At 41.9% G+C, this 144179-nt stretch overlaps 5 protein-coding genes across 9 annotated transcripts in view; 3 read left to right on the top strand and 2 right to left on the bottom strand.

The window, feature by feature from the left end:
- The window catches only part of cbfa2t2 (CBFA2/RUNX1 partner transcriptional co-repressor 2), a 51709-nt gene extending 31122 nt beyond the window's left edge, over positions 1–20587 (top strand). For all 5 annotated transcript variants that reach the window (XM_084349235.1, XM_084349234.1, XM_084349233.1 and 2 more), the window contains 10 exons: positions 9495–9653; positions 9857–10098; positions 10204–10293; positions 12436–12620; positions 12710–12963; positions 14881–14966; positions 15336–15528; positions 17284–17352; positions 17584–17774; positions 18787–20587. In XM_084349235.1, coding sequence (XP_084205361.1) covers positions 9495–9653; positions 9857–10098; positions 10204–10293; positions 12436–12620; positions 12710–12963; positions 14881–14966; positions 15336–15528; positions 17284–17352; positions 17584–17774; positions 18787–19119 — 1802 coding nt within the window. In that variant the 3' untranslated portion in view covers positions 19120–20587. The remainder of the gene's footprint in view (positions 1–9494; positions 9654–9856; positions 10099–10203; positions 10294–12435; positions 12621–12709; positions 12964–14880; positions 14967–15335; positions 15529–17283; positions 17353–17583; positions 17775–18786) is intronic.
- Positions 20588–31399: 10812 nt separating this feature from the next.
- necab3 (N-terminal EF-hand calcium binding protein 3) lies at positions 31400–72067 on the bottom strand. The gene is made up of 13 exons (XM_084348135.1): positions 71662–72067; positions 64813–64837; positions 55556–55664; positions 53480–53505; positions 51358–51455; positions 49665–49801; positions 44592–44713; positions 42507–42586; positions 39938–39991; positions 36630–36742; positions 36180–36257; positions 35487–35578; positions 31400–32531 (listed from the first exon to the last, which is right to left on the bottom strand). The coding sequence occupies exons 1-13, from the start codon at positions 72046–72048 to the stop codon at positions 32503–32505; spliced, it is 1350 nt and encodes a 449-aa protein (XP_084204261.1). The 5' UTR covers positions 72049–72067; the 3' UTR covers positions 31400–32502.
- On the top strand, positions 69920–82110 carry rbck1 (RanBP-type and C3HC4-type zinc finger containing 1). The gene is made up of 14 exons (XM_084348133.1): positions 69920–70079; positions 74258–74351; positions 74445–74492; positions 74722–74866; positions 75658–75754; positions 76687–76885; positions 76964–77124; positions 77212–77385; positions 78655–78815; positions 78973–79069; positions 79256–79435; positions 79537–79635; positions 80333–80476; positions 80566–82110. Exons 1-14 carry the CDS (start codon positions 70011–70013, stop codon positions 80644–80646), a joined length of 1749 nt encoding a protein of 582 aa, XP_084204259.1. The 5' UTR covers positions 69920–70010; the 3' UTR covers positions 80647–82110.
- An 888-nt stretch (positions 82111–82998) lies between these two features.
- Positions 82999–89275, bottom strand: tbc1d20 (TBC1 domain family, member 20). Its single transcript, XM_084348136.1, has 8 exons — positions 88848–89275; positions 88376–88561; positions 87997–88077; positions 87158–87344; positions 86892–86993; positions 86183–86324; positions 85387–85565; positions 82999–85197 (listed from the first exon to the last, which is right to left on the bottom strand). The coding sequence occupies exons 1-8, from the start codon at positions 88885–88887 to the stop codon at positions 84939–84941; spliced, it is 1176 nt and encodes a 391-aa protein (XP_084204262.1). The 5' UTR covers positions 88888–89275; the 3' UTR covers positions 82999–84938.
- A 4201-nt stretch (positions 89276–93476) lies between these two features.
- Positions 93477–109740, top strand: znfx1 (zinc finger, NFX1-type containing 1; the record flags this gene model as incomplete). The annotated part of the gene is made up of 17 exons (XM_084348835.1): positions 93477–94190; positions 94340–94565; positions 94706–95058; positions 95468–95647; positions 95984–96090; positions 97011–97249; positions 97393–97524; positions 97724–97872; positions 98113–98256; positions 98357–98474; positions 100380–100612; positions 102136–102275; positions 102834–102966; positions 104105–104272; positions 106029–106139; positions 106319–106414; positions 106632–109740. 17 exons carry the CDS (start codon positions 93477–93479, stop codon positions 109083–109085), a joined length of 5697 nt encoding a protein of 1898 aa, XP_084204961.1. The 3' UTR covers positions 109086–109740.
- Between the last annotated feature and the right edge of the window lie 34439 nt (positions 109741–144179).

Below are 144179 nucleotides of genomic sequence, written 5' to 3'. Positions count from 1 at the left end.
TCTCCTGACTGAGTGTGTGTAGACGCGTATCTGTGTCTACGAGCATCGAACCACCTGCGCTCCCCGATCTCTCCGATTGCGACCCCACTGACATTGTGTGGGAGCCCCTGTCCTTGTGCTAAGTGCATGAGTCAGGGGTCTCTCGCAGAGGTCTATTGACCCTCTCCCGGCTTGAGAGATCCGCTCAGTGACCCAAGACAAGACCCTTATTTACTGGGCTGGTGTGGTCTGAGAGGAAAGGGCATCGGGACATGCTTAAAAGGCTGTGAAGTGACCTCAGTTGAATTTCTCAACCAAATCAATTGGAGTTCTGAATTGAGATTTATTGTCAGCAAAGATAAAATGATAATAAATGACATGCAATTTAAAAAGTTAAAAAAATGTCATCTGCGATATAGTGGCTACTGAAGGTTTTTTTTTTTTTATATATAGCTCTGAAAGCTACATTAACCATTTTTGGTTAGCACTTGTGAAGAGTTGCTACTTGCAGACACAGATCAACATGAGCGCAAGCTGATATCTGTTAGCCTGTTAGCTACTGTTTCTAAGTCCGGAGAAAAACATCTGCGTCATTCGTCTGGTTCAACTTGCCTCGCTGGATGTTTGTCTAATTCGGTGCCCTTCCGAGCAGATGTAGCACACTGTATACTTGGTTTGTCTGAGCTTGTTGGTTCAAAATGGCCGCCTTCATGTTTACATTTGAGGTTGATGTGCTGTTTGTAGGTTGGAGCGTCAAAACAATCGACTTAAAGCAGTTTGAATTCGCGCAGAGGCACAGAGTGTGTTGATTCAGTGTGCAAGTAAGCACAGATAGATGGGAACATTGCCTTTTTTATGTGTACTCTGGTGTAACTTTCTTGGACAAACAGTGCTGTTTTTCCAATGCAAAACCCAGAAGACAAGAGCTGATGCTCAAGAGGACTTGTTGTGGGGGTTTGTGGGTGGACAAGAAATGGGTGGTGCAGCTTCTCTCCATGAATTTTCTGTCAAAGTCATTATTCTCTCTTTCGCCCTCTTACTTTCCCTTTCAATTCTGAGACGGTGGACAAAAATGGGTGTATTTTCACCAAAAAAGAAGACCTTGCCCTTTATCACTGGTTCGCTGAGACTAAAACCTTGAAGTAGACACACACACATTTGCTCTTTAGTAGCAGTAAGAACGAAGAATGCATGCGAACGAGAACTGTGCGTGTTGTTGAGATTTATGAAGACACCGGTCTGATGCACACACAAAAGAACATGATTTTGGAAAATAAATGAGAATGAATGCTACACTAAAAATACCGTGTACTTAAACGTGCATTCTGTGCAAGGTATGCATCCGCAGTGATTAAAAACACTAACACTCACTCAAAACACGCTTCTGCCCACACGCTCACAAACAAGCGCTCATCCTCCGCAGCTATCTCTGTCATTGTTTTGAGCACAGCTGGCCTCTTTGTTTTACTTATCTGTCTCTCTCAGCGTCTGTTGAGCTCTGGTCTTTTATACAGCTGGCTTAAGCTTGCCCACAGCTCTGTTTATGGACTCTATGGACCATACCTGCTGCTTAGCTTTGAATCCCAGCACCCCCCTCCCCCCAAAAAAAACCTGAGGGTGACAGATTATTCATTTGTATATAGTACACGCTTTGGGAACGGATAATGTCTGTTTTTCTGCTATATAGTAAGTAGACTTGTTTGTGGTTTTTCACGAGGTTTGCTCATGTGCTTAGTGATATGATTCACTTCACACCATGTTGGACAGGAAATGTGCTTTTGAAAGCCTGATCATAGAGCGTATCTAGGATGAATACTGTACTGAGAGTCTTAAAGCTCAAGGCAAGTACACCAAAGCGACTTGTGTACATCCATCAAACAGCATGTTTACTGCCAAGAAACTCTGACCTTCTACGTGCCTGCTCATTTGAAGTCACTGTGATAAATGTCAGTGAAAATGCCTAAAACGTAGAAGCAAAAGTATAGAGTTGAAGATAAAAACAAAAGCCCTACTGAGTCATTGCACGCTTTCATTCTGGGTCAAGAAAGTCAGTGTGAATGTCCTCGGCATGGCCCGTGGTGATAGCAACATCTGGTTGGACCCGAGCCCAGGCCGTTCGGCTGTTGAGGCCTCTGACACCTGGTCCGAAACAGACCAGCCTTAATGCTTGCTTTGTTTTTCTCCGTGTCTCGAGCTCGTATTTTGTTTTATGGACTACCGTAACTCACGAGTTCAGAGTGGGCGACTGCGTATGTAGCGCAGAGTTGAGGAAAAACAGTGTTTTGCCTGGCTGCAGGTTAACTTGATTGTCTGGGTTTGTAATGTATAGGAGCCACCCGGTCTTAATCCTCCAGACGCACATGATGATATACGCCTTCACTGTGTGGCAGGGGAGCTCTATAAGTCTCTTCTGACATGTTCTTCACCTTGAGGATAAACATGCAGCGGGGGGAAAAAGAAAGTAAGGACAACATAGTTTGAAATGCTGATTGTTTTTTCACGTCGCAGTCTCGGGGTTTAAAGAATCACCAGGCTCCGGATGATTGATGGCCGTGCTAACCAGTTAGTTACGGCGAGGTGAGAAGGGCTGTAACCAGATAGGCAGATAATCTACAGGCCTCGGAGCCGGCGTGAGAGAGTCTGCGGATATGTGTGAGCGTGTCACAGCTTTTGTGGTCTGAGGTCATGATTGACAGATCTGAACTGTCCCTGTTATGTCACAGTTGTGATGTGTGTACATGTGCCTCAGGCAGGCCATTTCACAGGTGTGTGTGTGTGTGTGTGTGTGTGTGTGTGTGTGTTTTAGAGGATAACTGTCCTCACTCCACTCAGGCGATGACAAACCCAACACCTGGTAAATGGGGCCAACACACACACACGATGAGACACATCCACTTCCAGCTCCATCCCTCGAGGCACAGCTGTGTCTGTGTTGAGTAACACACATTCATTTGACCCACTGACAACGTGCATACAATGTTACCCCCACTCTCCAGCCATGGGCCTTTTTGTTTGATTATGATTATTTATGTGAACTGGAGGATGCTGCTGTTAATAATTAATTAAAAGTATGTTCATTAACGCATTAGGTTTATTTCTTTTGTTTTGGAAGTCCTTCAAAGTTTGTGCTTAAAGCTGTTTACTGCTACTTTGCTTCTTTGCAAGAGGTACTGGTGTCACATAAGGTTTCAGGGTTTGTACAGATGCTCCAAATCCTTGAAAACCCTTGAATTTTAATGTGTTTTTTTAGAGATTTGAAAATTGTTTGGGTGCTTGCAATTTAACTGCGTTACATTCATAATAAAATGTGTTATCATAAAAATAAGATCCACAGAACACTGTTTGAAGCTAGAAAGGTGGTGAAGTAAAACAGTATGAAATAATGTTGTCCTTTTAAGGTCCGTTTGAATACTCGGTTCAGTCTTGAAAACGAGGAATGCTTTGGTTTGTTTAAGCATGAAAATCAACCAGTGAAGATTTTTCTGATGCTATCGGTAAACATTACTTTGGTTGTTTACAGCTGGACATCATTTGATTTAATGTGATGTGAAGTAATCATTTGAAGCATGTAGTGAATATAAATATCTAATTTACTACAGATGTAGGTTCCTGGAGAAGCTTGAAAACGCACCTTGAAAGTACTTGAAAAGTGCTTTTGATTTGAAAGGTGTCCAAAGAAAAGATGATCTCCTCCTGCTGTGTTTTGTGTGTTTCAGTGACTAACTTTAAATCACATCCAGTATTTTCTCCTCCCTCTTCTCCCTGCGGTCTGACCTCATGTACACGTGGACACTGTCCTTTCTCGCTGTCCGGCCTCAGCCAAACCTCCTCTGCTTCCAGCATCACATCACTGTGCCTCTTTTTTACTGCTCATTCTTAGTTTTTATGGACGACGTCTGTCTGCCTCGCCGTCCCTTCTTTCGTTTTCTCCCTCTCTCTCGCTCTGCCGTTAAGTGCATTTCCATCCCTGGATCCTTTTTTTCACTATGTGGCATACAGGAGTGTTATTGTAATCATCTCACTGAGTGACAAGGTCATGCGAGGGCTTCTTTCACCATCAGGAGTTCACTACTGGAACACTTCTGTTCACGTTTGTGCACAAAAGGCACATGCTTATTTTCTGTCTCTTTGTCGCTTCTTCACCTATTATTCCCTCCTTCCTCTCCCTGCCTATGTACACCTCTTTCTCTCCCTTTTCCCCCTTACTGTCAACCTCGCCACCCCCCCGTCTCTCCCCTCCCTCGCAGAGTCGAGGAGCGCAGTGTTGACATTGGGTTTTGTCCAAATATGTAGTCTACGGGGCTGGAAGGTGGTAATGAGCGCCAAGAAAAACAGCCTGGCTCTGCGTCTGACAACTAGACGTGTCTTTCAGATGAAACCAAATGAAAACAGTATTTTCTGTCCTTGTTATTCCCTCCCTCCCATCCTCCATCCCTATAAGCGCCCGTCCTTCTCCAGCTCTGGCACCTCCAATGTGCAGACTAATTTCTCATTCCCGTCGCCGCTTGTTTAACACTCTTGCGCGGCCCGTTAAGGTGTTACAACAGTGTAAAAGAGTGAGTAAAATTAGGCCCTTTAAAATGACAAAAAATAATGCAAGTATGGAATTATTTTTAAACTGCCCATCAACATGTAGCTTGTCTTTACGGTACGATTTTAACTATATTGTAAAAAAGTATCAGGTGACTGCTTACGTGGAACGGAGGGCAACAGAATTGTGGCAACAGTTGAGAGGGTGTCAGTCCCAAGGGAGCAATGAAATAAATTAAATTGATGGCAATAAGGAGCGGGGACACGCGTCTTCTAATTTTCAGAAATTTGACACCACACACACGCCGAAAATCCTCTAAAAATACTGAAGTCCTTGAACCTGTTGTTCAGCTATGAGGTTAAAACGACACAGAGAGAGACCGAATTATCTGCTTTTGTAAGTGGATGTTGGTTGTGTGAGTGCTGGCGCATGCACCCTTGTCTTTGCTGTGTGTGTGTGTGTGTGTGTGTGTGTGTGTGTGTGTGTGTGTGTGTGTGTGTGTGTGTGTGTGTGTGTGTGTGTGTGTGTGTGTGTGTGTGTGTGTGTGTGTGTGTGTGTGTGTGTGTGTGTGTGTGTGGGTGGAGGTCAGGAGGGAGCGCAGGATAGAGGAACAGATGTGTGCTGTATTGTAGTGGTGTTCGTGGACGGACGGGGACCAGGTGCAGCCTTTGTCTCCCCGGCATTTAAGTCCACTCGCTTGCATTCAGCCGCCTCGTGCCTCCCCTCCCCTCCCCTCCACGTCCTCCTCCTTCCTCCTCTCCTTGGAGGGAAGGCAGAGATGTGTGTGTGTGTGTGTGTGGAGGAGGGGGCTGCCTTGGCTTAGTGGAGGAGGCTCCAGCAGTCCCTTCTACACCCCCCTCCTCCCCCCTCACAGGTGACTGTTGGAGGTCCCAGCTGGCCAGCTCTTGGCCGATTAGATCCATATGGTACAGGAGGAGGAGGAGGAGAAGTGCCCATCAGTTGCATGGCTGCTAAGGGGGCTGTTAGCTTGTCCCTTATTTGCCCCGAGCTTAAAGGCTGGCAATTTTTTTTTTTTTTTTTTTATCCTTTTCACTTAACTTCTTGCCCTTTTCTCTCCCTTTATGGCTCACCACTGGGTTTATTTTTAATATTATTCCCCCCACTTCACTTTCAAATAGCCTATGTTGCTGTTGTCTCTGTTTTCAGTTGTGATGTTACATGCTAGTTGCTCAAAATGAGGGATAGCCTATTTTTCTTTCTTTCAAATGTGGTGGTAGTAGGCTAATGCTTTTGTACTTCCAAGGAATACACAACGTTTTTTGGCGTGTGTGTGTGTGTGCTGTTTAATTTCAAGATAGAAACTTAATTTCTGTGCCCCCATGGTCTAAAACATGCGTAGCTTAGCATGGTAGGCTACAACAAAGAGTTAAAACAGGTGGACCAAAGCTAACTTTGCAAAAAGAGGAAAAAATAAGCTTGCAGCAACTCAGAATGTATATTATTGACTTGTGTTGACTTGTTAGCTGTCAAGCTAACCACCAACACACTGAAGATTGGTTTGAATTAGCTTAGCCTACTTCTGTTTACACGGTCAGAAAGCTACAGTGTGTTAGCTAACTCACTGAACGTATACGTTTTGTTTTATTTTGTAATACATACAAGATATAAAATGTGTTAATGACAGCTTTAGAGTTGTTGTACGGCCTTTTTTTTTTTTTCAAGTTGATTCAGTCAAATGTGTTTCATGTGAAGTTGATGTGATGTTGCAATTGAATTAGCCAATTTCACAAAGCTTACCACAACACTGACACTACAGTTGTGTGACATGAAAAATGTGGTCAAACGCTTCATCATTTCTTCTTTTTTTTCCAAATCGAAACTATTTCATTTCAAGATGTGATAATGCTCTGCAGCTGGGACGTAGTTGCAGAAACACCCGTTCATGAGTGTGTCTGAGTGTTAACACATCTGTGCTCCGAGCCCACATAGTTGTAGCGTTGCACATGCTCTCAATTGTCTTTTTTTTTTGCTCGCTGATAAATGAGTCAGGCCTGCGTTACGTCTCCTCTCACCTCATCTACACTGACAGGACAGAGATAGCAGTTGCGACACGAGTGCACACACGATCCTTCACCGCCGCGCAAACATGCCTCATGACTCACAGCTGCCAGAGAGTTAACTGAAAAACAAGTATTTATATATCACATCAAGTCTAATTGTTTTGTCCTGACTCATTAAAGTAGGTTATAAATCCTCACTTCACCCGAGGAGATAAGTGAATATTCTCTTTGTCTTGTTGTTTCCGATTTCATTATTTAATGGATTGCTCGCAGTCACAGAGAGAGAGAGGAGAAGGAACACAACAGGGCTATTCCCACTGAGCCACCACTCTCTCCTTCTCTTCATCCCCCCCTTCTCCCTCAGCCTGAGCCTCATTCTGAATCATCACCTGCAGAGGCAGAGGCAATTAAAGCCGATTGAATGTTTTAATGCACACGAGCGTCACCTGAAGCTGAACAAACAAGGAACACCTGGCTAGCAACAACAGCCATCGCCGCAGATGCACACATTGCTTTTCCATCCCCGCAATGACAATTGTCGTAGAAGGCAAACAAGTGAGCTCGAGTAACTAACGAGCTCGTAAGACTTTATTTGCACATCATCTGTTTTAGATGAGTGGAGGAACAGCAGCGGGGAACGGTATGAGCCGAGTTTTCGAATTTTATTTTGTTGCATCCAAAAAAACGTCCAAAAGTATTTTAAAGATTGATCTGTTTATGCATCAGGGCGCTTCCATGTGATCCTGTTGTTGAGGAGCCTTGTGTACCTTGCCTTTGTTCGATTAGAGCATTGATGACAGGTGGCATTTAGACCAGACAAACATCCTCCTCTGAGCCAATATTCACCTGAGTTAACATTAGACCTTTGTACACACTCTGTGTGTGTGTGTGTGTGTGTGTGTGTGTGTGTGTGTCTGTGTGTGTCTGTGTTTGTGTGTTTTGTGGCTGCTGTGACAGCTGCCTCCCCTGACAGTCCTGAGACTATATACGGCGGACTCAGGTGCTCGCAAGCCAGATGAAGTCATTCAGCTATGTACGCTGTCTAATTGACAAGCAGCGGCAATTCTCTTTGGGCTGTCGGCGCTGCGTGCACACACACCTGATGTCTCCCGCTTTGGCCATTACCTCTGGCAGGGCTAACGACATCTTGGGATTGCATGAGCACGGCTGCAAATTTCTCCGGATGTACAATAAGACGCGTGTACAATGTGTTTGTTGTAGAACCGTCAAACACAATAGGCTTACAAGAAGCTTCAGTCAATTTGGACACGAAACGACGGTTCACAGCCAGTGAGGGGACTGTTGATGATGTGTCAATAAAGCGCTTGCGAATACATTTGCAACGCAACGGTATATGACTGACTGCCCGAAGCTCTTGTGTACGCATAAAGTTGTTTACATGGTAACAGTGTTGACACTGAGGCCATATGCCCCGTTGATTCTGTTATTGAGATGTCAGTCTAATTTCCTGGCCATACGGCTGGAGTGTGCGTAGCTTTGGAAGCGGTGTGTGTCTGTGTGTGTGCGTGCGTGCTGCAGGCTGCTTCCTGTGGTGAACTGGCAGGCCGCATGTATGGTGGGTATGACAGTCCAAATGTCTGCATAGATCCCTCCTTCCTGCCCCCTATGTTGGTGAACAGGTGGAGCGGTGGCAGGCAGGCCAGAGGGCTGAGAAAGAGTGAGAGGGAGAGGGGCAGAGGAAAAAGAGGACTGCAAAACAGAAGGAAGGAACTGTCTACGCCGTGTAATGAGTTGCAGATATGACAGATGAGTTGCATTGGGCAGACTGAGAAAGTGTGCAGATAAATTGCCTCTAGGGAAGACAAACAGACGAAGTGATTTTGTTGTGAGAGTGGGAGTTAGGCTAAGCTTTCTCTGAATTCTTAATGCATTGATTTCTGCACATCTTTACATATTTCTCGCACTCCGAAATCCTTTTAATTGATTCAATAGGTGTAATTCCTTCTCGAGTTCTTCTCGAGTTACGGCTTAAACCTTCCAACTTAAGCCTTTTATAAACTGGGACCCCGCGGCTCAAGGCCACGCAGAGTTCATAGCTGTGAAAAAGACATAAAGGGTGCCATTGAAGCCAAAGCCCTAAAACCATGAATCCACATTTAAAAAGCTGCTCTCTGCTGACCCATGACCTGCGGGACCGTGCTTGTCTATTAACCGTTCATTCTCGAAAAGCAGTTAGAAAAGTCTGATCCACTCTAAATGGAGACGGGACCCCGGCCTTCATGGATCTCCGGGAGACAAAGGCCGCTTCTGATCCCACATCTCCCCACCAACACACGCCCACTCCACTTTCTCCGTACCCCCGTATCTGGTGGTCTCATTCAGCTGCAATAGCATATTGAAGAGTGGCGTTTAACATTCAAAAGCTTTGGCGATCTTGTTAGTAAAGCGTGAAATAACCTCGTCCCTTTCTCTCGCTGTCTCCCACCCCCCCACCACACACACACATTTGCTGGGGGAGCTCAATGAGGGGGCATTCTTCTCCCACACAATAGGCTTCTTCAGCATTTCTTATGTTATTGATCTGAATAGTTGGGAGTGAGGGGCTAAACTTTAGACATCTGGCTCTTTGATGGAGGGGGGAGCAGGGTCGTTGGATGCCCTGGCAGTATGTGTTGTATGATGTGAAGTGGGTTGGGGGGGGTTGGTTGGGCATTTTTGTTTTCTTTAGTGGCCATAGACATGAAGCTTTTGCGCTGATTTACTGAGCTGATGGTAAAAAAGTGTTTTTAATTGCTTGTTTATTTGTCTTGTGGGGTTAAATTCCTTCATTTCATTCAGTGGTTGCAATACGTGTTCATATTTACTGGATAAATGACGCACTGAACGCATTTCAAGTAGCTTTGGTTTGATTTAAATCCATCGCCGTGCTCACAGAACAACATTTTTCCGAAGCATTCTGGTTCTCGACCCACAGCTGACCTCTGTCTCCCCTCTTTCTGCAGACAGTAGAGAGAAGAAGAGTCCTGCCATGCCCGGTTCTCCTGTGGATGCTAAGACTCATTCCAGATCAGCCCCCAGCAGCAGCGTCAGCTCCACTATGCCACCCCTGCCTTCTGTCAACCCCAGCGGCCCTCGCCCGGCCTCCTTTTCCACCACAGCATGTAAGGGTCATTCTTGAATTCTCCTCTGATTCTGTCCCCAGCAAACCTTTTGATACTTCTCTTGTTGTTTCCACCTCCAAGTTCTCATTGATCGGCTTGTTTGTTGATGTATTTGGACTTTTACACATTTGCAGACGGTGTCTTTATTCTCTCAAGTAGGTTTAAAAGCATCTTAATTTAGTAATGTAATCATTTCTCCCCAGTGACCAACGGGAATCATCATTCCCCACCGACACTGAATGCAGTGCCATCTCCACCGCAGCGTTACAGCAACGGACCATCCTCTTCCTCTTCCTCTTCGCTGGCGAACCAGCAGCTGCCGGCCACCTGTGGGGCTCGCCAGCTGAGCAAGCTGAAACGTTTCCTGACCACGCTGCAGCAGTTTGGCAACGACATCTCGCCTGAGATTGGAGACAGCGTCCGAAGCCTTGTCCTGGCCCTCGTGGTAAGTTTCTTCATTAATTCTCTTTTTTTAAACAGTGCTGATCAATCATTTAACATTCAGCGTCGATAACTGATTTCTTGACTCTTTACTTTCCCCGCCTCTCAGAATTCAACAGTTACCATTGAGGAGTTCCATTCACGGCTTCAGGAGGCCACCAACTTCCCCTTACGGCCCTTTGTTATTCCCTTTCTCAAGGTAAACACATCCTCAACCTTGTCTCCATCTTCCTATATTTGCTTTGCATTACTCCGTTGGATTACTTCCCTTTTTTGTTCCCCCTCTCAGTTAACTTTTAAACCACGTTCGGCCTGCAGCCTGTCGGAATCGTCCAGCCCTGTTAAAAGCATTACTCGCTTCTCTGGGCTGAAATTATTAAGCACAATATGTGAAGTGATAAAAGAGATGAAGGTCCTTGGCACGAGCGTAACCCTCATTCAGTACGATCTGAATATTCAATGTGCGTTACAGCCTGCGAGTGACGACGGAAAAGTAACAGTCTCTGTAACAGTAACTGTGTTTCCAGGACACGCTGCAGTATTCTATAAATAGGCGTGTGTGTAGGTTTTCTAATTGAATAAACTCTGCAGTTCAAAGTAACGATCGAGATTTGCATGTTGACTTGACAAGCAACAGATGAGTGTGTGTGTGTGTGTGTGTGTGTGTTAAACAGCCTCTCGAGCCCCTTTGTAACCAGGGGGAGTATGCAAGAGTATACTTTTTAGGAGCTCCCCTCACTAAAGCAGCCCATAAATCGTCAGTCGGGTTGTACTGCTGTAACTTCAAGCAGTCAAAATCTACTCTTTTTCCACACTTACCTCTTACTCACCTTTGGAGGCCCTCCATCTGTCTGTCTGAGAGCGCTGAGACAAGAAACCTCTGTTCCCCTCCTTCTGCTAATTTATTACGAGGGGGTGGGGTCCCCACAACTTGATTCCAACTCTCCCTGAGAGTCTTAAAGGCTGGGGAAGAAATAGACAGATGGGAAAAAATCGGGGGGTGAGGAAGTGGAAAAGGGAGCGAGAGGGAGAGAGGGAGAGGCGGGTGAGGAGGAGAGAGGGAAAAGTGGGAACTCGGAAGTGTGAAACATGCCTATAAAGCGTTCCCTTCCCTTTTTATGGGCTTCAGTGCGCCATATGGAGCCGCTGTCCCGTTAAAAGAGCATTCAGCTGCCAAGGCGCCGCCAATCTAGCATCCGCCCCGCTGAACCCCAGAGAGCCCTGCGCTCAACTGACACACAGCACATGTGTTCGCTAGCTGGGGCCCCAGGGAAGGAAGGGAGGCAGAGGAGCATGGGAGGCGGGCGAAAGGGAGCACAGGGGTGTTTATAGAGTAAAGCACAAAGCAGGGAGGTATCAGCATCTTTGTGAAGAAGGGGAAAGTACCGCAGATGCTGTGAGTATCCGCTAGTCAAGAGGTCAGATTAGAGGGAGAAAAAGGGGGTCTAGGTTTACAGAATCTGCCCGGTGATGATCGGAGGAGGTCAGCAAATGAGAACGGTACGGTTGTTTAGTTGGTTTGCTCGAGAAGAGGGAGTGAGGAAGTGGTGTAATTGCAAACACACCAGAGTCTGTTCCTAATTAGGAAAAATGCAGGGAACAAAAGCGAGATGGAAAGATAGTCCCAGATAAATAGTTAGAAAAAAGACGGTAAGGAATGAGGGAGAAGTGGGAGTCTGTATATCATTTGTTTCGAAATGTTTCAGAGTTTATAAGCCTCTGTATCATCGTGTATATCCATGTTGTGACTGGCGTATTGTGCTCGGCACTCGTTCCATGTGCGAGTGGTTGGTAATCAGCTTCAGCAGCTTCGAAAAACTTTTTGAGCCCAGGGAAGCCGCAGCCACAGAATAGCAGCCAGACCAATACTGAGCCTTACGCCGCTTTCACGTGTTCCTCAGATGGTCCCATTCCTCGAGTTGGGAAGTGTTCATGTGCGTCATTTCTGAAATGTTGGAGCCTCATCAACGCCAAAAAGAAGTTGTTTTCCATTTTCTCGCTCACAGCATTTAAACACGTTGACGCTGGTTTCTAGAATTCGAGTGACAAGAGAGAGCAAAGGAAATGATACAATACTTGACTTTTTGGTAAAAGTTTCCTACCATCAACCCAATGTTAACTTTCAGCTGCAGTGTTTCAGCATCATATGACGTCAACTCGGCAACTGGTTTAACAAAATGTTCTTGTTCCGACCTGAGACGGGACTCACCTGAATTTTCTCAGTCGGAAAAACATCCCTGAGAACTCACGTGTTTCCTATTTTTCTGTCCCATGTGTGAAATTTGACCGAATAGGTGACTGAGTAGAATAAAACCTCACCATTTGTTCCCGTTCTTGCCAGGCAAACTTGCCGCTTCTCCAGAGGGAGCTGCTCCACTGTGCACGGGCAGCCAAGCAGACCCCGGCCCAGTACCTTTCCCAGCATGAGCATCTCCTGCTGAGCACCACCATGGCCTCCTCTCCAGACTCCTCCGAGCTGCTGATGGAGCCCCCTGAAGTTGGCACCAAGAGACACAGCCCCAGCAGGTTAGAATAAAAGTGCAATTAAAGTTAGTGGAAGCCAGCCTTCATCCTGTTGCCCACTTTTTAACCATCTGCTCCCTTCTCTTCTTCAGAGGTAAAGAAAATGGCTTCCACGAACGTCCCCCTGTAGCGCTGGAGCCCGCCGCAAAGCGAATCTGCACCATCAGCCCCGCTCCCCGACACAGCCCCGCCCACCCGCTGCCCCTCAGCACCCAGCTTCACCCGACCCCTCCGCCATTGCAGCACTACGCCCTGGATGACATCGCAGCGCCGCACATCCTGCACCGCGAGCACAGCCAGCGCATGTTGGAGATCCGCGAGCTCAAAGACAGGCCCAGACTCCCTGGTGAGAGACGCAGAATCGTGCTTTTTAAACGACTGACTTTTTATTCATTCCCTTCACATAATTGGTGATGAGGAGTTGAATCTTAGTCATGGCTGGTGCAAGAGGAACAGACCACATTAGTCATTATACATCCTCACTTCTTGGCAGTAAGAAATTACACCGGAGGCTACAGTACGTCCTTGTGGATATTTAAGGTCCCATTTGTATGAATTGGCCATCTGTTGAATTTATAATCCAAACAATCAGGGGGGGCAGCATATCACCAGAGTAACTGCTAGCTGTAGTTGCTGTTAGCTGGTTAGCTCGATTAGCAGTGCATCTAGCGGTCCAAATTGAGAGTTGGAACTTTTTAAACCAGTTATTGAGTCTGCAAGCCTTAATCTGGCTCTTCACAGCATGTAAATGCAAGATAAATGCTGATTCATGTCTAAAAAAACACACGTGCAATGAAAACAGACGCACACACGTTCGTATTCTGCGAGCAATAACGGGTGGTCTGTGTGTTTGTGTAGCCATCCCCGTATATCTCAGGAGCCTACGTCTGTGTATAAACAGAGCCATACTGTCCAGGCAGGCAGGCAGGCAGGCAGGGAGGCTTGGGATCGACTCTGGTGTATATCTGCCCTCCTTGTCAGCACACAGTGGAAACTGCAGTAGCTCACAGACACACACACACACACACGTACAGAAACACACCTTGATATGTTCATGGTAGAGGTGCTGTGTTTACGAGGCCTTAGTCCCTTGTCTGACAGCCTCCCGCCCGCCTGCCGCCACTTAACTCATAGGCACACACACACACAAACACACTCGTGGCTTTGAACTGATGAACACTGATGAGAACCAGGAGTAGGGAAGAGGTCGAGGGGAAGGCTGGTGAGTGTGTGTGTGTGTGTGTGTGTGTGTGTGTGTGTGTGTGTGTGTGTGTGTGTGTGTGTGTGCATGCATGAGGGAATCATTACTCTCTTCAGCAGGCCTAGTGTGCATGTGGCCGCTTGTTGGCTGTTTGTTACTCAATTTTAAGAGTTTGTGGTTTGCTGAGTCTTTGTAGTCTGCGCGTGTGTGTGTGTGTGTGTGTGTGTGTGAGTGGACATGTATCAAGACTTAAGGGTTCTTCATGAGCACGAGTTTGTGTGTGCGAACAATTATAACTGTTAAATGTACAATTAGATATTGCTTAAGTTGTAGTGTTGTGTAATAAATGAAGAATCAGAAAGTTGGGTAAATTGGTGTGTGTGTGTGTGTGTGTGTGTGTGTGTGTGTGTGTGTGTGTGTGTGTGTGTGTGTGTGTGTGTGTGTGTGTGTGTGTGTGTGTGTGTGTGTGTGTGTGTGTGTGTGTGTGTGTGTGTGTGTGTGTGTGTGTGTGTGTGTGTGTGTGTGTGTGTGTGTGTCAGAGCGGCTGGTTGTGTTTAGAAGTGGAGCCACTCCACTCAGCCTGAGTGTCTCCCTACTGGAATGCTGTGAGCTCCAGGAGGGGAGGTGCTAAGCGAGACGTTTGAGGAGTGTGTGTTTGTGTGTGCGTGTGTGTGGTTGACAGCTGACTTCCAGATGTGTGCAGGCTCTGGGTGCTGGAAGTCTGTTTTGCATCACGGGCTTCTCCTTTTCTCTTTCACCCCACCTTTCCTCGGTCCATCTCGGATCTTTTGTTTCTTATTCCACATCGACTTTACCTCATCGCTGTCACTCTTCATTCTGGATGTAAGAAGGCGATGCCTTAAAACATTTGTGCCCCGTTTGGGAAGTTTATGATCGTCGTGGATATATCGTGATGAAATAACGACGACGCCGTATCACAGATCTTAACAAAGTCATCACACACACCTTTCACTCACTTACTGTCACTTGTGGCTTCTCTTACATTAAGAAGAATGTTAATCACTAAGCCTGCGGTCTGTCTTGTGTGTGTGTTTTAATCAGGCACTAACGGGGGCTACCGCGAGGAGCCAGTGGACCACAGACTGACAGACCGAGAGTGGGCTGATGAATGGAGGCATCTGGACCATGTAAGTCTGCAGACAGGCACTTCTGCCTCTAATGGATCCTGATATAGAAAGAATGTAAAGTCTAATTTGTTTGACTTGAGTCCGCTAAGAGTGTTTTAAGATCTCGCAGCGTGAAAGCTGTGATAAATCGACAGCACATTCGGACATTATCTATTAAAGACGTTGATGTTTTGCTACTGATTGGGATCGTTTTCAAGTCATGTAGATGTAATAACTGGCTCTTGGCTCTTTGCTATGAAGATTTTTAGACATTTCTGAAATGGAAAATAGTATTATGTTATATTTAATGATGAGATCTGGATATATACCTTTCATAAAAAAGAACAAAAGCAAAACTCGGTCTCATTTTCGTCCTTCTTCATCCTCTAGGTGTTGAACTGCATCGTGGACATGGTGGAAAAGACACGGCGGTCGGTGAGCGTGCTCAGACGGTGCCAGGAGTCCGATCGCGAGGAGCTCAACTACTGGAGGCGACGTTCGAGCGAGCAGGAGGACCCACGCAAAGGAGGCTCCGGCTCCGCTCCCTTCTCAAAGACACACAGCCCCCACTCTGCAGAGACGGGTGGGTACCGCTAGTTTCACTTCAATTATGTCAGACGCCGCAGAAACCAACAATGTTGTTGTCATCTCTGTGATTGGCGCCTATTGTTTTGCACAAGAGAAGATTGCTTCATGAACACGGGCATGGAGCCAAACCAATGGAAACCAGTTATTTGTTGTCACACTTAAAGGGTCAGTTCACCAAAAATGTCATTGACTCGGATAGGAAGGGTTTTATTTTTTGAGAAAGTTTTGAGACATCCAGCCCTGAACACACATTAAAATGAATAACATTTAGTTTGTTTGCTCTATGATTTGAGTTTTTTGACCAGTAAATTTCCTTTCACCTCAGTTGAAATGGGGTGATGGCAAAAATGTCTGACAGATATTTAGATGCAAATGAGACTGCTTTTTCCCTCCAATTTGGACAAACAGATCTTATATGTTGAATATGAATAGGAATCACAGATCCTGAAAAAACAGATTCTTTGGCAGGAAAGTGCAACTATTGGCAATTCACTCAGGGATACCGAGGTTAGATACACATTTAATCTCAAGTTTGTTACAAAACCTTTAAAAATGTGAACTTATATTTAACGTCACCATGAAACTTTTACTTAAACTAAGACAGCTATTTTTTGTTTTTCTAGATATTTCATAATTGAATATGCAAATGAGGCAGAAAACAGAAATCTGAGCTAAACAAAATCCTAAATGTGTATTTTGGATGTTTTCTTTACACTTTACACTTTACACTCTTTACACAAAGGCATGTTATGGAAGCAAAATATCCCAAATTCAATGAGATTTTCCCCTCTATGGTCTCCCCTCAATAATAATATAATTATCCTGAGGTGTACTTGCATGACACTGACGGCTCTCAACACCAACCAGGACAGCCTGTCTTCTATTTCATACTCCGTACACCGTCTAGTGGCCAGAGAGAGAACTGCAGCACAGTCACATGTCAGTGTGTGAGTGCGTCCCTCCACAGTCTCCCAGTCTGCTGTGTACTGGCACGGTTCTCTCTGAGTGCCAGCCTTGCCATCCCCCTGCTGGTCCATAGTCACAGACAGGTGCCAGGACTGGCCTCGGCCATATCGGCCACAGAAGGGCCGTCCTGCCGTCCTGCAGGCTCAGAGACCCAGAGCTGGCTGACTCGCCAGAGCACCATCTGGGCCCCCAGCCGGGCAGCCTGCCTGCCTGCCTGCCTGGGCTCGGGCTGAGGAAGACTGTAGTGGGGGTGGAAATGGCGGCAGGGAGGTTGCATGCAGGCTTGGTGGAAGAGAGGATGCAAATGAAGGGAAAGAGAGAAAGCGGAGGATATAAGAGATGGGGAAGGAGGAGATGAGCCAGGTGGCAGTGTTGGAAAGGCAGAGCCCGGCAGAGACACAGCGATGAAGCGAGATGCAGGGAGGGAGAGATTTGAGGGAACAGACAGAATGTTGACACAGCTTGTTGGTCTGCAATTTCCTCCAAGCCAAACACATTCCTTTCTAAAGCTGTCAGATCTCAGATCAGTCCAAGACTCTGATAAACAACAATTACGGTGGTCGTGTGGCCCAGATATGGGGACTTGTTTGCATCGGCGAGAATATAAAAGACGAGATGACAGAGATAATATCGCTGCCTGTGTCGGCGGCCTCTCTTTGCAAGCACCTGTTACCTTGATTGAGCTGTCAGTCACAAAGTCAACCATTATTTCAACAATGAATCATCTTAATATCTTTATAAGCCCTGGCAGGTGCTAATCCCTTCTGTCTCTGCTTCCCCACAGACTCCCAGCGCGAGTTTGCACCGCGGCCAGGCTCAGCATACGTTACAGATGAGATCTGGAGGAAAGCTGGTAAGAACACCATTAATTTTGAAATCAAAATTGTTGATGAACGACGCAGATTTATTTAATTGGATACAGGGGCGATGCATTTTACTCGAGTAACAAAATGAAAGAAGAAAAATCTGAGAGACAGACGGATCACACATGACTTGCAACTGTGCGCTGATCCCGCGGTCTGCTTTTACTGATGCAAAACATGCTGAGCTAAACTTAAACCACTCGTCTCCCCCTGATGCATAGAAGAGGCGGTGAACGAGGTGAAGCGTCAGGCCATGGACGAGGTCCAGAAAGCGGTAGCGGAGGCCGAACAGAAAGCTTTTGAGATGATTGCTGCAGAGAGGGCAAAGATGGAAAAGACTCTGACTGAGGCGAAGAGGAAGGCGCAAGAGGACGCCATCCAGGTCATCAATGAACAGGAGGATTCCAGTGAGGTGAGAAATTTAGATGTATACAGTCATACTTAAAGCTGCTATGATTGTTATTTTTTTTATTAAAATTAGATCAAATGACTGCATCTAAGTCAGAGATTGGCATTTAAATGTGTTTTAAAATGTTTGTACAAGATTATATTTGTGTATTTGAAAAGCATACAATACATTTTTAATACGTGATTTTATTCTCAAATAAGACACATTTTTATCCACATGTTTAAACTGTTGAAAAAACTGTTAGCACAATTAGCCTGATTATAGTTTTTAGCTTTGGATCTTCCGCTATTTTGTACTAAATCATACTTCATTGTAATAGTAATGTGTTGTGTCTTTTACACTGGTTGCTTGTCAATTTTGGGATCTCAAATTATATTAATTTCCTCCACTAGACTTGAGAAAGGCTTCTGCTGAATAGAAAAAAAAATCTGAATCACTCCAGCCTGTTACAAATTATTTTTGTATCTTATTTTGATGCATTTCATGAGCAAGTACCTGTTTGCGTCCATCTCTGATCTAAGTGACCGGGATTGCTCATGGTGATGGACCCACAGCTTATAAATCTGCTGTTCCACTTTACACCATTTTTCACTTCACCCCCCGTTGCTCATTTATGGTGGAAACGCTCCAAATCTCCACTGTTCTCTATTTGTCCAGCACAAAACAGCAGACACACAAAGACATTCAGTAGCTCAAAAGCTAGACATTTCCCTCGGGCGTCGGTGGAAAGCGAAACCGAACCAACAGGACAGTGAATATTGCACTTACATTTGTCAGGTGGCCAGGAACAGAACTCGGCAAACTGTTTCCTCTTTACACATCCAGCAGATATGGAGCAACGTTTTTTATTTTTACTAACAAGTATCGAGCTAGAAAGCAGCTTGTTTCCACTTTTATTTTGGAAGAGGTTTACTAAATAAAATAAATAAAAAAAGCACGATTCGGAATACGAGACACTGATACTGACCTTACATTCCTGTGAAAACTAACAGTCGTCTCCTCTCCCTCCCTTCAGTGTTGCTGGAACTGCGGCCGCAAAGCCAGCGAGACGTGCAGCGGCTGCAACGCCGCTCGCTACTGCGGCTCCTTCTGCCAGCACAAAGACTGGGAGAGGCATCACCTCATTTGCAGCCCGGGACTTCAGGCTCAACCCAAACCGGTTTCTGCCATCACTGCAAGCAGGGCGGCAGCAGCTGCTGCCGGGGTGTCTCCTGTCGGTCTGGCTGGGGTCAAGGCACCTGAAAGCGTGCCCTCAGTCTCCAGTCCCGGCGGAGAGAAGGCGTCGGTCGCTTCTCGCTCCTCCACTCCCTCCACCCCCGCCTCGGCCCCCGAGACCAACGGACACTGAGGACGTAAGCGGCGAACGCGCCACATACCCTCCTCTTTGACTGGGGAAGAACTGAATCAGCAGCAAGAGGGAACTATTTGTGGGTTAAGTTAGGATAACGGATTTTTCATCATACTCCTTTGGCAGATAAAAAAGGACAGATTATGGATCACTGTTTGAGTGATATGTCAACTGGGACTTTGGCTTTGGCATCGAACAGAAGGACTCATCTCGAATGCATCTTTTGGATGAACAGATCTCCCTAACAGATGGAAACGTGTTCGCCTGCGTCCAAAAAAACCCCAAATCTTGGATCTGCGAGGGGCAGGGAAAAAAAAACCAACTGACGATTGATGCGAGTTTATCGCGGGCTGCGGGGAGGAAGTTACGAAAAGAGACGGAGGAGATGAAAAAACAGTGACATGTAAAGACGCTTCCTCCCCCTCGAACCAATATCCTGACTTTGTTGTGTATAAATTTAAAATAGGGAGGTGGTGGGGGAAAATGTAAACAGTGTAATAGTACCAGCCATAAAGCATCCGTGTTCGTCCTGTAGGAACAATCTGACAGTCGTCTCCGCAGCTCTCCTGTACACATAAATATATGCTCGCCAACTTCCTGTCAGGTTCTCATGTGTGTGAATGCGTGTGTGTCAAACGGTCGTGCCGTCAGTGAATATTGTACAGCATATGATTACTTCTGTCAGAGCAATATTAAAGTGTGTTTAAAGTGTTCAGGTATCTCAAGCTGTTTCTGCGTCACCAAAGTTTTCAGTCGCTAAAGAGAGAGAGTGGTTTTTCATTGCCTGCAGCTGTCCTTGTGAACGAGAAGATGATTATACACTAACCCAGCAGCATCATATCTACTTTTATAACAAGCTTAAACAGGAACTCTGGTCGCTATTTTTCATTTCCGATCATTAGACATGTCAAAAGCAGAGAGAGCGAGGCGATGGTGATTGAGTCGAGTACTCGCAGGAAGATGCAGTTGAGACTTTATTCCGGTTGCAGTTCGTTTTGGCACTTGTTCACGTCACCAGTTGTGTATGGCAGGGTCAGATGTTGCTCCAAATCTTCTACCAAGGCAGCGTTTGCATCAGCAGATGAAATCCGTTTTGCCTCGCCGGTGCTAACCTTGCCGTGGTTGCGGCTTTTCGAGCAGCGGCTCTGTCCCACAGAGTATCTCAGGAGCTAAACTGTATTTGTATGTACAGATCAGTCCGTTCTTTTAATTTTTCTTCTGTCACCGTTAGGTTAACGTCAAAAGTTTAGTGAGGATTTATCTACTCTGCTGTTACAACTGAGACATTGATCGTGTTTCGTTCGTTGTAAGATGACTTTGTAAAGAATATTATGAGAGAATGCCTTTATTTTGTGAGCCACGACTTTCTTCGTTCTTTCAACACGATTCTTTTGTTATGAGGCATAACTTCATATGAAAAAAGATATCTTGACATGAAGTATGAAATAAAGAAATAGAATTACTTCAACATTTTCAAAGTTTTCTTCTTTTTGACTGTATTGGGAATATGCATCAGTGCAATGTAAATTACTTGTACTTACGTGTACTTTACTTGAGTATTACTCCATTACATCTCAGTGGGAGAATTCACTTTTACTTCACGACACCTATCTTGCAGTTTTTCTTTGCATAATATGAATTAAACTATCAAACATTATAATACAAATGCAGCTGAAAAAAAAAAATAGTTGATTAATCAATTGGTAGAAAATTATGTGGCAAAAGTTTTGATCATCGCCACCCAAAGAAATGAAAATTCAGTCAGTGTGTCCTCACCCCCATGCCAAAGGAAAGTCGGATAAAGTCCACAAAACATTTCTGGAGCCTCGCAGCAAAACAGTGCTGCAGTATTCTCATTAAGAATTGAAGTAGACTGGGACTTGTTTTAAAACGCTAAAAAACAAAAAGAAAAAGGGCTCGATACAATTTGTCCAGCTTAACCAAGTCTCCAGAAGCCTTGAGATCCAAAATTGATTTTTAAATCTCAAATCTTCATCGTAGCTGCTAAGCAAAGAGCAACTGGTCTGAAGTCGGGGCACGAGTTCAAATGCTCATCAAGGGTGTAGAAACGTGTCTTATCAAATCAATTTATGATCCCGGGGCTTCCGGAGACTCGGACTATGCTGGGTGAGCTACTATTTTATGTTTTTTAAAAGAAGTCCCCATTGACTTCAATTTTTAGGAGAATGCTGCAACACTGTTTTGCTCTGAAGGTCCAGAAATGTTTTGTGAAACTTCACCTGATTTTCCATCGGCACGATGGTGAGTAGATAAAGACAGAATTTTCATTTTTGGGTGAACTTATCCTCCAATAATTTTGAGATTTTGGACCTTTAGTTGTATGAAAGAAGCATCGTGTAATAACTGGAAACCGTAAAAAGGAAAAAAAAAAGTGCAGTACATGATGCATGACACTGTTTTTGCTTGCAAAAACAGGATCGGTACATAGAAAAGCCGCCAGGAGTAAGGTTAATAAATCTGACGAGGAGCAGGCAAAAATCAAGGCAGAGAAAAAGATGAACTGGCATTTTTTTTTAAACCAGAGGAGGAAAAAAATGCATTTTTAAAAATACCCGTGTATGTGTGGATGAGGCCAGAATTCACACAAAGAAAGGCGAAGGTAATCAGAGGCAGGTGACACACTGAGGCAGGATGTGAAGTGTCTGAAACGGGAAGACAGGTGAGACATACAGTACAAACTAAAACAGGAAATACTCCTACTAATAATAATAATAATAATAATAATCCGATAATAAATCATATTGTAATGAGTTAGGTATTAAAGAAAGTGTCACATATCCCAATCTCTGACATTTTGTACTGCTTGCTGCACTGCTATCCAACCAGAGTGTGAGAAACTCTTAAGTCTTGACTAAAAAGCCATGTACAGTCTAGTCTTTAAATGAGCACAGCATCTATGAGAACTTCAGTATATGAAGAGCACTATTGCCTTCATTTCAAGCACTTTTTCAACAAGGGTCTGAGTGTAACGGATATTTATTTTGGGTCATTCTCATCCAGCGTGGCTCCAAAGCTTTGATGGATTTAATGAGTGCAGAAGAACAAGTATCACCTCGATATTAAAGTCGCTTTCTTCACTATATGAATCAAGATCTTCAAAAAGCATTGAAAAACAAAGCTTCAGACCATTTTTCAAAATAATAGGTTATTTATAATAGTTGCCATGAATGTATTATTTCTAAAGAACGTAATTAAATATGTTCAAATGATTCCTTCCTCAATAAACTTGTTTTGCTGCACGAATTGTGAGGTTTTTTGCGTCCTCTTTGTCTCCTTAACGCTGTGAATCATTCAGTGACTTCTAATGAAATATACAAGAGGCATCTTTGAATCCAGGTACGAAGTAATCAGAAGGCTCTCTCAGAGGCTGAATTATTCTGAAGTGGGTGGGGAACCTGTCATGTATAATGAATAATGTTTTCCACCTCGGAAGTTAATTAACATTCAGGTCAGGTCACATTGAAGGTCTATATCAAAAAGATTGACGTCAGTAGTCACTTTAGTCACGGCTGTGTTTACATCAGAGAAGCAGAAATATGGATTCAAACAGAGGCCTGCAGGCAGTGGAGTGATGTAGCATCGTGTGTGACCACAGGGTGGCAGTATAAGCTCTGTTTTGAGATGTGAAGAGTCATCGCTTCACTTCTCCCTGCTGAGAAGATTCAATCAGTGGGTGACCTGTTGCAATGATTTCATTAAATTCCAGTTAATCACCATCACTTCTGCAGAATGATCAAAAAAACACAACTTTTTTTAGTCTTTCAGTTTCACAAAGATTATTGGCAGCTAAATATATCCAAGTTAAAAAAATAAACAAGCCAAAAAAAACCTTTTATTTTGTGAGTCACACCCTCTGTCAGATATGTGTTGAGGAGTACTTTAAAGTAGTGCTGAGTTAAACTATCTTAAATTCTGTTCAGTAGTTTAATCTATATCATTTATTATTATTATTATATTTTGCATGTAAAATATGTATCAAAGTTGCAAAATAACAAGCTAGCATACAGTTTCAGTTTCAGTAGCTGCCATAGTTGCCAGACAAATGAATGCAAGCAAAAAAAAATGTGTTTTAAATCAAGGATTCTAGAAAAAACATGAAAATACTCAAAGTACTCAATAATGTGCAACCTACATTAAAGTACATCACTTGAGAAAATGCACTTAGTTTACAGTTTATAAGTTGGTTGGTGGCTATTAAGTAAAAAAAAAAAAAAAGTGAAAAAATAGGTTAAAGTCCTGCATTTAACATATTACTTAAGTAAAATTATATATATATTATTAAATGTATGGAAAGTATACATTTATAAGTAAATTATTCAAAGTGAAAGAACTCACAAAGCAGGATCCCACTGGAACAGTTTTTTCGTTTCCTAACACGTCTAATTTCTATATTTATCTATGGTTTATTTAATGGGGAGACATGTACACAACCTGAAAACAGCTGTCAGATAGTCAGACAGATAGATAATGAAGTGTCATTGTGTTTATAGCGGATGCTAATTTGCAGGGCTAATTTGAAGGGCTGTTACAGAAATAAAAGACAGAAAGAAGGTAAAATGAGTTCATCAAGATACAGTAAAGCTCACATTAAAAAAAACAAAAAAAAAACACATGAGAACAGGTTTGTCGCAGAATTAACCAGGAACTGGTGGTTCTCTTAAAAGCAGTGAAGTTTGGCGGGTAATTGGACAAAAAATCCCTGTTTCCTTGTTGTAGGGAAAAGGAAATCTCTCCCTCTCTCTTTCTTCTTTCGAAATAAAGAGACTTTCCTTATATTAGCTATATTAGTCGAGTGAGGAAAAACTTGCCATATTGAAAAAAGACCCCAGGACAGACGTGCAATAGATGTCGCATGTACAAACCAGAACAACAAAATCACAGTTAACAAATTGTAATGACAGAATATCCGATACAAATTATAATGTATGTAAAGTGTGTGGATCCAGGAGACGACAGAGCAGGCCTGAGTCACACTGCCTCCACTCCACTGTGGTGACCTGACAGAGGACAGGCCACACAAGATAATTAGAGTGGATAAAAAGCACAGTGAAGAACATATAGTGAAGTAGAAGCATATACATAACATGGAAACACTCAAGTACAGTATAAGAACCTCAGATTTGTACTCAGCCCACATGAGTAAATGTATTTATAACATTCCACCACTGTGAGATATGAAAATAGCTCCCAATTGCTGCTAACTGATCTTGTTGTTGTTTTGCCTTTGTAAGCAGCGTTGTGTTCAGCTGTGCTAAAGCGCTGATCCACGCTAGACCCTGATTATAAAGTGTATTAATACTGATCATTAGAAGATCTAAAAATGAGACATGACTCATCTGTTGTTCGGAGTTAATTACGTGTGCCAGCGTGTGTGCCACAATCAGTGTTGCTGTTTATTTCGGCGCCTGCATGTGTAGTAGCAGGATCGTGACGTTTGCTTAATGCTGGAGATAAGATGCTGAGTGGTCTCATGCTGCAGCTCAGATGTAACATGGGCACAGCAAAAGTCTCAAGTCAGCGTGTAGAGTGTGTTTACTCAGTTCTTTGCCAAGTGCAGTATATATATATACACACACACATACAGACTACAGGCCTATATGTGTAAGTGTACGGGGAACGTCCTTTGTTTATGTCTATTTTGAGAGTGTTTGCATCTTCTGTCGAGTTCACCATCAAAGTTACTATTCCTGTTCAGAGTTAGCAGCTCTTCTGTATCTGAAAAAGTGGAGTCAGCGAACACACACAGTTGTTTTTGTGTGTGCGAGGTGGTCTGCGGTTGTCGGAGACAGAGGGGCGTCTCAGTGTGTGTGTGTGTGTGTGTGTGTGTGTGTGGTGAGCTGATTCTGCTTGTTTCCTTGGCAAAAAAATGCTGCCACGCAATGTCTCAGTGATTGTGGAGAGAGGCTGGTTTAATTATGTGCCTGGTTTCTGTCCCGGCGTCTTGCTGGAGGCAGGGTAATGGAGGTCACTTCATATTCCGCCCTTGTTCTCAAAGCTCCTCTGCCTTTAAAAACAAGCTGCTAAATATGCAAAGCAGCGATACAGAAAAACATATTTCCCTCCCCGTCCATTTTCTCTTCACTCACTGTTTCCCCTCTTTTCACTTCTGTAGTTTCTCGTGTGATCCACCTTGATAACAACTCAGGAAAGAGTGAATCATTCCTGCAACAGACACGGACAGCGATACGCTCCTTATCACCAGCTTTAGATCTTCTTCAGCGAGGCTCGTTAGGTGATGACATTAATGGTTTGATTTAATGAATCATCAGTCTCCCACTCAGTGCAGCGACTTAATGTGACTATTTCTGCGGTGACCTTTAAAGACGTGCAAATAACATCACACTTAAGGTCTTACAACTCATAATGTTGTTATAATCTTTCGATGTGCGGCTCGTCAACATTTTGGTCCCGTAGCGTGTGACTGTTTAAAGGGGCCATTGATGGAAATTAGTTTATGTGCATATCTTCTGTTTGAGTTAAGAGCTTGACAAACAAAGTGTGATCTAATTCTAATGCAATCTAAAAATATTATTCTGGGAAAAAAAAAAAAAAAACTTAATAAGATCGCAGCGATGAGAAGTGGAGTACGTGCAGAAACAGACAGCAGCTGCTCTGCAAAAACAGTAAAACTCCCAGCGGACAACTTGTTAATAATACATTTAATGTAGGCCTATATATTCTGTATGGCAGTCATACTTTGAAGATGAGTGTTCGGAGGGTTTCACAGAAAGGCACACAGCCAAGATTAGCTCCGTGCGTCACGAGGAGGTAGGGCCATACGTGATACAAGCGAGACAACAAGTCTACCGCCGCGCTAGCAGATGTTTGAGGCTGTATTTATGCAGAACTCTGCTTAGAGCTACATGCTAATGTTACAATGCTAGCATGCGCATGATGACAACATACTGATATCAAAAAGCAGGTACAGTGTTTACCATGTTCAACACCTTAGTTTAGCATGTTAGCATGCCAACGTTTGCTAATTATCGCTCAACAATGTAAACCTGCAACCGGCTGCCGCTGATTCTGGCAAAATGTGAACTCAGGACCTTCTGTGTTCAGTAGACTACACCGTGTCTGCTTTCCCACCCTTTTTCTTCAAACACCTGTGTCGGCCTGTGTTTTCCCCTCACTCTTTGCTTCATCCTGACTCTTCTGCGTTCCCGTTGCCCGGTCCTCGTGTGTTCCCTGTGTTCTAGATTGGTTCCCTGTGCCTTTGTGTCGCCAGCTTTTCTTGTCGCCTGCCTTCTTGTTACATGCATTCTGGATTGCGGATTGTTCCCACTTTCGTTGTCGGCTCATCGTTAAAGCCGGCTTCTTGCTGTCCAACCTGGCTGCCTCTGTGTCTGTGTGCTTTTTTGATATCCATGACAACGGGTGGATGGTGGGGTGGGGGTGAAATGAAAATCAAATGAAAAGTCGAGGGATTACCGAAGCTGTTCCTGCTCATGCTGTACCAAAATTTCATGCACACGATCCCAACTGAAAGCCAAAAATTTGAACTTTTAACAAACTCGGTCGACTTTAGCAACGCTGCTAACATTGTGTCTGATACCTCTCGTCAGCATATGCTCAAATTATACGACTGCGCCGGAGGATCTGTCACAGCGCATCATCGCAGAGAGCCAAAGAGGACACTGCAGCTGTGTCTGACTCCCAGGCTGAACGCCACAAGACGCCAAGAAACTAATTTCGACGATAAAACTCTCCGTCCCCATCTCCCTCTATCACGTCTTCGCATCTCTCCTTCAAGACGTTTCTCTGTCCCTTCCCTCTCATCCTGTCTGCCCCTCTGGAACATTTGCAAATGGCTTTTGACAGAACGCTATTATGAACACTTAATGTTCTTCAAGGTCAGGATTGATTTATGGTAATTGGTTGTCAGACTTTGAGATTTTTTGCACAATGCCGCCGCCACGCTGGACCTACAATCGAAACGCAGACACGGAAATGTATGAAATGCACGAAATGTGGCTTTCGTATCTCGCAGTAACAATTTGCGTATGGACTGTTAGATCAAGAACACAGATAGCTCGGGCTAATAAATTGTACCGAGTCAGTGTGACACTCCTCGAAGTCAATGAGGACGAGTGACTCAGCCTTTTAGAGGCTTCCTTCTGAACGCGTTGCCTCCCACACAATCAAGTTTCCAGGGTGAAAGAAATGAGATTCTGAGGAATGAAGTAGGACGACAGCTGTTGCTTCGTCACCTTTGGCCCCACACTCTTTAAAATTCTGTGGAGATAAGAAGCACTTAAACACGTCAGAAGCACAAAAAACTTATTATCTGGTGCCCTGTTTGATTTTTTTTACTGTGTATATATGTTGACCGATAACTCCAAAAAATCTCGCACCTTTGTGCTGACACCCGTCAAGGTTTTCTTCTGTCATCCCCTGTGTTCGCAACTTCTATTCTCCCAGCAGGAACACAGAGCGGCGACACGTGGTTTGACTTTGGATGCCTTCTTTGTGCTGCCTCCTGCACAATAAAGTAACCAAGGTGGAGGAAATGGCGATAGGGAGGAATGAAACAGGGCAACAGATGTCGTCTGACCACCTTAGCCCTGGCCCTCTGCCCTCTGAAGTGATGAGATGTGTTTGCACACATCAGATCCAAGGGCACCTGCCTGAAAGAGAATTAAAAAACACTTCTTCTTCTTTTTTCTTTTTTTTACTCTCTGCTGCTAAAGGAGAAGAGCAGAGAGAGGCGGCGGTATTATTCGGAGAAGTGAGAATCTGAAACACTCGTACAAGGTTTGCACCTTGACTCCGGCTATTCATCAGTGTCCCTCGATCTGTTCCACACAACAGGGAAATGAATGTATTTAGTTAAGATGAACAGAATACAGCTGACAGAGCTTACGGTCTTTTTTATTCTTTATTCACCACATACTGTCGAATACATATGTGCTCATGTTGTTTCAATATCTTCTTGGAATATGTAACTCTAAGATGAAATCTCCCGAGACTCTCTGCTTGTATTCTGAGAGAATAATGCATCCTACTGTGCTTCCAGTCTTCACATCTCTCATCCGGAGGCAGCACCGAGTCACATTGTGTGTATAAATGGAACAGAGACTGTTATTCCCTGTTGTATCTCCAAGATATACAATAAATCAGGTGGAACGCCGTATCCCCACTGTTTGACTTGTGGAACATTAGCTACAGTGCAGCAGGAGGAATTTATATCTTGTGTACGACAGGAAGTCAGGAGGAGCTGAGCGCGACCTTTTGATGTCTTTAAAGGTACAATCCTTAAGATCGCCACCAAATCAAACCGCGTTTTTGATTTTGTGCTCTACATACAGCGGTTTTTATTGTCAGTGAGTCCCTGACAGCCTCACTTTTCAAACTGGTGACAGATTTGAGAGCGGTTCCTATTTTCTTATCAAGCTCTGACATCTTGTTTTTAGCAGTTACTGCTGGGTACGTTTTGTAAGAGACAAGTTTTACATTTCAATTCAAACTTTTGATGTCTTATAATCCGTGAGATCAAACCTCATTTTGATCATGATTAAGGTTGTGCTGGAAATTCTTATTAAAAAGTGAACAAATAATAGATGATTCACAGACAGGTTGTCTTTAATAAAGTGGTAAAAGCAAACAGAGTTAACCAGCCTCCTCCACCAAGCAAACCCTGGCAGAGACTGACAAAGAGTCACAGACAAAGCTACAGCTTAGCTACAGCAGAGATACCTTGAGATTTTCCCAAAACAATATCCAGCTGGCCAGACAGCCTTGGATGTACCCACAACACCCGACATGTGCCCGCCGAGGAGCACAGAGTGCTACTGTGCACAAACACTTTCACATAAATCAGCGAGGTCACTGTGCAAAAGTAAGTCAAACAGTTCATAGTTCTTAATTCACAGTGCCAAAATGTGTAATAAACCATAAGGTTATAGGGCGAGGTAATGCAAGGTAACAAATATGTGTGGTTTAATGGCATTTACATGAATTAGTTATCTTGTGGTTTTCATTATTAGTGGCAGGGTCCGCCATCCCTGCACACGAGGGATTCCCAGGCAGCCTCACTTAACAAACTGGCTGTAGTCTTTTACTGAACAGACACATGACAGTGGCTCTGATCTTCTCATCGAACTCTGATGTGATTTTTATTCACTTTCCCAGAAAGTGTCGAACTATTCCTTTAAAGTTGTTTTAAGTGAATATTTGTATTAAAATAAGCATGAACAAGCTCTTTATTCCAACAGTAATCATTGTTATAGAGTGTTTGGTCAGTAACCCATGTCTCTCCTCTCGCCTGTCCACTTCATCCAATCAGGACGGAGAACTCCAGGATGGACAGGAAGTTAGCTAAAACGACGCTTACGCTAACAGCAGCTTTAACGTCGGTGGCGCAGGTTTGAATGAATTGTAATTAAACACAAAAATACAAAATAGTTTTCTGGTCGAGGCGTCAATAATAATTACTTTGCTGCAACTTAGACCTTCCTGTCCAGTTTTGGCAGTAGACGATGAAACTTACCCTTCAGTGCTTTGAGGGAAAAATGAGCAAATAGTAAACTATAAATAACAATTTAACCTCACTGACTTGCCTGGCTAAATAAATAAATAAATGAATGAATAAATAAATACATAAATAAATAAACAAACAGGAGGTGTGGGTACACATCCTCCAAGCCTCATCAACAGGGCTGCCCCGATTGCCACTACATATTCATTCTGGCTCACCAGCAGCCAGCCTGCCTGACAGGAAGCTAAAGGGGGCTCCAGTCTCAATCATGCAATCAAATCTGACATCCTCAGCAATCAGCCTCTGCGCCCTGCACACGCATGTATGTGCATTTGCAAATTTGGGGCGAACAATTTCAACGACGACACGTTTCCATCGTAACCACATGTTGGATCCAATTGTCAGTGCTGTGCAGAGATTGTAAAGTGTTCATCTCAATCTATTCTCACTGCAAAAAGAAAATGGAAAAATACGGATGGACTTCTTTACTTTAGTTCACGGTACATTGAACGCGTGCAGCATCCCAAGTTCCCAATTCGTATGCCGCAGTGCACTGCTGCTACATTTGTGTCGCAGCCCTCATAAATGGTGTTGTGCTGTGGGATTTGAAACACCTGCAAGGGGTCGCGAGAAGAACTGCAAAGTGATTACTAGTGTTGGAAATAACAAGAAGCACACTTCTGCACAGCAAACGCAGGCCTATATATTTTAGTTTTACTTCCTCTGGCTTTCTAAAATCGCCGCCTTATCGAACTGCACACAACTGAGAGATATGCATCCAGCGATGAGGCCCTGGTGCACACATGGTTGGGAACCACCGGTGCGACAGAGCCTGAAACAAGGACTCCTGCATCCTGCTCACACAGCTGGATAATTCTGGTTAGGCTGGGAGGTTTGGCTGTTGTTTGATTCACAGAAACATTTTTATTTCAAAGCACCGTGGGGAATCTGCACCTCAAAGAACACCGATAAATAAAATGTTGACAGAAGTTTCTTTGCTCCATAATTGTGAGCCAGACTTCAGGATAATTAGTTTTCTCCTTTTTTTTTTTTTTTTAGTTTTCAATTTTACTGACTGGATTATTTGGGTTCCACGTCTCACTCCAATTAATTCAGACTTATCTGGTGTATGCAATTAACTTAGAAAAGAAGGTGAATGCAGTCAAAGCAGCGTCAATCAATATTTTATTATTAGCATTGAATCATATGAATCATGTGTATTGTGAAGAGTTGCTTTTGATGCACTCATAGATGATCATCACCCGACTCGTTCTCTTAAAGGTGCAATATCAGTTTTTGATGTTATGATATCTTCCTTTTGTTTTGCAGAAATATCCAATGAAGTTTCCATGCTGACCAGCTAGCCCTGGCCCGACTTGGTCCAAACAGGCCCCCAGGAAGAGCACCTGGCTTTGAAGCCAACTTTCATAGTGGCCAAACCGTGTAATTACATCCTCACGTGATGCACTGGGGCCCAGAAACATAAGCTTACATTGTGAAAGAACCATCTGTAAAATGGGATTCATTCTTTTGAGAGTCACAATCCCCGCAAAATGACTCGTTTCGCTGTCATTATTTGAGCAATTCGGTCCAATAACATTTGGAAAGTCAAGAAGAGCCCCGTTCAAGTTAGTCAGGCACTAAACCGGAAGTTAGCCGGATCGGTTGGCAGAAGTCTCTATGGGCCACACAATGCAGAAGCTATGCGGCACCTATTCTAGGCATTTCATTGGACCAAGAAATATAGTTTGTCCATCAAAACAGAGGATTCGGAGGCATTCATCACTTGTCAAAACAAACAATTATTTAATGATTTCATTTATTGTACATTACTGATCCAAAACACAACAGAAATATGAACATATCTTAGTCCCATATGTACAGATGGAATAAACTCTACCATGATCAAAATAAATACATGATACATTAAATATATTTCATCTTTATAACTTAGCGATACAGTGAAATCTCCTCACAAAGTGTTAATTCCCTTAGTTACGCACATTTTTAGAGATATTTTGACATATGACACAGAGCGTGCGCCTCTGATTGGACGGTGAGGAGACGTAACTAATATACTCTAGCAATAGATAGATGTCAGGGCAAGTGTGGAGCTTCTTTAAGCATTTTCTTTTTTTTTTTTTTTTGGCATTCTGTGCACATGACGAGCTCAATGAGAGAAAAAAACAGTGGTACAGTATCATACATCATTTACAGACAGGATTTTACAGGAACTACTCTTGGCCACAGTCATCAGCATGCACATTTTAGGCTGCAGCGCCTCCTCGTCTCCTCATCTTCTCTGCTTGTTCCCCCCCACTATTTATTTGCATTCCACAGTTAACAACTCATCAAAAACACAAAACACTACTGGCAATGCTATTTTCATTCCAATTGGATTTGCTGCAGCAGCCTATGCTAGCATCTTTTTGGCCGTCCTCCACTGGCGTAATATCAGACAAACACTGCGAGAGAGAGGAGGAGGAGGCCATAGCGCAAGAGAGAGACGGAGTTCTATTAAAAATAATTCAAATAAAATGGCGTTTGCGTCGCGGAGAATCAGTCACTTTCAAGTCTATAGATCGGCTATGGGGTGCAACTGTCCCTTTTGATATAAGCGGCACGATAATGAGCAGTCGAAGATAGAGGAACATTAAACGAGGCTGCTGGAGAATGCTGGATGACGCCATCGCCTGTGTCTCCTGTTGCTTTCAAACGCAATGGATGCCTTTTGAATTCCTCCGCGTCTGTGTGTGTGTGTGTGTGTGTGTGTGTGTGTATGTATGTAATCGTGCGTGTGCGTGCGTGTGGGTGCGTTGACGCGCCAGTGTGTCTTTGTCCGTGTGACAGTGTAGGCTGTAGATGTGACATTCTGGACTCAGTTGTTAGTTGTTAGTCATGATCCACCAGGAAGCTGAGGAAACACACACACAGAGGGCGAGAGAGAGAGAGAGAGAGAGAGAGAGAGTTAGGTCACCACACGTCGATCTGCTGTCGAGCTCAGGGCAAATTATGCCTCCTCAGGGAAGCGTGGGGGTACATTTAAAAGCCATTTATCTCATTTACATTTTATTAAGCTCTGGTTTCCAAAAAAAAAAAAATCATTTTTAGCTTAACGTTTCTGTCAGCAAAGTAGAAAGTGCGTAAATGATTTACGCCACTCGGGTACGGCAGCAATTAAAAACGATTTAACCGCAGGGCAATCACAGCTGTGCAGATACAGGACGTAAGGTCAGGAGGTTGTGTGCACATAATTCTGCTGCAGCCAACACAGGGCAGATACAAAGCAAATAAAGGGATTTCAAGAAAAAAAGGCACGTCTGGTGCTGGTGAAATACAGTACGAAGGCAGCGGCGCAGACAATAATAGCCACGCCGCCAGGAGCAAGAGGAATGTTGTGTTTTGTTTATCTTTTCTGTTATTGAGTCCTGAGTCGACTCCCTCTGACATGCGCCTCACAAACCATCCCCCCCTCTTCCTTCCAATCAGCGCATTGCGGCCTCGCTCGCATCCCCAGCAGCCGAGCTCGTCACAGACTCAGAGAAAAATAGCCGACGAATGATGCCTGTATTTGAGGAGAAGAGGCAATAACTCAAAACACAGGGTGCAATCTCTCCTACTGGTTACTTCTAATATTTTGCGACTTATTTTAACCATCCCCATGAGAATAGATAGAAGATAGACGATAAACCTCCAACTCCAAGAATGAATACTACTGAGTAAAGACAATACAATTATTATTTTTAATATATCATTATTTTTTATACACCTCAAGTCTTTTCCAATATCAGATGTTTCTGACCTGCTTTTAAAAGCGACCCACATCCGATTCCTTTGTTTGCACCAGAACTGTTATGTCTGAAACAGTCGGCTCACACACACACGCACACATACGAGCCGCAGATAAGGAAGTAAACAACCCCGTACAGTAACCTAGCAACGAGCGCAACCCCGTGCAGCCCACGCGGCTAAATCACCATCTACAACTGACGCAAAGAGGCAACAATACTAATTAACACTACTGCTTTCTGAAGCATATTTAGAGGCTCGCAACAAGTTCAGAAAATGTAAAGACGAGACAGGAGACGTGATTGTAGCCTGAAGTGGCCGTGATTCATGCGACTCTGCCGCGCGTCGATCTCGCTGAGAGGTCGACGGCGCGATGACGGGAAAATAAGATTTGTGCGTCAGATGGAGGTCACATCGCCAGTTCAACTGCTGGATTTATTTTTCACATGTCCATAAACGTGTACAAAAGAAGGCGACAACAGCTGTGATATTCAGTGTTTCTACACTGCTTACACCTTCACAATACGCACGTCTGATCCGTGCCGCGAGAGCTAAACATCAGAACCGGCTCACTTTCAACAGACAATGTGAACATAGCCTGGAGTGTTTGGAGAGAATATCCCCACTTGGATATTTATTTATTCAGAGGCAACCAATATTTGCACAGCAAATGGCTCACTTGAAAACATTTTCTACCTTTAGGCTCAATAAACAAATTCTCGAAGTGAGTTGTTGTCAGCAGGCCCAGAAATTCTGGGCGCCCCCCCCCCGATTCGCACAGATGGGGGATTTTGGTGCATTTTAACATATCATATAACACCTCCAAGCCTAATGTACTAATGCAATTAACAGCTGAATGTGACACACAGAGCAATTATCACATTAACTAATCTTTTTCGTTCGGTTGGCCACTAGCCGATGTGAAAAAAAAGCTCAGACGTTAGGACGACATAATGATGCACAGCTGTGTCCCAACTCCATTTTACTGCACACACTACGTCCAGGGAAGTCCACTCAGAAAAGTCTTTTAGTATGACATCTGAATTACGACCGATCTGCTGATGTGTTGTCCTGCAGTGTAACGCAGAGAAGAAATGAGCTACACACAACTGGAAAAAAAAAAAAAATCACAATGGTGGTTTAATAGCTTCAGCACAACAGCAACAGCCCCAAAGTATTATATATTTGTTAAAGATCCACCATGTCCTGATACTACAACACTGTTAGATACATTAATTTCTTATACATTACCTGTAAAAACACCCTTAAGTCTAAAATAACCAAATATAGCAAGTCATTAGCATTTATATTAATGTCCTTGTTATAAGCATTAATTAGTCGTACACGTAGAAGATCTTCTAAGATGGTTATTCACATTAATAAGACTATATAAGGGTTAATAACAGCAAAGTTAACTGTTTATATAAGTGTTTAATAAAGGATTTATTAACCTTAATAAGACACTATTCCCGCTTTAGAGCCAGTATCTGCGGAGAAGCATAGTAAACTATTAATAAGTGCATAGTTAAGTGATAATTAATGCATAGCAGAGTATTTATTAATATTAATAAGACACCCTTAAAAGCTTAGTTAAGGATTAACAGGAACAAATTAGGAAATTAGGTTAAACTTCAACTATACGTAACTCATAAGACTTTTATGAACATTATAAATCAGTCTATAAACTGTAATTATTAGCCCTTATATAGTCTTATTAATGTTAATAAGCAGCTTACACGGTCTGAAGTGGCTTATTAACTATTAATGAATGCTTATTACAAGGACTGCATTATTGATAGCAGATCCCTGACATGGATACTTTCTCATATCCTTTCAAAAGACGAGCAATTGTTGTCGACGCAGGTGAGAAGCAAAGCTCTGCTCGAGCCACAGAGCAGAAAAATGAAAGATCACAGAGGCAATGAGCAACCGAGCAGACAGGAAGGTACAAATGTCTTCCTGGCATCCTCCCCGCACCCGAGAAGCTCGAGTCTCGTGTGCCAAGAGTGCTGCAAACGCCGTTTGGTTTGCAGCACTGGTTTTCTAGCACTTTGTCACTCGCAGACATACATATACAAACCTGGGAGCAACATAGTAGAAACGACTTCAGCATCCTCCAACATGTCAATGGTGCAGCGCTGGAAATCTTTACTGTCGTTGGACTGCAGGTAGCTGCAGAGACAGACAGCAAAGGGCCAGAACAGAGAACAAGAGACAGAGGAAATCAGAGTCGAGGGTCAGCAGCAGCAAAAATGAATTTTCAGTTGGTGTTGACGTTTCAAAAAAGGGTTTGTCACTAGAGCTATTCTGCATTTTGAAGATATTTATCTTTAGTGTTTGCAGACTGAAGTGAGATATTAAAGGTGCAAAGAGAAAATTACTTTTGCTTTACCGGACAAATACTCTTTCAAAACACAAATGTTTATCTGTCAAACAAAGCCGGTCTGTGCAAACTGTTCCGAGTGACAGATGAACATATTCATTGATATGTGTGTGGCGTGGATGCCATTTTAAACCATTTAAGTTGCATGCACGTGTGTGTGTGTGTGTCTGTGTGTGTGTGTGTGTGTGTGTGTGTGTGTGTGTGTGTTTGGGTGTGCGAGCTAACAGAGAGATGGGCCATCTGCTCATCTTCACTGGTGGGGAACATTTCCATCGAAAAAGTTAAGAGTGCCAAACAGTCTGCCAATATCTGACACGTATCACACACGCACACACACACACACACACACACACACACACACACACACACACACACACACACCATACTGACCTCATCCAGGAGATGCGGTCTTGCCAGAACTCATACATTATGTAACACGACTTTCCCGGGAGCTTCTGAACGGACACACTGACAGCGGGATAGAGATGAAAAGTAGAGTGGGGCAAGAGGAGGATACAAAGTGAGAGAGAGTTTGCACTCAGCGAGGATGAATTACACGAAAAAGTTTTAAATCTTATCGAGAGAAGTCGGTTAGAAGTGGGCAGGGAGCAAATCTCTTTGCAAGACGGCAGACGGCATTAAAACAAAATGAGCTCTAATTTCCATTTAAAATGTTAGTGAATCATTTTGCGGATATATTCAGTCATTAAAACTGCAATTTTTTAATCAAGCTGCTCACAGTTTGGGGTCACAGACACACACTGCTGCTATAATATTCAAGGATGACAGTTCAAACCCGTCGCCTCAGCAGCTTTCCCCTAAAACAAGCGAGACACTCACTGCAGGTTGTCAGAGTGGGCCGAGGTGGCGGCGACGTAGCCCTTGAGAACTTTCCGAAAGTCGTCGAGATTTTCATCGGTCACCGACATCTGCCTCTGGACCAGCAGGATGTTCTGTTGGCAACGAGACAAGAGGCAGAGAGGGGGAACAAGATCAGATGACACATTACACAACTGGCTGGTGTGTGTGTGTGTGTGTGTGTGTGTGTGTGTGTGTGTGTGTGTGTGTGTGTGTGTGTGTGTGTGAGGAGGCGTCAAGCTCACATCACCCCTGAGGACCAGGCGTGCATGTAGATATTGTCAAGAAGGATACTTCTGGAGCTTTTGATGAGGAGCTGATCTAACCTTCCTAAGGGTTCAAATCTTACCATCAGATGAGATTGAAATAAATAAATGTTATGTCACATAGTTTCGCTCTCGCTCGAGGCACTTTGTTTCAGTACATTCTGTTTGTCACTGTAGCCGAACGCCTGAGATGAAACAGATACGGGGAGTAAGATGGAGGCACCAACTGCGAAGTAATCTAAGTGGAAATGCAACATAAATCAACTTTTCCTCAATGACAGCTATGATACTGACAATATAATGACTGTGTTGCCACAAACCCTCATCAGTGTCTTCCAGAGTAGTTTGTCACTTTCGTCACATAACACAGTGACAACAGCAGCTGGGAGGCTTTTCCTTCTCAGCTGAATGTAGACTTAAAGTAAGTCAGTGGTGTGTGGTAGTAAAACTATAGTTTTTATCATGTTGTCACTCACCTTCTCTGTTACAGTCATGTTTCTCTGTTACAGTCACCCTTCTTTAGGTTGGATTGACCCTTTTATGTTCGTACAAAGCTGTGCTTCAACCACTTGGTCCGGGAGAGGAAAAGATCGCGTTTTGGTTGGAAAAAACCCTTTTGGTCGCCACAAACATGGCTGAAAATTGTCCAGAGGTAAAACTGTCCAGTGTTTTCACGTTTAGAAATGTGAAACACTGACTTGACAACCATCTTGTCTGTATGTCCAACACCATCCCCTCCACCTCCAGATATGAAAGTCAGTGTTGTAGACATATTGAACTGGACTTTCTATCTCTCGAGCTGTTGCCGCCTCTTGTGCAATCTCTGAAAAAGGACTTCTTATGGAACCAGGCTTTCTTTACTCTTGCCACTGGTTAGCTGACTTGTTGAAGACCAATAAAAGATGATGCGCTCATCTGGTTCTAACTAATGAAATTGAAATATAGTTAAACTTTTTCAGTGTTTTGACTGTTTCTCGAGTGCTCTATTCAGTTATTTTTCATACTTGCTCATTGTGTTTTGCCGGTGAGGTCACCACTCTTTCTACCACTTATCACCTAAAGCTCTCAACCGCCTGCTCTCTGCAGGAAAAGAAAAAAAAAAACCTGTTAAACAACACGTTATTCACTTTCCTTTATAGATTGATGTGTACAGATATCGAGCAAAATCCCTGCAACTGGCAGTGATTCATCGCCCTCCGCAGAGACACTGGTCTTGAACCGAGAGGTCCTCTGCCTGACGTGTGGTCTCCCAGTGCGCCACGTCAACCTGCCGCCCTCTTTCTCAACAATGCAATGCGCACGAGTGAGTCACTGCTGCAACAATAAAGTGAAACTTGTCTTATGGCTTCTTTTGTGAGCAACGTTTTCACAGACTCGAATCTGCCTTAAAGAGAAAAAAAGACACATTTTGGCTTCTATGCGCCGTGTTAAGGTTCAGTTTTGTGATATGTGTTTTTTTGCCGCCGACTCAATACAATGCAGGAGGATGTAGGATTTAATTTATGATGCTGGTAGCATTGAATAATTCACAGACCTCCCTGCGACGAGCTGTCATGGAACTGCTTGCTACTAAAGAAAACGGCGGTTGCTCTATAGTTTTGTTCAGTTGTGCTGCAGTGGCAGATGTTTTACAATACCTCAAACCCTCAGCACATAAAACCAAAAACATCTGCAAAACCAGACTCTTAAAGGTAAGCGAGAAGATATCTGCTTCTGTAATTATGGCAGAATACTTCAATCTTGTGGTTTTAAATTATTTTGTCACTCAGGTCTGTCACACAGATGTCTGAGGTCTACTTTTATTTATTATTTTTTTGCTTGGTTTTATTTTGGAGGGTGGAAACCAAAACCGTCACCGTGGTTACGCTTAACTAAAGGACACACTCTCGCTCCGTCTCTCCATCTCAAGTAGATCATGAGTCATTAATTTCATCAGACACCATACTGAGACCGTCTTGTTTCAAGGTGAGCCTCGTGAACAGACGCACGTCCTCGTCGACTTCGCTTCAACACTTTTCATTTTCCACCCGGAGCCTCGTCATGTATTGATTCGCGCTAGTTGCGACGAGCAAGAGTGAGCGCGCGTGAAGCCCAAATAATCAGACCTGCTGGTACAGGTTGTTCTGGAAACATTTGGTTTGAAAAGGAAACAGATGTGCTGCTTGACATTTGGAATTAGGATGGCGAACAAACTGGATGAGCAAAATGCATCGAGAGAGAGAGAGAGAGACAGAGAGTGATTGCTGAGTGCGGCTGGAAAAGCGTCTCGATAATAGCTTTGCTGGCTTTTTGGAACATACTGTTAAGACTGGTTGTGTAGAGAAGGAGTGAAAAGAGGACACTGGGGGTGTTACTGGAGGAGAGTCGCGAGTTTAATATGCAGTAAGGAAAGAACGCGCCTGCAATGGTGACATCGAACTATCTTGTTTAGATAATGTCAGGTTGGTATCGATGCAGCTACGTCTTTGTGTTTTAGCCAGTAAGTATGCAAAACGAATGTTGCAAGAAATTAAGCTGAGTTTGGTTCTTTTTAAAAAGAAGTAAATGTGAAAATACTGTTTTAATCAGCAATTATCCACTAAAGCGAACCCTTTCTTAATTTCTACTTGATTTGCACAGTGAGTCGCAATCACTGCAATCAAGCCGCGGCATACTGTAGTCTGCAGAGAGAGAGTTAATCTATGTGAAATTTCTGCTGCTCAGACGCCTCTGAGAGCAAACTGTCACCATTACATTATGTTACGCTGGCTTGGTTTACATGGACAAAAAAAAAAGACTAAGTAACATCAATTATGCTGCAACAACTTAAAAATAGCGCTGTAATGACCAAGCTTTTTACCTTTTTATTTTAATGGCAGCCTTTGTGTGGCATGGTGTGTTATAATCCATGCAGCACTTAAGTAATCACTGAATGATTGTCGTGATTGTCATGACAACAAATGGCTTTAATGATGAAAACCGCTCAATAACAAGCTACGTGCCGCAAAACAAAATGTCCGTGTTCTCGTGTCCACGCTGACTTACAGACTTGTACGTGCTGGCCAGCGTGTCCTCTTTCAGTGGCTCCAGTTTGGGACCCTGAAACATGAAGAAAACAAATATGAGGAGAAGCTCTTAATTAATTCAACCATATGCAAACATGTGTTTCACTAAGTGGAGAAACTTGTGGAGAAACCTGTTATGAACCTGTTCACCTGTGGAATGTTCCAAACAGGTGTTTAAGCAGAGATGTGGAACAGTGTATGACTGTGTCCTTCTAGTTTATACGTATATAATTTACCTTTTATTGCGTCGCATAGTTTTACATACGCAGATGTTGCATAATGATAAAAGTCGAGAGCACCGTTGGCTACAGCACATTCGCACACAGTCATCTGCACTTACGGGCAAATTGCACCTATTTGCAGTCTGCAGGCGACATGGGGTGCACACAAGCAATCCATTACGTGAATCACAGCTGTTGCCGATGTAGTTTTTTGTTTTTTAAGGTTATTTTTATGAGCGCGGTTTAACGTTTTGCAACGGCCGTTATCAAAGACCAATTCCCCACATCGCTGCAAAGGTTACATCCATTCATTCAGTGACGCCACGGTTTTTATCTGGGGCCAGGAATGTAACAGCAAAGTAATGGAACGGTGCGATAAAGTCAAAGCCATATGTCAGTGAGTAGATTATTAGATTATAAATTGTGTTTTGATAGGAAAAAAAAAAAGTGGAAAAACATGTAATTCCCCACACAACTCCTGGAGACTGCTCTATATGAATGAAATACAGTAAATGTAATAACACTGAATGAGCTCTCCGTCTGAAAGGTTATAGCTGTGTGCGTATGTGTGTGTATGCTTGTGCGTACGTGTGTGTGTGTGTGTGTGTGTGTGTGTGTGTGTGTGTGTGTGTGTACAGAAAATAACCTTTGAGGCAGAAAACTCATTCTGTTGCATCAGAGAGAGCGGGGTGGACAGTGTGTGTGTGTGCGTGTGTGTGTGTGTGGGGATGGATATTTCACTCAGAACATCCTGCAGGTTATGAATTGCTCTGATATTGCTCTCTGAGTCCCTCTGGGTTGTCAAAACCGAGGACAAGAGAGAGAAAAATGCTTGGAGAGGGACTGAAAGGAGGGTGGGAATGGACATCAAACGCCGGGAATAACGGGAGTTAATAATAAAGGAACGAACAGGCAGAGGGAGGATGAGATGGAGCAGAAGATGGAGCAGGAAAGCGTGAAAGAGCCTCTGAGACGCGGTCGTGAGAATGGGTCATAGGATACGTAATACAGAGAGACTAGAGGGAGAGAGGTGACTGCGCTTTGTGTTCGACAGATGCACAGATCGGTGATATCCCTTGTAGGAGAACATTATTTTCTGCCGGTGCACCTTTTGTTCTCTGCGATCGCCGCAAACAAAAAAACATGATCCGAACAATAACGCTGTCAGCGCAAACTTGAGTGGAAATTCACAACATGCGACATCACAGACAATGATGACAGAAAACACAGAATAGGCCTGTTCAAGCAGGCACATCGGGGCTGAAAGCGTTCAGGCAATGAGCCTTGGCGACAAGACGTCCCGCGGAATGATGAAAACACCAGAACAGCCCCGAGAAGTCAGCATGTTGCAAGTGATCTCTCGGTCGTATGAATGTGGCCTCGCAGGCAGGTTTTTACAGATATTGCTTTAAAGATGCCCACAGCCCGCAGTGCTGCTTGTGTGCACGCCTCATTATTCTTAACATTTCAATATTCTAAACAATGAAAGGCTAATGCATGCCCGCGTTTCTATTTAGCATATTCTCTGCATAATGTCACAAGTCATTTAACGGTGAAAATGTTTTTTAAAAGACGAGTTGGCAGGCCGGTGGCGGAATGACAAATAGCCCACACAGCCTTAGTTATTATGTTATTTCTTCTCAAATTGAGTCCATTACCTGTTCAAAAAAGTAAAAATGTTTGATGTTGACGACTGCTGCAGACTGTATTTGTATTTGTGGGAACATTGTGTGACAGAAACTAATCTCCGCTAATCTTCGCTTACAGAGTAGCTTCTTTATTTTTCCAACCTGGACCCTATTTTCCAATGTTTTGTGTGTAAAAGTCTAATGGGGACAACAATTTACGAGAGTGGTTCAGTACTGAACCACAAAACGGGCTCCAGTGTGATCCCTCTGGGCAATTAGTGCGCTGTCAATAGTGCTTGTTTTTGTCACTGACAGGCTCGGGTTGTTTCTCGAAGTGTCTGACAACATTATGGAAAGGTGGCACAGAGATAGACCATTAAAGAATAAGACTTCTTTTTTGTTCATTCAGACACAGCCGCTACAGAGCCACCAGACTCCATTTAAAAGAGTCAGTATTTTTATCATCAACAAAATGCTCTCCTTTTTCACATCTAACACGGTTTCGGCTTCCAGCTACAGCGTCTCGCTCGACACCGGACCAATTTAAAAAATCGTTGTCCCCATTAGCTACCTAGACACAAAACACGGGAAAACACAGGTTGGAAAATACAACCTAAAGTTACCTTTAGCCTTTCAGATCCGGCGCACTCACATGAACACGTTGTATTCCAGAAAACAAACAAAAGGGACTGTTTCATACCTGACACTCCAGTTTATCCAGCAGCTGCTGCAGCCTGTTGATCTGAGAGCACCAGTTCTCTCCATCTTCCATGTTCACACCTGGACACACAACACAGAACTAAATCATCACAATGACCAAAACAAAATCAAAACTGCGTCCCTATTCAACTGTGCATACTATTTCTAATTGGATCTGAGTGAAGTCTATGTTTTAAAGTATTGAGTATGCTTTGGAGTCAGAACACAGACACTTTCTGTGTATAATCATTTGATTAATGACCGGGGACCCCAATTAGTGGTGTCGAAACAGATGCCGCAGAAGTGGTTTTATGCCCCGAGTGAGAATCCTCTGCATAAATCATAAAATATATATCTTACATACATAAATCTACTCCCACTTTAAATAATCAAAAGTTTGAAGGACTCATGGGAAAATATGTGAAAGAATATGAAATGAAATGAAAATCAGAATCTTTCTCTTGTGTATATCAACCTCCTGACACAGATGAAGGACACTTTCTTTGAAAAGTTATTCTGAGAGCCACGGTTTATTTCCTTTCCATTGTGGCCTCAATATCTGATGCTCAGGTTATCAATACTAGAGCAGAAGAGAACAAAATGAGGCTCGACATAAAGGAATGGTCTGTAGAAAAATGTCAATATGATCTTTGTGCGTGACAAAAGCCTCCGGTGAGAGCTGACGGCCTCCTCTAATAACGTGACAGTGATGGGAATTATTAATGTGTACATCACTGAGCACGTTTCTCCCGACGGCTGCAAATAAGTAGTAAATATATTTATTGATCTGCTTCGCCGGAAGTGTTACATATAATTGAGGTTAAAATGCTGATTTAATTGGCCGGGTAGGAAAACCTCGGCACAATGCTGCATGTATTTACAGTTCAAGGACATAATGTAGGTGCAGCCTGCAGCGGAAAACGGGCTATTCTTTGACTCATAATAGCTCATGTTTCTGCATTGTTGCTTAAAAGTGCAGGGCAGCTTGGTCGGAGAGAATCACTCGCAAACTATCCTGCTGCCATAAATACTGACTAGAAAATAGTCGACCACAAACGCACCATTTACTCCTGTTTTCCAGCGGTTCAAGGAGAGTATTCGTGACTTCTTTACATAGGTCAACTGCCAGTCAATGCATGTTTTTTTTCCCTTTTGTTGCTACAGTTGAATGTTAGAGCGTCACTGTGCAGAGTTTGACAATAGAAGGCTGTTTTCCCATTCACTGCTCAAAGCAGTTAAAGGGCATCCTACGAGCAGGATGTGTGACACCAAAAAATAGTTTGGAAGTCAATCCTGGTCCGATATTCAGCGTACACATGTGTTTACTATTGGAAACCTGAAGCCTCCAGTGCACCAACACTGACAATGGACTTCACAGTGAAGCAGAAGACCTCTCGTGTCCAGCAGCCAAAAAATAAGCTCACATAAACATTATTCTCACTATGAAACTTTCCATCAGCATGTGGGTGAGTAGATAATGGCTGAATTATCTTTTTTCGGTGAACTTATCTCTCACCGTTCCTTTTGATTTATGTAAAATTATCCTACAATGCCTTCCCCAGTCTAATCCAAAGTAAATTCAAAGCTGTTGTAGAGACAAGGTTACAGTCTGATTTATTTCCCCAAACAGTCAGAAGCTTTATTAGTGCTTCTGTCATTGATCTACAGGAGTTTGAACACACTGAAGAATTTATCATTTTTCTCGCCTGAACTTTTAATGCAAAAGTAAGCCAGCAGATGACCTATCACTGCCCCTTCTAGCTGGAAAACTCAATGGGTACATGTCATATAGCCTTACATGGCCCAAGTTCAAATTTGATAACAATATCACTGAAAATGAAAACTGAACTTTTTCATCTTTCTTCATATTTAGATTTGTATTATTATCTTTCAATATTGTTTTGTATTGTTTGTTGTTTTTGCACCTACATACCACAGCAAACTCCTCGTATGTGAAAACTTGCTGGATAAAAAATGATTCTGATTCTGATTTCCAAGTTGAAGCCTGAGAAAAAATGATAAATGATAAAAATAAACACCAGCTTTCTCCTTCAGCTGTGTTCACATGAGGCGACATTGCTCTCACTTGTGGTCAGGATGCCAGAGCAGGGATCTGATGGGGACATGCACAGGTTATTGTGGACCCTGCGACCACACCGCCTGCCATTCCTCTGTACTGCTGTCAGCTCCGGTGCCTTTACCTCCCTCCTGCCACGGCAGCGGTGGAGATCCAGGGAAACAAAAAAAAACATCAGAGAGAGAGAGAGAGAGAGAGAGCAGCTGTCAGAGGGAGTGTGGGAATAACAATAAAACAGAAATTTAAGGTATGGCCGACAGTGGTAGTCACACTGGGGAAAGAGAAAAGATAAGGAGAAGGACGAAGGGGGGGAGAGGAAAGGAAGGATGCATTAATAATTGATTTAAATCAGACACTGAGATTAGGTTAATGTCTGCTGTCACAGAGGAAAGAGACAGACAGAGAGAGAGACATAGAGAGAGAGAGAGAGAGAGAGAGAGCAGTCAACAGTGCAGAGTCACAAGACCGAGACACAAAAACAGAAAGTGTCCAAAATAGAGGTGAAAACACTTAAGAGAAGGGCCAGATACACACTAGTGCTTATTAACCCACAAGCTGGGTGTTAAGGAAGATGGACCCTTCCACTTACACACTTAAATATTCACACACACACACACACACACACACACACACACACAGAGCTCTGTTGTAGATGGAAAAGTGTTTGCTGGCTGTAGACACAGGGTGTCAAGGGCAGGACGTCGAGCACTCTGTGCGGTTATGAGCGTGCGACACTTGAGACACACATCCATCTGTGTGTCTGAATGCCCGTGCACATTTGTTTGCTCTCGTTAGTGTGTGTGTGCCTCTCTCTCTCTCTCTCTCTCTCTGTCTCTGTCTCTCTCTCCCATTCCTTTTGTTGTGTCTCCATGTGTGCATTTCATTATGTCTGTCTGTGTGTGTGTTTGTGTGTGTGTTTGCGCAGCATCACGCTGACAGCGCAGAGGGAGCGCATTGCTAGGAGGTTCTCATGCTGAGAACAGCCTGGAGCCCAAAGGCCACTGCAACAGCCATAAATCCTCTGCATGGAAGCAGAGCGAGAGGAGTAAGGTGTTTGTTGCCAACTCAATACATCTCTGATTCTGCCCCTCCCAACTCTCCCACACTCCCTCCGACTCTTTCCAAAATCTATACCGATTTAAACAATCTTAGAAGAGTTATTTGTGGCCAGAAAAGCCTCTCATCATGTCCCTTTGTACGCCCCCTCTCTCCTTTTTGTCCATCTATTTCAGACTTTCTGCACCATTCTGTCTTTCATTCACCTTTTGTATTCATCTTTCATTGCTTTTTCTCTCTCTCAATGACTCACTTGCTCTGTATTTCAATGCCAGCCCCATCGTCCTTTCTCCTTTCTGCTCCCCCACTCTGCCTCCCCCACCCCCCGTCCCCTCTCAATAATTCACCTTGGCTATAACCGCTCCATTATTTCCAATAATACCAGTGTGGTACCAGGAGGGGAGAGAGAAGAGCTCTGCTGAGTCCTGACACACGCAGCGCAACAGACAACAAACCACAGTTTCAAGTCGTGCTGCCGAATTGGGTGGCCTTATCGTTAACGCGTTAGAAATGCTAACAGTCAGCTCAAAGTGTCATGATATTGACTTGCGTTGAGACGGATTGCTGCTCATTAAACGTCCTTTATGGATTGTTTTCCCTGCACTGGATTCCTTTAGTAAATGATGCATCAAAGAAAAGCGTTGCGCCTTTGCCGAGATCTTTGATGAACTACAATGAATAGAGAAAACTATGGTGTACATGGAGTTTCACTGCAAATATTAGCAGTCGGGTGATTTTACATACTGACTCATACTCAGGGGTCATCAAATCCCCGACTGGGGACAGCAATTTAGGTCTCTTTTTTTATTTTCAGAGCTCCATTTACATTTAATGAAAGGTTTTGGCTCCTTGACAGAAATACTGAATTTTAAGCAGTCGGCCTATTAGCGAGGCAACTGTACGTCTGTGAGAATGTAACAGATTCAAAGCCCTGTGCTGAAAGGCATGCCTTGAGGGAGACGGAGGTAGCACTGATTAGTTGGATTTCCTCGCTGCTTAGACCAAGGCTCACATTTTTATTTTTAATAGCACAGAGGTAGGGCTCTCAATGCATTAAAGGACCGCGCTCGTAAAGTAAACACAGAAGAATAGAATAGTGCGCAAGGAATAAACTACTGTATATTTAGTATCGAAATTGTGGCAAAGTTGTGTTTGTTTTGTTTATAAGATGCATCATGAAGTCGTCCGTGCAGCTAATTGACAGTTCTCTGCCTCAATCCTCAGACATCATTAAAGCTGATTTAATAACACATCACTCTCTGGGGCTCCTTGGTTCTTCCCTTTAGATTTCAGTCTGCAAAAAAACAAACTTGTTTTTCAAGCCTGTGTGGCAAATGATATTAAAATATAATACAAAGAATCATGCAGTATGACTGTATATATAGTGCAATCTCCTCTATTAAGTTGATTATTGGTTTCATCCTGGCCAAAACAGTGGTTTCATTGTGCAGCGTAATCAAACCTGCAAACAAGATGTGCTCAAGGAGTCCTGATTAATTTTAGGTAGAAAACAAATGCACATAGTTTTTTAAAACAGCTTTTTGGCCGATTCAGCATGAGCAGAATCAGCGGTGGTTCGTTGGCGAAAGAAATCACTCTGATTGGCTGTTCAGGCAAGTAGATAAGTGCAGAAAGGAGAAACTGAAAAAGAGAGGTACCGCCCCTTGAGTCTGTCCCTGTGGTATCCATGATTTCACCCCTTTAGACTTTTGGAGTGATCGCCCCCTGGCTTCTCAACATTGTAAATACATTGCTTTTATCTGGCTTGGTCCTGGATTATTATTAAACAGGCCTGTATCCAGCCTCTCCTTAAGAAGCCTGGTTTAGACCCAACTCTCCCCAATAACTACCGTCCAATATCTAAACTGCCTCGACTCTCAAAAACTGCTCTTGGTTTTCATCCTACTTATCTTCCTGCACTTCCTCAACTGCTCTGATGTCATGTGGGGTCCCACAGGGCTCAGTCCTTGGTCCGATTTTGTTTAGTTTGTATTTGTTGCCCTTTGGCCATGTTATTTGCCATTTTACTTCTGTGTCGTACCATTGCTATGCTGACGATTGTCCGATATACTGTATGTCTCATTCAACCCTGAAAACCACAATGACCTGGCCCTTTTTGCACTGCTGCCTTGCTGCCAATAAGGACTGGATGTCCTCCAATTTCCTTCAGCTGAACACAGACAGGACTGAAGTTCTGACTACTGGTCCAAATCATATTTCTAATACTGTCTCCCCTCACCTTGGACCACTACAACAAACACAAAACTAGAAACCTGGGCGTTGTTTTCGATCACCATCTCAACTTCAATCAACACATTAACAATCTAGTTAAAACTTTGCTACCCCGAAACATAGTTGAACAACTCATCCACCGTCTACATTACTGTAACTCATTATTCACCAGTCTAAACAACACAGCAGTTGCCCGCCTACAGTTAGTACGAAATACCGCCAGACTCCTCACTAACACTCGACGCAGAGAACACATCACCCCAGTCCTGGCTGAATTACACTGGTTACCAATCCATTACAGAATTCAATTCACAATTTTACTGATTACTTTAAAGCCCTCAATGGTCTCGTTCCACTTTACAAAACTACTTAGCCCTTATTCTGCTCCAAGACTCCTCAGATCAGAGAACTAAATCCTGCTAACAGCACCACGGTCCAGACTTAAAACAAAGGGGGATCGTGCTTTTTTTGTCCTCGCCCCAACACTGTGGAACAAACTCCCACTAAATATCAGAGCAGCTGAGTCAGTGCCACACTTTAAAAAGCCTTTAAAAAACACGCCTGTACAGACAAGCATTTGCATTTGCATAATGTATTTTCAAAGTCTTACTCTTGCTCTTTCATATTTTGTCTTATCTCTGTGTTTTATATTTCTACTTCTTTGCACCGGTGCATTTTATTTTCTTAATTCGTCTTTCTTGTACTGTATGCTATTATATTCTGTGAAGCAGAATCTCCTCTTCCTCTTTGCCAGTGCCATTTGCAACTTTTTCTCTCGTATTCTCCATTACAAGCGGACATATTAGCAAGATTGGTGTCAAAAAATGCGGCTTAACTATAACAGAGGTTTGTAGATCTGCGGAGAGGTATGTCCTTTCACGCAGGCAAAGAACATATGAGCTAGCAGGCCCTTGGCTGTATTTTTTCGTGTTCACGTGCAGGTTTTTGCCAAGACGTGAAACGACAAACAGTCGGCCTTTGTCGCAGCTTGCTCTGTGATGTCAGTTTGGTGTGTAGGGGCCTTAAGTTAGGACTTATGATTAGTGAAAGACTTTTTCATTATTGTTAAGGTGTGTTTAAGTTCAGGCACCTGAAGATCAAGATACACAAAGCTGACATCAAGTAACTACCGATGATGACGGCTGCCTGTTGCATTGCCTCACGCTGCCTGTGTCTCAGCCAAAAAGCACCTGAACACACCACAAAGACTACAGTTGATGGTCAGCCAGCTCACACGTTCTGCTTCTGCATGAGAAGAAATAATTCTGTACTAAATTAGTGAAATAATGAACTGATTAGCTGAACAGCCAATTACAGTGATCTATCTCATCAACAGGCTCCAGCGCTGATTCAGCACGCTCAATCGGCTGAAAAACTGCAGACAAAGCTCGACTAGTGCGGGACACGGCCCTGGTGGTCCTTTAACACTTGGTTATGTCTTAGTGATACCATGTTCATGCTTAAAGTAATGGAAAGATGGGCATGGTTATCACAGATGACTGTTTTTTGGAGATAATTTTAGTTTTGCTGCAGTGCAAAAACATCCCACTAGACACAAGACCTGCCAGCCAATCAGAATCTGCTCAGCCAGCAGGGTCCTTCTTGACCATTTTCCAAGTGTGAAAATAAACAAGGCACTTAGACAATACTCCAAGGCAACACTAGCTCACCAACATGTTTCGGTGCATTATCAGGTCCGCGAGTATTGTCCCAGGCCATATTGCGGGGTGGACAGTGTCTTGAAATCTGGGCATGTAACTCACAGTACAGACAGTGTGATATTGCAGTACTAACGGGGCAGGGCTGCTCTGCTCTTCCACAGCCTCCATGGCACACTGCAGTGACCTTTGTAGAGACAGCAGCTGACTGGACGTCTCTCTTAGCATGAACCTGGTGACAAACTGGCCCAACACACTGGAACCCTGGTACTCCTGAGAGATAGAGAACGACAAACAGGTTAACGCTCAGAGACACAACAGACCACAGAGATGGAGAGAGAGACAACACAACAGCTACAGGCGAATGTGTGACAGCTGCAGTTAAATGGGCTAATTAATTCTCCGAACACATGCATTATTCAGCACTGCATATCCAAATTCCAAGGTGGAAGAACTTTAATAGGAGACATAATTGCTGCTCGAGTCCCCAAACACAAACTTGATTACGCATTCTCAAAGGAGTGTTATTCACGCAACGCGCTAATGAAGTAACAGTGGAGTAGCTCTTCGTCAAAACTTAAAGTGACAAGTAGCCTCGACTGAAAACACATCTTGGGATTAGCAGTCCGGAGCACTCTGTGACAGACCGCAGCTGCTAACTAGTGATTGCACAATCCTCTATGGGTTTCCCCACGCCGACAGCTTTAAAAGAAGAGCCAGAACAGAGGAGCAAGGTGATCTAATTAAGACAGGATGCATAATTATTCAGCACACATCTCCTCTTCTCGTTTAACAAGCATTGCTGGTTCTTGTTCTGCTAGAAGTCAAATCCCTGATTTCGACGTTGTTGCCTCAAAAAAGTCTAGAGGTGGTTTTAAAATGTTTTGTTAATTGCAACTGAATAATGTATTGACTTGGGAGCAAAATGTGAGGCTGTTTAAAGTGGTTGCTCATTAATCCTCAGAGTTTTTTGTTAAACACACATTTGCAGGCCTATAAAGTGAATCAATTTATGTAGTTACTATTTATTCCAATACAATACTCAATACTTGTGTCTTGTATAATATCTGTTGTTGCTAACTTGACAAAGGAGCCTTTATTTTGAAAGTCAAACATGTTGAATCACACGTGCTTTATCAAGCAAAAAAAAAAAATAAGACTAATCCTAACAAACCTATAAAAGAATAGTTGTCCGGTATCCTGCTTGCTTTTTTACCATCAGATGAGAAGATCGATAACATTCTCATGAGTATGCAGCCTGTTAGCTTAGCTTAGCACGTAGATTGCAAACAGTAGGAACTAGCTATAGCCTGTCTCTGTTAAAAAGTAACAAAATCTGCCAAGTAAGCTTACTAATTATATTTCACATGGAAGAGATTAGACGAACAAGATCGTTAATTAGTGAGCTTTTGTTGAGAGGCAGGTTTTGTTACCATTACACAGGGCCAGGCTAGCTGTGTCCGTGTTCCCGATCTATGTGCTACATGAAGCTAACCGCCTCCTGGCTGTATCTTCATATCTACTGTAGAGACGTGAGAGTTGTATCGGTCTTCTCATGTAACTCTCAGGAAGGATATGTTAGTAAGTAATGGAAATGTGTGTGGCAGAAGTGTTTTTTTTATATATACCTCTTTTTTTAACTCGTCAGCTTTGTGAGACTCGGTGTAGCGCAGGCTCCATCTGTTCATGCCAGCACTAAACTAAGCATATTTGTAATAGAAACCTCCGACTGTGTGTGTCTGTTTGTGTGTTTGACCACCTGCCTGTCTCCACTCAGCGTTTTTCATACTATAAAAGCTTGAATTAAGGCAAAAGTCAGCAAAACTTACCTCTTTAGTTTTATCCATTGCCTTTAAAATGGCGATATTCAGGCTCTCCAGAGCTGACAGTACATTGAGATACTCCCCCAGGTGCTGGGAAAAATAATCTAACAGGAGAAAGGAAACAAGCTGTCAGTGTCAGAGCACTGTCAAAGCAATTTGTGTCAGTCTTATTCTGACTCCTGAGAGTTGGAGACAAAGTCTTGTACGTGTGACAGATTTCTACTAAAGGACCACGACGAGGGCATCGAGAACATCTTAGAAATGGGTAAAAATATCCACGTTTAGTTTGAAGTCAAGCTGGAAATGTTCACGTCTATATATGCGTTGCAATAATGCTCATATCATTTAAACTGATACAGTGTTGTTTTGATCACGGTTTTAATGGCATATGTTACAAAAGCTGCTCATTCACACCTATGTACAGCTGGTGACAGGAGCTGAAAAGATGGATTTGACGCCAGACCATAAAGAAACTCCTACACGCGCTCATTTTTATGCAGTCAGTTATGTTCGCAGAAGTGAGAAAACAATTTATTCAAATCAATTAAAGTAAAAGGTTGTGAAACCATTTGTGCCGTCAGATCGGTAAAGCAGAGAAAGACTTTAATCATAATTAGCTCTTGATTAAAGTTAACCAACGTGTGGCCTCAATATGACACATGAATCCAAGGTGACTGGATCAGCGGCACCTTTTACGAGCTGAAGTTTATACCGCTCAGAAACACTCGGTAATGACAAGACAACGAGTAGCCGGTGAACTAAATCTGGATCAAGCGGAACATTCAATCATGGAAACCGTAAACGTCAGATGGAAAAGATGCCATTCCCGCCAAATAAATTATGCACAAGTTTTATTCTGGGTGCGTCTGGTATTTACAGGTCTCTGCCCTATTTCTTCACTCTATTCAGGCCATCTGACACACACATGCATTTTTAAGATGGTAAAAAAAAATGGGTCAATAGATCTGTGCCAGCTTTTTCTTTCACATTTACAGATTAGAATCAGTGTTGCAGGTGGCAGTGTTGATTGTAGTGTTAGTACTGATATTTCACCTTAAAAACCATAAGAATGAAGACGATATACGAGATGTACGATGCTTTCTTATGGAGAGCTGAGAAGAGTGATACCACTCTCATGTCTGGATAGCAAATAGGAAACAGCAGCTGGTTATCTTGGAGCACAAAGTCTGGAAATAGGGGGGCAGCTGGCTGGCTCTCTTAAGGTAAAAAAAAAAATCCTTCCACCAGAACCTCTAAAGGTGCCAGCACACTATCAGAGCTGCTCTGTGATTGAATACCGTCTCCTGAAAGCTGACACTTCAGATTAAGTGGGGCTGTGGCCTACAGTTTCTGTACATTTCAGAAATTACTGAACTTCAGTCTCCTAAACAACTGGGTTACATGCTGGCATTCCGACATCCCAAAAGTCCGACATACCGCCATTCCGACATACCACTATTCCGACATGCTAACGTCCCGGCATTCCGACAAAGTTTCACCATAATCCGCAACCCATAACCCTAACCCTTTTAAAAGATGTGTCGGAATGGCAACACGTTTAAGATCCTTGATTGATTTGAGCTTTTGCGCCGCCTTTAGATGGCTAATGATTTAGCTTAGCAGCTAAGGTGAAGATTTTTGCTTTAAAAAGATTGTAAATAATGTCCTTTCAAATCAATTCTGAACCCTGGAGCTTCTGGAGACTTGGTTCACACCAGACAAGTTTTTTCTACATTTTAAAACAAGTCCCCATCTACTTCAGTTGTTTCGAAGAATGCTGCAACTCTGTTTTGCTCCAGAAATGTTTTTTGGGCTACGAAACACCTGACTTCTCATCTGCATGAGGGTAAGTAGACGACTGAATTTTCTTGTTTCTTGTTTCCACCTGTATGCTAAGCTAATCTAACTAGCTGATAGCTCTTGCTTTATATCTAACAGAAGGATATACCTCATCTTCGCATAAAAAAACACACAAAACAAACGAACAAACAAACAAGAATATTCCCCAAAATGTTCAACTTGTGCTTCGAATGTTGCTACTGATAACTTAGAATTATTAAAGACATCAGTTTTACAGAAACGAAAAAGCTGTGACACAATAAATCAGGCAAATCACTTTCCCACCAACCTGATAGCTTGTCAGTGTCCAGATTGCTGCAGGGCAGAGATAAAAGCAGAGGAGATAAAAGGGAGACACGTTGGGAAAATGAATTAGGGAAATTAAAAGTTTTGCTGCTCTTTACTTCTGCTAGACACATTTTGTAACTCCGAACTGTGTGAATATTAAAGTGTCCGCCTGAGGATGACACACACATACAAGACACCTGTGTTAAAACCATGCCATTTTGTTGTCCCACATGGGGAATATAGTGTGTTTCTTTTGTTATTGTTGTAAAAGGAATTTTTCTTTTTAACTTAGTCCACCGTGATAGAAACATTAAAATCAATAGTTCCTTGTTTACCATGGCAGAAATGATTACTTTTTAGGCTAAAATATTCTCAGTATCACAGTTTGATAAAAGGCAGAACCATTACTGCATGAAAAGGTCTCCCGCTGCTTTAATGGAATTTTACAGGTCATTTTCACAGTCAGACGCAGACCGTAAGCAAAGCTTGTTAATGGTTTGCGCCATTAAAAAGGCTCACACAGCATCTGTGGTCAAAATAATGCTTTTTCTTTTTTTCCATCGCTGTTCTAAATTTCCATTTGGATGGTGACATCTATGCTGAGATGATAAATCTTTTTCTATGTTTTTGGGGTTTTACTAGCAGAGGGAATATTCTTTGTGTTACGGGATTTTAATCATCATCACTAAAGCCTGCACAGGTTTTAGAAGTGCTTTCTGTTTCAGAAGTAGTCTTGTACAAACAGCAATGCTGGTCGAAAAATGAGAATAAAGACATCAGAGCTCAGTTATTGCTAACTGCCTCGAAGCTTGGAGCGGGGTTAGAGAGGTCTGAGAGCCGGTGTGTCACATCAGTGACAGACTCAGTGTCCGATTATATAAACAATTTAGAAGACAGTGATGGAAGTCAACCAAAAATAAATGTAGAGCTGATACCGTACACAAACACTGGTTTGTGCAAAAAAGAAAAAACGTCTTACAGCGTCAATTTAAAAACTTCAATGCATCCTAATGTACTTGCTTGTCTGTGCGTGGGTTTGTTTATGCGTGCCCATGCCATCTTGTGAGACTAACACAGAGACATAACAATCACAGTGAATTCATTATTTTACATGAGCCAATACACACAGGATGAGTCTTACACAGTCTCTTTCCAGTATTAGTACAATGTAAACGAGTGTGGAGGTGGAAAAGGCAGCACAGTCAAGGATAAAATGTTGGCAGTTCATGTTTCTGCAAACTACTGATATGTTCGCATTTGTACGACTCAAAGGCTGCGCACCATATTTATAAATCTACAGAACATGTCATATCACGTCATATCAGACGGTGGAGGGGATGATGTTGGAGTTGCAGGCGAGAAGTCTGCCAAGCCAGTGACAGCAGGCTGAGACTGCGTTTCAGAGTGACACCACTGGATATTTTTAAGGAGACCTTGCGACAATTTCCAGCTGTATGCCGTCCAAAACAGGTACATTAAGCCAAAACATGATCTTTTCCTAACCCCTTTTTATGATTAAACCTAACCAAAGTGAGAGCAAGGTAAAGAATTTAACCTAAGGAACCTTAAAGTTGCAACTTATCCATTGTTTACAGAAAAGTACATCGCCAGCATTTATTCGGCAACTGGGTTGAAAAAAGGCTGCAATGTCTACTCCAAGAAAAACGATAAACATGACTGGCTTTACAAAAATGACGAAACTTAAAACCATTCCTTGTACCGCAGCAGGGGAGAAATGTTTCTTTTCCTCTGCGGCTGCAGTGAGTTACACATTCTCTGCAGAACAGTGATTTCAGCAGCCACCCTCAGGCCGACTTCTTTGATTGCAATTTCGGGGGAGTAGGTTTTGAAGTGTCGGCCACAGTATTTTATGTCCAAAGGAAGGGGGTAAACATTAATACCGCCTGCTTGAGTTTGCTCGCAGGGCTCATTTTTACTCAACACATCCCTCCAGCTGTGAGGCATTTGGACTATAAGTGTTGTAGAAATCACAACAAAAAAAACTTTTGCAGCTTCAACTCTTTGCATGGATTAAAGTCAGAGCCAATTTCAGATGAAAAAAAAAACAATAACTCACTTATTTTGTCGGCCATCTATGGAGTAGAAAAGTTCCTGTAGCTCCTCAGTGGTCAGGATCCCGTCGGCAAAGTAAGCATTGAACTCGTCAAATGACAGCTTGCCATCGTCTGAAACACAGAGCAAGTAGGACCTTCATCATCATCACAAAAATATAAATAAATAATGACTGCATAGCAAGAGTAAGTAAGTGTAAGTCTGGATAATCAGCCTAAGATCTTAAAGAAAAGACCAGATTTGTGCTTGTTTGTGTTAATATTTATTCTAATTTCAGCGCATGCTATAAAGTTTAATCTGAAAATGAATAAAATATCCAGCTATATTTGATATGCTTTAATTATCAACTCTAGAGACGTCATTTGAACCTACTGTTTCATTAGTTCTCTCGTGACTCATCACCTTTATTTCTATTTCTGGTGTGACAGCACACTGATCTAACAACCTGACGAGCACCTTTCAATGCAAAAGGCTTCATCTAAAAAATGTTTCCCTTGTTCTACCTTTGCACTCGGCTCTTGAGCTGCAGCACACAGTGTACATTACGGTGAGTTCTAAGGCTGAAACAAATTATTATTATGATTTTAATAAGTATGTTTATTACATTTCTGAGGTATTACTTCTATAAAGATTCTATCAGATTTCTTTTATATTATAATGTTTGAGTCCAATGTGACCAACCAACCAACCAGTCAACCAACCAGTCAACCAACCGACCTACTGACCGACCATCAACCAACCAACCAACCAACCAACCAGCCAGCCAGCCAACCAACCAGCCAGCCAGCCAGCCAGCCAGCCACCCAATTCAATTTACAATAATATAAAGGATGTTAAAGCAGTAAATTGTTATTTTATTTAAATCATATTTGACAAGCTGGAACCAGGTCACATGTTTTTCTTGGTTTACAAAAATATCAGAATTGTTCATTTAATTATTTTTTGGCAGCTCGACTTTCAGCACCAGTTATGAATTTGGATTGGTGACATGCACTCAAACACAAAAAATATACTTTTTGTCACACTTACATGTGCTGTATGTACAGTATAAGCTGATGAAGTCATTATCACTAATTGTATTACTACTTAAACTGTACTGAAATACTCCACAAACTGTAACTGAAATAGAAGAGGCTACATATTGTCGGCAGATTGCCGTGTTTTACTTCTCCTGGTAGTTAACTGCGAGCACAGCTTGTTGTGACAGACAATGCACAGAAAAAATCAATAACAGCAGATAAATAGCTCGCTTGTCATCTGTGAAGAAGTGCTCCTTTCGTGAGCCTACTATCAATCTGTCTACTGGCACAGATTCCATAGATCAGTCAGCAGTTAGGCTGCCAGAGAGAAACGGCTAGATGTTTTAATCTTCACAAAAGAGTCCACATCGACAGACAGACCGAGCCATGACAGACACTCAAGCAAACAAGCAATCAGAAGTATATCGGAGCGAGCTGGCCGCTCAGTCAATGTGAACGAAAGACAGAACAGAGTGGTCAGAGCGATAAAATAGAGCCAAGATGGCACACAGACAAATTAGTATGAGTGTGAAGCATTTGTTGAATCAGGCAAACAGACTGATTTTGTCACGGAGGGTCACACAGCTACTGAGACAAACAAAAGCCAGCCAGCCATGTCTTCACTGCTCCCATAAAGGAAGTTATCGCCGCTCATTTTTTTTGACTTGGCCACGTTTCTAAACCTTCTGAGTAAAAGACGACTGCTGGCTTCATAGCCCCCGCTCAGTAATCTGCCCAAATAACGACCCTGTCAACACAAAGACAAAGTTAACAAGAGCGGTTTAATATGCCACGGGGTTCCAGTTGGCTGACTCAGCAAAGCTCAGGACTCAAGGGCGAGCTCGAAGGCCATCTGTTCTGCTGGAGCCTCTCTGACGCCGCTCGTCATCACCTCTGACAAGAATGCATAATGCGCCGGTCGTGACGATGACCTGATCTCACCACTTTGGCCTTAGATGGTCTTTTGTGATCTTCCTCCCACTTTCTATATACATTTTTTTTCTCTTCCACTTAGATGCAAGACCAAACTTGTAACAGGACTTTAGACATCTTTTACGCTTGAAAAACAAAACATTATTTCAAATTGGCTCCGTGCCTCTGTTTCTCTCTAGGGTACAAAGTCCAGAAGAATTTAATTGAACCACAATATAAAGTTTAAAGATGTGAACAGTGTTATACCTCCACAGCGTCTTGCACCACACACCAACTCAGACTCTCTAATAGAAAATCCTTTGGATCACCACAGTCATGTACTATTCATTGCTTAAGGAGAAGAGAAGTATTCAGTATTATAGAGACACCAAGTGTCATATTTTGGCTTCTACTTTTCAGAAAGTAATTCCCGACAGTACTGCCCCCGGGGCACGAGGAGAACATTATGTTAATTCTTCAGATGAAGAAGTCAGTGTGGCTCCATCTTTTTCTTGAAAATGCCCACTTCAGCTATATCAAAGCATACAGTTGACACGTGCCTCGATAAAACTCTGAAGTCCACGTTCTTCACTTAAAAGTTCCTTCTTACATAAGCACGATTAACATGGTCGAAGACTCGTGGGCTCCCCAGGCTCAGTAGCTTCAATTAAACTGAAAAGCAGTCAGCTTAAAGATGTAAACCAATCAGAAGAGAGGAGATGACTGCAGTCATTATTGGCCCTAATTTAACGTACTGCAATGAAACTATCTCAAGCAAACAAAATACAGAAAAATGTAGATTATTGACTCTAAAACAATAACGATTCCCTCAGTATGGATTTTATATGGGGAAGATATGACACTTTTATATGCCTTTGGTACTTAGTTCATACAGTATATATACCATCTGTAGTTAGTTTGTTGATCTGAGTCCAAAGACGTCTTTGTCCTCCTCTCACTGTGTTGTATTTGGAAGGATTCCTATATTCGGGGTGCCAGACAGGCAGCAGTTATGCTCAAAGTGACACTCATGATAATCTGTTTGATGGACTAACGATCACTGCTGGCAGTCTCTTCTATTCAAGTTGACAGTTCTGGGTTAAATGTCAACGTCCTCTCCATGAAAGAGGATGACCGACGAATACACAAGCTTGGGCCTTTTTGAGTTTTAATTCTTCTAATTAGAGTTTTGTGATGAAGAGAAAAGATTAATTAGTCTTTCGTTAGATGGCTAATAAGTCGATTTTGTTGCATTACTCTGTACATTGAGAGAATAATGATACTCTTCTTTGACTTTTGAGTGACTAACGCTAACTCCTACCTTACATCTTCTTTCAAATATCAAAAAAACACAAAAATACAGTAGGGGGGTCGGTTGGGTTGAGTTTTAGTGATTGTCACTTTTAGACCTGAGAGATCTAGTGAACGTTGTACAGTATTTGTTAAAAACAAACAAATAAACAGCAACAACGATGATAAAAGCAGTAAATGTATATTTTTCTCGCATACACCAAATGCCAAACATCAATCCTGATTTCAATCTCACACGGGTCTTCAAGGGATGCTGGTGACAGATGGCATCAAACGATGGCCTAACAGGATCGAGATGAGAAGAGGCTCTGCAGTCAGGTGTGGGGATTATGTGTTATCTCGATAGTCATACCTGTTGGTCTGCTGTCACTTTCAAACGCTGAATCATCCCTTATAACACCATCTGTTTTGATGACTAAAGGGAGGGATGTGAGGGTGAGATGGGAGGAAGGCAGAACTGATGTTGACACCTATTTGCCAAACAGGACATCCTTGTTCAGTCGAGCATCAATCCGAAGTGATGTTTGTCATTTTATGTGTGTAGTGTTTCACCGCTGTATTATTTATCACCAGGCTTGTACTGCTTCTGCTGTTCTGCACTGATTGATTGTCTGGGGGTCAGGACCCCATGTGAGGTCACCTGGTAAGGAGAAGAGTTGAGACCTTTACTGACCCAATACGGCTATTGTTCATTTTCTAGACCACTTTGTGAACTCTCTCTCCCTCGTTTCAAGCTCGCAGCTGTATGTTAACTAATATAGTTGTGTAGTTGAAGCTGTGTATCGTGCAAATGCTTTGTTACATTTATTGTTTTATCTATCATTTCCTTCCTACGTTCAACAACCACCATTAAATCAGTATTGTTCTCTGCTATGTATTAGATTAATTTCTATGATTTGCACATCCCTGCACAAAACTGTAAATCACTTTCATTTAAATAATGGTGATATTGTAAAAATGTATACTTGTTTGACTTTGAGTTCTCATCTTCTTTTTATGTCATCTCGTACTATGTTTATTGCACATGCAAAGGCTAATTCCTGGTACGGTAAAACGTACTTGGCGATAAACCAAATCCTGATTCTCTCATACTGAAATGTTTAAAATCCACTGAGTCAACTAACAACTGCTCAGTGCTCTTTTATTAAAAACTGTGCGCATTAAAATGTCAGTGACTCTCGTCGGCTCTGTATCATCCTCTTACAGTCGTATCAGAGCAGCTGCACCGACAGATTCCCAACCCAAACGCCAGCTGATGCCTTTAAACGAATAAATCATTCACGCGTGGCCTAATGTCATATAAGACACACAAATGGGTTTCTTTAAATGGATCGCAGATACTCATAACATACACATTATGCAAAGTGTAAACACATAAAGAATTGCTCCTGTCACGTTTTCCGGATAATGTGAAGCTATTCCTGGAACAAAACAGTTAGTTTCCCCGTGAATTACTTAATTGTCTGCAAGTGAATCGTACCGAATCAGCAGATGTTGTTGACCTGGTTTTAAAAGAGAACAGGAGCTCATTGAACAAATACCTTTGTGCGTCTCGCTCACTTAAAAGGAGACCTTTTTGTATTAGGAATTTTGTATTAAAAAGCTAAACGGCTTGAGACAGAGAGGCTGGAAGTCTAAGAAATTGCGTTATTTTAACATATTTTGCAAGTCAAGTAATTTCATCGTGCAAGAAAATGAGTATCACGAAGCTCAACTCTATAATTTATCACTGCGGCGCTGTGTAGCTGTTTCATTTGCCAACAATAAACCACCATTATGCTGAATGCAGATGTGGATATTATAATATTCTCAGCACATCTAACTGTGTGATATCCTCCTTTAACCAGTCGAAACCTCCATGCATCGCGTTGCCCCACAGGAAAATCATTACAGTGAAAGAAAGAAGCTATAAATCACAACGTGGGTTGAGTCGAAGGGAATACGCACAAACTGCTCTTGTTATACTGAGCCTGAAAATTCACTAAGGAATTTCAAGGTGAGAAAAAAAAGTGTGAGGCTGCTCCTTCAACACTTATTGGCCTTTACGCCTTGAGAAAAAAAAGTCTTAATAGACTAAACAAAGTGCTCAGAGGATAAGAGTAAACAAGAACCAAATGAGCGAAGTGAGAAAGTCCTGTAAAGTAGGGCACAAAGTAGGCCGCACTCTTATCTCTCCAAAGGTTAGTCCCATCGCAGCCTCTCCTAAGTGGTTTATAAATTCCCACGGACGCATCACAGCTTCAAAAGCAACTTGTGTTACTGAGAGAGTCGGGCCCGGTTCTTTATGGTAAACTCCTATGCACTACTGTACACCCGAACCATCTCAGATCCTGGTATTCTTAGCATCGATGCTCTACTTAGGATGCGTTCCACCACCACCAGGCCATCTGTGAGGAAATCTGTGATATAAGCTGCCTTTTAGCTTCCATACTCTGATTTAAGCCCGCATGCTGCTTTTAGATCACACACCCCTCCCGCTTCTCGATTCTCCACCTCACTAATGGTCTGAAGCTCGCTGGTCTTCTCCTCCACGTCGAAGCACATGTCAGGCATGCAGCAAGGTTCATTAAAAGCTGTCAAGTTGAAAAGTGTGTATCTATGGGAAATCTGGATATCTGGATAAAGATGACTGCAGATTTTTTAAGCTAAATTCAAGGTTTAGTTTTGTATTGATTTCTATAAGGATATCGTTTTTTTGACATAAACTTTAAGCTGGTATAGATAAACATTTCAAACAAGATCACCGATCTATGACCATCCTCCCAATTAGGCAGTGACACGACTGGAGTTATGCAAGATGGCTAATTATCCTCAGGATTTCATGCACTTGGGTAATAGTCAGTTTAGACCATTACATGTTTGGAGTACAGAAGTGAAGATGAACCGAACCTCAACAACTCAAGTCCTCTTAGTAGCTTTTTGCAACACTCTCAACCGTAGCTCAAAGACTGTGACTTACAGTCAGAAGCTTCAGAAAAAGTTGCATGTGGCCACTTTAGGCGACTTACTTTGTCCGACTCACTAATGTGGACTGTGGGTATAAGCCTTGGCTGATTATACATATCATAGACTTTAAATAGAACTCGATAGCGAAACAAAAGATGGTGCCCAGTCAGTCCAATGAGAATTGCTCGCCTGGCGCAAACGCCAAAAAACTTTCATCGTCTCCGAGTTTAATTCCAGATTGTGCGGCCCACTGAATATGCACAGTAGCAGTTTAATCGCTTTTGTCAGCTCAAAGAAAGTTGCACAAATATAAAACCTCGATGGATAAGAAAATAATACTACAAAGAGTAATGACTGACCTTGCTTGCAGTTTGTCCTGTCAACAGTTTTACGGATGAAAATGCAATACCGCGAGTAACCACTGGGCAAAAGCGACAGCAAGGCTGAGTGGCACCCTAGTATCCAGGTCCACGCTTCACGTTCAAGTCCCTGTCTCTACAGGAAACATCTACAACAACCTCCAAACTAGCAACCTACACACAATCTAGCCACTAATGGTACACAAATAAGCTAGCAGCTGTTACCAAATCTCCCCCTCCAACACTATTTTGCAGGGGCATCATCACTGCATCCTGCTAAAAGACACTAAAACGGTCTGTAGAGCTGAGGTGCTAAAGGCACACAACAAGCGACTGATTTATCTTAGATGTAGAAAATGACCCACTGCCTAAATAACGTTCCAGAGAAATACAGTACATGAACCTTAAATGGGGAATTGTTTTCTCATACTTTCACCAATTAAAACTCAATAAAAGGAACAGATGAGATGTTTCTCAGTACATCATATACTGTATCTTTACATTCAGCTACAGACATAATTTAAATAACACATACTGTTTTATTATTCAAGACGCTCTACTTGTAACGACCTCATCTTTACTTTGTTGATATTAAATACACAGCATAATCCCAGCGGTGTTTATTACTAAAAGATAAAGAGCAGTGAACGCAGCGCACTATATTTCCTTTGTGTTTCTCTTGCATATTACCATTTTCTCCACAATTGGTTCAGTGGTGACAGTCATCTCGGCTGAGCTTGTTATAATAAAAAGTGAAAACGGTGAATGTACCTGGCTGGAAGCCGGAGAACAATTCATCACGCACAACACTCATCAATGTGAAGGTTAAGAGCTGTTGAGAGGTAATTGCTGTTTGAAGGCACGCTGGCTGCAGCCCCTGTAACAATGCAACAATGTCCCATGGATACCGTTCTTTGCTGATGTGTTGTGGCACCTTATTTCATCTGGTGATACACAGAAATAAATATCTTTTCTGGAAGGGCATTCATAGCTACAGTGGCAGCAGAGGCAAGGAAAAAATATTTAAAATCTTACGTTTGGTAAAGCAATATTCCTTCATAAATATGTGATGTGTCAGGCAAATTTTTATTCATGGTGCGATGTTATGATAATATATGGAATAGCTTTGTTTGCAGAGGATGAATATGGTGAACATGGGATCGTTTAGCACAACTGCAGAAGGATTGGTTTCAACAAAACGCAAAAAACAAAAGTATCTAAAACAAAGACATCTTCCGGTATTGTCAGTCTCACAGACTCAAGGACAAAGGATTTCTTCCTGAACTCAACAGTAAAAGTTCTTTGTCATTGATGAAACACAACCACTCACACACAGAAGACGCGGCTCGTCATTTTAAGAACTGGAACAAGCTCAGTCACATTTCCTGGGACTTGTTTAAATCTACAAAGTCACGACAGTCACTCAAGTAAAATTAGATAAGACAGCTCGAGGAAACGCAAGCACATGGAAAAGTCATTTAATTACACTACAACTCCCAGAATGGATTTAACATCACAGAATGATGATATATGTCAGTGTGTGAGTGTCCGGGGGGTACTGAAAGACAAATCGTAACTTCAGCAGACCCTGTTTGATCCCTTGTAATGCTTCACTGCAACTTACAAACTTGCAGTCCCCTTAAGGCCAATACACTGTGCAGTAACATTTTACTGGGCCATTATATGTCTCACTGTGGGTCTAATGAAATCTTGGCTGCAATCCTTGGCAAACTGTTTTAAAGGATATTAGATTTTGCAATGAATGCCTGGATATTGCACTGTATTTTTCAAAAATAACACTTATATACCATCTTTAATATATGCATGCAGTGTAGTGCAGTACAAGCGGGTGCCTTTGGTCATATCCAGCCACATTTGTGGCAACCAAAATGTAGATTTTAAGCCAAAACACGGTCTCTTCTGAACCCTAACAATTGTTTTTTGTGTCTCAGCCTTACCAGTCACAAGCACAGCGTTGTCACAAAATTAAAATTAAAGAAACGTAAAGTTGCATCATATCCAAGATTTGCAGAAATGTACATAGCCAACACTTTGTCTGGCAGTTGGGCTGTTGTAACATTGGTGTTAGCTGTTGTGTTCTTTGTCATTTCATGCCATATTCTGACACGGTCATAACAGTCACATTGTTGCTCCCTAATTTCAGCCTAAAATTGCTATCCATAGATGCCACTCCGCACAACTACCTGCTTTAAGGTGCTAAACATCAGCAGTGGTCACACATTAACTTAAAAGACTGTGTGAAATACATCCTAGCCTGTACAAATTCTGAGTATGAGCATTCTCTAAACCTACTTTACGGTGTTTGCGTTAGCTAACATGGCCATATAATCAGTGATTCACTGCTACAAAAAAAAAAAATCTTGGCTCAGCCTAGGCTAACATGACTCATTCATTTGTAGACAGCACCAAGTCATCTGTGTAGACGCTGACAGAGAGGAGCTTTATTTTGTGTGACATGTTCATCCAGTTGTGGCTATAATCCAGAATCTTAGCATCATTTTAATTGGGTGCAGAAACTTGTTGGAGCGTGAAGAGGAAAGGGGCTTCACTTGAAGAGTCATTTATGCAAATCCGTCATTTCTCCGCCCAGATTATCTGAGGCATAATAACAAGTGGAAGAATGTGGGGAAACAACAAGCATGCATTGTGACAAATTATTCATTCCAGATCATTGTTATGTGCTGTTTACTCACCGTTTTTGTCTGCTCGGCGGAAAATCTAAAAGAAAAAGAAAGAGAGAGTGGGGAGGAGATGGTTATTACCTCTTGCCAGGCAATCACTATACGCTTTCTTGCAATAAGACAAGGCAGATTACTAAGAGACATGACGATTTGTCAGAAACACAATAGGGTGTTTGACGCTTGCAGCAGAGGGTTCATTTGTTCTGCAGCACTGACGAGGAACACAACACGGATGTCGACAGGACTGTTACACTCTGTATGTGTGAGTCATGGTAGGTTGAATGCGGTTTATGAGTGTGTGTCAACTGTAAAATAGGTTGAACGATCATCATTTTTGAAGTAAACAGTAATTTCAGAACGAGTATGAGGCCACTGAGCAGCAAAGGGGTAAACAGTCATTTTCTTGCAGGTGCTTCAGTCATGAAAAATCATATTTCTGAAGACAGGCTTTCTTTAAAGTGTTGATGTGCACATTAATTAACCTTATTTTATATTTTACAGTCTATTTCTTTGAATATGTTTAGTCTGATTCAATTACATTGGGGTGGATGATATATATATTGTTATTGCAACTATTTTATTCGATGTATGAAGCTTAACTGTTAACAATAGTTGATTATACTTTACCAATGAAAAAAAAATGGAAGAACAAGGACCATAACCTGAAGCTCATTTCATCCAGCTATTGTGTAGATTCAGACAGGAACATGAGGCCAGCTGATGTCCCTGAGCACTAAGATTCACTGAACAACAGTGGTCTTATAAAAGATCAACTCCAAGCATCAATCACTGCTGATAATGGCTCCTGCCGCAGCTAAATGCATTCACTGGAAAAGGCTGTGACAGCAAATTGTATCCGTAGAGTGGATGGAGCCACTGTGACATCACCCATTTAGTTTCTGCATTGCTGTTCTGAAGCTTCAAGTTCGGTATTCTGGCCATTGCCACCGTAGTTTTCTTTTGTATGGCCAGAAGTGAGCATATTTGGACTTGAGGGTGGAGCTGGTGTGGATATGCTGATTGGATCTGACTGAGAACCTGCGGACATGCTCTACAAAGTAGTCACACCCTAAAGCATCCCCTGAAAAAAGACTTCAAACTCGCAATTGAGACCATGAATACATTAAGAAACTGTTTACTAAGTGAGAAGTAGGGTCATTTTCTCATAAGCTTACATGCAATCAGATTTCTTCTTGCATTCAGTTGACTCACCCCTTGCTGGCCATTGGCACTGGCTTCACTTTTCAAGCCTGGAAGCTTCACTTATTATTCTGTCTTTGGTTGTACACAATAACCCACCAACAGACTGACTTCACTGCAAACATTTTAACACCTCACAAAGGGAAAAGCACGGGTGCAATTAATGATCGCTGAATTACAGTTAGGTGTTCCAGTACGAGGGCCATGCTGGCTCATTTACTGTTAAATTAAGCAGACGATCATTAATTACGCCACGCTTTTCCTGCTATGACAAAGTAAAAATAACGTCTGCGGTGAACAGGGCCCATTTGAGTAATGCTGCCATTTGCTGGCCCGTGGCCACTGCTGCATTGCAACAACCTTTGAACATATCTCAATGGTGTTCAATTGAAGCTGATCCATTAACGGTAATGTAATGTAATTATAGCAATGTATTGTTTGTTCCTTTGCAGGCTAATTCTTTGTCATATGTATACAGACAACACTTAATGGTCGTATTAGTTCTGGCTCCTTTCACTCCAGTCCCACTGGGGGTTTCTGGGGCACTATGAGATGGCTTATGATCAGCAAGGGAGGCTGCAACACTGAAGTTACTTGTATTTGTTATAATAGAAACTGTAATGAGGATGTTCCTGAATGGATAAGGGATGAATGGACGCTTAAACGCAAAATTACCACATCGAAAAAGACAAGATTACGATGCATTTAAAGCAAAAAATCTTTTATGAACTTTAGTTTTTCAGGGTGCTGGTTGTGTGCATGTTGTAAAAAAGCACAAAATCCCACCCCCTTGAAAAATGAGGGATATGGCAAGGATGAATGCAGGGCTGGTTGACATTTGTGCATAACAAAAAACATGCTTTCAAGGATCTGTTCTTTGTTGCTGGTGATCATTATTCTTCCGATTGTACAGCTGGAGTTGGCGGGGATCATTGTAGTAATTGTCATGGAGGTTTATGGTGTGTCGGATGATGAAAGGCTTATTTTATACAGAGGTTTTAAAATTCACAACCACCAATGACAGCAAATGTGTAATACAGCCTCGCTTCAAGGCAGATGAACATAAACTTGCTTGACAGAGCTCGGCTGAAAACAACAACAGAGCGACTTCAGTACGGATGGATGACCAACACTGGGAAAGTCATTTTTATTGGCTGACATGGAGGAGACACAAAGCCAAACAATATGGCTTATGAGGGGTGTCTTGAAAACAGAGGCTGCCTCCTGGTCAGTAAAGGAAAATTCCAGTTTCCAATCCAGTCAGGACAGCAACACACAACATGTTTTCACTTAACGGCTTCGTTTCTGGGATCTAACAACGAGGCAGGATCTGAGGACCGCAGACTGGGCAACCGCTCAAACAATGAGACAGATTTTAAACAAGTCCCCAATGTAACCATAATCACTAAACCACTTATCTGGACTGAAAACAAAGGTTAGTGTCCTGAAAACATGATTATAGTCATCCATGGAATTGTTGCGTTGCATGCAACCAAAGAACGGTGGATCAAAGTTGAAGTAGCTCTTGAAAGTCAAATAGATGTTTACAATTGGCAGTTTGGGTGACGATTTTAATGATCACATTTATTTTCATGTCCCATAAGTGGTTTAGATAATTGGTCTAAACTCCATTATAAATCTGTGTCAACCGTGGCCCATGTAGCACCAATAAAGCTGTTGACTAACATGTTAACGAGGACCAAAACTATGATAATAAAATGAAAAATCTGTTCCCTACTGAGCACAAAGATGTGTTTCAAGCAGTTAAACATTTTACAAGGAACTTCGAACTGCTTATTAAATGGTCTCAATTTAATACTGATGCCTCTCAATGACCAACATAGAAGAGTATATTTCTAAAAAAAATATTTTCAATAAGTTTTTCTTAATGCCTGTCACTGAGTCAGATTCCACAAATGAAAACTATTTTTGATGGCAGAGTGCTAAGGTTGAATTGAGGAGACTCACAGCCTGAGGAAAGAAGCTGCTCTGTAGTCTGGTGGTACAGCAGTGTGCTGTATTGTTGGACGGCAGCAGATACTGGTGAAGTGAGATGTCTGCACAGAGCCCAAAGGACACTTAAAGACAACACCCAGTCAGTTCACCCTGCTGCCATCTGGAAAAAAGACACAGACGTTTCCACTGCCATATCACCAGACTACAGAGCAGCTTCCTTCCTCAGGCTGTAAGACTCCTCAATTCAATTTGATTGTTGTAAATTGCTACCAAGGTATATTTTGCTGTTCGCCTATAAACATAACATTACAGAGAATGGTGGTAACTTTAGCCTTCGCACAACAAAATTTCTATTACCCAGCAACCAAATCTTGTATCTGTGGGATTGAATGTAACCTAGGTGCACGAACGGACATGTTAGCAAAACAAAGTTTGCTTTTTTGCAACATCATCATATTACAGTTGTTAATCTGTGTTTAAAAAAGAAAAATGTTATTTAAATGTCTTCTTTCTTTCACTCGCTTCCAAAACAAATCCACACGCTAGCCAGAAAAATATCTTTACAACACGCAGCGGTGGCACTCATACCGTTTTTGTCCACAGGGGGCGACAAAGTCAACAACAATTTAAGTTCCTTGTAGCTTTAAATTTTAATTTGTGAAAACTAAGTTAGCATGGAGAATCTGCATTTATTGTCATTCTGCTTTACACTTCAACCTTCATTATTCTTCAAATGAATGTAACATGCACCACCTCTCTTACATCAGCACTTTAAGAAGACTTTGACAAATGCAAATTTCTGCAATTTCAACAGAACTTGTGTCAATTTATTTAAGGATCTCTTCGGCTCAATAAACAGTCCCTCCATGAATAAATCTCCATCATGGATTTTGCAATGAAGCAATGCAGTGAAAATGGAAAATCTGTGATGTGTCCTATTCTATCGATCCGCTCTCTTAGTTTGCTGTTTTCCACTGTCAGGCTGCGGTCGGGACTGACAGGCTCTTCGGTTTTGACCGACAGGTTTTTGGTAACAACAGAATCTGCCCTTCACGTTCATTTTCTATATAGGTCAACAAGCTCAAGGTCTGCACTCATGCCCTCTGTCTGTCAGTATCTGACTCTCTACAGCTTCTATCCTTACTAATAACAAGCGCCGCGTCATTTCAAACCACATCACAACACACCCGCTGCTCTATTTTTGATCCATATGTCTAGACTCGAAAGGTAACTGGAAATCTGCCAATTGCTGTCCCCTACCCTTCCTAATTCATTACATGAATCTGCATTTCATTTTCTACTTGCTGTCGGCTTGTACTGCACTGTACAGCACATCTTTTCCCTTCGCAGTCAGCACACTTTTTCATTTCCCCTTTGGCACTGTAACCCATCTGAGGCAGCACTGTTACAGTTACAGTACTGTTCAAGTCATTTGTTGTTCGGCTGTGTCTTTAGGCTCTCCGGTGTTAGGAGATGATAATGCATCATTTACAGCGAGCCCAGAAAAGGTCAGACCTGCTTCCCAGAGTGCTGCTGCTCTGATGTCATGGTGGCAGGTGTTAAGTCAGTGGGTTTTCTCAGGCTGTGATGACACACTGTTTTATGCAGGGCGTTGGATTTTGCATTCGAGAAAGAGGAAGCCAGCGCTGATGATTTATCGTGTATGTTTACTGTATATGTTTTTATCTTGGAGGTTCCGATTCACACAGATGTATATTTCTTCAGCTGTAAGCACATTTTATTACTGTTTCCTTAGATGCCTGATATTATTTTCAAAAGCAGCAAAGCGAGAGCAGAGCAGAGGGAGAATAGATGAACATCAGGAGAGGAGGGGGGGGCAGAGATAACACGTGCGAGAGAGAAAAAAATCAGAGGGACTGGCGATCCAAAAGCAGAGCCACAGGATACAAAAAAAACAAGACATTAAAAAGCAACAATGTGGAGGATAAAACCTCCGCCCACGACCATCACCAGGATCATTAAGTGTCCCTGGCCTTTGAACTGGACATGTTTTGAGGCACTGCTTCGACTCTCACTTTGGGAACGTCAATCAAATGAATCTCTGCGTCTCTAACATTGCCGACCAGCTCATTACCATGTGGAAAGGACTCGATTTATGTGATGTATTGATCGCTTTATAATTGGTATCTGTATGTTGCATGAACAACTGAGCAGCGTGCGTTTAAAATAAAGTGAACGCAGTTTTTAGATTAATTATCATCCACATCTACTTCGTAATTCTACTGCATCTCCTGCAGACTATTGAAAATCAATGTGTACCACTGCAATAATAAAGTTCATCCACCGGCATTATCCCTGAAAATCAATCACCATTGATCAGCATTACAACTTTAAGCAGGCGCAGAAAAAACAAAACATTTACGGATGCTTTGAGGCTCATTAGCTGAGCATTTGACTTTATTCAGCTCCTCTACACGGTGGGGACTGGTTGAAAAACCAGGGCAGCACAAACAGCTCATCCTGCTTTGAATAAAAGAAAAATGGAGTCCCTGCGGAGTAATTAGAGAAACCTACAGGCAGGAATAAAAATTTCCAATAACTGCACATTGTTTCTCCTTTACAAATAAAAAGAACGTGGCGAAAAAAGAGACAATGAGCAGACAAGCACGGCAATCAAAACCAAGACAGCATGTCCTTTGCGTGGATGTAGAGTGTTGAGTATTATCTCCGAAACAGGCGCTTGTAGGCAAATCAGACGTAATTATGTTTTTGAGCAGGGGATCATCAAAGCAGAGCGTGCCTGCTGCTGCGCTCAAAAACTCAAGGCTGAAGACTAAATGTGGAGGTGCTGCGCAAACACGTTCAGGGACAGCATGCACAGTGTCAACTCTGCAAAAAATGTGAGTAATGTGCCCTGTTTTTTCGACAAGGCTGCCTGTGCAGTGCATTAGTGACAGAGCAGACAGAGAGCTGTCAGTTAGACAGAGCTCAGCTGCGGACCCCAACACTGGCCCACTAACCCAGGAGGAGACGGTATGTGACGGCTGGATAATGACCGTGTTGATGGATCGTTTTCTTGTGCAGTGCTGCAGGTTAATAAGGCAGCAGGTGCTGTCGGTGGGTGCGTCTGTTTGTGTGTTTGTGTCGCTGGCACAAAAAAAACACACAACAACAACCTTAATCGAGTTCAATCGAGTTTTATCAATTTGCTTGATTATTTTTGATAAAATGTAGAAAGGTTTATTTGGTGTGTGTGTGGTATGAGTTGTTGTGTAAGGCTTTTGAAAGAGCACAAGTGTGTGTGCGTGTGCATGTGTGTGTGTGTGTGTGTGTGTGTGTGTGTGGGCACCAAAAAGAAGAGAAACCCCAGCAGCCCCTAAACCTGTCCGACTGTGAGAGCTTAATTTATCATGCAGAGGGAGCAGCTGCAGCTCTTCCTACTTTTCTCTGACACACACACACACACACACACACACACACACACACAAATACTGTATCATTACTGGGTGTGTGACATCTGATAAAACATTTCTATTTTCACTTTCTTGGACATTTCTCGACAGAAACAAGAACAAGAGTCAGAATTGAAACTGATAACTGAGCTTTAGGTTAGGTATCAAACATACATCTTGATACCTTTTGAATTTATGTTTTTATGCAGCTTTTTTTTTGCATTTTGACTTTTTAAAAACACAATAATTAAATAATAAAATGACGTATGAGTAAGGTATTCGATGCACTCACATCATGAAAGATAGTAAGCCCTTGTCCGGCGGTGTGCAGCGGCTTCTGCTGCTGCAGCTGAGCCCGAAGATGCTTCTGTTTGGCCGACTGCAGGCACATAGTGATCATCTCCGTACAAGCCAGCATCTTTGATAGAGAGAGACGAGTCGAGACACACCTCGGTCCTTCGGATCGCTTCAGGGAGAGGTTTGAAGTAAAGTAGAAACGGTCGCGGGGAGGAGAGGAGGAGGCAGCTCCGCAGGTGTGACAGATACCAAGTGGAGGCGAGCAGGCGGAGGGACTGGGAGACGCTCTCTGCAACTTTGTGGCTGCGCTGCCGAGCGGCGCTGCCAGCCCCCTCCTCCCGCTGCAGCCGCTGTGATTGGCTCGTTTATCTGCGCCGTGCATCTGGATCAAACTGTTCACTTCATCAGGGCCAAACGCTCCCGAGACGCCCTTAACCTTTAGTGTAGCATTTACTTCCGTCAATGCAGGAATCACAAGTTAGCCTTTTTTTTTTTTTTTTTTTTTTAAAGGTGCATTATGTAGTTTTTGGGGAAGAAGTCTTCATTGACTGATTTGTTTATGCCTAAACATACTAGATAAATAAACTCTCTTTGTTTTCATGACTGAATAAACAAATAGACCTTAAAACTTTGTTTATATGTGGCGGACCCCGCCACGTTTCTAGCTTCACACAGTGCTCTGCAGACCTTATTTTCCTCTGAGAACAGCTTGTTTATTCAGTTATTTAAAATAAATATTTCTTCAATATTTTAATATTGTAAATATTAAAATTCTGAGTTCTGAATTTGTTCTCCAAAACTGCATAGTGCCCCTTTAAAGTAAAACAGACATATATCAGAACTAGAACTGAATATGAATGTGATTCTTTTCTTGTCCATCTTATAGTTCAGATGTCAAATATAAAGTCAACATTCAATTTCAACTGAATGCAAAGTTAATGTTGCAAAATCTGAATCTTAAAGGTGCATTATGTAGTTTTGGGTAAGAAATTTTAAAGAGAAGAGAAAGATCGTTATTGACAGAGTTTTTTTTATGTGTAAACAAACTAAATAAACAAACTCTCTTTGTTTTCATGACTGAATGAACTGAATAAACAAACTGACCTTAAAGGACAACACTATTTCATACTGTTTCACTTTATTTATATGTGGCGGACCCTGCCACCTTTCTAGCTTCTCACAGTGTTCTGCAGACCATATTTTCCTCTGAGAAGTTTGTTTATTCAGTTATGGAAAAAGTAAATATTTCTTAGTTAGTTTTCATTAATATTGTATATATTAAAATTCTGACTTTGAATTTCTTCCTCAGAACTTCACTGTGCCCCTTTAATAATGACGATAAATTAATGTTTGTGTCAACTTTGAGCTGAAAAATTCAACCAGATCAACTTCTGTCAGACAGCGCCATCTGCTGGATATTTGTTAGAGAAACATACATCTATTGTGATTCTAGTTAATCACACTGGTTATTCTAGTAATGCTGATTGACTCTGTCGCTATTAAATTGAAGCTCACTAGTGTAAATATTTTTGGAGTTTTTGTTTCTTATTTATATTGTTTATATTGTTTCTACTGATTTTTACTTATATTTTGAGTTTTTTCTTTTTACTTGTTTATTACTTCTGTTTTAACTTATGCGCTCAATTTTTGCTATCCTCCCTTGGCTGCTGTAATATTGTAATTTTCCCTGTTGTGTGACTAATAAAGGATTATCTTATTTTGTCTAATTTTATAGAATATGTCTATAACACACTGTGTATATTACAGACAGACAGCTAAAACCGTTGTACATATTATTTACCATTAAAAGTATTTTCTTTTTCAATCACAATGTCATTACAGCATAAAATCATGCATCCCATGTTATGAGGCTTTCACTATATTGGGCAATTTACCTGTATTTTGGCCGCATGCTATTTCTCTTGTGTCCTATAGGGGGCTTTGACTCATGATTAAACTTAACCCTCATGCAACTGATCAAGACCACATTTAGTACAAAAAAATGTTCCTTGTCAAAAAACTGCCATAAAAATACTATGTATTAAATATATGTAAAATAACCTTTTTTTGGTGTTTTTTTTTTATTGATTTTAAAAAACAGTGGCATCATGTAAACATTTTGTATTTGGTATTTATTATCAGCACTGATGTTGGTTTAACAATGTTTCACCCAGTGAAAGTTGAAAATGATATAATATATAATATTTGTATGGAAGTTTCTGACATGGAACATTATTTGTGCTAAATGTGGTCTGAGTAAAACATTTATATATATATATATATATATATATATATATATATATATATATATATATATATATATGTATCATATATATCAGTTGCATGAGTATTAAACGTTGCATTAGATTTGATTTTATGTTAATTATTCTTTTTCACATTAAGTTTAAAGTGAACTTGACAAACCCTCCGCGGCGCCACGCGGGGCGGAGCTCGTGTTCACGCTCTCTTCCTTGAACATGACTCAGTTTCACTTTCCGTTCTTTACCTGCCAGAGACCGAGAGGTCACAGCTGGACGGCAGCAGACAAACAAGTACTGAAAGTCCTCCCTGATCGGTTTTTCTCCTTTTAGGTTGGATTCATAAACTCTCCTTCTTCCGTCGCCTGCAGAGGAAGTGTCGGGCTGAAAGCGGACGGGATTACAACAACAACGCGACCCGAGAAAGGTTGGATGTAAACTTTGTCGCCTCGCAAACAGCTGTATTTCCTCGTATCTGTGACGTGTGTGTGATACACTGTGTGTTTACCTGTGTTTTCAGGTGCGATCATGACCTCTGGAGTGAAATCGACTGTCAATCTGAAGGAGGGTGAGTGCCTCCGGCTTCAGTTTCGATTTTCTCACCTCACACAACCTGAAAACACGAGACAGCAGCAACATCCACTTAACAGCCCTGTGTGGAAATACAGTTTTATACAGGCTGTGACGCTGTCTGACATTGTACTCCTGTTTCAGATTAACACTGAAGGTGAGTCATTGTTTTGATAAGTCATATGGATCTCCCTCCCTCCCTCCTCTCCCTCCTCTCCCCCCTGCAGCCGAGGAGCTGGCCCTCTCTCTGGGTGAAGCCCTCAGCAGTGGGGATGGACAGGAAGCGGTCAAACTGTGTGAGAAGCTGGCTCAGCTCTCTGTCCCAGTGTCTGTCAGCGTCAACAGTAAGGCTTACCCCGAGGACCCCATAAGGTGAGGACACAACTGCGTGTGTGGTCACGTGCTGCTGAGGGACTTCCTTATTTTGGGCCAGATGTTTCCAAAACAGAGAAAGTTAAACGTGAGAGGGTTTCCCCTCCTTTGATGGGACCAGAGAGTGTTTGAGTTTGGATAATACAGCAAAGTGGATGAGTGAAGTGTGGCTGCACTCATGGAAATGTCACTTGTATTAAGTTATTGGCTCTTTCTTCATGAATGAATGAACATTTCCACATAAGAAATTTACATTTTCACGTTTGAATTACGTACGTTAACATATGAGCGGCTTTTTTTCACATGTGAATTAGATTTCCCACATGTAGAAACAACTACGCAACAAAAGTGTGTGCGTGCGCATCCCCTGTGTGTCTGCATGTGGTTAACACCTAGAGACAAACAGGTCAGATGCATATGACAGCTGCTGAGATGGGAGATTTTCAATCCGCCATTTTAATGGCCAAACAAACTCATGATAACGATCTTATTGTGATATCTATACGACATTTTAAGACATTTTAATACATAACTCTGTTTACTGTGTGTCCTATGAGTGTAGGGAGATGGACAGAAGGTCTGTCACCATAGCTTTACAAAAACACACAAAAAGAACAATTACAGTCATTAAATAGTGAAAAGGCAGCCAGAGGAGCTGATAAACAAACGCTCCACAAAGACTAACATCTCTGCTGGGTTATTCACACAATATTATCATATATGTTTTTGTAAATATTTGTATATTAAAAAAAATGATGACAAGGTTGCTTCTGGTGTTTTTTGTCCTGTAGGTTGCAGGTTGGAGTGGAGGACGCTCAGTCAGATAACTACATCCCCGTGACTGTTGTGGTTTCTGCTGACATGACGATCGCACAACTTAAAGAAAAGGTATGAAGCTCCAGCAAACACACGTGTGATCTAACAATCTTATTCTATCACGCTAGTCACTGAAACGTATAGATATGCATCCAGGTGACTTTTCATCAGGTAGATTCGACAGAAGCGCAGTAGGAACGGGCTTATCATAATAAATATACAACATATAGTGACATAATAAACTTATAGTGTAAAACAACTGATATGTCGATACTTTCTGATATGAAGCTGGGTGTGTTGAGTTCAGGTATGTTCATGTCATTAGGTCATATTCGGATAAACATGATGAATCTGGACCACAAATAGTGACTTAGTGCACATCATTACCAACAATTCACACCTGATATGCTCCTCATGTAATTCCTATCAGTTAAAATATAAAATTGCCACATATTTGGTCATATTCTTGCCAAATATTGTGCATATTTCAATATATGGCATACAGGCATATTCAGAGATTTGATTTAATGTGTATGCATGTAAAAAAAAATCTCCATATGTGATCCAGACTCCTGCCACAATTTATGAAGGATATCTCAGATTCTTGGGGTTTTGCCAAAGTGATCCATGATGTCTCACCAACCTGTAAAACCTGAAACACCGAGCTAAGACATGGTTCATTCAGTCTGACCTTTGTGTTGTTATCAAACTGCTCCAGTGTGTGTTAGAACGTCAACAGGCCTCTGTTGTTGTGTTCGTCTGATGTTATTAATGTCGTTCTTTATAGCATGAAATGTTATTCACGCTACAGTTCTGTCACGTATAGATTTGTCAACAACCTTTATTTACATGAACATGAACACCAACACGAATATAATGACATTTGTAGATTTCACAGTAGTTTCATACAGAGCGCATGCACTATGCGCTCTGCTCTATGAAACTACTGTGAAATCGACAAATGTCATTGAATGATCCGTTAATCCCTCATGTTCTGTTCACAGATCAGCCACGACTTTGGGTTCGTCCCCGCGCTGCAGCGCTGGGTGATCGGGAAGCGGTTGGCTCAAGACCGGGACACGTTGTACAGCCACGGCATCCGTAAGGACGGCGACCAGGCCTTCCTGTTCATTCTGTCCGCTCATGCTGCTCATCTCACAAAGCAGCAGCACAGGCAGGAGCAGGAGCAGCAGCGCATAGAAGGTCAGTAACACACAAACACACCATAACAGGTAATCATACCAGTTCCATTAGTGTTATGCAATGACAATCTTTTTATAGGCATCATGGAGTCCATGCAGACGTTGCAGCTTTTGCCCAGAGGGCTGGGCGAAGGCGGTGGTGAGAAGACAGCTCTTCCTCCAGAGGCTCACCTCATTCCTCCTCCTCTTCCTCCTAAACCGCCGGCGGCTGCTCGACCACCTGTGGCTCCTAGACCTGAGGTCAGAATACAAACTGTGCATCAAACTTTATGTCTGCAGTGTGACTGTAAGTGTCTACATGGTGTATCTGTGCGTGTGTGTGTGTAGTTTGGCTGGACCTGTGCCATGTGCACATATGTGAACAAACCAACGCGACCTGGCTGTGAGATGTGCGGAGGGGATCGGCCAGAGGATTATGAGGTGCCTAACATCTACGAGCCAGACCAGCAGGAGATTCTTCGGATTCAGCAGGAGGAGCTGGCCGTGATGCAGTATGAACAGGTAACGGCTTGAATTCCCAAAATCTTCTCAGCCTGATTCCAAACTTGTAGTTAAATTTAACCTAAAACATGTAGTTGTTGTGTAGCGACCAATCAGCAAAAGAGCTGTAACACATTGGAGCTGGTATCTTGTTAATTAATTAAATGTTAATTATTGAGGTCACAATTAAAGGTGGTGTTGTCACATTAACACTTTTAGTGAGAGTTTTAAAAAACACATAATGGACATCATAAAAATGGACACTTGTATTGGATTGCATTAGTTTGTACCCAGAAAGTGGCCGCTGAGTGTAGAGAGCTGTCCAGAAAATTTTTCATTTATGAAAAAATAATCATCTTAAAAGCTTTTCACAACAATGGTACCATTTAGAAACACTGTGGAGGCGCGCAATTAGTCTGTTTCCACTCCAATGTTGAATTGAAATGGAAAAAAGCCTTGAAAAAAAATAATGAAAATGATTATTTTCTTCGTCAATTAATCTTTCTCTATTATTAGATTAGTTTTTTGTATTAAATGGCAGAAAATGTGCAAAAAGTTCAATGAGTGTTTCCCAAAGGCCAGGATGACATCCTAAAATGTCGTGTTTTGTCCACAAAGATAATCAGTAATTGTTTACCAGGATGGATGGCAATTCATTTAATAAGTAACCGCTAAACCATTAATTGTTGCTGCTCCAGCTGCTACATGGAGCATACGATGGGCTTCGTCTCTTTCTCTGTATCCCTGATTGATACTGCTATCCCTCTTTTCAATGTTCAAATCAAATTTCTGTTTATTCCATTTTATCTGGACTTAAATGTTCTATCTCACAGATGGAAGTGTGTGTATAGGTCTTTGTCAGAAAGCTGCCAAACCGTGATGCATGTACTCATTTTGGAAATTACAGAACTGAAACCTGATCTGTGGTAATCTGAGTGCACTTATTATATATTGTGGCTCCCTTGTACAAAAAAAGGATGTTCAGTAGTTGAACTTAATTATACTGTATGTTTGATAAATGCAGAACCAGTAAATGAAATGTATACACTATGAAACCAAATAGATGAATATGTAGGGAAGCAAACACAACACTCCACAGAGAGTCCATTCAACTTTGGGGATGTTCATGGAAACTACTAAAGCTGACGCCAGTAGAATTTGGCTTTCAGCAGTTTTCAGTTGTTTCACTTTCCATTTTCAGGAAACATGCTTTTGCTGTTTGTGATGAGTCATGACTGTGAAATGAAACTCTGTTTGGTGATTGACCCCAAATCTTTCTGGGTGATGAAGGCTAAGCGGGAGGAACGAGAGAGGAACTACCTGCACTTCTTGGCAACAGAGGACCAGAACCTGATCCCCAACACCACAGAGACAGACTGTCCCATCTGCTTCTCCCCCCTGCAGCCAGGAGAGGGCGTCGTGCTCAGAGAGTGTCTACACACCTTCTGCAGGTCCGATGCAGCACACGATCCCGTAGCTCAGTGTTTTACTATTCTCACTGCTTTCTAAAAGTCTACATGCAACATACCATGATCTGCAAAGTGTGCAGAGGTTAGTGTTTGATGCATATACACATTTGGGTTTTTCTGTGTGTGTGTCCTTGTTCAGGGAGTGTCTGAAGGGGACAGTGGTGAACAGTCAGGATGCTGAGGTGTCCTGTCCCGACAACTGTGAGAGCAAGCTACTGGACCGAGAGATCAAAGCGGTGAGTGTCAGACCGGAGAACAAGAAGCTTACACAGGTCACAGTGTAAAAGTTGATGGGAGGAGACAACAGACAACAAATTGTGGCAGGAAGTAACATGTTTATTCATTTTTTGTCTCAGTAACCTTATACTATGTTCACTCTTACACTCTTTCTGTCTGTTACCACTGTATGATCCTGGATTCAGCTGCTCACAGAGGAGGAGCACCAGCGGTTTCTGGAGTTGCGTCTGAGCATCGCGGAAAGCCGCTCCGAGCACAGCTTCCACTGTCAGACTCCCAACTGTCGAGGGTGGTGCATCTACGAGGATGAAGTCAACGAGTTCCTATGTCAACTCTGCAACGAAACCAACTGCATTCTCTGCAGGGTAGTTTTCTGACAGTCACTATATCAACTGACCAAGATTTTCATACCGTGTGGGGAACTGTAGAAGCATCAAACATAAAAGTCGTGTGTGTGTGTTTACAGGCCATCCATAATGGCATGAATTGTAAGGACTACCAGGATGACCTGCGCGTCCGAGCAGAGAACGACCTGGCGGCTCAGCAGACGAAACAGATGCTCGAGGTAGGTCGACCTCGCAGTTCGGTGTGATAACTTGGCAGGCGAGTGGTCCCCTGCAGTCTGTTGCACTCTCGACAGGAAGCAGTTTTTGCAGATTAGTGTGGTTTGAGAAAGCAGCAAATCAGTCTTGCACCAATGCAATACCCAGCACACCACAAACCCCAACAGGAAACTGTGCAGGGTCTAGAATCTAGATGAGAGATTCATTTCACGATAAGAGTCGAGTGAAAATGTAAAAAAATGTCAGGTAAATATAGGTATTGGTATTATAGCCTGGATTGTTTTTACTTCCTTATCTACATTTTAAGGGCTCTTTCATCCATTTGGGGTTTGCTAGTACATTTGTGACCACTGACCCTGGCTTAGTTAGCTCTATATCTGTATTTTAATGTCATTTTTAATACTTTTACGGCTCCGGCAACACTTTAAGCTCGATGTTTTAACTTTACTTAAAAGAAAGCGGTCAGTGGGGTGTCCCATGATCTAAGTTGAACATATTCAGGTTATTTTTGAGTCAAGTGAATGACCGGTATTGTGTAACTGTGTCATTTTGCTGTTTTTGTGTGCGATTTAAAGTCACCATCGAGTTCAGCTGCGTCATTTTGTGTTATTCACTGTTGATGGACTAACTGTATTTTCGTGTGCGTTTCTCCATCTGGGTATTTTACATTTTTACATGATTCTGTATAATTCAATACAGAGCCTGCTACAGAACGGGGAGGCCATGAAGTGTCCGCGGTGTGACATCATCGTCCAGAAAAAAGACGGCTGCGATTGGATCTGCTGTCTGATGTGCAAGACAGAAATCTGCTGGGTCACCAAACAAGCTCGCTGGGGCCCGAATGTAAAAACATTTACTTATACATAGCTACATATCAAGCAAAGGAAGCTTGTGTATTTGACTTTTTCTTTTCTTTTTTTTGTATTTTACAGGGCAGGGGCGACACATCTGGTGGCTGTGGATGCCGGGTCAACAATCAGCCTTGTCATCCCAACTGCCAGAACTGCCACTGAGGCAAGCACACTAATGAACACACACGCAGCTGCAAGCGCTTGCAGTGTCTGAAGAAGCGCCGACCTCCGCTGATGCTGGCTACATTCTTGTGTTGTTTTGACCTCTTTTACTTAGAGGTTCAGTGTGTGGGTTTTAGTGACATCTAGTGGTGTGGTTGCAGGTTGCAACCAACAGAAGCCTCTTCTAAAAACAAAAAAAATTTGCCCTCTCGAGCTGGTGTTTGGTTTGTCTGATATGGGCGGGGTAAAATGTTAGATATCGATTATGTTGATATTAATTTATTCTAAGGTAAAAAAAAAAAAAACCCACAATACTTTTTAGTTTCAGGTGATTTTACTCCTATAAAAATTAAGAATTATATATCTTTGCCACTAAATACTGCACACTGGACCTTTAACTCTAAGCCATTCTCTCCAATGTGCATCACACCTCATCAAAGTTGTCTTAACCATAGATATAAATGTTTGCTTTACGAATTGCCAGCTATATCTTCATCTCCATAGCTGATTATACTGTCAGTGTGAGAAAATAAGCTTTACTGGGATCTTCTGCCATAATAATACTTACAGTGCTTTGACCAGTTTGACCGGTTGCATCTGCTTCCGTCATAATCATTTGTAAAATAAAGTGCTCTGTAACTGGATAGAATAGCTTCCAACTGAAAGACTATCCCGCTTTATCTAACATCTAACAATGACCTGTTAGTGAAACAGTGGAAGTGAATTTAAGTTTAAAGTTAAGTCCCGATAAGTATTTTAAGCGCAGTTTAAACTGGTATGCGGGACTCTTATTGTGAAAGGTAAAAACAGAAGGAGTCTGCACAGATTCAGGTACGCCTGACACAACGTCCGATTCGTCCAATCCCGGTTCCTGGTTGGTCTGCTTACTCACTTCAACTCACAAGTTTGACGGAACAAACACAAATGTCACTAAACCCAGAACAACTCCATAAATATGCAATTCCCTTTTTGTTTGTGTGTCACATATGGCTCCAGCTAATTAACTACAGCTAACAAAAATGTTTTGATTTTTTTTATAAGTCATAATTTAATAAATATATAAAACAGAAAAAAACTACAGACAAATGAGTACAGTCTTCCTAAGTAAACTGAGCAGAAATTTTTTTGATGTTGTAACTAGTGTATTATTGCCGGTTTTTGCTTCATAAGCGAGTAAAAATGAATTTATGTTCGCAAAATTATATTAGCGATAGATTGTATTTCAGTCAGTTTATCAGAATGCGGTGAAGGATTTTGTTTACATTAAATGAATGTGTTCCCAGCTGCTCTGATGCACTTCTTAACTTTGAAATATCAGGTTTAAACATAGCACAGTGGACAAATAATGATGCTGTATTTTTGTCAGGTATTCAGAATTTTTTATCTGTATTACTGAAAGGTTCATCCGTCAAGGGCTGCAGCCACTAATTGTAGCTTTTTGTTATATATAAAATATCATGTTTATATCTTGTGTCTGTGAAGTTTGTTGGGTTTCACTTGTATGTTTTCCAAAAAACTGCAACCAGAAGCATGCTAGCAATACTGTAACAACCTTAAAGGATAAGTTCACCCAAAAATGAAAATTCAGCCACCATCTACTCACCCTCATGCCGATAGAAAGTGAAGTTGCATAGTCCGGAGCTACACAGCAAAACAGTGTTTGTCTCCGTTACAACTAAAGTAGATGGGGAGTTGTTGTAAAACGTAAAAAAACAACAACTGACAAATGACTCCATACAGCTCATCTGGCGTAATCCAAGTCTCCAAAAAGCCCAGAGATCCCAAAACTTGCGGTCAAGCTCATGCACCCACTTCAGCTGTGGGTGCGCTGACGCTTCTAGTGTTTTAAAACAAGTCCCCATCTACTTCAGTTGTTTAGGAGAATGATGGGGACTCGTTGCTTTGAAGCTCCAGAAATGTTTCGTGGACTACAAAACTTCTCCTGACTTTCCATCAGCTTGGGGGTTGACTTGATAACGACTTAACTTTTATTTTAAGGTGAACTTATCCTTGAACTTCAAATCACAAAGGGTTGACAAAGTGCAGCTGGATCTTGCAGGAAAACTGACGCAGAGATAAGCACGACAAAGCTGGTTAATGTGTATCAGAATCAGTTTATCACTGTACAAGCTGACTCTGAGATGCCATGAAATGACCTATGTACCAAACCTGATAAACTATCTTTGAGGAAATGTAAAATTGAGTCATTTCTTCTTGCACAACTTAAATCAGATGAACTCCTTGTGTGATGAATTGCTGTCATATGTATATTACATCCAAGTCATCGCATGCATGTGAATTAGTTCCCAACTTAAAACGGGTTAATTTTTCACACTACATGAACACATTAAACATTTTCACTCTAGTTTATTAGCATTCTCTTGTACAACTTTACATTAGTATGACAGATTCATTATAACAAAATAAACGTAAAAGGCAGATAAATCATTTAGTGCAATGAAAATAAATGAAAAACCACTGAGTGCAGATACATGGTGCGTTACAATACTGCTGAACAACTAGACTCTCAGGCACCTAAGAGCATCCTTGGACACGTTCCAGGTCACCTTCACTCACCAGCTAAATAGGTGGTTCACCATAAAGGCAATAAACCAGTCAACTGAGATGGGAATGGAAAGCCCGAGTGTTCAGTTTGTATTAGAACGGAAAAAATTTCTCCCAACGCGTTTGTTTTAATAACTGAATTGAGGGGATTAAGTTGACTTGTTGTGCCGTTTGATGTACAGTAGGTGACCTAGAACTCAGTCTATAACTCTGAAGATTTCTGTTAAGCAAAATATATTTAAAGTATTACTGATAACCCAAATTAACTACCTCAGAATGAAGTGCTCTGACAAACTATTCGCTATATATATATTTTTTTTACGATAAGACTATCCCGGTGAGTGCCATACCACTGAAACCTAAGCAATCCCCTGTTACTTTAAATACATGATTGAATGAAAAGGACTCGGAACAATGGAATGAGCTGGACTGCATCCGAAGTTACACTCGGAGCGATCCAACATACGAAATGGCATGTGTTCAAATAAAGTAAGTAGTCATGATTGAAACAAAAACATTGGACAGCATTTTTTTGAAGGCTGAGACACTTTTTCTGACCCTTGCAGTCCGATAAAGTAAAAGCACCTATCAGTATTTTAAAGTGATTTTTTACAAAACTAATGCAGTCAGTGCAGCCTGCGTCCGTCTGTCCGCCCCCCTCCCCCCCCCACTGTGCCAACACAAGGACCACAGGCTTTGATATTTTCTGTTAGCAGGCATTGAGTGAGTGTGTTGCTGAACTAAAATGAGAGATTTATTCATCATCTCTGGAAAAAGTGATGCAGAAAACAAGTCATTTGGGGGCCATGAAGCACAGACACGTGTTAAGGGTTGTGTGCAAGCAAACAATAAAGTCAGTAGGTAATCGGAAAGCTCCAGTAAAAAATAGTTTGATATGCTGGGGCCTAATCCTCAGATTTAAGTTTTGAGATAATTCTCAAGCAGGCTACATTTACTTTGATGACATTTTGTTTAAAACTTTTTACAGATACGTTTGGCTGACCCGAACTAGGAGCCAGAATTAAAATTTGTAGCCAAAGGGGTTCTGTCATCATGTTTTACAGATACTCAGTCCCAGAAAGAGGCTTATTCAAACAACTCCTGCGTGTCATGACCATATCTTCATACATTTCCTTGCATAACTATAACTTAAAAAAACAAAACAGAGAGGATTCTAACAATCCTCTATTTGGTCTCAGTCTAAGTATCAAATAGATAACAAATGGGTTGCAACCATACACACACACACAAAACACACTCAGGCTCATACATTCACTCCAGCTCTCTTAATTGGCAGCAGTTTCAAGTGTAGTGAGTTCACCAAGCTTTCAGCATAAATCTCTGTGAGCGTAACTCAATATCAGATTACTCTAATACCAAATATAAATAAACTTTAATCGACGACACCATCAGTAAAAGTTCTTAGAAATACAGTCTCTCCTTCATAACGGATGGATTCTTCCTTTCAGAGCACCAGCGGTTGTTGCTGTGAAACTGGTGCGCGTTTTTCAGGAGTCATTAAAAAAAAGACCCTACGTAGGATGTCCGGACACATCCTAGAGGACGAAAAGAGGAGCGTTAACCGGTTCGCTCCAGACAGTGTTATCGACTGCAGGGTTTGTGGTTTGATTAATGAATTAATTAAAGGGTTCATGATAACAGACCCGCCAGCTAGATTCAGTCAAGGACAGATAGGTTGGGGCGTAGGGGAGGGGTGTAGGAGCAGTTCAAGGAAACAAGTCCAGTTTGGGGGCCCACTCCAGGGCGGTGTTGACCACAGCGAGAGCTGCTGCCCCCAACGCCACCGTCAGACCCATGACAGCCAGTCGAACAAACCGCCGTGCTGCTGAAGGCTGGGCCACCGCCGAGTTCGCCGCTGCGCTCTCCAGTGCAGCCTGTTTCTGTCTGCGCCGGCGACGGAGAACAGAGTCCGGTCGCTGCTGAGTCGACGCAAGGTCAAAGTCCTTAAAGGTAGAGGCTGCCATGCTTCGGAGGAAAAGAGAGAAACAGACAGAAAATGAAAGTGAGTAACTGTAGCTATTGAGAAGTAGAAGAAAGTGGAATATGAATATAACTGTGTATAATACTGTTTGTTGCTGTGTCTAATTGAATTTAAAAAGGGACATCTCAACAACAGTCACAGTGCGAATGTATATGAAAGGTTAAGTTTAGTACTTGTCATGTGCGGCAGTCTCTCTAGCAAGTTCTGAAGGAGGGAACTGGACAAAGAGGTCTCCCGCTCGGCTGATGAGCATCTCATACGGCAGATCCTGGGGAATCTGAGACAGCAGGTGATGAACCATGGCCATATCGCATTCACACTCCAGCACCTCCTCTTCTCTGTACAGTACGATCTGCAACACAGGTACCAATAAAACATACAGCGCACACGTGTTGTTAAAACAGACTATTACCCATGAGAGATGCTAAGACTTTGCGTGACATGAATGTGAGGATCGGATTAGCATTATGTGTTGTTAAGGTTTTATACAGCTATAGTGAGCTGACTGTATGGGGGTAGACCAAGCAATTACCTAAGGATAGTAATATTACTATCCTTATTAATATTACAAATAAAAGGTGGATCAACATAATGTGTCTTTTGCATTATTTATAACAGTATATAAGTATAACAGTCAATTAATTTCAGCTGAAAGGACAGACGTCTGTACGTCAGAGTGTGCTTTGTGAGTCTGACCAAGAAGTACAGATACAGTCACACTTTACTGAGAAAAGGGAGAGCTAGGGAGGAATATGAGATGGCATTGAGCATAATCACCAACACCTGCTTTGAGCTGATAAGTGTCCTGAGAGCGGAAAGTTCATCTATCGCCCCCACACCCAATGGAAACATATCAAGGACACCAGCTCAATTCAGGTCAGATCGACACTTGCACAAGTTCATATAAAGTAATGATACGTACGACAATAAATTATATAAGGTGAGGATAAACTTTGTCATTACACTCACCACAGCAGCAAAGTAAATGGGCATCAGTGGATGGCAGGCCAGGAAGAAGTCGTACAACCGGACAACGTGGCGGAAGTCTGACAGGACGTGACCGAACCAGGTGATCAGCCAACTGAGAGCGAAGACCGTGCCCACCTCAGCTCTAAGAATCAAATCAATACGTGACAGATCAGCTCGCAGCAGCACACAGAACTGCAATGTGCTCATGCTTCACATCATGGATAACGTACAGCACTGGAACGGACAGCAACAGTCATGTTAGTCCTGCAAGCAGGGGACTTCATGACCTCTGTTGTTAAGTCTTTAGAGACGTGACTCGAGTTGTCATAATAGGATCAGTATGCTGTAAGTGCTAAGTCAGCCTTCTCCCCCACTTATGACTCGAGCATGCAGAGTTTGAACAATAATCGTAGTTGCTCTGAAACGCTCGTAATGGAAGCAATTCTAGCAACAATAGCAACAGATACTTTAACCCTGCTGCTACCGTCCTTACAGGATTCATACAGAAACAAATGAAATGCACCAGTTAAACAAAAGGAAAGCTGTGATGGGTATGAAGCCTCTTAATGTTCTTAAAGTGCTGCCTTACCTTGCAAATTATGCTCATACTGCATATAAAGTGAGTTCATGTCTTATAAGTAACATCTAATGAGATGCAGAAAATGAATTTAATGTGATCTGTATTCACTAAGACAGCAGAGAGTCTTACTGTTGCATGAAGTCATGGACCTCAGGGTTGACCCTTTCAATGATGGGCATCAGATAGTTAAGAATGTGTTTTGTGTTGTCCATGGTAGGATCCATGAAGTCCCTGCAAAAGAGGAGAAAACAGAGCATATTTAAGTCAAACCCAGAGAGTCTTCATTTACTATCATAGGTGACAATGAAAGGGAGGAAATCTGTCCATTTAAGAAGTCTGTGTAGCTCTAGAAAATATGTCGGTAAGTAAAAAGCAGATTCAGAAACGGCAGTTACCTGAGATGATGCGTGGAGAGCTTTTCCACGAGAGCGGTCGCAAGGTGCTCTTTCACGACCAATAAGAAGGTGACAACAATGTCATGGTATCCTTGGTAGTAGTGCAGCTGGGGGTTACGTTTCAGGACTCGGAGGATGATGTCAATTAGCTCTTCCTGGAGACCCTCTCTCTGTTCATCTGGCATGCCTATACACATGCACCCAAAATAAAACAGTTGTTAACATCATTTTTAGGATAAAACCTAATTCTGCTGTACTAGTAATATACTACACTGAAAGGAAACTGAATGGAAAAACAGTCCAGCAATTATTTTCCCCCCTAGAAGTAACAATGATTAATCCAACACTTTTATTTTGAAAGGCAGAAGAATTTGACTTCTAGCAGCTGACCGACAGACGTCACAGTTTGGCACAGGTCAAACTTCACTGAGATGGGTGCAGCTCCTTCAATTATAGCATAAAATAGATCTGGACTTGACAATGGGAGCTCTGTTACTAGAGATGAAGCGGCAGAGATTCCAGTCGTCTAGTCTCGGCCACATGGCTGCACCCTTTAAGAGCTCTTCTGGAATTTTGTTTGACAAGCTGACTACCAGTAAAAGTAACACCAACAGCAAATAGTGTTAAAGCTTCGACATTGCATTGATCCAGAGGAATATACCCAGATTTTCTACAGTGAATTACATTAATCACAGATACCTATGATAGGAAAATGCTGCCCCAATAATCAGCCAGAGCCAATAATCGGTCTACCCCTAATCAGTATTTCTAGGTAGGAATACACACACAGGCTGAATGACAGTACTCTGTCTGAGCAGGTCTAATCTGGCTCTACTCACCAGGTGGGAACCTTCGCAGCGAGCGCTGGACATCCAGCAACACCTGGTTGTAGTCCTTGTTATTCTCCCGGTCTACCTTTTCTGAACAACACATGTGACAATCAGCATTACCACACACTTGTTTTGTTTCTTGATGTCTTCCTACTTGTTTTTAAATGCAATTTTAATGTAATCTTATGCCCCTGTAAAGCACTTTGAGTTGCCTTGTGTCTGAATAGTGCTACACAAATAAACATGCCTTGTGTAAATAGTGTATGCGGGAGAACTTCCACCTGCTTAAACCCTGTGTGTATCACTTGTCATGTTATGGTATGATAGTGTGAATGTATAGTGATATAGATGTGTGGCCTACGCTGCACTCATGTAGCTAACATGATACCTGGCTCTTGATCCAAGACGTCGAGGGGGACGTTCAGAAGCCGGGGCCAGACTTGACAGCGTATCTCATCAGTCAGCAGTCCTCCTTCACTGATAGCCATCCTCCTCAAAGCGGCCACATCCACTGGACTCACACTCAGGGCCTGTGTGATGTCCGCAATCTTCTTTTTCCTTCTGGTTTCCCAGCCTGAGGCATAAAAACACCATCTTTAACTAGCTTGTTAGCCAGTGTTTACTTTTTACCCCACACCAGTTAGCTAGCGTCCACTCTACGCGCAGCTAGCTACTGATGATGATGATGGCTGACACTTGCGAAGGTTATGGAGAGCACAGTTAGCCTGCAGACACACTCGGTCGCGTTTCAGACATTAGAGGCCAATTTTAAGACTTTTTTCGCTGGTGAAATGCCCCCAAACATACGACTGCCCTGACTGAAGACGGCTAACGTTAACTTAGCGACGTGCCCCACTTACCGTTAATCACAGGTGACGAGGTACGTCTCGGGTTCTTCATTTTTTTTCCTCCACTTCTTGCTGTGTCCTTGTTAGATTACATTACTTGCCATCCTCCTCCTTTGTTTGGCTAACCCCGATTTAGCCCGATTCCCGCGGCTGCCAACTGGAAGCTAGCTGTCTAATTAGCAAGGCCAGCCTCACACAAACACGGCCCGATAGTTAGCTGTCCCGCGTTAGCTAGTTAGTTATCAGGCTAACGCTACACCGGCCTGGTTCCGAAGCTGATAATGTGGACAACACAGCCATCGTTATTCGGAGTACTGACAAACCGGTGAACAGTGAGGACGACCCCGCCGGATAACAACACGGTTATGCCGGTGACACGGCTACATGTTTACAATGACGGAGGCGCCCAATGGGATACATCAGCTTTAGTTAGGCTGCCAGCTCAGACACAGTGATGACGTAGGGTCAAGATGACGCGACGTCACTCTGACTGAATAAACTGAAGAAACAGTGAACTTAAAGGGCACCGTGTCGATTTGGAGAAATTGAAACTTGGAGAAATTGAAACTTTAATGATGTAATATTACAAACTCAGAAATATCCATTTCTAATCTATATCCATAACTGAATAAATAAGGAAAATAAGGTCCCCAGAACACTGTTTGAAGCTAGAAAGGTGGCAGGGTCCGCCAAATACAAACAAAGTAAAAGAGTATGAAAACTACATTCTCCTCTCGAGGTCAGTTTGTCAATTCAGTTTATTCAGTCATGAACACAACGTTTGTTTATTTAGTTTGTTTAGGCATAAAACAATCAGTCAATGGAGATTTCTTCCCCAAAACTACATTGTGCTACTTTAAAGGACAACACAATTTCGTGCTGTTTTACTTAATTGGCGGACCCTGCCACCTTTCTAGCTTCAAGCAGTGTTCTGGGGACCATATTTTCCTCTGAGAACAGAGTGTTTATTCAGTTATGGAAAAAAAAAATCTGATTTTGTATTATTAACTCATTTAAGGTGCAATATTTACCAGAGTAACAGCAAACTACTGCTAACTGAACTTGAATTAAGATTTCACAGGACATGCCAAGCCTGTGATTTCAATACAGTGTACTAACCGGATCATCTTCTGGTGGCTCCAAAAGTGTAAACACAGCATAATACAGTGACAGTAAAATATATTTATTTGATTGTGTTCCATGTGCAGTAGTACTGCAATATGTACCTTGTATGAAGTTTCTGTTACTGTCCCTCCCTGGATCCCCTCCATCACTGGCCTCCCTTTATTTAAATGCAGTGCCAGCTCCTCCGCTGGGGTCACATCCTGGCTTGGTGGGCCGCCCCCTGTGCCAGTTCTATGGGCTTTTGTTTTTTTTTAACTGCTACAATCATACAGACATTCAACATGTCAGCAGAGACCTAATCTATTCACCTCATTTGTTCACTGTTATCTACTTTAAAGTCACTTACCAGCCTGCAAAATGTTCTTGTATTTAATTTTAACTTGCTGCCAGGTCCTTTCATGGCCAGACAAGTTTGTTGTTTATGAAGGATAGACAGATACAATAGATTAAATGACACACATTGTGGATAATTGTTTGCACTTAAATCCACGTTCCCATTGTTGATTCTGTGAGCAATCGCGAGGTCTATTTAAGTATGTGACTCATCCCAACTATCTCCACCTGGCTCGACATAGCCGCGCCTTTTCATCCTGGCTCGGCAAAGGTGCAACCAATTAAGCCAGGAGCGCCGAGCAGACCAGGTCAAGCCACGCTAGTGTTTACAAGAGAGCACGGGAGCTTTGGACCAGGCTGGGCTTCAGTAGGTATCTCTGCAACAGAATACATAGTAGGGCCTATAACATCAAAATTGTTATTTATTCAAATTCTGTTGATAATTTTGGTGATTTTTTTTTTACGTTTTCTACTAAAATTCGTACAGATAGCCCCTTTCATATTGTAAATAGGTTTATTTTCTTTTCCAAAGCTTCAAAGCGCCCCTTTAAGTATCAAAACTACAAGAAAAAGTAAATATATCGGCCTATATTCGACTGAATATCGGAATTGAAAGAGTGGCAGGCCTGCTTCTGCTCTGATGCAGCATGTGATCTTTATTGTAACGAGTAACTAAAGTTGTCACATAAATGTACTGGAGTAAACATGACTATTTGAAAGTGAACAAAGGCTATATATTAGCAGAAGGTGGGAATACTCAAGTCGAGTACAAGTAAGTCAGAATTGTGATCAACTTAACTTACAGTACTTGAGTAAATGTACTTAGTTACATTTACTCACTGAATACTACTTTACTCATTAACATTACCTTTGTTAAGTATTAGCATTTGATCCTACTGTACTACATTGCAGAGGGAAATATTATATATTTTTTAATTTTCCTACATTTGTTAATGAGACGTTACTTTAATAGTAATCCTAATTTGTTTGGCTGGAAATAAGCAATATTTTTACTTGTCGAATAATTAAATGGAGGGATTTATTTTGTAATGGACTAATTTTTTTTTATTATTTTAATTTTGTCCCTACTGAGGCATTAAGTACAATATCTGACATTTTCTCCTTCTGATATACTGATTCCTAGATAAAACCAGATTGCATTGATTTGAATAGATACTGAGCAGTATCGGGCATACTTTAATTAGTGTTGTGCATGTTAGTCATGTCATGTGTCTCTGACTCATAGACCATATAATCAGTCATGTTGTGCCTCCTGGCTGGCTGTTAGGTGTGGTGTGTTTGTTCTGATGAAATGAAAACGAAACTGGCAGAGCCTTTAAATAGCAGCTTCCTGCACCGAGCTGAGACAGACTGCCGACTCAGAGGGAGAGCAGCTGATGTTGTTGCTGCTGGAAACACTGATGTCAAGAGGATTTTTCAGACGAGGTAAGCTCTCTCTTTTCATTTCTCAGCTGGCCAAATTATGAGAGAACATGAATGAAATATGGGAGTGAAGTAAAGATCCGGACAAAAAACACAAAAAAATGTGTTGTCAGTATAAGAGATGTGGGCCTGCAGAATGATCGCGGAGTGAAGAATATGATAAAAAATAAAAAATAAAAAATAAATAAAAATTAAAAGGTTGGACATTTCCTGTTACCTAACTGCACGTGAAGGCTCAGAGATAACAGTCGTTTTGTGGTCAGAAGCTCTCATCCGATTTCTGGTGAAAGGAAACCTACAGGCACATGCACGTCATTCATGCATCCAGCAGAGGGCGCCCTCTCCTGCTGGGTGAAGTCATTGCAATGGCAAGCAGCACAGCAGGAGAGACCTTTGGAAGTAAGCCATGTATCAGTATACACTATTTACATGCGTGTTGCCTCCTCGCTGCTCTGTATCACACTGCTCTCTGTTTTATATCCGCCCTCTTGACCCTGTGTAAACACCACAGGTATTGACTTTGTCTCCCAGTTCAAACACTGATGAAAGATAAACTGTGTCACCGAAGAGTGCAGAGAGGCTTATGTGTTGGCCCTTTGTCTGTCTTTGAACGTGCTCCCTTTCTTTTCTTTTCTTTTCTCGTTTTTTTAATGACAGTTCAGCCTTGATTAAGTATATATATATATATGTGTGTGTGTGTGTGTGTGTGTGTGTGTGTGCATAGATGGATAGATAACTTTATTAACCCCCAAAGGGAAATAAGGTTATCATAGCAGCAGGTACATTCAAGTATAAATACATACATTTGGATATATTTTGACTTTTGACCTCATATCTGGCCTTGTATTTATTATAATTGTATTTTATTGGGCTTCTAGGGTGTTTGACTCACTCTATTGTATGATTTCTGTCACTTTGTCATGATGTGCTATCTGGGGCAGGTCTCCCTTTTGAAGAAGAGTTTTTAATTTCCAGGGACAATAATGGTTATTGTTAAATGAACCTTAAATACATTAATAAATACAATTAAAGTCCTAGAAGTGCAAGCTTCTACTGCTTTGGGTATTCAAATACAAGACTCACAAAAACTTTTCCTTGTAAATGACGAGATCTGAAAGCAGACAGACTGTTTCCATTTCCTCAGAAGCTGTAAACAGTAAGAGGAGATAAACTCTTCTTATCTGACTTCCACATTCTGGTGACCTTGCGAATCTTCCTGATATTAGTGAGCCCACTTTGAAACATTATCAGTGCTTTCTAATGCTGGCTGTTTTGTGGCTTATACACAAATCACTCATCCTTCAGATTCTTGTGTAATTATACTTAAATGTCTTGTTTTCATCGTCACTCTCTTTACTTCTTGCCACTCAGAAATCACCAGTGTTACCAGCCTACGTTTCAGCAACTGCCAAATGCAAGACCATGGAAATACCGCCTTTAATGACATGGAGAAGAGGACAGATTAATGGTAAATATACAGTATGAGATGCAATCCAGTAAAAACCTGAGTAGAAATCCAGAAAACCAGGCGTTCATTGTCAAGGTCTCAGTAAATGAATGAATTATTTTGTTTCCCCAGGTGATAATGGCCAAAATGAAAATGCTGGCGGAGGCGGGTGGAGAAGACAAAGAGGTGCACAGGGGGGAGACGGGGGAAGAGGAGCAGAGGGCAGAAGAAGAGCACAAAGTCAAGGGGGTCGTCAAGCTGAAAGGCGGGAGACGGATGGAGGAAGTGAAGGGATGAACTGGAGAAGCAGAGGAGGGCGAGGAGGACCAGGCAGAGGGGGTAACAGAGGTGCAGGAAGAGAGGGCAGGGATGGGAGAGGAAGAGGAGGAGGAGGAGGAGGAGGAGGAGGAGGAGGAGGAGGAGCTAGACAGGGAGGGGGAGGAGGAAATTGGAGAGGCGGAAATGGAGGAGAGGGGGCAGAGCAAGAGAGATCCGGGTTGAGAAGGAATGGAGAGCACGGTGCAGCTGAGAGAGGAGGAGCGGGAAGGGGAGGACATAGTGAGGACAGAAGAGGAGGTAGAAGGGGTGAGAGAAGAGGTGGCGGGGGAGACAGACAAGAGAGGAATGGAGGGGGATCACATTCCACAGGCAGAGATGGGGCACCGAAGGGCCACGGCCTGGGCTACAAAAAGCTGGAGGAACTCTGTGGAAAAAACCCGTCTGAAGTGGTCATCACTCTGTCCTCTCACCGGGCCCTACAGGAGGTCCTGAGCGCGACAGCGATGAGGAAGGACCTTGTTGAGCTCCTCTGCAAGGTGCTGAGTATAGCCTTCAAATCACGCACAGACAGAAAGAGCCTGCTGCACATGGCCGGCATCATAAAAGAGTCAGATTTCTTCCGCGTCGGCCTGCTCTACTATCTGGTGGGCATGGAGTCAGAGTCCAACTCTGTCCGCAGGGCACAATACCCTGAACACCTGGGAAACATCCTGGCTATTGTGTCAGAGGTAAGAAGAATGAATGAATGAATGAATGAACCAAACATGAACAAACACACAATGAATGTAAGCGTGCACTGCAAAAAATTGAGTAGACCCAGAAACAGAAGCATGAACTTACATGCTATAACAAACTATCCTCTAAATATTCTTCTAAGGTCCTCAGCATGTTCCCTGCTAGCTCGGTCCAGGTCGGAAGTTTGCTACTGACGCAGCTCCAATCTGCAATCAACACCCTGAAAATATCAGGAGTGGAAATCCGGCGTCAAACGGAGGAGAGCATGGAGAATCTTCAGGGCCTGATCAAGCACCTCCAGGAGAGATCCAGGGAGGGTACCCTGCGCTCAGACAAGGACACTTACGCGCTCCTGGGTGATAAACCAGGTAATGGTTTTTTTATTTCAGATATTTTTCACTCAAATGCTGTTTTCTCTAACCGTTTGATACTCTGCCCTCAAGCCAGCACTGGAAGAAAAATAAATAGGCAGAAAATACTTAAAGATGTCCCACTATTTCGAACCCAGGTGAAGAAGATCAAGAAGATTTCAGGACCATACCCATCTACCCCACTCCTGAGGAGTTCCATCAGGACCAGAAGCCCTTCCTGAGACCCAATCTCACCGATCGGCGCTACACAAACACCCACCTCTACCTTGACACACACTTCAGGCTGCTGAGAGAGGACTTTGTGCGGCCGCTCCGTGATGGGATCCAGCAGTTGCTACGGAGCCAAATGGGCGAGGGAAGAAATAACACTCCACTGAAGGCGAAGCACTTTGATGATATCAGGGTGTATTTTGACACCAAGCTGGTGGTGCCCAAATGCACCCACACTGGCCTCGCCTACGTAGTCCAGTTCGACGTTCAGCCACTTCAGGTTAGCCTCTGGGTGGATGTTACATTCAGAATTTAGATGACATTTGAAGTCCAGTGTGTAGGATTTAGGAGAATCTATTTCCTTGCAATCTTTGACTGAATATGTTTCTGTTTGTGTTATTAGTATTCACTGTTGTAGTTTTTATTATGAGGTTATATAAATTAAAACACCCCAAACCTACAAATTCAAGTGAAACATCACAAAGTTCAGTCAAATTCCTATTTTGAGGAGGGACCAGTGTTTTTTTTTTCATTGGTTGCAATATGCAACCTCACCACTAGATGTCACTAAATCCCACACATTGGACCTTAAAGCATATTTTTTACAAGATACATTTGTATATTGCTGATTGAATAACAAATGTAGAGACGTATATATTTTAGTAACGCCTCCTCCATCTTTCCTGCAGTATGTGCGCTGGCAGAACTCCAAGAGGCTCATCTTCGGCTCCCTGGTCTGCATGTCTTGTGACAATTTTGAGAGCTTCTTGTTTGCCACAGTGTCGGATCGGGATCCCAACGCGCTGCAACAGGGACTGGTCCAGATTACCTTCACAGAGGAGAGCAGATACAAGTTGGCCAGAATTAAGGTGGGCCGGTAGTCGATAAGGGCAGAATGCATGCAGCTGCTGATTCGGATGTTAGGGTCTAATTTAAGACACTTTATCTACTAGAGCTATAACTGAAATTAACATTGAGGTGCCAGTTTATTTAGCCAAAATCGGTGTTCCAGATCTTTAGTCTAGCCTCACTGATATAAATGCGTTGGACTATGTTTTTTAACCACCTCTAAGCAGGCTCCAAAATTACCAAACCTGAATCAGCATGTCGCCAAGACATGCAGGATAGCTGCAGGGTGGGCAAATTAATGTTTTTTTAAAAAATTAAACTGATAAACAAAGTACTAAACTTGGTTAATTTCACAGAAAGATCAACTGTTCCTGATGGTTGAGACCAGTGCCTACTTTGAGGCCTATCGGTATGTTCTAGACGGCCTTCAGGAGCAGGAGGAGGACACCCTGCCGTTTCAGAGGTAGTAGCGTGTGTGTGTGTGTGTGTGTGTGTGTCTGTGTGCTGTGGAGGAGGTTCAACATCAAAGTCATAGTTTTTATGTGATCCCGCGACACTTTCACAACAAGTTCACATGTACATTTTTCAAAGGGCGAGTAAGTTCAGCAATCACATTTTAATTGAGTTCATTATATCTCCATGGTATTCCCAATAAGCTATCACGCATGGATGAATTCAAAAGTTCACTTATTGTCTACGCTCACAGTGACCTTCATAGATAACACAAAGTAATGTTTTATATGAAACACTTTGTTGGCCATCTGTCTCTCCCGGACCTTTCTCTTGTGACTACCTGAAAGAACTTTTTCCATCAGTACTACGCCATGGGAGTTATCAGTCACTTATTTTTTATATTATATAACACATTTTCAGTACATTGAAGGGGGTTTTCCAGTTCCTAAACACTATGTAGGAATGTGTTTCTCAGTGCAACACATCTGTTGTAAATACAAATGCCAGTTTTCTGTTTGTCAGATGTGAAATGTGATGGGTTATGTAACGTTGTGTGCTTATAACAAACAAACTTGGCACGTCGTAACAACATTATCACTTTATTAAACGATGTTGCACTCATGCAAAGCAAAATGTTACTTGAACCAGAGACAATAACACTTGATTAAAACCTGCTAAACCTGCTAAACCTCTGTCCAAATTGCCTGACTTGGCTTATGATCAAAAACCACCAGGTTGACAACACAGCCAACATCAACATCAAGCAAGTGCAACAACACATGACGTATAACTTAGCAAGCCAAGCCAGTCACTGTAACATTTAAATGATTTTAAAGCTGTTAGTTCAAGGTGGAAGAGCTTTAAGTCACGCCAACGACGACTCTTCTGTGCTTGTGTTAGAGTGACACCATGTTTTTAAAATTTTTCCAGATACATCGTGGAGTGCAACCCAGATGTGAATCCCCCAGCTTATCTGTATAGACGAGACACTTATGAGTTGTCACATGTTGCTAACCCCGACTTTAAGGACCGTATGAAGCCCTTCCATGGCCTGAACGAAGAGGCCTGGCCGAGAATGGAGGAGCTGGGGCTGGATAAGTCTCAGATGAAAGCCTTCCAGCTGGCCCTCACGAAGGAACTGGCCATCATACAGGGACCTCCTGGCACTGGTGAGACATGACGAGCCATTGTTGGGAGAGAGGAAAGCTGACTTCATTCATTTGTGAATGGAAAGTTTAAAATGTGTAAACATTTCAGTTTTCTTTCTGACATACATTAAAGTCAGGCTACTCTGCTTCTTCCATTCACTCAGGAAAAACCTATGTTGGCCTCAAGATTGCTCAGGCTCTGTTGACCAATCAGCATCTCTGGAGAGACGCACTTGGCATGGCTCCGATGCTGGTAGTGTGTTACACTAACCATGCCCTGGATCAGTTCCTTGAGGGTAAGCACCGATGCCTGGTCATAATAATATCAAATCTGTTTTGGGATATAAAACACAAGCTCTTATCATCAAAAGGTGGTATATATTTTTTATATGCTGAAACATGAACTACTTCAAGTTTATTTGATTACTATGGTTTGTGACCTTAGTAAAGGTTACTATGGTTGTGATAAGAATTTTCTTTGCCTCTGCATCTCAGGTATCCATAAGTTTCTGCGAGACGGCATAGTGAGAGTGGGGGGCCGTAGCAACAGCGAGATCCTGAAGCGTTTCAATCTGAGGGAGCTGGCCCACTCACCTGGCTTCAAACGCTCGCTGCCGTCTCACCTGCGTAATGCATATAACGAGGTGAGCTCCCGCTGCCCGACCAGCTGCATGACCCCAAGAGCTAAACTTGATGTTTCATGAAGCCCGACACTTTAATTCTGTCATGCACAGCAACGTTTTGAGATCATATGATAGGCTTGAATAAGTCCCGATGATTTAAGTTGATCATAGTACCTCATCTTTTTGTCACACATTCACGCAGTCAACATTTCACAGCATAATTTCTCCACCTAATCGCTGTATTCGTGACCCGCTTCACAGATTTACAGCGAGCTGCGTGACGAGGAGTATGAGATGGAGAATCGGAGCAGGATGCTGGAGTGCTCTCTGAAAGGTGTCCTGCGTGAAAGTGCCTTACAGAAGTTCATTTCAGACAGACACTGGGATGCTCTGAACCAAATAGCTGTGAGTGATGCTGCATAAATTGTACATTTGTGAAATGAGCTAAGAAAGAATAGAAGACGTTGAAAACTAAATCAGTTTGTTTGTGTGAAATGGTTTGCAGAAGGAGCATGGTTTTGGGAGGTGGGGTAAGAAGAAGTCCAGTCTGATCTTGGAGTGGTTGGGTTTGGGTTCCACCGTCTTCCTGCAGAGGGAGACAGAGTATGTGAATGGAAATGCAGGTAAGGCTTTCATGTATAAGCGGTGCCCTACTGAAACAGTGAAGAGCTTCTTTTCACTGGTAGTGCATAAACCACAACTGTATTAGTCTGAATTTTAACAACACGACGCTCCCTCCACAGAGGCCTTTACATTTTCAGTGAAAACCAGTTCTGCATTATTCTCATTTACCTTAAGTGTTTCAGCAAACTGCTTCCACAGACACCTTTGCATCGTAACTTTTTAAATGCTCATGCTTCAGCTGTGATAAGAGAACATCTGGTGCTGTATCACCTTGTTGTCGTTGGGCTGCAGTGAGAATGTCATTGATTGGCCTCGTAACAGCATCACATTGTTAAAGTATGAGGTCAAACAGACACATAAGACCAAGTCCTTTAAGGCAAGTCTTGAATCACTGAATGTGATCAAAATTGCTCCAAAATGTGCCCCAAAGTTAGGTTTAAAACATGGTTACACTTCTACTACACATGCACACGGTGTGACGACATCAACTTCTTTCACGTCTCAATCCAGGGCGCCACGATGTGAAACCGTCAGCTCATCCCACCAGATTACTTGCATGCACAGATACGAGTTTAACGACTAATGGTTGAATGAGCTCACCTTTCTCGGTAATCCTGTGCATTAGCTTGATATCCTCCTCTTCTACGCTTATTATAAGTCCGTCTGTAGCCGCACCAAGTCGGTTGAACAAGACTTTTGACTTTGATCTATTCAAAATGTTTTAAGCGGTTTGTCCTCCTCTATTATGAGGTCTCTGCCCGCACGGTCTTTAAATGCATCCCACTACATATTGACAAACATGGCTATGAAAGCATTAAAAACGGATCTCATTCATAATAATTCAACTGAACTGCTAATTTGACATGATACCAATTAACAGAAATGAATATGTAATGAAATGTGTGCTGAAAAGGAAATTACAGCCCTAGCGAAGTAACCGCTCCCTCTCTAATCGTCGTGTTCTTCATAGTAAATTGATGTGATCGATGCTCGACACCACGGCTCGGTGTGATAAGGCAACTGAGGGCAGGCTTTTTGAGCAAGCCCTGTTTTTGTTTTCAGCCTGTTTTCTGGAATTCAGCCAGTTGTTTTTTATTTCGTAATTCATTGCTTTCATTACGGATGTGTTGTAAATCCACGAAAGCACAACTTGTTTTTTCAGACAAATGTCGGTTTGAAAATTGACAGCTACTTTTAAAATGAAACTGAATTCTATTTCACTCGCAGCCACTAAACCATGCAGCCCTCCATTACAACGGGCTCCAAAGCAGCTTGAATGAACACTTCAGAGCTCTCAAAATGGTAAAATCTAGACTCTGAACAGCTCCAGCAGGATTTTATAGCGATAATAAACAATCAAATGCCCAGTTCAGATAGACAAATGATGTTTAGTAATGAAATATTGATATTGTGCTTCTAATACACATTATATGACGTTGTATAAATAATCCAGCATCTCTTAAATCATTTCCCTGTCGTTCCTGCGTTGTCAAAGCAAGTGGCAATAATGCACCTTGACGCTGGTTGCCACCCACCATAAAACAGAAAAAAAGAACACAACATAGTAACTCGCTAACGCCTTACTACCACAGTGTGTGGCTACTATTGCTGCACACGAATCATGTCTCAGGAGATGTTAGACAAGAGCGAGAGTTGTGTCTCGCTCTTGTCTCAGAGAAAATCTGATATCGTCACAGCCCAAACACGAACCTGACTGATTCGGTCTGTCCACACCTACTTCCTATGCTATCTATATATATATTTAAGGACCTTTTCCTTTCTTGTGTGTCGTCACACTCAGTGCAACTTTCTAAGTTTGTCAATGAAAACTAAAATTCAGTACATGCATTATTCTGGTGAATTAATTTACTGAACTCATTCTTGCTGCAACGTGTTCGATGTAGCAGCAGAGGAACCGATGGAGCTGGAAGAAGAGGACCTCATTGAAATCGCAGAGGAAGCAGATCTGATCGAGGCAGAGCGGATTATAGACGACAACACTGATCCCAGAGGTGGCAGAGATGGCAGGAGGAAGGAAGACATTGAGGAGGCTGTCAGAGAAGTAGAAGAACAGATGCTGGCTGTGAACTTGGATGAAGCTGAAATACAGGCGGAGCAGAGTGAGGAAGGATGGGAGGTAAAATTGAAAAGGAGAACTGTCATGTGGAGATTTGAGCATTTCACGAGTTTGACATTTTTGCGATCAGACAAATAGATCGAGAATGCTATTATTTAGAGCATTTTTGTGCATCCCACAGGCCAATGGCGGCTTATGTGACATAATTTGCATGCATTAGATCTGAATCATCTGCAGTCCATTTCAATACTTTCATTTTAGTAGACATTATTAAACGGGGCTCTGTGGGACTTCTGCGTTGAGCTGGAACCAGCTGTTGGACTCCATGTCTAAACTAATGTTAGCTACTGTTGCTCTCTGTTAGCGGAGGCACTGACAGAAGGCACATGAGAACATGCATAAAGTCACATCCTTTGGACTGTCACAGAAGATCCAACCAGAGTCCTTCACAAAGAAATCCACAATCCAGCAGCATTAAACTTCTTAAACAAGTCACCCACAGGCTTGTATAGACAACATAGAGAGTGAATTTTTCACATCATGTTGCAATCTACTCACACATGGCCTTTAATACACTACTCAGTTACTCTACTGAGCTGTGGACAACTCAGCAGTTCGGTGTCAATGTCAGATGAAAAGCTACCACAGAAAAAAATGCTGAATGGTTGTTTCTGGCAAATCGACTCTTACACTGTAAATTTTAAAAGTTTGAAAAAAGCTTGAAAAAATTCAGGAAACATATTACCTCAGAAATATATGAATTATTATTTATATATATTGATGTATTTAATGTTAAATGCCATTATGAGATAAACACGAATCCTACAAGGTTGTGGGTTAAACTGTGTTTCAGAGGGATATTTACTTATAATAAATCTAAAAGCTGCTCAATAAAATTATGTATTTACTGATGCTGCTCTGTACTTAAAGAGACTCTGTGGAGTTAAAGTAATTTTTATATTCACTATTTCTTAGCAAGTGCATTGTGCGTATCCTTGAGATTTAACAGTTGGATTTGCTTCCAAACAAAACATTCAAAAAGCTGATTGAAGTATTTATAACGTGCATTAGTCATTCATGTTTGGTTGCGAGCAATCTCTGTCTTACCTGTTTCTGTTGGCACATCGCTTCATGTCTTGGCATGTTAGCGTCAGTCACTGGAATAGCCTGAAGCCACTGGCAGGACTGCGTCTTTTGCGTATCAAACACTCGACACCTGTAAGCTCAAATGGTGGCTCTGAAAAGTTTGTTGCTCGCTTGTTTTGCAGAGGAAGACAGCTTTGGTCAGGCTCAATTCACAACACTTCCAATGGTTTCCAACAGTGGCCCAGAATCACAGAAAAAGGAAATTTGTCGAATTGATCCTCCATAAACCCCTCATGCACTACAATCTGTTTCTCCGGCATTGATCCCATATTACTGTGTTCCAAATGGTCATAGTTTCCCCACAACATAGATACACTTCTTCTGTGTCGTGCTGTTTTCTCATCATACTTCCCTTTAATGCATCATCCTCTGGATTTAAAAGCGGTTAATGAACTGAGTTCTGAAGTTGATAGTTGACCCTGTTCTTATCTTTACAGATACAGCGAGTCCAGAAGAAAAAGATGAAGAGCAAAATCAGGAAAGAGCTAGGGAAGAGCTCAACCATGACTGAACTGGAGGAAAATGCCGTCTTGGATATCTGGAGGCTTGGCTTGCCAGACAGATGGAAACTCTATCGGTAGGTCTGCTTCTGGCTTTTTCTCTCCTCCCTCCATTCACTCTTGCATGCCTCTTTTCAAATTCTTGCTTTCCTTTACCTCTCTGCCTCTCTACCATCTTACATACGTTTCAGTCCTCCTTCTCTCCTCCTTCATTTTTCTTCCTTCTTCCCCCGTGCTGCCTGTCATCCCCCTAGCAACCTTCAGTCTGGCGGAAGTAGTGGTGTACTCCCAGTGTGTATAATTAAATCAACTAATCACCAGGAAAATGTATCCCAGAGGATCTTCTCACCTCAGAGAGCCAAGATGTAATGTCTAATAAAGATGAAAACAGGACTGTAAGGACTCGCGTTTACACAGTCTTAATTATTATTTAAACTAACATACATACCATTTTCTTCCGAGACAGATACAGTCTGTCTCGTCGTATTGGTTTAGCTATACTATACTAAGCTATACCTGCATATCAAGTACCGCTGAGAGAAAAACTGAGAATCCTAGAGGTCTTGGATGTCTTCCATATAATGAAATCATTTGTCACAACTTTTTATTGTTATTAATTTTCTTTGTGTCTGCAGGTTGTGGGTGGCACGCTACAGGGCCGAACTTACCGACAAGATCCTAGAGTCTGAAGAGGCCTATCAGAACGCAGTGGACCGACTGGCCGACGTAAAACGTCACGAGAGCCTCTGTCTCCTCAAGCAAGCCACGGTACATATATTTGCAGTAATGAACTGCACGAATAGTGTTTTTTCCTGTAGTCAATGCTTGTTCAGTCACAACTTCAACACAAATCAGAAGTATTATCATTGCAAAATTAAGGAAAACACTTCTTGGGTATGTCAAACACAGGACTTTTCCCTCCGGAGGCCAGGGTTCACTTTCCATTTTGGACCAAGAGTCATTGATTTATTTTTAATTGATGTAACGTAATCAAATGGACACGTTTAAATGACGTTACTTGCGTCGCTTACCTTTCATGAGCGATATCACATTCATCACTTACCTAACCCTGTACTAAAGACTGATTTTAACCCGAAGTATGATCTTTTCCTAAACCTAATTAAGTAGTTTTATTCCCTAAACCTAACCAGACCGCAACCATTAATAGCAGTCCAAAAGTCATATTATATCATACTATGTGAATGGTTTGTCGGCAAGCTTTATTTTGAAAGTCTAACCAGATGAATCATAGAGGGGTAGGTAGAGGGTCATAGTTTGGAGCTTAAGGCTGCAGATTTGACGAGTCGGGGGTGAGATCGTGTTGAAATACTCGGAACACTCAAAATATTCGATATATAATCAGAAGTGACATATCACTTCAACTTCCCGCACTAGTAGAACGCATTTGTGAATTGCCAGAGCGATGAACTATAGTTGACTTGCAAGACTGTCATCAGAGACTCCAGGAAATGACTGCGCCCAGTTTAATAGTCGTCCATATATCCCCCACCCAACCAGTCATTTTTACACGTTTAGACTTGAATGTGCTGGTATACAGATTGTTGTCGTCTCCTGTGCCCAATTTTTATGTTAAGGTAAGCTTAGCCAATTGTTGAACAGACATGAGTCATATCAATCTTTTTATGACTCTCAGCAAGAAAGTGAGTATTTCTTAAAAATCTCAAACTATTCCTTTAATGAGGGACTAATTGTGGAATAAAAGGGAGAAAAAATGCATTTTCTTGCTCAGATGTTCATTAAATGGAGCCATCTGATGTTAAAATTACCAATGCTGTACTTGAGGCAAGGGCAGGCAGCAATATAACTCTCTGTGGGAATAGTATCAATCATTAAAATAAGCAAAATAAGCAAAGGTAGTTAAATAAACACATGTACTTTCCATCAGGTCATTGGCATGACAACAACAGGGGCGGCCAAGTACCGTAAAGTTCTGCAGGAAGTGCGTCCACGCCTGGTGATTGTAGAGGAGGCTGCGGAGGTCCTGGAGGCCCACACCATCACCACACTGAGCGAAGCATGCCAGCACCTCATCCTCATCGGAGACCACCAGCAGGTAAGAAACCACGCAGACAAACAAGGCAACGATTCCTCAAACTCCTGATGGCATCTCATTAAGCGCTGCGTGACAGTTTGTGCACTGGTGTATTTTAATAAGCCATCATCTGCTGACTGAAATTACCCCATTTACATGCCGAGGTTAAAATTTAAAGGACAACCTGTCATGAGGGATTTTGTGTGGTTGTCAGTGTGTTTTTGTATGTGCCATGCCTTGAGGGAGGAAAAAAAACAAAAAACATGTCATGCGAGCTATTACTAGAGATAGAGAAGACAGAGTGAGGAGTGATATGCTGGACATCGGTAAACTATTACAGCAACTTGTCAGGGCCTGCCAAGGACATATGGCCAGGCAGCCTGTCTAGCAATCTGCAGAACGCAGTCACAACTACACACAGTTCCATCACACATCTCAATATTCTGTTGCGGTCTCCTCCTCGCTGTGTAACTTCTGTCTGCTCTTTTCCTAATATTTGCTCGTTGTTCTGTGTTTATGCAGGAATTTATGCATGCATTTGACTACACAAACAAACCTGACTTTGCTACAGTTGTACTGAAAGTTTAGCAAGTATAAGAATGGAATTTGAAATAGAGTTTGACTTGAAAATTGCTTCTCGTTGCAACCCCGGTGCTTGGAAATCAATGATCATTTTTATACATCAGCTACATCGGATTAATATAAAAGTAATTTAGCGCTGTGCCTGAGGCGCATGTGGGCGCAATTTAATGTGCTAGAAATACGTTGACTACAAGTGCAAAATAAATAAAATCAATATTTAAGTGTCTCTTTAAGTATCAATTTAAACAACTGAGCAATTAAATTGCTACAGGTGTACCAACATGAATAAAAGAAAACAAGACGAGGTATTCTGAAGGCACAAATAAGAGTTAATCTGTTTATTTCATGGGTTTGAAGCCCTTTTAAAAGCATTTATTTTGACTTCATGAACAAGTGTTCAGAGCTTTTGTTTTTGTGGTACCCAGACTTGAATCTCTGCATGTAATGGAGGTGGATGGATCACACGTTCCGAGTAAAATAGGCTTTGGCATTGTTGTGCTGTTCATTAATCACAGGTTTGGTGTTGAATCGAGCAGAACACAATGCTTCACATTTATACTAGAATTTGTCTTGCCTCCCCCACACCCCTCCCACATACATGCACAATCACACTCTGTCCTCTAGCTAAAGTAGGTTTGTGCACACACGCAGACACACACACACACACACACGCAGGCAAAACAGCGAAAAACTCAACAGGACAGCAGAAGAAAGTTGGAGCGCATTTGCATACTTTCTATATTCCCATCACCCTTAAACAGAAACCCACAGCAGAATACTGCTTGTCCCTTCTAGGCTTGCTCCTGCATAGATGGTTGCCTCTAACTCTAGGATCCGGGAACTGTGTAATTAGTGTTCACTGCATTTACAACTTTCAAATGGTCCGATCACCTTTGAACCCAGACACACCACAAGGGAACTAGCATCAACGAAGGCCAAAATCTGCACTTGAACACACCGCAAAGACTACAGCCGACGGCCAACTAACATTATTAGGTTTAAAAAGATGAGAAAACATTCAACAAAATGCATATTTCTAACCTTACAAACCTGATTATTGGGTCACAAGGACACCACAACTTCTCAGTTTGTACAGAGAATAAGAACAATGCCATTAATTTGAACTTTTCCGTTACAATGACTGATAAAAATTGTAGAGTTTGGAGCAGATGATGAACATGTGATTTTTCTTCAGCTGCGCCCCAGTGCCACGGTGTACGAGCTTGCCAAAAACTTCAACCTGGAGATGTCCATGTTTGAGAGGCTGGTGAAGATGGGCCTTCCTTACGTCAGACTCAACTACCAGGTTTGTGTTTCTTATTGCAGGATCTATCAATCAAAAAAATGGAGACATGTTTAGCTTTAAAGACAAAGTTGTTTCAGTTGAATTGGTATAGTGTGTATGTTTGTTGGTGTACGTATGCCTCAGTATCTATATGTGATTGCCTGTGCTTATCTGTGTTTGTGTTTCGGTTTGTTCTCCAGCATCGCATGAGGCCAGAAATTGCCCGTCTGCTGACCCCACACATCTACTCAGAGTTGGAAAACCATCCCTCTGTGTTTGAGTACGACAACATCAAGGTGCATATTGTTTTTGCTCTCCTGCTGAGTCTCTGCTCTGTTTTTATTATCAGTGAATATCTGTTTACTTGCCTGCATGTAAAAAAGTATCTGCATTATGTCTTAGACTTTTAAATATGTTTTGGATTCAGAGTCAGTCAATAAATATTGAATTCAGAAGGATATGATAAATACGAAAGAATACCATAACATGTTTTTATTAAATGCTGTCTTGCAGGGCCTCAATACCAACTTATTCTTTCTGGAACACAACCACCTGGAAGAAGAGATCAGAGATGGAAAAAGCCATCAAAACAAACATGAGGCCATGTTTGTCGTCGCTCTTTGCCGCTATCTTCTCTTGCAGGACTACAAACCAGAGCAAATTACCATCCTCACAACCTATACAGGCCAGTTCAACTGTCTGCGTAAACTAATGCCTGCAAACCCGTTCCAAGGGGTCAAAGTGCACGTCGTGGACAAGTACCAGGGAGAAGAGAATGATATTGTCTTGTTGTCTCTGGTTCGAAGCAACCGGCAGGGTAAAGTTGGCTTTTTGAACATTCCCAATCGCGTCTGTGTAGCCTTGTCTCGTGCAAAGAAAGGTCTTTACTGCATCGGCAACAGTACAATGCTGGGAAAAGTCCAACTGTGGAGCAACATCTTCCACACCTTGAGGGAGAAGGACCAGGTTGGGAAGGCTCTGACCCTGAGCTGTCAGAAACATCCAGATCGACAGGTAAAAGTCTACTGTGCTGAGGATTTTAAACAAGCCCCAGAGGGCGGCTGCACCGAGCCTTGCGACTTCCGTTTGGATTGTGGCCATGTTTGCGCAATTGTCTGCCACCCTTACGACCCTGAGCACAAGAAGTACAAGTGTATGAAGAGGTGCGAGAAGCCTTTATGTGAACAGGGACACAAGTGCACACTTGTCTGCTCCATAAAATGTCCAAAGGAATGTCCAGTGAACGTTGAGAAGCTCATACCCCAGTGTGAACACACACAGATGGTTCCGTGCCACCAGGACCCAGCAACATTCAAATGCAAGGAACCTTGCCAGAAGATGCTTAGCTGTGGACATCCATGTGATTCATTGTGTGGGGAACCATGCACTTTGAAGTGCAAGGTGAAGGTCACCTTACAGCTATTGTGCGGCCACAGCCAGAAAGATCGTTGCTTCTACAAGGCACACACGGAGGAGGTTGAATGTAGGGCCCCCTGTGAGCATCAGCTACTATGTGGCCACGCGTGTCGTGGTACCTGTGGCAAGTGTTGTCAGGGACGGTTCCACTTCCCATGCATTCAACAGTGTGAGCGTCTCCTGATCTGTTCTCACAAGTGCGGTCAGCCTTGCACCAGCAATTGCCCCCCATGTCAGAGACCATGTGAGAACTGCTGTATTCACAGCAAGTGTATGAATCCATGTGGACAGCCGTGTGCTCCGTGCATTGAGCCCTGCGCCTGGCAGTGCGCTCACCAAAGCTGCAGTAAGCTTTGCCATGAGCCATGCGATCGTCCACCTTGCACCCAACCCTGTGCCAAGACCTTGGATTGCGGCCACCCTTGTATAGGTCTGTGTGGAGACAAATGTCCAAGCAAGTGTCGCATCTGCAATCACGATGAGGTGACAGAGATTTTCTTCGGGACTGAAGACGACCCTGAGGCTTACTTCATTCAGCTAGAGGACTGTGGACACATCATTGAACACACAGCCATGGATACGTACATGGGAATGGATGACAACCAGCAGCCAAATGAAGGGGAGGAGGTGGCCATAAAACTGAAGCAATGTCCGAAGTGTCGAACTGCAATCCGCAAAAATCTACGCTATGGATCTTACATCAACAGCAGTCTGGCTCAGATAGAGATGGTAAAGATGAAGATAAATGGAGATCAGGCAGAGATTGAAAAGCAAAGGAAGACCCTCCAAAAGCAGTGGGTAGGCAACCTTGTCACCTATGGAATGGGTGAGCAATTTACATTTATGAGTATTAAGTCCCAACTGGAAAGAAGTTACCTCACAGCAAATGATCTGTGGGTCTTGGAAAACAAGATGGCCTTCCTAGTAAGAGTTGCAAAGCTAGAGAAGATCCAAAAGGAAAACATGCTACTCAGCGAGAGCTTCACATTGGAAAAGTGCCTCAGTCAGTTTGTGCGCTGGCTCAGCCGCAGCTACGTAAAATTCACAGACCAACAGGTTCATGATTTGCAGAGAGAGCTACAGAGAATCACCTTCCTGACAGAAATCAACATCCGTTGCGATATGGCCTACAAGAGAGGACAAAGCACCAACATTCAGTCTGAGGTGCAAAAGATTAGACAGGTTTTGGAAAAGTCTGGCCAGTTCACTGAGCGAGATCAAGACAGAGTGAAAGACGCCATGAAGGAACTAGACAGAAAGCTTCCACCCACAGGCTTGGGGATCACTGAGCAGGAGAGGGAGATGATCGTCTCGGCTATGAAAATGAAACCTGGACACTGGTACAAATGTCCCAATGGCCACGTCTACCTTATAACAGAATGTGGAGGAGCTGTGGAGAGTCGACGCTGTCCTGATTGTAAAGCTACTATCGGTGGGGCCAGTCACACACTGGCAAGTGGCAACAAAGTTGCCTCTGAGATGGATGGGTCACAGCACGCTGCTTGGTCTGAAGCCAACAACCTTCTCAACTTTGATCAACTTGACCTCTGAAAGCCATCTGATAGAAAGCCTGTCATTGCCTTGTCAGTCTCAACTGTTGGTTGCAGAAGCTGAGTGGCAACAGGTTGACCTATCTGTAATGACCACTTTTAATCCATGCTGGACTAAGAGGGGGAAGTTACAGGACTGTAAGTAGTGTAATTAAATGAGACAATGCTGCTGTCTATTTCATTTCAAGTGAAGCGGCAATCGAGTTAATCAAGAGATGGATTGAGCAGATCAGTCTGCTTGTGACCATAATTTTCTTGCATGCAAATTACTTTTGATACCTTTAATGAAGTTACTAGACTTCAATAGTATTAACAACGTGTGTCACTTTTATTTCAGCAAATACCCACTTATTTCATTTTTGTCTCGAATTGATGGCAAACTGTTTGTAATTGTAATTATGGAAGTTTTAATGTTTGCTGATGATCCAATGGTGGATAGTGGTTTTGTTTTATGTTAATGCTTTGTTTTGTTTTTTTAAATGTTAACTCTAACCTTCACATGTTCAAGACTCTTTAAGTATCTGTATGTCCCAGCTGTCCTGTACTTCAACAATAGGTGGCAGTAAAACACTGCAAGAGGAAATGTGGAGGAATGACTTGATAGTTATGATGCTTGCAGCTTATTCAAATGGAATAAAACATACATGAATCTGTGAGCACGTTTGTGTCTTAATTTTACGCCATAGTGGAAGAAAAACAATCAGGGAGAGCAGTGCTTTCTGTAGGTTGTTTGTATGTTTTATAGGGGCCTTCATCAGGCTGAGAGCATTAAGCTTTGCAGAAATGATTAGCGTGTAAACTTGTAATGCTGCCACGAGACGTGCATATGTAGAAAAGCTAATGTAGACACATGCACATAAACCCAGTAAAAGGGAATAATCAATACTAATAAATCATTTCTACAGTGGCTGTTAAAAGAAAATCCTTTTCTCACCATTACAACAAAATGTAAATTCTCTCTCTGACCCTTTCTCTCTCTCTCTCTCTCTCTCTCTCTCTCTCTCTCTCTCTCTCTCTCTCTCTCTCTCTCTCTCTCTCTCACACACACACACACACACACACACACACACACACACACACACACACACACACACACACACACACACACACACACACACACACACACCGTACTGGTACCAGTAAGAGTTTATCACGTGTGTCTCTAACAGGGCATCATTGGCAGTAAAGCCAAACAAACAACCCTGAAATAGCTACAATTTCTCTTCACTACTCAACAGATCTCAGAGTAGCTGAGTTTCATTTCGGCATTTTGTAACAGCTTGCATCACTTTATTACATGATGAATGTGTCCCTGTCACAAAGGCAGCTCCAATGCAAACTGTGCTGTCTGCAAGAGGGGAAAAAAGAAAAAAAGCAACAACAAAAATGCGCTGTCAAGACAAGTGTTAAAACTGATCAAACTTTAAAAGGGTGCCACTCTTTCAGTATTTATAGGATTCAAGCACCTGGCTGAGAGAGAGCTGCAGGAAGGGAGGCACTGCAGGAAAATGGTAATATCCTACAGTGTGGACCGTCTCATCTATCATGTCAGGTGGCCTTAAAGTATGTTATTGTCAGAGTTTCAGCTAGTCCGGTCCCGCAATAAAAACTACCAGGTTGCACCCTCCTCACACACACACTGTACAATATGTGGTTTGATTACTGTCTCTAGCAGAACTGATAAGACTGTGTGGGTGGAAAAAGCATTGTTGAAATAAGGAGGAGCTGACACGCCAAGCAGCGATCTGTGAAGACGAATAGCTGCAGGGGATGTAAAAGATAAACTACCTTCAAAAGAGAATTCGCTTTAAAGGTGCTATCTGCAGTTTTTCCTCACGTTAGAGCAACAACAGAGACGACAGAGCAGCTACTTTTGTTCAAGGCAGTTTGCAGTAATAACGTCGGTAAGTAACACAGTTCGGTGATATAAACACAAATATGTGACTCTACCAGCTAAATCAGTGACACGGCAGGAGCAGACAATGAGAAAGTCATACTATAGCAAATGCACAAATCATAGTCCCAGTCCAGCTTTCCTGCTTTAGGGTTAAACAACAATGGTGTCACTTCACCCATAAATAAAAAATCCTTACTGTGTACACAGTTAAGAAGTTGTTATAGCTTAAATATCCACCGTTCCTGGAGACATGAACATCTGGCAATTTGTTAAATGGATATCTGAGACTTAAATTTGAGTATCCTTACTTTACAAGTTAAAATGACAATCTGTATATTGGGACTGGGAAGATATGTCACTATGTGTTGCTGTTAAAAAGGTATTTTTGTAGTTTCAGAGGAGGCTGACAGACCGTACAGAAACTAATCTCAAGGGCTGTATACACAACATTTTTTGCATAAGAAGGAAAACTTTTGTTGCGTTTTGTCCATGAGCCATGCGATCGACCACCTTTTGTGGGCCTGAAAGCGCAACCTTTTGAAAACAGGTTTCAGTTCAATCTTTTGAATATGCCATCCTTACCGTTGTCGTGGCAATATGCAATTCCTGTTAATATAAGAGGACACGACCCCTTCGCTCGCATTTCATTTACAATATAATCTTTATGAGAAATGTTTGTTTACGCTGTCTTTATTTGTGAGCTGGTTTTGATGGTATTACCTTCAACTCGTTGCAGTTAAAATGTAGCCGGAGAAAGAGGCTCAGTGTTACTCTACCCCTGAGAAAATGCAACAAGGTCTATATTTACTCAGTGAACTGCTGGTATTATGTTGGCCGCCAGGGTAATGGGTTTGTATTATCAGAAAATTGCTCATTAATGTTCCCTTGGAGGCATTTCATCAGTAAAGCTGGTTGAGGTCCAAGGTTCCTACGTAGCACACGGAAGGCAGAAAGTGTGTGTAGTGCAGTGTCATAGATGGAATACAGGACAACCTTGCTCTTTTTGCAAAAGAGCCAAAGCAAAGTCACCAAAAGATTAGCTTAAAGTATCCACCTTCAAGACGCTGTGTTTATGGTTACCTGTGTCTGTAGGTTAATTAATCAGTGAGAAGTTGTTTACATTATTATAATATAATAATAATAATAAATATAAGCTTGTATCTTCCAGTCTGTTCTTTGTTCTCACAATCGCAGACTCCGGTGAGTGTCAAATAGTGAGAGTTAAACTGAATGTAAACACAGAGTTGCTGGCTAACATTAGCTCAAGGCTAATCTGGCTGTTTGCGGTGAATAAACACTGCATACTGTAAGTAAGGCAAATAAACACAAATGATCCTGCAGTCCACTTTCCTTTGCTGGTGGTTAATATGCCATTTAACAACCATCACTGCAGATGAAAATCTATCTGATGTGACTCCGTTACACATCTTCACACACAGTTTTATTTAAGTTAAGCATTCTCATAGTGTCGGTGACCTAATTAAATGCACCCTTACTTTAGGTAAATTTGTGACTTTCTCTGGGTTTGAACATTGTCAGAATTACACAACTCAACAATATAACAAAGGTATAGTCTTTTTAGACATTTCAATGCAGAATTTCTACATAAAAACCTTTAATTAATTGCAATGAATCCAATGAAAAGGATGTGTGACATCATGATTGACAGCTGAGCCATGCTCGCGATTGAGCTGGGTGGGTGTACGGGTGGGAATTTAATATCACAGCTCCACCACCAGTTCACTATACTGTGCAGACCTGGCTCTAAAAAAATGTTAGCAGCGCAATATGGCAGTGCACGTATACAGAATAATTTGCACAGTGGGAGGAAGTGAAGTGCATTGTCCCATCTTTCTATACAGTATACGTTTTCTGTCACCAAAAAGACAGCCATCACACTTTCATTAGGTGTCACCCTACGTCTCTTTAGCCTCGACTGCTCCACTGGCCCTAATTTCCTTCATATTTGACAGCAACCTCAGGTGTGAGTTTCTGACTGAGCAGCTCACCGGGCCTTTTCTCCCTCTGGTTGTCAGCAGCAGGCTCACTTAGCCTCAACTGGCAATCCAGCCCCGGCCACGATTCCCATGGATGCCTTGACTCTGTTAACATGCTGGTCACCTCCCACTGGATTTGACTGATCCTCATCTCCTGGACCGGAGAGGCCGAGAAAGCCACACAAAGAGATGGAAAGACACACACACACACATTCACATAGACAGAACAAGAGAGAGGCAGAGATAAGGTGGAGAGAGAAATAGTCCAATTGGATGGGAGAGAGGGCTGTAGTGGACTGAGTGACTGATCTGCTTTCAGTCCAGCAGAAACTCTGCTGATATAGGGAAGAAGACAGAGAGGGATGATCTGGAGGCAGAATAGGCCCTATTTGATATGGAGTGAATGGAGAAGATTGACTGATCCCCCTCGCCACTGGATCAGTGAATGTGATCAGGAGACAGATACACAGACAGACAGGAAAAACTGAATAGTGAAAGGGCTATAAAAACGTGAATAGCTGTTAAAAAATTGAGGAGGAACTACAAAACCAGCAAGAATAAAAGTGATCCTGACATGTTTTAGTTGATACGGGTTGTCAGACTCAGCCTTACGTTGTCAAACTTTTTGCTTTGTCGTCCTCAGCTGCACTCGGGGTGACAGACGGCTGAGCAAGAGCATTTTTTTCAGTTGAAATGTTCTCATTGACATTTACAGTTACACACTTTTGTGGTAAAGATTCTGTATTTTACTGATTGGCGTTTTTTTTTTTAGACAATAACTCATTCAAATTCAGATTGTCTTGACACCAGCAACGCATCCGGTACGGCAAATCTCGATGCAAGTAAGTAATGTGATTAATTCAACCCACCCACCGCAGCAGGCTTAATTTCTTCAATAAGTTTGAGAGAGAAAACATGAATCTTGCAATTAAGATTTGGAAAGCAGCTGCTGGGTGTTGAGATGCAGAGGCTTACTCAGCAGTTTCCAGTGTCAACCACAGGATAAGACTGATGATTCTCTTCTTAGGAATATCTAACCATAATGAAGACTCTGTTTCCAATCTTACATATTTACAACTCAAGAAAAATCATATGCAATTTGCAAATCAGAACTATTTCATACCCACACATGGTCATTTAATGTACTACCTGGATCAGGAGATATACACACAACATATAACCTAAAAAGTAAAGGAATAATTGTGGTTCATTCCAGCCAGAAACTTTTCTATTAAAAGAAAAATAATTTATCTTCTCTTTACACGCTCGTTTAATAGTTTCTCACTCAGCTACACTTCAATCTTCTGCCCGGACGTGAGAGTGAGTTAGGACTGAGCGAAGGAGCCGGCGAGAGGTTTCAGAGTGTCTGGTAATATGTCAGACTCACAACCTGTGGTTTTAATTGGTGCTTAATTGCGGTATGGGCAGCACATTAATAACTTATTACCTCGGCCCCTCTCTTGAGCCAGGCAACTTCTCACGGGGCGTGTGTCATCACATCAAAACTTTGATTAAGGCTGTGGGGAAAGCACGGACCCTGATCACATTTTTGTTCCGCTTCCAGGCTGATTTAAATGTAAATTCATTTTTATTTCAGCTCCTCCCATCCTGACAGTGTCTTGGTGTGGGAGCAGAGACGGGGGGGCTGAAGGGAAGGAGGGCGATTCTGCACAGGTAAGCATATTTAGTTTGCGAGCGTTTGATTCTAAACTAATTTGAATAACTGTGTGAAAGCCAATTTGGTTTTAATTGAGCTCTGCTCTTCTGAACACCTGCAACTAGATTAGTGACTGACATTAAGTTGTTTTGCTGCATTGGGCCTCCAAGTGCTGCTCCTGCTGCTTCATAACTCTGGATTTACCTCAAAATTTTTAATACAACACCATATGTGCTTTGCAGAATATGGAATGAGTTTGGCTTGGGTGTTTTACAGAGCAGCAGTGAAATATGGCCAAGAAAGGGAAAATAATACACGGGCTAATCCATTCTACTCTCCCATGCCTGAGCGCTGTGACAAAGGTGGTTTATTACCATTACCATCAGTGTATGATTATCAATATGTATTAGGGCATCTCACCATCGAGCAAAGCCCCAACAGGCCATGACAGGCCTAAAACAAACTATGTTTCTGCTCCGTCGAGGGAAAACATTAGGCAAAGATGCACATCCCCCTGGCACCGGCCCAGCACAGCTGAATCTGCCAGAGAAGTTGAATGGGTGTTTGTGTTCTCTCAGACCAGCACACCCTCTGCCCTGGCTCCTTTCAGCTTTTTGTCTTGTATGATTTGTTCACCACTAAACTCATTGATCCATTCCTGTTCAGAACTGCAGTTTTTACTGCCGGAGAGGCCTCCTGCAATAATGCGCACTGACAAAGCTCAGAAAGCCCTCAGATGACCTATTTCATACTAGAAGCTGCAAATACAGGCTCTGCTTTCACTGGTACAAATAATACTAATAAATAATACTAATAAAAATAACAGTAAAAGTACAAAATGTCTTTCAAATGTTGAAATTGGTAGAGTTTTTCAAACTCGTCTTCACATTAATTCGCCTTGTGGATTTGGTCGACCACACTAACCGTCCCTTGTTAAGAAGCTTTACCTCTGGTGTTATACTGCTCGCTAATTTCAATCTGTGCCACATGCTTATACCATCATCAGGAGGTGGCACAGTTAAGTTCCAGCCACAGTCCGGTCTTTCAGCTGCGTTTTAAAACCCATAATTTTGAATACCTTGCGCCATGCAACGACAGCTTTTCTCTGCATTGTACAAAGCGGGATTCATGTTGTGTCTGAAATGTCCACTAGGCATCAAAAGCAGATTGTACCTATTCCTGAGATTAAGGCCCAATTTGTAAGAAAGTTTATAGTCTCATTCCCAACTCGTCAGATACTGACACTTTCGGAGGGCGGCCAACCCAAAGCACCGGTATTTGAGGAGTTGGGAATGAGACTCAAACATCAACTTTCTTACAAACTGGACTTCTAAGGTTATCAAAAGTAAATGTTTTAAAATGATAGGAATCAGCATTCAGAGCTGTAAAAAAAAAAACCCAAAAATGTCCCTCATTTAGCAGCAGTGCATATGCACTGATGTTATGGTTATGGTTGTGCGTAATGGGTGGTACAATCATTCCTGCACAAAGAGTGGAATATATTGTATTTAGGAATGTGTAAATATAAGCACAGCTTATATTGTTCTGTATTTTCTTTCATTAATAATGACTCAGTTAGTAATTTTGTTTAGTTAGAAACAGACACGCAGCCTAATTGGTGTCAAAATCCAGAAAAGACATCCTTGACAGTTATTTGTGTCATTACTGGAAGATTTAGGAAAACATGTGCAGGGAGCACGCTTTCAGAGAGCGTGAGTGGCTTTGGTACCGCTGCCCAAAACAGATATTGCTTGATTTGTGCCAGGATATAGAAATTATGTTGGAGTGAGGAACTAAACACACAAAAAACCACTCATGTGCACATCCAAGTCCTGTGCACCCTGGGGTTTTGGGCAACTGGCACGTTCCAGTGTGAAGTTTGAGACAGATCGGAAAAGGGATGTTTTGCTACCATACATGGTTACAGCTGCTGTTAGTATGATAGTAATACTGACGCTTTGGGATTTTACGCCGCCATCTGAAAGGGTCAGGTGCTTTGGTTGGTGGCGCTTCTGAATGCAAATGACCCTAAAGGTGCATGAGCATAGTGGTTTAGAGCGTGATAGATACACACTTTTTAGTACTTGTGCACATTCTGGATTGTATTCATATCAGACAGAATTTAAAACCTTCAATCTACACAATGCTGAAAAATGAGGGCCCAGTGCTACAATCAGATTTTGACAAACCAAGGCTGCACAGATATTAACATTACTGTCAAGTATTGGTAAGTGCTCAGCGACTTTTTCTTTTCCTTTCCTTTGTTCATAAAAAAAAGTAACCTATTTTGTGCGCCTTGTTTTGTTCTTTTCTTTTTGCAGTATCAAGTATGATTTTTTTATACCGACTATATACTTACCTCAGATGGACTCGACTTCTTTCTACTTCACAATCTCGGTAAAAAATAAATGAGGATCCTGAAAGTGTGTTTTCAAAACTAAACGCAGGCTTTGAGTCCTACCGAGCATATAAAACAGGCTATGTTACCACTTTGACAGCAGTCTTCAGCGGAGTTTATGTGAAATATAACCGCTTAGAGAGACCAGAAATCCAGATATGATTACTACTGTCAGTGTTCAGTAAGTCTTACCTTGCCTGACTGCTCCTCTCCCAGCAGGGAGGACACGGCACTGTCTCGCTCACACTCTTATGCTTTGCTGGGTTCATTGAAATGTTTGTACTTTTGTGTCTTCCTCATTCTTTCGGCTTATTATGACAAATGCTAGGCTGTGGACTGCACCAAATTTTAGGGTAAGTTTCCCTAATTTAATAAGGTGAAATTGTAGCACAAAAGTTAATGCTGCATTTGTTCATAACCAAAAGTGGCGGAGGCTTGATTCCCACCTGCTGTGCGTTCAAGTTACTGAGGTGGGAAAAACAATGAATGCCTGCAGTTAAATGTCTCTTTAGCTGCTTATGAGCAAAAAGCTTTACAGTTGAAACCGACTAATGCTAATGTGATGGTGTGCAGGTGATTTAAAAAACACGCCATGCTTGAAACTAATTCGGTGTTTTAATAGCATACAATCTTGTAAAAAGTAATGGTTGTTTACTGTTGACGGTACGGGAAGTCATGCTCATCAGGCGTCATGCCAGGCTCTGGGGTTTGAGAAAACATACCCTCTGATTTGTACAAGCCATCTGCAAGGGCTCAGAGGAGCAGATCAGTGTCTTGTTTTCTTTGACCTTCAATCAGTGCCATAACTTCGTACTCTTAGTGGTTTGCACACATGTCCTTGTTTTTATAAATTATCTTCCCAGTCACTCTTACAGCCTGGTTTCATTTCATTTCTTTAAAGCACGTTGCGATGACCCGCTTTGAAAAGGGGGCCGCATACGAGGAGATCTGATAAATCCGCACTTAACATTTTTCCATTTGAGAGTAATGCGCGGCACAGTATGTATCATGCCGGCACCTCGGATCAGCTTTAGAAGTTGAAGAGGATGCAACATAAAATCAGTTGTGAGGTACAATTACTTCTGCAAGTCTATAATAGGGAAGACCTTGAGTGGAGTCAAAGCACCGTTATAAAATGATAAATGGTTGTTTCAATTTGAATACATTTACACAGAAGCAAAGCCTCAAATGCGGCCATAAATTTGTTCATGTGCTCCCTTTACTTTCATACCTTAAAGTGACAGAATGGCGTGGCTAATATTTACAAGCCTACAGCAGTACATTATTTGAAGTCCATGGTTCTAGCCTGGGACTCCAACCATAGACCTTTTTTTTTTTTTGAAGATTTTGCCACGGTGTCTTTCTTTCTGTTTCCCGGACAAAGTCAGTGGAAATGTTCTTGGCTATGAGCACTATGTGAGCAGTGAGAATGAATTTGGACAGCTGTAAAGGCACAGATAGTTACTTTGTGCCGCGACAGCAAAACGGGATCCAGGAGCGAGGCCATTGAAAAGCCCTCTGTCAGACCTTTCAGTGACAGAACCGCACCCATCCTGACAGAGACCACACTCTCAACTGATCACCACTGCGACACCGTTTCATAATGTTTAGGTGACATTCACAGACACATGAAGAGCGAATGAATGAATGAATTCATCAGTTTACATTCTGTCCTTTCTTACTTTCTCTTTTCATACTTTCTTTTTTTTGCTAGATAAGTTCTGCATCCGTGGAGCGAAGGAAAACAATTCTTGACTGATGGTACTGTGTGAATATGATTTCATGAAAATATTATACTTCTCACTTCCTGAAACAACTTCACCCGTTCAAAAGGCTAAATTCATATCCAGTGGCGAGAGGAGAGAGGAATTAGAAAACAATACAGTAACTGTCATATCAGTGTCATATTTATTCTCCAGCTGGCACTGAATATGATGAACTATGTTGTAGAAACTGTCCAAGCCAACACTAACAGCATCAATGGTGGACCTTTATACAAGACATTTGTTCCCATTTTTGCCAAGCCTACACAGAGTGGATGTTCTGTTGGCAATCTGTCTCTTTACAACATTGAACATTTGGGACAGAGGCCCCATAGTGCTTTTAAAGTCATATTTCACTGCTGGCAAGACGGTCATTTTCTTTTCAACTGGGCTGTCCATGCAGCAGAAAGACACAAATATTTTTAGAATTGGTGCTACATGACCAGATAAAATGACAAAAAGAGCTATTGTATTCCCTTTCGCTCCAAGGTTAGAAAACCTCCAACAACCGGGATGCACTGGACCTCTAAATGCTCCGGCTGAGAGGTGATGTACTTCGAGTTCGCCGGTGCTTGGCTTTGGCTTATCCGTTTTCAATCAGGAAAAAGTGGCGGCCTCGTCAAACTTTCTCGTATGACATCGAAACAACACACCTAAATATGTTTCTGAAAACCTTGGAGAACAGAATCTTGATTCTTTTTTAATCAGCACAGCCAAATGCGACAGTCTGATCTCATTTTCGTGAACTGCCTTTAGATCCCACTGTTTGGGGAGATGACACTTACATGAGCGAGGAGCTCTCGGTGCAACATGGAGGGGAGTTAAACATTGTTTGTTTGCATACACTACCTCAATTGTAACGCTGCACAGCTGTTTGAAAATCTGCAAAGTTTTGCCATAAGTTTGCAGACGCGAAATGATAATCTAGCAAGCAAGTTTGGCTAGCCGGTTAGCTTACTTTGCTAACATCACTGATTCTGCCAAGATGTTACTATTAGTTATTTCATCACCCGCTCTGTCATCGGATGTTCCTGCACAGTCTTATTACAATGCAACAAGGCTGCCAAATGGCCAACGGCAGCTTGAGTCACACCAGTACATATTTGTAAAGACACCTGGAGATATTTCTAGCTGTTTATTTGGTCTCCTTTTTTCAAGGAGACTTGCAGACATTTCCAACCAGTTTTGGTTGGACCATCTCCATCTGTGATCGTGGTGACTAACACAAGTACTTTAAGCCAAACCATGATGTTTTCCTAACCTTAAACAGGTGGCTTCTAAGCAGAGCATGAGCAAAGTGTTTGACAAGTAAGAAATAGAAACGTAAACAAATGTTGCAAAGGTTGCAATATCAAGAAATGGAGTTTGAACTTATTACGCTGATTGGGTTGCCATGTTGGTTGGGTTGGTTAGGTTGAGGCATGAACAGTGACATTGGTTGGGGTTTACAGTAAGAGTATCGGGGTAAGCCAATCAGAGGCAAGTTAGGATCGATGATGACTTGTTCGTCCAACATTAAGCACAAACAAAAGAGGAGCTCTAACTTGCAATAGCTGTTGGTCCAGTTGTGGTGATGGTAAACGACCAGACTGTCCTGCAACCACAGCGCTCTGCGATTCGAATCACGACACAGAGTACAAATATGCACAGTCACACAGTAACACAGGGAGTGTTTCTTGTAAAAGGGTCATGTTGGAAGTGAAACACTCGCTGACAGATGCTTGGAGGGCTGCTGGGGTTGTTATAAGTATGCTAACGGTGACCCGCACAGGCTTGCTGAAATTTAAAGAAGTCACCTGGAAGACTGTGACAGCTGGTGAGAATATCCTGGGCTGCATTTAAGAGATTATGCTTTATGCATTTGCTGTTTCACATGTAGCTCATTTAGATAATACTGAATGGGAAAATTAATTAAATCAAAACAAGCTAAAGAAAACATGAAATCCTGAGGAGAAAAATGTGGAGTACTTTCAAGTACTAAACAAAATTCAAGGCTTCCACTCACCATTATAAAAAGAATAAATTCTTTACAACCTTTTTATTTTTTAACCCTTTCCTCTTGAGCACACATATTCTTGGAATTGGACATAAAACCGGGCTGTGGTGTGGTGATTAGCACGTTTTTACTTTTGTACATTTCTTTTTTGCAATTACATTTGCTCGCCTGCGGCTCACGCATTAATCTAGGTCCTGGAACGCGTGTGTTTTAGGGGCGAATTAGGGGCAGTGGCATCATCAGAGTTGTAGAAACGGCTGAAAATGACTGAAATGACTTTGTTCTGGCCCGGTTGTACTTCAGGTTAATTGTGATGTGCTCAGGAATAGGGGTCAGCTTTGTTTGAGTCCAGAAGGAGCTGCAGATGAGAGTGAAGTACTTTGTGTACCACCTAGAAGGCACTGCAATTTTCTCTCATCTTCATTTTTCACTCAAGAGGGAAGAGCCCTTTTGTATCCTTCGGTGGAGCAGACCACTGCACTTAAATCCTCACAACAATTCTGAGTGTAAAACTCCTCAGTGTGTTCTGTTGTGTAATTATCTCAGAGAATTGTGAAAACAGCTTGCTGCTGTGACAGCCTATGTCTGCTGAAAAGTCAACTACAATACCAAAATAATGACTGGGAGCATTATTCATAACATCAAAATGACTGGGCCACTGGTTTCCTGCCATGCAGTCTTGTCCTCCCTGACAAGCACAAGCAACACTAACATGTATTGTAGGTTATGAACAGTGGCGTCTCTCTAATTGGCTCACCGCTGTCTGTCCTGATTTACAAGTGTATCGAAGCTGCTTTCCCACGCCATGCACATTATAAACAATTGGACATGGCTCTTGCCCTACAGCTTGCTCACAATTACTTCAGTTCAATCCCCATGTGTGTGTGTGTGTGTGTGTGTGTGTGTGTGAGAGAGAGAGAGAGAGAGAGAGGGGGCGAGGGAGATAGAATCTGAACACACACTGCTACAATCCATATAATAAATACTTGCAGGGTAAATAAAACAACTAAATTTCACATTTATTTAGTTAATGTTGCAAAATTTATTTTCTTGAGGTTAAAAAAACCCCCCACCTGGTTAGGCTTAGGAAAAGAGGTTTAAAATACCCAGTTTTTCTGCCACAAACGCAGCTGGAAAATGTCCTGACATCCCCTTAAAAATAATCAGCAATTTAACCCTTACAAACGTTGAAACACAGCGGCCACTGGCTTGGCAACCTTATCACCTAACTGCAACACCACAACCATCACGTCCAGCTCTCAACATTAGTCATTTCATATACATGTAATGTTATGGTATCGTGGTGCTTATGACATGTACACATTTAAATGTATCTGTGGTTTGCAGAAACGCAAACTGTCAACAATTGACCTCAATTTTAAAATCCACATTTACGTATAAGACATGAACCATCTTTAGGGGCGTCCTTAACACAAATATACATAAAGTATAGTACAGAAAACAAAACTCCAACACACTTTTTACAGGCTGCGCTCTTTTATACCACTCAAAATACTGAAAATACAAACAGTAAATGCACAAACAAAGCTATACATTTACATGCAGGAGCAGCTGGTTTGAACATAGGCAAAGAGAGAGGCCTTAAAGAAATTAAAGGAGGTAATAGATCTTAGTGAACTGGACAGGTGGTGGATGAAGCAGATGGGGCTAAAATTCGAAGGCACTTTGCCCAATTTCTTTAGGAATTCTAAGAATGAAGAAACAAGGACAGTCAGTATGCTTTAGACTAAACAATTACCTATTTGAAGTAAAAAAAAAATGGTTTAGGTAAGGTTAGGTTGACAAATAAAAAAAGAGCAACAGTTGATGGGTTCTATCTACTAAATCTACTGAGACTATTGTAAACTACACTGCCAATAAAACAACTGATGTGTTTCTGAGGTATTAAACATATTCATAATCTAGTATTGGTAATAACCTAAATGTGAAATAGATCTTTTCCTGACCAGTAGGTTGAAAAAAATGCCTCGTGAGGAGAAAAAGAAACGTATTCTTAATTTTACTGAAGTGCAGAAATGTTATAATAAAAATGCACTTTAAGTATCAAAAAGTACTCATTAGGCAGCAGAATGGCCGCAGCCCAGTCGCCAGGATAAAATGTTGGCACTGATGGGTTCACATTTGCACATATAGTCTAAGTATCATATAGTGACATTTTACTGGAGCCAGACTAATACTGGATTTTTGGGGCTGGCACAAATCTATCTATCTATCTATCTACGGTATCTGTCTATCTATCTATCTATCTATCTATCTATCTATCTATCTATCTATCTAACTATTCATCCATCCGTCCACCCACCCATCCATCCATCCATCCATCCATCCATCCAGCCAATGCACTGCATCTTAGGTCTTTTTCTGTTGAGGAAACAAGGCCCTTGTGAGTCTCATCTACCATGACATGAAGTAATAACACATAGACAATTCTACTGACTCAGCATACACCCACTGAGGCATTGAAAGTTGAGCAGTGCAACAGATTAAGAAAAAAAAAAAAAGAAAAAAAGAAAAATCCTGTGCCCAGTCCGAGAGGGGAAGTTTTCCATTTTATTTTTCATTTTCATTATCTGTCTGGTGAAAGTATAAATGCCAGGAGGATTAGAGAAATTACATGGGCTCTCGCCTTTCCTGGCCTGGTGCTTATCCTCCTCTCTGCTCATCTCTCTCTCTCTCACTCTGTCCTTTTTCATCCTTCTCTCTCTCACCTTGCTCTCTCTGTTTACCCACCATCCTTTCCCACTCTGATGTCCTTTTCTTTGCCTCTATCAATCTCTCCATGTCATAGCTGCTCTGTCGCCTTCTTCACCTCGCTCCCCTGTGACATACCCCTGCTTCTATTTCTCCCCACCTCTATCTTCGTTTTTAGCCGTGCCACTGCTTCTCCTCTTTTTTTTTTGAGAGTGTTTCGCTCTCACCATGCTGCTGGCACTCCCCAAGCGGCTCACGTTGGATCAGCATGACTGGGTCTGGGCCCCCATGGGTCCTGTTGGCTGGCCAGTTCTCAGTAGAAAGAAGTGTCTTAAGAAGGGCCCCCCTCCTAATCCTTAAGATCTATTACAGATAGCAGGGCTGACACAGGCGACAGAGATTAGAGGGGGCAGATACTGACTGTATTGATTGGCCTTCTCATCCCGAGGCCAGCCCAGCAGCTTGCTCGTGTAATAGCACGGTGTAATGAAATTCAGCCAGTACGTCAGAGCCAGCAGCACTAAATGCATAAAGACTCGACTGAAGAGTGAACTGAGGGGAAACTGGTGACAGCGAGGGCAGGGAGTGCCTGCTGCTGTACCACTTTAAGTGGAGGTTAGCATCGCTGCTTCACCTCCCTAAATATGTGCCTGGCCAAGGTGGCCCAAAATTTGCTGAGAGGGAAAACCACTCTGTGTTTGTACCCAAGGGTGATTTTTTTTATGTAATGTCGTGCACTTGTGTTTTAGTGAGCCATTTGTTAGGGATTTTTTGTTTGGCAGTCACATTTAGGCATGTATTGGGAGCCAAAAAACAAAAACCAGCTGGACCACTCACTTTGCAGTCCATTACTGGAGGTTACAAGGCCAAATTAATTTTGTGCTTAGCTCAAAAAGATATGTGCCAAATTTTGGGAATTTGATAAATGTTGGAAGTGCCCACAGCTCATGTAGGCAGCTACTTCAAAATCAGGATCAGCGTGAAAAAATTAAATTAAACTGAGACGGGTGCGGGTACAGGCATCTACTCAAATATATGTTGCATTGCAAAAAAAAAAATAAAAATTTTTTTCGAACTCTTAAGTGCAATTATTTTGCAGGTACAAAATGCTATATGGGGTGAGTTCAATGTTCAAATTGCTGCTAATAACAGTAATTACGGTATTGACATTGGGAACATCCAGTATATACTAGTATTGGCTATGTGACAAAAGAGCTCAGGGAATGCACATAATAGCTCCAATTACATACGGCAGAAAAATAGCAATGTTCCAACCGTAGTGACTCAGTGCTGATGTCCATCCAAGTTATGTTATACCGTCAAGTCATTGTGCTGGGAACTAAAGTTAATGTTTACTTTTGTATACAAAATCTTGTCAGAAAGACAAAAACTGAGCTGCTGAGAATCCATACAGTAGCTTTACAACAAAAATTGACTTTTTCCTGTCATACACATCCATTGGGGCACATAACTGAAGCATGACACAAATTCAGGAAAGGCTCTGTTTACTTAACTTAAAAAAAAAAAAATCCAAATGAAATTACATTTGGTGATCCCTTTTTAATTTTTGTGTGAAAAATAATGTAAACGTGTGAAGAACCTATTCGTCATTGTTAGTTATCTAAAAGCCAGCCGGCTGAGAACAGACAGACAAAGTGCTTTGTTAGCAGTGGCATTGAAAACCATGGGAAAGAAGTTTATGCTCAAAAAGAGCAAGTCTGTACAATATGTTATCCCATTATATTAGAAATCACAAGTGTTAATAGTCGTTAAGAACCACCACACCTGAGGACTTTAAAAAGACCTCCAAATTTATCAACAAAATATTATTTGTTCTCTGGAACGACACATTGAAGCATTTATAATGCCTTCAAAAATGTTACAAATCAGGTTAAGGTCGGTCAGGTCTAGGCACAAAAACAACTTGGTTGGGTTCAGGGAAACATGGTTTTGGTAAGAATTACTAATTTGTTGTCATGGTTACATTAATAATTCTTGAAATTGATGGAATCTCCATAATCCAATATGAGTTAGTCCAATGTTTTGTTGAGCCATCCATCAACCCTGACGTCCTCTCTACTTTGAATTTGTCGCTCTATAATATCTTCACCTGACTCACTCCCTTTGCCTCTGAGAGTGTTTGACTATCCAGTCAGTTACAAAGAAGCCTACGGACGATTTGTTTAGGACCACTCGACATCTTACCTGACCAACTGGGCATTTGCAGGTGAGCTCTTGAGCTGTTTAATGTGCTTTAGTTGAGGAACTATAGCATCTCGCCTGCATTCATTCATTCATTCATTCTTATTCAGCCTGCCAACTTGCAGTAAAAAGACATCTGTCCTCATTTGTAACAAGGACAGCTATATATATAAAACATACAATTTAAATTCAGTTTGACTCTAACCAACCAAAAGCCATAGGTCAAGGTATTAGTGCCACTTAGACAAACAACAATCCAATCCATGAATGAGCTTGCATTGTTGGCACCCACGTAGAAGGCAAGCCAAGGCTGTATTCAATATGCTACAGGTGAGTAGCTTTCATTGAAGTGAATGGGCCACCATGTTTGGATTCCTCATCCATTTTATTCACTTTCATGCTAAAATGACTTAAATAATATTGCTTCAAGTGTGCTGGCTCCGTTTTGAAGGACTTTCCTGGCACCGCCATCCAGTGCAGGTGCAACATGACAAGTTGTGTTCTATCTCCTGTAATGATAAAAGTACACGGGTGGGTATTAACCAATCCAGAAACTTTTTCTTTATTTCTTTATTTTTTTATATAACTTATATAACTTTTTATATAACTTATATAACTAATGGCCAAGTTCCTCAGAAAGCTATATGCTGAGCTGTGACTGACATTATCAGTGGGTTGTATGACAGCACAGTAGCGGTGTGCTAAGTGATGCTTGAATCAACAGTGATACACTAAAAGGTCTTAATATACCTATATATATATATATACTTTATGAGAGGTATATTGATTTGATTCTGAAAACAGCTTTCTGCCTTTGCTTTAAAGACAGAAAGGTAGAACAAAACTGACAGATCCCTGAGAGAATGAATACTTATTCAATATTCAAGCTTTCAATGCCTTCGTTTGGCTTTTGTTTCAGCCTCTTTCTCACGCACTGCTCCTCCTCCTTACTTGGAAGGAGCAACAGCCCCCCTGTCCCCTGGGTTTAGCTTGATGCAATGGATTGCCAGCAACACGCTATAGCTACAAGGCCTCTGCTAATCACACTATTGATCCTGTAATTCCACCCATTTGAAACTCTTTACCTCGGTGGGCGGTATCAATGAATAAAGTCCAAGTCTCCGTTTCTTCCCTCGTTCGCTGAGGCACCTGGTGTCTCTGGGGAGGTGATTGAGACCTGTGTGCCTTCTCCACGTCACAGCCTTGCTCTCTTCTTCGTATTCAGCCGCCACAGACTCCACAGGAAAGTCTGCCGCGTCGAGAACAAACGCAAAACGCAGAATGGCTGATCGACCTCTTTCCCTCGGACTGCTCCTTTGTGGAGCTCTTGCGCTGTGTTGACTTGTGTTGCCCTTTGTTGTGTTGCTTTTTTTTTTGTTGTTGTTGCAAGTAAAGATTGTCACATCAGTGCAAAGAACCGGGATGCAAGAGAGGAGAAGCCTCAGAATGTGAACTCTTATGGAATATCAATAAGCAGAGTAATGGCCTGGTTTCTCGAGATGGCAGAGGAGGCTTCGGTCGTTCGCGTGTCATTTTAAAAGCTGGGAGCAAAAAAACCACAAGCACACATCCCGCCGTCCCAGCAGCTGTGATTCCCAGGATTTCGAGTAGTTAGTTAGTCTGTCATCTTGTCAGTGAATTAGATTAACACCTCCTTGACAATAATTATGCTTTACTGCGTGAGGAGCAAACCCACCAATGCATGCCCGCCTAAGAAAAATCTGTCTGAAATTTATGACACTACGCTGAGTGTGCACCCTGCAATAACGCAGATGGCGCGAAGCAGCTAATGGTGGGTTTAATTCTTCTCGGCACAGTGCGTCATATAATTGACCCTTTTACTGTAGATCTGCGAGGAGATGAGCTTCAAGTCCCAGAGTCGTAATGTAATGTTTTGTATGCCTTTTAATTAGACGAGCAGCATTAAAGAGAGAGAGGAGGGCGAAGAAGTGGGAACATATTGAAGAGGGATGCCAGATCACTTATACTTGTTTACATATTGTCCTCGAGTAGGTGTTGGTCTGAAGGCGGGCTTTTTAGAATGAGAAGGACACATTGAGGAAGTGAGGGTGTGCGCGGCAAAAAAAAGAAAGGAAGAAAGAAAGAAAGTGGCATGGGAAGAGACACAGAAAGTAACCGAGATAGAGAGCTGAGGATTATAGGAAAGAAAAAAAGGAAGAGCGGGATTTACATAGAGTCTAGCTCGAGAATGGATTTACAGGGACAGAGACTATATCTGATGGATTTGGGAGAGTGTATCAGTGGTTCAGGGAATACGTAGGTGAGCTCTGTGTAATGTTGACGCCGGGATAAAAGTATTACACGAAATGAGCCAAAGTACTGTAGGCAGAGAAGAGCAGATGAAGTGGTGTCCTTTGGAATGGGATAGAAGGGAATCAGTGAAACTAGAAATATGGTTTCCTCTCTCACCGCAAAAGTCAGAGCAAAGAAGAGACGGTGGACTCGTGATAGCTCGGAGGGATTTAATTGAAGCAGCTCAGGCAAAACAAGACAGAGTGCATGACCTGCCCAGTGTCTTACCTTTGTAAGAGGATATTTCTGGCTTACAACTTGTGTCTTTAGCCATCATTTCTTTGAAGTAATTGCTTAGATTTGGGAACACGGCGACATTGCTACGACGAGGTCTGCCGGTGCAAGGAAGTGGTCGGATGAGGAGAATGAGCAACAGACTCTGACCTACAGTACCCTCCTTCATAGAAACAGGAGGGTGAGGCTGACGTGGCTGACATTAGCCATGCTACGACTGCTGCAGCCTTGTTTATACATGGCACTATAGGCTGCCCTACAAGTTATTGTATGCACTGTTTTTGTAATATAAGAGAGCGTTTTCAAAAGAGCCGCCATGTTGGTCCGCTTTGAAATCCCGGAGCAGCGACCCACTAGTGGCGTTCAACCAATTGGGTGCAGCCAGTGAGCGTTTGCGTGGTTGACTGAGGGTATGCTTAGTTTCGTTAACTACAAAAGTTCTGTGTTTGTTTGACCCACCCATCCACCGTGACCTTTTGTCAGGTGAGGAAATGCCGCACCAAGATCAGAAGCACAAAAGATACGCTACCCTTCAGATTTTGCCATTCAGGTGGTGACAGCAAGGCAGTGTGGTCACACCTGTTTTCCAAGGTCATATAAGTTTATACCTTATTTTATGGATCCATGCCAAACCGAGTGTAACGGCTCCTTCTGCCTTCTTGACAGCGTGCTGTTGACAAATTGGAATTCCAATAGAGCCTTTTCCCAGTACTTTGCACCACAGCCTTCAGCAGGCTTTTCAACCATCCAGCTATTAGTAGCCTCTGTTACTCACATGGACCTCTGGACGATGAGGGATTGCCATTGTTCTGGCTCTGGCTCTGCGGTTCATGTGCTGCTTCCTTTTCATTATGGTCCAAAGAGATAATACCACTCAACAAACCCTAACCACCCATCCCTTCATTTGCTGTCATCATTATCGAAAAGTAGTGATTGTACTGCTGAGGCCCCCCCCCCTCCCTTTCTCGCCCTCAACTCACCCTCTTTCTGTGTTAGAAGAGGCGCTCTTTGCACTCAGCCACAGGCCATTAAAGTTGTCCCACAGCAATAAGCCTTTGTCTGTGTGACCAAACAGTTGATGCTTGATAAGCGTAATCCCGGCCTGTGTTTTAGTTCCCTGAATGGTGCTGTGTGGGCTGCGAGGCCCTTCACAAAGCAGCTAGCACTAAATTGCTCACTCTTGCTTGCCTTTTGTCTCTGGATTTGTGAAACACTTTGAGCTGCTTTGCAGTTGTGAGGGCAGTGGCCTCTGTGGGATGGAGTTTACTGAGGACCGTGTTTTGCAGCCGTGCTGACCACACATGATCACGATGGTCTGGTTTCAGTGGTCTAGATCATCTGTTCATTGCACAAGTTGAATTATGGTTTTGTTATGTTAAATATATGTTTTTAAATGAAGTCTGGGTACAATTAATTCACGATTATACAATATAATGCATATGAATAATGTGGTGAAGATCGTTCTTGTCCAGTTATGTACAGTTATATAAAACCGAGCAGGCAGCTAATTTGTTTTTGACATAAAAAATGATAAAATGAATGGAGGAAGAGAGGAGAGATTCATTTTTTTGGGCGATGTTAACACTTTTCAGCTCATTTGGTTGTGAAGTGTTAAGTTATATTTTTCTGTCACTGCATATATCCCCTAGCATGAGTATGGTCACCCACATCCAACTAGCTTTAGCCACAATCCCATTAATTGTATTAGCACTCAAAGGGGAAGCGGCCAAGTTGGATTAATTGGCCGTCACTGTGAAAAGCAGGCGCAGTTTAACAGGAATTCGATACCAAGGAGGACTGATGAGTGATTACAAAAACATTTCACTGCCTGCCCCAACTTTTAGCAGGAAATTATCTCACGCTAAGTGTTTCTCATCTTTGTTCTGGTTCTGTACACACTCTTTTTTCAGTATGAATCGACTGAATGTCTGCAGCTGACAATGGCTGAAATGCCAATCCCTTCCTTTTCTCTCTGTCTGAGATGTCAAGGGATGTCAACATTCTTCACCATCACTCACTTCCCACTTGTGCAGACTCAAGCCAGGCTAATGCGTCCCATTATGTCCCCTCTGGGCTCCCATACATCAGCCCTTGACCTGAGAGAGAGGTTCAGTAGGGAGGGGTAATGTATTATTGAAATGTCCAAAGGGGTGGGGGTGAGGTGGGGACTTTCATAAGGCATATATTTTTCTGAATGCAGTGAATCTGCAGTGAGACATTTGAGTTAATGTGGCTGTCACAGACCCGCCAGACAGAAAATCCCACTGTGGAATATGAGATCATCAGAGTGGACTGCTTTGCTGAGAAATGATGGTAGTCAAATATGAAAAAAAAAGAAGACAATTTGAATGATTTTTTGGTGGTAGTTTAGAAACTCTTTGGATGAAAATGCAATATTTAAGTTTTGAAATTCAAGTTGGGGAATATAAATGAATACAGACTGTGACTGGAATACCTATCTGCATTCTGGGGGCACCAATAAGTACTTTGGCAACTTTTTAAAATAGAACGATGTTGACTATGATTATAATCTAAATATAATATACAATATTGATATGATAAATCTCAGGGCGGATGCAGTGGTTATTGTTTCTCTCTGATTTATCACCACTCTGCACCAGATCTAAACAAAACACCTCTGCAGCCAAACATGATATAGATGACGTACACATTCATAGTCCATGCGGTGCACCACTGCACTGTCACCGGTGGACAAACACTCCGTTTTGTGATCAACGAGCTTGTGTTGGAAATCATGGCACAGCACAGCAACGGCCCATGCAATACAAAAGGAACATCATATATCTGGAAATGCCTGCAATAACCGAACACGATGAATAATGTACAGTGTACAGTAAACAATAAATAAGGAATGAGCTTTTTTTTTTGACCAGTCCTGTGTGTCTCTCAGCTATCCTTGGCTATTTCAAAAGGTTGCACATTTATCAAAGGTTCTGGCGGAAGAAGAAAGGTCAAGGTTGTTGTTTTCTTTGTTTTTTCTTTTCTTTTTTCTTTGGACTCGTCAGACAGAACATGGAAAACAGATACCTGTATACATACTGTCAGATCAAAAATAACCTGTCTTAAGCAGGAAATGGATAACAGATGTACATGGCATGTGAAAATGGATAGCAGATGTATCGCCGCGCTCCTCCAAATGGCATCGCAGACAAAACATGAAATAGAAAACCGGCAGCACTCCAGGCAAAAAATAAAAAGCAGATAAAAACAAGCAAACAAAAGAAAGAGAGAAAACTGAAAACTACTTGTCCATAAGACATAAAATAAGTAATTTTATCTTGGCTAGGCTAAGTACCGAACCAAACATGGGCGAAAACACCAGTGGACTGGAGGACTTTATCATGTATCACACTGAACAACAACCCAACCCAAGAAACAAGTCTCGATGGATTTACTGCTTATCATTCATCAGTAACTACTGCAAAAGCCAAAGAGGAAACAGACTGTGGTGTTTTTTAGGTCACATTTGAACTTTCAGTCAGATATTTGGCTTTGCAAGGATATGAAAACTTTTTTTGAGAGTTGAGTGTCTTTATCAGTTAAAAGGTCTACAATTCTGCACATTATTGGTGTTGTTAACTTTTAGTTTGATGAGGTTGGCTAAACATATAAATCTACTCCTGACAAAGGCAGACTGTAGCAGTATTCATTACATCGTTAAACATTTTACAGTTTTAAACTTATTTCATTAATATTGGATTCTTCCTTGTACCACTAGAGGACATACACCAGTTTCAGAATAGTGGCCACATAGATAAAACTGTATTGGTAAATACAAATTAGGTGACATATTAGTATGGAAAATGTAGTTTTTTATTTAGCTTCTGTTAACCCATCATTTTCTGTGCAAGCATTTACCTGATTGTCACTGAATACAAATGTGGCTGTCTGGTTAAATAGCTAGCGCTGCTACTAAATTGTCAGTGCAACATCTTTTATTCATCACAATGGCAGTATAGTCTCACAGGTCTTAGGTGCCTGGTGGCGCAGCTCTGTAATTTAGTGAAAATATAACTCACTGGATGCCACGATGATGTCATGTTTTCTGCCTGCTTATTGCGTTGTCAGACACCCCCAGTGGATCTCCGACTTCCAGTTCCCCCTTTATATGTACAAAAAACCATGGAGAGTTGATCAGTGTGATTTGCGTCATCATTTCCCTCCAGTGTCTGTTTCTCTTTAAGGTGTTTCTGAATTAAATTTCCTTAAAATGTCATGGCTGCAGTGTGTGGAGATGATGGCTCTCAGATGGTTGCACTCTGGAGCATTACAGAGTAAATCTGTCACTCAGGCGTGCACACACACACACACTCACACACTCACAGATATATATTCTACCTTTGTAAAGAGCTTATTTCCCCAAAAAGAATAATTAAAGCCTTCTATGCCAGTAGTGGCAGAGCAATTTAACCCAATCTGAAAACAGTGTTTGTCTTTTGCTTGTTTGTGTGCTGGCAGTGAACCTTACCTTCATGTTTCATTGTTCTAATTCACAGAAAAAGTAGCTGAAGGGGCAAAAGTTCATGTAGATGAATAGTTTATTCATTTAAAAATGCTTCCAGCCAACATTATACTCAACCCAGACACAAGGATAAATGTTGGCAATGTACATCTTCTTCAAATAACCTGTGTTGAAACTTTAAGTTTGATATGTTGAAACCATTGACTGTATAAAATTGTTCACAGAGCCACTTTAACGACACCCACAGGCTTCTGAAAGGCCAGTTTGAAGCTCAATGTCGGTCTTACTGGCCATCGTCTTCTTGGCAGTGACTAAATCAAAAATTTAGCATGGGTGGAGCTGAAGCGAGGTTTTTTTTTTTTGCCCCAACTTACAATACATCTGGCGCAAGATAGCGAGCAACAATGCCATTTGAGGCACTGCAGCTTTTGGTACTTTGGCGTTGGCTTCATTTTTCAGCCCTGGAAGTTGCTTCTTGGTTGAAATTTTGACATCTTTATGTTCAATTTTCAGTTTTACAGTATGCTGTTTAAATGCTCTGCAGTCTGGCGAAGATTATGCACAAAAAAAAAAACAATCAGTCCCAACATCTTGTCAAAAATATCTGTTGGAAAATGTCCCAGTGTCTTGTTAAAAGGATTGTTTTGTGCTTGCAAATGTTGTAGATTGTATAACTTAAACTTTTTTTCTGCTTCTGATTGTTTTAAGTAACAAAAGGTTTTCTTTTTTTTAAAGAAATCAGATCAGTGGGATAAATCTGAACATATTCACACATTGGCATCTCTATGATAGTCTAGAGTTATGACACCCATATATTAAAAGAGACATTATTAACACTTCGTCAGACCATAAACCATCTGTTGGCTCTTCATCCCTTCTGGCTGTTTCAACACCTCGGACACTGACACTGCAGAATTTAGAAAAGATCTGCAGCCTCCATAATCTTTTGATCAACAATTTCCACAGTAAATCATTGACCAGTTGTCCATTTGGGGCATTAAGCCTTTAGTGTTCAACCAAATGGCTTCCACTATGATGAAAAGCTTCAGGTTTCTGTCAAACCGACAGAGCATGAAGATGTGAACGAGATGTAACACAACATCTGCCATATAATGCATGCTGTAATTCAAAATGCCCCACGACATGCATTTTTTAATATGAATGGCCCCCATACGGACTCAGACTGCTGCTGATCTGGCAGCGGTACAAACGCGCTTTCTACACTGAGACAGTGTGGACATGAGCTGCTCTGCTGCTCAACAACTGCAGGGACCATGAAAATACAAAAAGATTCACCATCGCTATAAAAAATGGTCAACTGGCAAATGTTGATGTTAATGAATATAAAATAAGTGTTTAGTCTGTCTATAAATACAGTTTAGTGTGCAAGCAGTAAGCTTATCTTGAAATAAATAACTAATTTTGATGTGGAGTATCATTGGATACTTTTGCTTTTTTAATCAATACTAGCAGCTTAGCTCTCGAGATGGAAATCAATCTCGGCCTGTCTGTCGACCGTGATGGCTAGACTGAAATACCTAATTGCCATGATTCCCTGGCTTTTCCTATAGTAACCCAAAGTCTTCACTTGTTCTGTGAAAAATCTATTTGGAGTCTATTTGACAGATCGGCACAAACTATTGTAGAGACATTCATATTTCCCAGAGGATTAATCTTACTGACTTTGGAGATTATATTTGTGGTTTTCAGTGAAATGTCTTAAGGGTACAATGAAATTTGGCACAGACGTTCTAATTCCCATCAATGAATTGTAATTTTGTGATCCATCAATGACCAGTGTGAAGAACAATAGCTCAGTCCAAAGGGACTTGGCTTGGAGACTCAAAGGTGGCCGGTTCAAGTTCCCCCTCGGACCAAAAAAGTATGATGTGGACTAGTAATGGAGAATACTGGTTCACATCCTGGGCATTGCCGAGGTGCCCTTGAGCAAGGCACCGACCCCTAACACTGCTTGTTGGGCGCCGTTGCATGTGGCAGCCCTTTCACTCATTCTCCTCTATACACTGTATGTGAGTGATAAAATAACATAAAGAATTTCCCCTCATGGGATGAAAATAGTATAATAAAAAAAAATAAAGTAAAATAAAAGTAGGCTATATAGTGGTGAGATTGCAGACTGAAAACCTTCCCAAGCTTGTAGAACAACCTGCAGTTGTCAGACTAAATCAAAAAGGGGCTCAAGCACAAGACAGTCAGAGGGAGGCATGTAACAGAACAAAAAGTCAGCTTTAATGCAGCCAAAGCTGTCGTCCATAAAAGTCCAAAACAAAAGATATAAAAGGCTGGCAACAGAACAGAGGTAATCAGGAGGAGTACAAACTAAAAAAACAAGACAAAGCCAACAAACCAGTGCAACAGGACTCAGGCAGTAAAAGATTGAAGACGAACCAAGGTGAGTGGGAAAACACAGGCTTAAAAACACAGGAATGATGAAGTAATGGAACCCGGGTGAGCAGCAAAAATGGCGGGAAAACAGACAAAGAGAGGAAGTGGAAAGTGGAACGTGATACATGAGGATGAATTCTACAAAATAACATGGCACATTGCGTGGAAGAGGATGTGCTTCCTCTGTAGATATGAAAGGCTCATTCTAAGCTAACAAAAACACAATGATGTTCATATACAACAGTGAATACATAATTATGGGTATTATACTCAATTCCTGCTAATAGTACTTCCTAAATTCTACACAATAGACCTTTAACTATTCCATCTTGTGCCTTTATCGGATCAAAATATATTTTTTAACCTTCTGGAGAACAGTAGTTAATTATTGGGTTTCATCATCAAGTTGTCAAATCGGGTAAAGGTTAGTTAGACGACCCGAGTCACCGACCCACACCAACAGAATTTGTTGATCTGGGGATCAGACTCAACAATTAACTGCTGTTTCTGACAAAATACCTGCCACACACTAATTATACTCACAGCAGCACCAGGTGTACTTAGTGAATGCTGGCGTGATGGCACGCCAAAGATGAACAACAGACCTGCTAAACAGCAGAGCTTTATTAGCATATTTTGAGGCTGCTTTTATTGACAGCTGCCAGTGACTCTTTCTGTGGAACGCTCTTCGAGTATCTCAATGATGGTCACCCAAATGTTTTCTGAGTTAAATCCCATTCAAATCAACTCCACCAAGGCCTCACCTACTTATTATTTTTAAGAGCTGCAAAGAATGGCTGCACACTTCAGCGTAGATGCAAGTGGATGAAAATTGTAAAAGGAAAATTGTTAATTCTGATGGAAAGTCACACACAACTGTCCTTGAGGTGCCTTTCAAATAAACCCTGCTGACTCTTCCCTGCTAGATATTCAACTCCAAACTCCACTATCTAACTGTGCTGGAAGGAAATGTGTTTCAGCGAACATAAGATATTCAGTGTAGACAAGTACTGTATAATGCCTTTTATTCGGAGAAATCTAACTATGTTCTCGTAAATGTGAGGTCACAGTTTAGCGGGATGAGAGGGAGAAAGTTAAGCAGATGCCCTGTGAGCTCTTGGGCTCTGGAGAACTCTACTTCTTATTCTCCTGGGGTTTACTGAGGGAGAACTGTAACAATTTCTATTCTGATAGGAAGCAAGTGTGTGGACCGAGGGGCAAAATCAACTAAAACGGTTTGATCTCACCACCAGCTGATTTACATTTGCAGAGCAAAGTCCCAATCTACCCATTTATAAGCACCATATAAAAGAACAGACAGAGAGAGACTGACCTGAAGCGAATAAAGTCCAGTGTGATATCCCTGTCTGTCTCTCTCTCTCTCATCTCTCGTCTTTATTCCTGTCTTCGTCTCTCTTTCAACGTCTGTCCCATCACTCTCTGTTGAACTGACTCCCCTCTCCCCTCTCCGTCTTTCATTCTCTGTTCTCATCTCCCTGAAGGGTCTCCATCTTATCTCAGAGATAAGCTGAACTGCCACAGAAACGCATTGGTCTTCATCTCTGTCTGTATTCCTCCCTTCTGGGTTTATGGAGGCACATTTGGGAGGATAGATGCAGTTTAATGAAGCATTCACTGTGCATGCGAGTGTGTGTCTGCGCGTGTGCGCCACCAAATCACTTTTTACTTCCATGGATACTCGAAAAAATGAAGGGAGGCGCCCCTCCTGCACACTTGACAACATTATAAACCTCCATGGTCTCTGCTCCACGAGGCCCCTTCGGACTCCACATCAAATAGTTTCCTGTGAAAGGAATTTATTCAGAACTTGTTAATGCAGAATATATCCCATGTGTGTTTACCTCGTGAGATATAGTATGCCCAAAAACATGCAGCACATCCAAAGTGTAAAAATTCATTTAAATTCCCGATTACTTTGTTGCTGTCCTCTGCATAAATAAGAGGAAAAATGTAATTTCCTAGTTTGCTGGCTGTACTCCTGCATACCATAAGACCTCCTCATTCATCACCTAGTTCTCTCTCTTATGCAATGAACACACCCACCCACACACACACACACGCCCACACACACCCACGTACACACCCGAATGCCCACAAACACACACACATACACTCCCGCTGCCCTCGCTGACACAGGTGGTCTGCTCCTCAACTTATGACGAGCACCTGGCCCCACTGCCTGGGCGATGTCCCATGAGCCTCTGTGTTACCCTTCTGAGCGACACAGGAAGGAAGTACAGTTCAAAACCTGATCTTTTCTGTTCAGCAGCCGCTCGCTGCCATCTGGCTGCCCGGCATTGCGTGGCATTACGATGATGCATGCAGATGTAGGGGAAATCTGTTTGCCTCCAATGCAGGTTGTTTGGTTTATAAGGATGGCAGACCGGCAGATGTTAATGGTATGCATGTATGCACATACAGAACAGTATATGTAATATTCCTACATTTCCAGCAGTATATTTTTCATCAGGTGACGGCGTCAGCCGACGCCGTGATGTGTGTATGTGTGTGTTTGTGTGTGTGGGTTATGATTTATTGGTGAACGGCTGCGTGTTGTTGCTGAATCTGCAACTGTGCTACAGTGCCAGCAACTGATCTTCATAAAAACATGTTGTTCTCCGTTAGCAACAGGGACGGAGGAGAGGAATGAGAGGAATAGGAAATCAGAGGATGAGGGAGTGTTTCTTTACCTTAAAAATTGACACAGTGATTGTTTATTGGCTTCTCTGTCTGTGTGTTTATAAGTGAGCATGTGAAGTGAGAGCAAAGGAGAGAGAGAACAAGTGTGCAGACATTATTGTCTGACTCTGACCTTGGTTGAATATATACACACACACACACACACACACACACACACACACATATATATATATATATATATATATATATATATATATATATATATATACATACACACAACTTGTGGGTTACGGTACTGTAATCTTAAAGCCTACATAGGTACATAGCTCTCTTTAGGCCTTTATTCAGGACATGGTGCCTCACATAATGTGGTTTTATTAACTGATCACAACTATTAACATCCTGCTTTAAAGCAATGAAATGTAACTTTCTGAGGAAAGGTAGTTGATTGTTGAGTCTCATCACCAGGTCGTCAAATAAGGACGCTTCAGGTTGGCGTCAGGTTGATGTGGGGATGAGACTCAAAAATCAATTACCTTACTCCAGAAAGTTACATGTTCTTGCCTTAAAAAGGTGTTATTGATAACATTCAGCCAGTAAATGTGGCATTCCATCTCCCCTCTTCCATTTCATTCTCAACACCGCTGTTGTTCAAATCATCTGCCTCCTCAAGTGGATGTTAGTTTGTTACAGCTAACGTTGCTAATGCTAGGTACCTAGCGTTAATGTTGCCAAGACAAGCTAACATTAAGGTTGCTAATACTAGCTAATGATGATATTGCTAACACTAGCTAGCTAATGTTTGGGCACATACATTAGAACTTTTTAGGTTTTTTTTCCACAAACTGGACACGACCAAGACTCTTGATGCTGACGAAACACAGATACAACGTGATACCAACGGCTTCATACTATTGGCTGACAAACCTTGATAGAAGCTGGAAAAACTGTCAGAATTCTTACACAGAGATAAATAAACCAATCATTTTAGACCTGACAACATTTTTAAAATAATTGATTCAAAATCATAATAATGTTTTTTAACGTAAAAGATACTTTTATTCTGCACCTTTTATACAAGCTCTGTGCATGATTTCTTTTCTTTTTAAAGGATTTGACTACATACAATTGTTTTCAATATGACCTTTAAGCATCCACTATTATTATATATTACCCTTCAAATAGGATTTGTGATTTGTCTTATAGGCTTTATTCAATTCTTAATGTCTTGTCTGTGTAAATCCCTTTACTTTGTGCATAAAGACAAACAAAAAACACCCCTTGCCATGCCATCTGTAGGACATGTACAGCAAGCAAAGCCACCAGATATGCATGGGAATATTTACTTCTAAAGTACATTATTAACTGACATAAAGTGGGTCTTACAGTACGTTATTACCTTTATTACTTATATCTTGAGTTCCTGACTTGAAGAGGGGCCCTTATTGTTTTAGCAATATATATGTTTCATATTCCTATAAATTAATAATTAATATGTTCATTGCATTAACAGCACAGCAAAGGCGGTAGTTTACCACAATAGGAAACCTGTGTCACTGTATATAAATAAAATTATGATTGTCATTTTAATTATATAATTTCTTTCTGAAAAAAAAAGGTTATGTTTAGATCAAATTTTAGACTTTTGTTTGCACTTGATGATGAAGAATGATGTTTTTCTGTTGACAGCTATGGACACATAGTAAAAAACAATGCTTTTAACAAACAGTCAAACCATCCATGATAAATTAAAGGGGCCGAGAGTACTCAGGATTTTTTGGACACACTGAAGAAAGGTGACTCTTTTTCACAAATGACATTATAAGTCATCAGACTGATTGACCATTTTCTGATTTCGTCACACGACTCTCACTGTCACACACCATCTGTATTTGCTCAAGCACACAATGCTTCTGCTTGTTACTTGTACATCTCATTACCTCTGACCACGAACCTATTTACCACACACCGAAATAAAGACAGCGCGGTTGATGAGAGACTTTGATGCTTTGAGGGTTTTCTTCTATAAAGGCCAGCTGGGATTTTCTTGAGCTTTGAAAGAAGATTTAATGGGCAGTTATGCTTTTACTCTGCATCATGGCCAAGGGCACAAATAGAATTCACATGATGTTGAGTCTGCCATAATCAATAACCTGTAAACCAAGGATGGATGGTGAGCTGTTATGGCCATAAAACACAGAGCCAGTTGTATTGACACGGCCATCTATACTACTCTGCTAACTCTCTGTCGACTGCAGAGGGAGATTTTTCTCACCTTTTTCTACCTTTGTGTTGTTTGTGTTCTAGTGGTCTGTGAGAGCGAGCTGAGTAATGGCGATGCTCTCTGAGATGCTTTTCAGAATCAGAGGATTTCTTCAAAACCGCTCTCTTTCCTTTTCAAGCCTCCTCTTGAGGAAGTTTCACGGTCAGTGTTTTTGCATTGCACTGCCGAGGCAGAAGAGATTTGCTGTGTATTTCACAGTTACTTAGAAAAAGATAAAAAGCATGTTGGTGTAAACTGTAAACAAGCGCTGTGGCACATGCAGAGTTCTAAAGAGGCATGTGTGAGCTTTCTGGTCGCGTAATAACATCAAGGCGCGCGAGAAGATGCTGAAAAATAATCTTAAATTACTAGAATTTCTATTAAATAGTGTTCACAGTTCTTCATTTAGACAGCATTCCCTGTACCTGTAAGGATACACTGCTGAAATGTAATATAAATAGATAAATTCTCATCTCTCTTAGAGAAAGTTGTGAAAGTGTGAGGAGGACTTTGGAGGAGTCACTGACTCTCTGTACTGAATACGGGTTGTTAATACTGTCAATCTCACCCTTGAAGCTCCATTCAGCTTTCATTCACTCTCAGCTCAAAGTATTTTGCAAAAGCAAATGCATTCACAAGGAAATGTTATGCTGTAGTCAGTCATCCTTTTTCAGTAAAAGGAAAAAACATCAGGTTTCCCCCAGCAACAGAAATAACGACACAAACCGATCCGAAAACATTCAAACAAAAGGCAGCGCACTGGCTGAAGTGTAGAAAAAAACCTGCGAACATTGATCACACTCTGTGCTGCACTAATGTTCATGGACACGTACACACAGATAGAAGAACACACAGACATAAAAGAGTCCGAGAGAGGGCGGCTGTAGCTCAGGAGGTAGAGCAGGTCGTCTAGTAATCGGAAGGTCGCATGTTCAAATCCCGGATCCCCCCCCAGCTGCATGTCAAAATGTCCTTGAGCAAAATATTGAACCCCAAAATTGCTCCTGATGAGCAGTTGGTGCCTTGCATGGCAGACTCCGCCATCAGTGAATGGGTGAATATGTCAAGTGTTGTAAAGCACTTTTAGCGCCAACAGCGCTATAGAAATGCAAGTCCATTTACCATTCAATAACTGAGCCTGACTCTAACTCAAGAGGCGTTTTTTTCAAGCCCAATGCAGTTTTATTTAAATTGAGGCACTTACTTTGTGTTACCATGTCACACAGTTGTTACTATGGTTACAGCTTGCATATTTACTTAAAAACTGGAAAGCATCATGTCATTTGACGTGACCTGACATTTCTATGATCAGGTCCTGAGAGGTCCAACGTTATGCACATATGTTACCATGACAGATGCACACATGCACTTATGCAAAACATGTAAATGATTGTAATGTGGTGTAAATGTTGTAATTTCTATATAATCACACTACATGTATGATAATGTTATAATTTATTATTGGCTCAATTTAACTAAGCTCTCTTGGTAATGATGATGAACCTTTCTTAAGTAGAAGGGGCTGCAAATTAACCCTGGCTTGAAATCCGATATGTGACCCTGATATCTATCCCTGACAGATACACGTATAAATAAATAAAAACTGTGAGTTGCTAATTAATGTATAAGGCTTCATTTACTCAAAGAAAACATGGCAGATAAAAAAAAAATAGTTTAAATTCACCATCTGTGTGGCATTTTTTCACTAGCTTATAGTGTCAGACCTCTTTTTACATGTCAATACTGTATTTATTTGATATATATAAAGAGATAAAAGAATAATTCATGCAAGGAAAGGAGGTAAACACTGAATTTTGTGTGATTAAAAGGACTGCAGATACATGTTTCACCATGTGTTGAGTTTCGTTTCTTTTTAGTTCTGCACGTCTGCTGCTGTTGAGCCTCCGAAAGCTACAGTTACCAAGAAACCCCCTCTGTGCATCACAGTGCAAACACTTTTTCATTTATCTTCAAATATGTTCAGCCTTGGGTGAAGTTACTTACTGAAATGTGCTGTTTTTTATGATCGACTTGGTTGGAGGTGAGCAAATCAAAAGGCAGATAAGTGATCAAGGTCAAAGACAGTATTCAAATATGTAGTTTAAATACCAACGATTCTATAAAGTGTATTAAATGGGGTTGTTCCAAACGAGGAGACTGAGGACAAAGAGCCTCATTATGCTTTATGGGTTGACACTTGACTAGTAAGATTATCAGTTTAACGTAAAAAAAAAAAAAGAAGCTACTCCCACCTTCTTGCACACGCAGTAATTTTGCCTATAGCTTCATGCATACAGCATCTCCTGATGCCGTCCTGCAAATGCTCTACAAAAATCATGAAGATGGGACATTTGATGGAAGTGATATGTATTGATTTTTAATAAGAGACTTCTGCAGCTTTTAAGATATTGCTTTCACAATTAGAGCATCAGCATTGAGCCATTTAGCTGAGTGTTGCTTTGCACCTACTGTATTTTCATCGTTTGGCATTTTGATGATAATGGAGTAAACTATCTAAGGCACTATTTCAGACTTCTCTCTAAGTAGGTTATGGTTCATTTCAGATCATTTTGTGCTCATGAAGCCAAGTCTTTCTGAGACTGCTAATTTGTAAGCAGAAATTCCTACGACAGCGTGCGCACAATGTGAAGGAACAAAGCGAGTTCAGTTCTTACAAAGAAATACTCTTTGTCCTCCAAGTCCACTTTTCCTTCATTAGTTTGAATCAGTCTTGACGTTCAGCTGAAGGCTACACACTGAACATGTCACTAAATTGAACACTTTCTTTCTTTCTTTCATCGCTTATCATGATCAGAAAATGTGTGGAAATATAAGGAAAATAAAAGTCTTAAGACGAGAAGGAGTCCACTTTTCTTCTGTGGACCTCACTCTTTACACATTTTGACATTTAAAACACAGGTGTGACTAACATTAATAATGGCTGCATTCAATTAAGTGTCCCAGTGTCCATGCATGTTGTCTTACTGACTTTGACATTTAAATGGAGCAGAACCGTCCTTAATTAGTGTTATTGTTTAAACCTGTGCTTTCCCTACCATGACGAGTCAAAACACGCTCTGTGAAAAGAATCTGTCATCTCCAGTGGCTGTGGGCCAGAATGGTGCTGTCAGAGGCAGCGGATCAAACAAAGTTTCAGACAAAAGCAGTGAAGTTGTTTATGGAGACAACTGGAGACAACTCGAAACTAAGTGAATTGAAACAGAAAAAATAAAACATTCTGTACATACTACAATATAGACTTTTTTCACATTTCCAAAAACAGAGAAATTCTTCACCATCCCTTGTTTTTATTTGCCGTTTATTGCTATTTCCTGTCTCTCTAAGGGATGTCAGCAGACAAGGAAATTACACCCCAGACTTTTGCAGAGTCACTGACTTTACCAGGAACTACCGGCATGACCTGTAAACATTTCTTGACATACGCCACCCATGCACTCGTTGCTTGTTAAAGCGGGGTGAAGGATTACTCCTCAGGTTATACAACTTTTGTTAGAAAACCACTGCCAAGACCATTTTTAGATCAAATATTGGGGGTTTGCACAACAAACAGTCCAAAGCTAATTCAGTGTTCCAAATTTAAGATAGATGGGTTTTTTTTCGTTTTTTTTTCATCCACCGTCCTTTCACATTAAGGGCAATTCAGTGTTCATACACTCAATTAAATTGATAGCAAAAACTACCACTTTGCAAGTCTTTACTAAAACACAAACAAAATGCATCTGACTGACAACAAACTGTCTGAATGTCCCTCGATTTAATGGTCAATGGTTTATTTTGATGATGAACTGTCATTATATTAAATTGATCGAATAATTATATTAACAATGTTTCCTAATTATGTTGATAAAAAACAAACAACTATCCGAGCTGGATTTTTTGCTTTTGATGCTGAAACATATCCATTAAAGCTACCTGACTAACTTTGTTGTCACTATTTGTAAATGTTTAATCGCAAGATCTGATATTTTTGGTGGAAAAAAAATGCACTTCGTGATATTTTCTCATATTTCCTTCAGAGTGTATTTGCTTTTGCAAAGAACAATAAATGTTCGTTTCAAAGAGACAGAATTGACTTTTGCAATGATGGAAATG

The sequence above is a fragment of the Pagrus pagrus genome (genome assembly GCF_965226575.1).
Source record: "Pagrus pagrus genome assembly, chromosome: 3".
NCBI lineage: Eukaryota > Metazoa > Chordata > Actinopteri > Spariformes > Sparidae > Pagrus > Pagrus pagrus.
This window is presented reverse-complemented; position numbering and strand designations above follow the sequence as displayed.

Coding starts and splice junctions, on each gene's coding strand:
- rbck1 (XM_084348133.1), top strand. CDS start 70,011: ATGAATCTCTGCGTCTCTAACATTGCCGACCAGCTCATTACCATGTGG. Junction 76,886..76,963: donor GGAGCAGCAGCGCATAGAAG/GTCAGTAACACA, acceptor ATCTTTTTATAG/GCATCATGGAGTCCATGCAG. Junction 79,070..79,255: donor TGGACCGAGAGATCAAAGCG/GTGAGTGTCAGA, acceptor TCCTGGATTCAG/CTGCTCACAGAGGAGGAGCA.
- necab3 (XM_084348135.1), bottom strand. CDS start 72,048: ATGCACGGCGCAGATAAACGAGCCAATCACAGCGGCTGCAGCGGGAGG. Junction 55,665..64,812: donor CCGCCGAGCAGACAAAAACG/GTGAGTAAACAG, acceptor TCTGTGTTTCAG/ACGATGGCAAGCTGTCATTT. Junction 53,506..55,555: donor ATAGATGGCCGACAAAATAA/GTGAGTTATTGT, acceptor TCTGCCCTGCAG/CAATCTGGACACTGACAAGC.
- tbc1d20 (XM_084348136.1), bottom strand. CDS start 88,887: ATGAAGAACCCGAGACGTACCTCGTCACCTGTGATTAACG. Junction 88,562..88,847: donor CTCGTCACCTGTGATTAACG/GTAAGTGGGGCA, acceptor TTTATGCCTCAG/GCTGGGAAACCAGAAGGAAA. Junction 85,566..86,182: donor CCATTTACTTTGCTGCTGTG/GTGAGTGTAATG, acceptor CCTGTGTTGCAG/ATCGTACTGTACAGAGAAGA.